General features: G+C 46.2%; 2 protein-coding genes across 3 annotated transcripts; both read right to left on the bottom strand.

Annotated features, from left to right (window-relative positions):
- Positions 1-6634: 6634 nt before the first annotated feature.
- Positions 6635-62319, bottom strand: NTSR1 (neurotensin receptor 1). The gene is made up of 4 exons (XM_058036287.1): positions 61639-62319; positions 24342-24543; positions 13994-14084; positions 6635-11349 (listed from the first exon to the last, which is right to left on the bottom strand). The coding sequence occupies exons 1-4, from the start codon at positions 62302-62304 to the stop codon at positions 11100-11102; spliced, it is 1209 nt and encodes a 402-aa protein (XP_057892270.1). The 5' UTR covers positions 62305-62319; the 3' UTR covers positions 6635-11099.
- A 30196-nt stretch (positions 62320-92515) lies between these two features.
- On the bottom strand, positions 92516-117895 carry SLCO4A1 (solute carrier organic anion transporter family member 4A1). 2 transcript variants are annotated; one of them, XM_058036485.1, is made up of 12 exons: positions 117854-117895; positions 105832-106829; positions 103787-103877; positions 102804-102925; positions 102336-102447; positions 97995-98149; positions 97139-97334; positions 96419-96584; positions 95659-95831; positions 95195-95259; positions 94564-94712; positions 92516-93777 (listed from the first exon to the last, which is right to left on the bottom strand). In XM_058036485.1, the coding sequence occupies exons 2-12, from the start codon at positions 106673-106675 to the stop codon at positions 93628-93630; spliced, it is 2223 nt and encodes a 740-aa protein (XP_057892468.1). In that variant the 5' UTR covers positions 106676-106829; positions 117854-117895; the 3' UTR covers positions 92516-93627. The 2 variants fall into 2 exon arrangements, with proteins under 2 accessions (XP_057892468.1, XP_057892469.1); XM_058036486.1 differs by lacking the exon at positions 117854-117895 and adding an exon at positions 106945-107002.
- Between the last annotated feature and the right edge of the window lie 4001 nt (positions 117896-121896).

Below are 121896 nucleotides of genomic sequence, written 5' to 3'. Positions count from 1 at the left end.
CTCAGCATTTGACTTTTGAAACATTAGAATTTCCAGCAGCACAGAACAGTTTAAAGGAAAATAAGGACTTTCAGCTATGAATATTTATGGCTAGAGTTGAATTGCATTTCAGACTGCAGGTCATTATTGCTGGAAGAACAGTAGATAGAAGGCAATATTCAATTCATTAAAATATTTTCTCTTTTGTGCCTTGATCAGTGAGCACATTTATTTGAAATTTGTGCCGTTTAAATCTCAGTATAAAAATCTTATTAAAGCTACAGTCTTACTAAATAAAACAGAGCAAGGAACAAGGCTATCCACAACGCCAATAAAGCCAGAAATATTTCTGCTCATAAACAGAAAAATGTAGAGCTGACCTAAGCTATTTTATAGAGCAGATACTTTGATATGAACAGAAACACAAATTATGCTCAATTTCAACATTCATGAGGTAAAACCACAGGTGCTCAAGTGAAACCTGTACTTGTTAATCCTAAATAAAAGTAGCTGGTAGGAAAGATGTGAATATTTGCACCAGAGATGAAATCAATCAAACAAAACACGCCCTCATTTTGAGGGTCCGTGACTGAACATTTCTTCCAGATTTAATATTTGGAGCGTAGGGATCACTTTGAAAACATCTATGATTGAAAATACAAATGTGGGAAGGTGGGTACTGGTAAAGATACAGATAAATGCTCTGGAGCTGTGTTTGGCAGCAGGAAATCCTGAAACCCTTCCCATAATTGGGAGTTTATTTCTCTCCCAGGTATCCCACTGGTTTCTTTCTCCTGCAAGCCAGGTGAGTGTCCCATTCCTCAGGTTCTGCAGCTCTGATGCTCCCCTCTGCTAAACCACCAAGGGTTTTTGCAGCTTTCCCTTTGCTGGGCAGCTACAGGGAAGACTCTAAGGACAGGAGATTTCCTTAGGTGCTCTGAGGAGCTACCACCAAACTGAACTGAAGTAAATTTCATCTGAGCAGAAGGGAAAATGTCCTCAGTTGCACTTAGAGAATAATTGCTCTACAAGAGAGTTGAGAACAGCTAAAAAATACAGAACTGTGGCCATAAAGAGCCAGGGATTGTGGGAACAGGCATTTGCTGGGAGATGTGAGCAAAGTTAACTCTTTGCTTTCTGCTTAACCCTGATGCCTGGTGAGGGGATGATTTACTGAGCAGGTTGACAGGGTTGTACCTGTGCCTTTGCTTCATCCCTCTGCATGGGTGATCCTCTGCCCAGCCCCTGTTTCCTCTCATTTCTATCACAATCTTATTCTCTATATCTCTGTGCACAGTTAAAAACCTTCCTGAGAAACGTGATTTGTGCATCACGAGAAAAAGGCTCAATTTCAAATAAACAAACCTTACCCTCAGTTTTAAAAATTTTCATTCCAACAAAACACCTTTCCCATGATATCCTCTGATTCATTATTTCATTTTGGTCCTACAGCTCCTAATTCTGCAGCAGTCTGGTGCCAACCTCCAAGGAAGTCTGCTGGTTTCATCAAAGTTGTGCTGTGACTCATGGTCCCCTCTCACAGAAAACAGGCTTTTCCTCCTGATGAAGACAACCAATCTTCAAACCCTGTGGTGCCTTCTGGAGAGATGGATATGAAGCACAGGCAGATCCTGAGCCCTGGAGCTGATCTCCCAGGAAAATGAACAGCACCAGGGGATGAATTGTTGTAAACAAGTGGAAGTGAGATTTTGGCTGAAGAGAAAAGCTTTTAACTGATATTTTAAAATGCAAAAATCAGAAAGGAGCAGATTGTATTTTATTTTTTTCCCTTTTCCATTTTCCAGTTGGTTTTTCTGTTGCACATTGATGTTACTGACACAACTGTATTCTGCCTGGGAAGATCTGTGAATCCTTTGGATGATGTGATGTACAGAGAGCAAACAGAATTGTCATTGTGCACTGTTGGTGCCCACACTTTCTGAAGACATTTGAAATCCTTTGTACCTTTTATCCTACACCCTAAGCTGATATGGCACAATCTCCCTCAAAGCTGAGCTTTGAAAAGTCAGAGTTTTTGAGCTGGGGGGAAACCAAAGTGAAATCCCCTCTCTGCAGAAACCTTTTCTGCCTCCATCTCCCTGTAGAGAAGTTCATTAATTTTGCATTTTCTGAGGAGTGGAGCAGAAATAGCCCTCCCCAATTTTTATTTTAATGTTCATCTCTGCATAGCTTTGGCTTTCCTGTTCACAAGTATAAAGCTGCCACTCACACATTGACTCTTCTTAGCTTAGTGATGAAATTTTCTCCCAGAAGAATCTTCCCCAGGGATAGATGATAACAACGTGGCTGATCTCCCAGAGATCATATCACCCTAGGGCAAGGGGAGAGGAATTTTTACCAGTCAACCATTCTAAGACAAAGCATTGCTCTCCAAGGCTCTTAGTGATGATATTCTCCATAGCCAGAAGAATAGGGCTTGGAGCAACCTGATTTAGTGGAATGAGGTAAGGGATTGGAATGAGATGATTTTTAAGGTCCCTTCCAGCCCAAACCATTCTATCGTTTAGTCATGAGGAGCTGATTGTAATGGTGTATCCTTGGAGTGAGACTGGCAGCAGGGCAGAATGCATTTTTCCCTCTCTCCAAAAGTCCATGAAAACTTTTTAAGATACAAAATGAAATCTGCAAGTGAATGCCAGTGAGCTCCAAATGATGAGCAACATATTAAAAAGCACTGAGCCATGCTGTGATAAAAGCTCTCCCCCCTCACCCCTGTAATATTTACAAAAAGCAAGAGATACTGTCCTTTATTCAATGAAAATCAGTACCAAAGTCTTTATTTCTTCCAGACACAATCTGTGAACTCTGATTTCTCTTTTAATTTGGTCAGCACCTCTGGCATTTAAGGCTGGAGCTGTGAACAGATTGAAGAGCATCATTTTCTCCTGCTAAATGATACGTTAAAAAAAAAAAAACAAAACCTCAGAAAAGAGAAACAGAGTTAGATTGGGTCACTTACAAACACAAACTGAGTTTCTTTGCAGATGCAAACAGGTTTATACCAGTTGTGCAGGTGTACATTCATCAAGGCTCAGAAATGCTCCACAAATTTGTATTTTGTTTCATCTCAAAAGCCTATGGGCTTGTGCTTACATCAGCCTCCTGAAGGGTGCTAGAGGATTAACCAGTCTGGCTGCCTTGCTGTGGTGTCACTGGTGGCCAGCTTTAAAATCCCTGTGCCATTTGCCTGCTCTGGTCTGTCCCAAGCCAGGAGGAAGGAGAGGGATTAAGTGTAAAGTTCTGAGTCAGAAAGCACCAACCATGACATCAGGTGTTTTTCCTGGTCTGGTCACGAAAAATGGCATTTCATGCTTGTGTTGATGGCAAAGAGAAATTAATCTTATTCCAATTGCTGGTCTGAAGGAAAACAAAAAATGATTGATTGCAGTAATGTGAAACTTTGTAAGAATTCATGCTCTGTGTGGGAGCTGTGCTAATAATGCTGTTGGCAGTCGTCGCTGCTTTCCAGCTGGACAGAAGAACTAAAACATTGAAAATGTCAGGTGCCACAGATTTCCTTACAGCTCCTCGTGGCACTGCTGAGGTCAGCCCCAGTTAATGGAGTTTGTTGCTGTTTGGGTGTTTTTTAAATTCAGCACACAGTGCTTCACCTCCTGCAGTGTGCAGGGAGCAGGATAACAGGAGCACTCAGAGCTGCCAGGGGCTCTGACAAGGCTGCTGACAGCCAGGGAGAAGCTGCCTTTTAATGGCTCAATGCTGGCATGTTTTGCTAATATATGTCTTGGGATGGAGGCTTAATATAGCTCATGAGGCACCTGCTGATGCTGAGTGAGGGGAAAGGTGGAGCTGAGTTGGGAACGCTGGGGTTTGAGGCTCTGCTCTGCAGGATTTCATTGCGGCCCTTGGGTGAATCTCAGAAGTTCCTGTGCCTAAAATCCATCCCTAAAATGAGCTCCATTGCAGTGACAAAGGGATGGAGTGGGCTGGATTGTTGTAAGTGTCCTAATGCTGTTAAACTTTGGTAACAATGGCTACTACATCTCCGTTATGTTTGTGAAATTTTTGGGTGCTAGTGAGATCTAAATCTACACTCCTTCAGCTTAAAGCCATTCCCCTTATCCTCTCACTCCAGGGTCTTGTAAAAATTGGAGTTTTCACTCTTTCCAGCTCTCTTGAAGCCTCCTTAAGTACTAAAAGGGGTTTTAAGTTATTTTTCCTGGAGCTTTCTTTTCTCCAGTCTCAACAACCCTGGGCAAAACATCATGCCAGGTGTGGCTGCACCCACACATGCCCTTATACACTCACTACAAACTTTTGGCCTTTCTCCTCCTTGTAACTCCTGGCTGGCTTGGCTGGTTTGCATCACCAGTGATACGGTGATTAACTAACTTTGTTGTTTATCTATTTAGATTAGATGTTAGGAAGAAATTCTCTGAGGGTGCTGAGGCCTACCTACGCAGGGTGCCCACGGAAGCTGTGGCTGCCCCTGGATCACTGGAAGTGGCCAAGGCCAGGCTGGATGGGGCTTGGAGCAGACTGGGATAGTGGAAGGTGTCCCTGACCATGGCAGGGGGTTGGAATAAGATGAGATTTTAGGTTCTTTCCAACACAAACCACCCTGTGATTCCATGATTCTGTGATCCTTTCCCACTGGCATTTGGCCGAGTGAGCCCAAGACGGGGCTGGCAGCCCATGGATGCTGGGCTGGCTGCTCTGGGCTCCCCTGGCAAGGTTTTTGTTCCCAGAAAACAACCCCAGCAGCTTGGTTTGGCCACCCTGCAGCACTCAGGCCATGCCTGTGCCTCTGCTTCTGGAGGGGTTTTGCACTTGAGTGCCCAAAATCACGTCAGGTTCTGCTCTGTGCTTCCCAGCCCACAGGAGGCCTGGAATAATAACTGTGATGTGCTGCCTTATTGCTTAAATGCCCTCATGAATATACTCCTGCCTGATCTACTGTTCCAACAAATTCAATAAGGCAGAGCAGGATTTAAAGATATTTTAAATAAATTAACTTCTGCATGGATGTTTATTAAGTTTTATGAAGCCATTTACTAAAACGTAACATTTTTTTCCGAAAGGTGCCTGAAATTTTCCCCTCATGAACTATGGAAATTGCTTTTATAATTGAAATGAGAAATAAGGGCCGAGCTCAAAGCATTCCTCATGGCTCGAGGCACAGTCCTTGTGCCTTTCTAAAGGAAAAAAAGAATTATTTGACTCTCCACATTTTCTGTTTTCCTGCACATTTCTGGGGCGGGACGTGGTGCAGGATTTCGTGACACAGGGTGGCTTGGGAGGGATGGGAAGCTCAGCTTCCCAGGATTTGGCTTTTTCAGGGAGTCAGCCCTGTTCTAGACAAGCCATGAGCAGACAGCAAGGTTTTTAACTCCAGCTTGAACACTGAATTTCTGCACAAACCATGGAGGCTCCACTGGGAGCCCAGCACAGAAATCTCCTGCAGGCAGGAAACAAGGATGCTGCCACGTGCTGTGGATTTCCACTGCTGCAGACATGATCTGTGAGCTGAAAATACACCTCTGAGCAGAGCAGGGCTGAATACCAAATCAAAGGATCCATAAAATAAATGATTTTCATTCCTTAGTGCTTGATGGTGTAGGGACAATAGAGGATCCTGCTCTTCTCATCGGGAAGCAGCACCAAAAAGCCTTTGGGGACCATTTGAGTTAGGTTTTAGAAGATGGAATTTCCAGGCATGAATGATTCCAAATATTTAAATTTTATTCTCTTGCTGCTTTCCACGCTACCTTCCTTTCCATCAGAAATCAAAACAAAAGGGTTGAATGGTTAAAAAGTATGAAGATTTTATGGCTCAGCTCAGCTATTGCACAACAGAACATTAACCAGGAGCTGCAGAGAGGATGAAGGTGACTGATTTTTGCTCATTTAGTGTGAGGACACCTTAATATTGTGGGTAATACCCAAGCATTCTGTCCCCACAAAATTACATTTGTGTTAGAAAAATAAATGCCAGGGAGGAAGAGGTTCACACTAAAGATGGGAGGATAGGAGAGGAAGTCTCACTGTTAAAACATAATAAATCTGCTTATTTTTCATCATTCTTGGGGGTGAGGGTTCTTTTGCTGTGCCCCTACAGCTCCCAGTGCAATAAAGCCCCAACCTGCTCAGTTTTCTGGGCAAAGCTGCTGCAGAGTAATGGCCAAGGTACAACATCTGTAACATCTGCCCTGCAGCAGGGAGCAGCAAGCAGGGGAGACAGGCAAGGCAGGAGCTCAGACCCTGCGGTGCCACTGGGATCTCAGCACTTGGAACTGCTCAGATCTCATTATTCCCACACTCCAGGCTCCTGGATGCTCCCAATTGCTCTGCCCAACAGCACAGCACAGATCTGATGCTTTAACAGATCCCAGGAAGGATTTTCAGGGCAAACATCACTGATGGGAGCGTCCTTCACACCTAACCCAGTCCCCCTGCTTTTCTGCTGAGCTAAGTCAGAAGCAGCAGCTGATGCTTGGATGGGTTTGAGCTGCAGAGTGCAGGGACAGGAGCACCCAGGGCCCTTCTGCAGAGCAGCTGCAAATCCCAGTTCAAGGCCAGTGGTTCCACCAGTTTAGAGCCCAGGCAGGGTGTCTGTGCTGATAACCACTGTGTGATAAAGGCACACCTGCCACTTCAAACAAAAAACAACCCAGACTTAAATTTGGATATTTATTTCTTAGGATCAATAAATGACAAAATAAAATACCATACAGTACAAAGGCTATATCAGGAATTAACCATTTCAGTACACTTTGATCAGTAAATACAGTATCAATAATAGCATGTTACACTGAAAGAGTGTTTCCCATTGCCATACAGGAGGATTCCACACCCTCTTCTTTCCCTTTGTCACAGAAAATATCACAAAGTAGACACTGACACACTTTTAACATTCATTTTTTTCCCCATTGAGCAACAGGCCACAAAAAAAAAAAAAAAAATAAAGCACATCAACATTTTGTATCTCAGAATAAAATAAAAATTAAAAGGTGCACTTCAAAAATATTTGCCATAAATACAATATGTGCAGGACTATCAGGTGGCACAGCTGGGGAAGGACTCTGGGTCACAAAGCCAGGACACAGCATCATGAAATCTTGGATCAGCAATTTCTACTTTTTAAGCAAATCCAGACTGAGAACAGGAAGAGTGGGTGAGCTGTGATATGTGAAGAACCAGACAGAGCTTCAGCAGACACAGCTTTGGTTAAAGAGTCACCAAAAACACAGCCAGGAGGACACTGGGCTGACACAGCACACCAAGGGCTGCTGCACTGGGTGCTGGAAATGCAAAGGTCCTGCTGCTGTTGTGTTTAAAGCCAACCCTCCTGGCTGATTTCCCATTGAGTTCTCTCCTGAAAATCTCACTGAAGTGAGGCCTCATGCACCTTGCAAAAGAGGACAAGCTCAGCAGAGCATCCCTGCCCTGATGGACTGGCCTGTGGTGAGACAGTCCTGTCTGGGGGACATTTCTGAATAGCAAAATGACTTCATAAACCTGATTTCACACTCTGCTAAGCTGATGGCTCTGCCAAGGGCACTCTGAAGAGAAACAAAGCCTCAAAATAACGTTTGAAGGGGTCACTTGATAGACTCTGTTCAGAATGGAATTTCTCAGAATCCATCTGGCAGCACTTCACATCTGCGGGGTTCCACCGATTTTATTCTTTTTTTAGTCAAAACAAACAGTTCCAAAACCAGGGAATTTGCATAGATGAGCAGAGGCCCCAACACTCACCTCTGCTTTGATGAAGAGTGCAGCCAAGGCAGGGACACAAGGGATGGGGGTTTTTCTGTTTAATGGCAAAAGCCATTCACACCAGATTAAATTTAAAAAATTTGTTGGGTTAGCAGTTCAATCATTGTTGAAAGGCATCTAAAGAACTATCTCTCTGGTGAATATGGGGCAGTTTGTACTTTTTTCTTCTCTACTGTATCAGCTTTCCTCTACAAGGCCAGGTTGGATGGGGCTTGGAGCAACATAGTCTAGGGAAAAGTGTCCCTGCCCATGGCAGGGGTTTGGAACAGGATGGTCTTTAAGGACCCTTCCAACCCAGTGATTCTCTGGAAATCATGAAACTATCTGGTTTGCAATCAGCTTTCCTCACTTCTTTGAGCTCAAGGGAACCACACCTCTAAGCTGAATATACCAAAATCAGGTGACGAGGGAAGAGTGGATAAACCAGCTGTAACTTACACTGCTCAGCTCAAGGTTGTCAGATTTGGCCAGTGGAAGAGGTAGCTTTGAGCTGCAATCTCAGATTAAGGCCGTGGACCCAGGTCTGCTTTCCTGTCAAACTGCAAGAACAGAGCTGTAGAAGTCAGCAAACCACCTGGATAAATCCCCCAAATTCCCTCAACTCTTCAGCACTCGAGTGGCCCAAGAAACACAGTGGAAAGAGTTTATGAGAAGTTCATTTTTACTCCAGCTTTTTCCCACTGTCATGTCAAACCCGAAATAAACCTGGCAGTTTCTCTGAGCTGTGATCAAATATTCTGTAAGCTGCCTGGGTATCTCAGTAGTGAAAATCTAAACCAAGCATCTTATGTGAAAGAACAATTTTTGTACGGTGTCTTCTAAGATAATCAAGCACATTTCAGCAGGTTTGTGTTGAACAAGTGTAGTAATAATGTTTAATATTTCAAAGCAAATGAGACATGCAGGGTGTTAAATGGTAATGAAAGTCAAAGCAATGCAGTTACAGCTTCCCTGGGAGGTTTCAGAAAGCTCCTCCCTGCTGTTGGCTGTATTTAGAGGTGAAGTGAAAAAATTTGAGTAATCCAGAAACATTTGAAGTGTCTTGCCTGGAAGGCCAATGTTAAATGTGTGACATCAAGACTCCTCTTTCTCTCAAGGCAGATTTTTCCCCTCTCCTGTTCATGGCACCTGGATTTTGCCACTAGGCAGGATGAGCAGGTCTTCTTCCAACCTGCCCAAGCATTTCAGACACACCATACACACAAAATTCTTGCTGTTTTCTCACAGATTTCCTTCTGAAGAGATCAGTCTCTCTTAATCCTCTTTATTTCAATTTATTTATTTGTGTGCCACTAACTGTTTTCTTTATCAAATAGGAGTCAACAGTCCACGAGCAACAAAAGTGCTTGGTCAAATATAATCTCTGCCCTCTGCTTGGTACAACCAGGGCAGGAAATCACAAGAAGGCATGACAGAACAGAGCTTGTAGTTTGGCTGAGTCAGAAGGAACTGAAGCCCCACTGATTTTTATTTTGAGCCCTTTCTTTTGCAGGGTTTCTGGCATTAAAATCATCCCATCCCTGGCAGGTGCGGCTGATGGGCTGCCATGGTGGCCAGCTGGGCACAGGTTCTAAATGACAAAATAAAATACCACACAGGTTCTAAATGCCCCAAAAGCTGTCACTCATCATGGAGAACTCACAGCAAATGCCCCCAGATGGGTGTTTCCTCTTTGTGCTGAGCCCAACAGGACCTAAACCACAAATCCAGCGAGTTGGACTCAGTGATTCTTGTGATTCCCTTCCAACTTGACCTGCTCTGTGATTCTGTGATGCAACATCTGCAGCAGGAGATGTCACCAGTGGTGCTGGTGCCTCCATCACTGTGCGACCCTCACCTCCAGCACTGTGGCTCCAGCTGGGGACCACAGGTGCTCCTTAGCTGAAGGGTGTCATGGGCAAATCCCAGAAAGCCAAACTGAGCTGGCTCTGCTGCTTTGTCACCTTTCAGAGGCAAGTCCTGCTCTCCTGATGGTGTGTGGTGTGAAAGGGGACACCAGGTCACCATCAGCACAGGGTGATTGGTCAGCTCCAGGTTTGTGCAGGTCACTGAAGCCCTTCAGCTTGTCCCAGAGCCCAGGTGTTTCAGTACTAAAGACTCTGGAGCAATTTGTTGTATCATATAAGGGGCTGTTAGAGGTGGAACAGAGAGAAAAGCTCAAGCTTTCCTTGCCTTCTCTCTTGAATTTCAAAGGGAATTTTCAGGTCCTGTTTCTGTTCCTCTGGCTTATTAAAAGAAAGTGGGTTTAGAGCACAGACTCCCCAGTTTAGGGTTTCTTATGCTCTGTGTTTGAACTATCTGAATATTAGGGGTGCAGATAGATGTGCCAACAGTTCTGGTAGCAAAAAGTAATAGAAGAAAAGGTAGAACAAGAGGACCTGCTGCCTACAACTGCTGTATGTGAGATGTCTGCCTTGTGGAAATGGCAAGGAAACAAGTAAAACTGGAATAAGAATGGGAAAAATCAGAAGGTCCCACAGAACTGGGGCAGATTGCTGTTATCTCAGCAGCCTGGAGCCCTCATGAGCTCAGAGTTTTCTCAACTCTTAATGCAAGCCAGCAAACTGTTCTCCCTGGTAAAAAATAGGATTTGGCTGTATGGCAAAAGGAAGATTTTTCCATTTCTGTTCATTTTCAGCGCTCCATCTGGGCACAGCCTCTGCATTCTTGGCTTTGCCAGAGACTCTGCTGCAGTGGTGCCAAAGCCAGGCACTGTGGATGCCCTAAAGCCAAAGGTGACCCCACTCCCCAGGCCACAGCCACCCCAGCCTAGGTAAGGCATCATCTGTTCTTATTTAATTCCAAGGAGCCAGAGAGGCTCTCTTGAGCACCTCAGTCGTATTCCTCACAATGGAGATAAATTTCTAAAATAACCACCTGGCTCCCTGAGTTTTCACTCCTCGTTCATTGAACATCCCACAGATGAGCACATCCATTCTCCAAGAACATCCCTTTCTGCTCAAACTTCTTTCTCCTCATCCAACTCTCTGCTTGGTGCCACCAGGAGATGTGGTCTCAAACCCTTGGATGTGGACACGGCATCTCTGCACTGAGAAAAGGATGAAATGCAGAACAGTTTTGCCTAAGTTGAAAACATTTTGGCTTCCCAGTTAACACCACATCTGGATTTATGCCAGACTGAAGTTACAATACATGTAGACATTACTCACAAGAGGCAAGGCCAATGCTTGAAAATAACCTCAAAGTTACTGGCAGAACAAAGCCTATTTTTTCCAACAAAAATGACTTTGCTAAACACATTTGTGTCAGGTGAATTTGGAGACCATGCATGAAAGTCACAGAGGCCTCTCTCAAGTTTTGACTCCACGATGAATTGCGTTCCTCCTCCTCCTCCTTTGGCTTCAGTACGTAGTTTCCCTTGTGACCTGGCTGGAAAATGTGTGGTTGCTGGAGATGCTGTTGGATTTCCTGGTGAAGGCCAGTCGTTTCTTCTTCTTCCTCCATGGCAGGCACAGGATGGTGAGCGTGGAGAGGAAGATCTGGCGGAAGTTTGCCGACACCAGGTTGTAGAGGATGGGGTTGATTGCTGAGCTGACGTAGAAGAGGACATTTGTCAGCATGTAGAAGTAGTGGTAGAAGTTGTAAAGGAAGCTGGAAGAACAGATGAAAGAGAAAAATCTGAGTGTGAAGAGCTCAAAGTCACAAGGGTGAGAAAAACACGAGCTGCTTTCCAGCTAACCTTCCTAGGCTGCAAACATGAGCTTACCAAAGGTGCCTGGGCCACCACAACCCATCTACATCTCCAGCTGGAACTGGTCAAACGTGGATCAGATGCCACTCACCAGCAGTTAGAGACTTATTTAAGCCCTGGATCCAGACAAGACATTTACCTCATGCACTCATTTTTCTTTGGAAGTAGTCATTCTGGAACCCGAGGAGCCAGATGGAAATTCGCTTCTGTGTCATACATACACATTAGCTTGACTTTTTTGGCTGCAGTTCTGATCTACAGAGGTTGCAGAAGAGCCAAACTCCAGGAACAGATGCAGCCCTCTCCTCCCTCTGGCAGTGAGAACAGCATCAGCTCATTCAATGGGTCCCTGGGTTGGGATTTGTCCATAACATAGGACAGCATTTCCTGTTCTGGGGGCAAACTGATGATAGCATGCTTCTGAAACACATCCTAACCACCACAATTTAATGTTTTCAACTAGAACTGGTTGAAAATGTTTTATTATCTGTTATGCTTTTGGCTATATCTTTCCTTGGGCCAACTGAGAACAACAGCCCTGAGCTGGTAAAGCATTTATAAACACCACGGGTCTCATTTTCAAGAAGATGTTCCTCAGAATCATTTATCTTGGTGAAAATTGCAGATCTTTTTTCTAGTCTGAGCAGTGTCTAACAAAAGATAAATAGAGGAGTGCTGGACTATGTTGCCCATCCCTCAACATCCCCTCAGCACTGCCAAGGACTGCATGGCCCATTCAGTTCTTATAGAGTTTCTTTGTGTAGTTATGAAGAATTAATATTGGAAAAATTTCTCTTCTTCAGGGGGAAGGTACATGTGTTTATTAATGAACATGCCAAGCTGCTGCAAACTCTTGGTTAGCCACCAGACTGATAGTTCACTATCATTTTGTAAACTCAGTGTTTTCCTAAAATCAATCATGGTTTTAAAAAGAAGAAAAAATATTATGTGAACACAGCCACAATGAATAAATTCCCACTAAATGCAGACAGACTTCTCTAAACCTCTTGCTCAAAGCAAATGCAGTCATTACATAATTGAACAGTGCCTTAAGTGGTTTTCATATAGGAAAGCAAAGGAGAAACAAGAATTTGTCCCAGTGTGTGCCTAGAGCTCCATTTTAATGACTGAAGATAGATTTTAGATTTTACTGTGGCTGGATCCACAGTCCCAGTCAGTAGACTGCTATATCCTAGTTTATTATATTTTGAGTCTGGAATTGAAAGAATTTTCGTTTTTCATTGTTATTCTGCTTTTTGGTACTGTAGATTTTTTTTTCCTTTCCCTTGAAAGAAACTGTCCTGGTCTCAGGGAGAGCAGGGATGTTACACCATGGGAGGAGACACAAGAGAGCATCCCTTGGCATCTCAGCCTTCCTCAGTGTGTGTCCCCAGACAGCATTAGCTCTTAATGACATATTTAAAAATAATAATTAGTTTGGTGGCTGCTTTGCTGGAGAGCCTGGCCTGGTGCCTCAGAAAGGAGCAGGGGGTGCCTTTGCACATCTGTGAGCAGTGTCTGTGCAATTATCCTGGAATTCTCTGACAATCTGGACATTTCCTAATCAGCAGCAACTGCCGGCATTTCATTTTGATCCACTGCCTGCAAAACCCAGTAAATAACCTGGCCCAGCCTCAGTAAGTGCCACAGCCATTCCCCCACCTGTGTCATCTCCCCTGTCAGAGAGGAAATGTGGCCTCATGGAGTTATTTGTGTGCTGACAGGAGCTGCTGCATCTTAGGGCTGGGATCAATATCTCTGCACAGAGACTGAAATCCACTCTGGGTGTACCAACCCCCCTGTCCAAATGTCATTCCATCAAGGGCTGCCAGACTGAAGGCTGTGCTTGCAGCCCTCAGGAGGAGGAGGAGGAGGGGCTGATGATGCCTTTTGGTTCAAAATAATGCTTCCTGAGGGATTTAGGTATAACAAAACTCTTAATTTGCCTGGCAAACACTAAGACATCCAAAAGAAAAAACATATCAAAGCAGCAAGTTGGTTTTTGTGACTGTGTTCACAGGGGTCTTAGGATGAGGGAAGAGATGAGAATGTTGACGCCATGTTTCAGAAGGCTTGATTTATTATTTTATGATATGTATTATATTAAAACTATACTAAAATAATAGAAGAAAGGATTTCATCAGAAGGCTAGCTAAGAATAGACAAAGAAAGAATGATAATAAAGGCTTGTGACTGACCGAGACAGTCCGGACAGCTGGGCTGTGATTGGCCATTAATTAGAAACAACCACATGAGACCAATCACAGATGCACCTGTTGCATTCCACAGCAGCAGATAACCATTGTTTACATTTTGTTCCTGAGGCCTCTCAGCTTCTCAGGAGGAAAAAAATCCTAAGGAAAGGATTTTTCATAAAACATGTCTGTGACAGGTTTTGAGACTTGAACCCCTTGGTTGGAGAACACCTTTGTTCCCAGATCCCCCCTCCACCTGCACACCTGGGCTGGCCTGGCACCCCCAGCCCACCCTGAGCCCCCAGCCTGTCCTGGCATGGGGGGACCCTGTCCCCAAATGGTGACTCACTCTGTCCAGTGGCTGGAGGGGACATAGCAGAACATGAGGCGCCGTATGTGGTAAGGGAGCCAGCAGACCACGAAGGCAATCACCACAGCACCTGCAAGGCAGCAAAAAAGCCTTAACTTTGTGAGCAACTCTCCATCAGGCTGAAAAAGGGACCTGTCTGCTTGGCTTTAATTGCTGTAACTGTTTTCCTGCAGCCCCAGTTGTTCTTGTGTTGCTGTAGTGCAAAGAATTGATAACCCTGAGGGACGAGCAGCCTGCAAATGTCTGTAAAAACAAGCAAAACAGAAATAACAGAGAACAGCACTAAGCACTGGGGCAGGGACATGAGGAACAGCAGAAAGTACAGATGAAGGACTGGCCATGCCCAGTTCCTGGCTCAAGGGAAACTCTGTTTGTATCTCAATTTCACGCCCTTGTGGCACAGGGTTTTTGTCCATGGTATTCACAGACAGCTGGTGTATGTTTTCCATCCAGGTAGACAGGGAGCCAGGACCACTCTAATCCCATTAGTTTGTTACTACTGGAGCCACTGGCCACAGTGCTGAGCATCATTAAACTGCTCTTTCTAGTAGCAGGGCTCATCCTTTTGTTCTACATTTGTGCCATACCTGAGGTTACAACGTGTTTGGGTCTGGACTTTGTCATAATAAAAATGATCGATTAAAGGGTAAGCAGAGAAAGACACTGTTGCTTTTTTCCTTTCCAGATTCTGAGGGATTTCAGACAATGGAAAATAAAATGCAACAACTCTGAGGCATAAAAGTGCTGTTGATAGAGTGCCATTGTCAGTCTGGATTAAAAAGCAGATCTATCAGGCAATCAAGAGAAAGATTTGTTTCCTTTGTAATACGTGTTTCAACTTCTGTATGGAGCAGCAGGATTCTGGCAGAATCCTAGCAGGAAATAAAGAAATCTCAGTTAAAACGTAACACAATAAAAGGCAAGAAGAAAATAAAAACTAAATAAAATAATTAAGTTATTTTTGGTCGCAAATTTGCTCTACAGACAACAAGGGACACATCACTCTCGTCCTTTATGTGACCTGTAAGGGGCTGGGAAGCAGCAAAGCTCTGCTCCAGAGTGAGGTACCACAAATGTGGATTTGGCACATGGAGACAAATTTTTGGGGTTTTCTGCCTTGGGGTTGAAAATATTCATGTGGATATGTCCCAAACCCCGATGCTGTCATCCCACAGGGACCAGGTTGTAGCTCAAGGAGATGTTTCCCTTGGATAATGCAGTCCAGGAGGAATAAGTCTAGCTGTGGCTGCATCTCCTCATCACTGATGCTTAGCTAAGAGGCACAGGAGAGCAGAAATTAGAAAATCCCTGATGTCCAGCTCCCTACTCACACCCTACTCCAACTCCATGAGCTCCCTCTCTCATTAAACACACAGCTAACAGTGGAGAAGGTTCCATTCCATGATGCATGACAGCATCTCCCAGGAATGCTGCAAAAGCCATTTATCCAATAAAGATTTAAGCAACTGAAGGGACATGTTTTGGAAAGAAGGCTAGAGGGTCTGTTTTTATTCTCTTGTCCAAGTGAATTCATTTTTTCAAACTGTTTTTTGGCCGCTCTGTGGCCTCAGTGATCACAGATGTAACTCTTCACCAGACAGCCTGCAGCCCTTCAGATGCCATCAAGTGAATGAATTTGACCTGTGTCTGATCCTTCCCTGAAGAGCTTTGATGGGACTTTGGCAGGAGAGCCCTGCATGATGTGTGGCACAGGAGAGGTGGGACATCCCATGGGAGCTCAGTGGGACTGTGGCTGCCTTGCTCCTTCACATTTCTGCTTTTGGCCACCTCCAGAAATCCATTTCTCTGCTGGATGGGTTTTGGTTTGTCCTGGATGGAGCAGCCCCGCTGTGATTCTCCAAGAGATCCCTCCCAGGGGCTGCAGGAGAAGCAAAACTCTCCAGCCTCTCCTCCTGCATCCATCAGCCTCAGGCTGAGGGGAGAGAGCCAACACCACAGCTCCAGCCCATCTGCTCTCCCAGTCCTGCACAGGATTAGCTGCACTCTCAGGCTGCAAAAGCAGCTTCCCAAATGCCTCCAAACACAGCTTCATTCAGGCACATCTTAATTTTTGCAGAAACCTCCACACTCTGGCACTTCTCAGCTGCTCACCCCTGCGTGCAGCTCTTTAGGAACTGTAGGATCCGGATTCTTTCCACAGCCAATTATAAGAATCTCACACATCTGCTTGTTAAATTTACCAACACGTTAAATGAAAGTGGTTCTCTCCTGGTAAATGATCTCTGCTTCTTCTGCTGCCCAGGCAATGCTGTGCCAAATAATATGGATCTATAGCAACAAAAACACATATTGAGAGGAGTATCTGCTTAACATCAGCAATTAAGTAATCTGTGATAATTCTGTAATATCACACGCAATCACTCCGCAATTAAATCTCTATTAAACATGTGAAGTGCACTGGAGACACTTATGGTCTGATTTGGAAGTCCCAGCTGGGTGACACACTGTGCAGCTCTGTGCTGCACAGATTAGGAGATCCCGACCTGAATTTGTCACCCTTAATCCTTATGTTTTCATTTTACCATACAAGGGATCAAGCAGATTTAGGATGGCAATCCTGCCCTCCTGGCTCCACTCTCCTGGGAGGAATATGAAACACGAGACTGTGTTAACTTTCATCTAATACAGAATGAAAATTCCCTTTTCTCCCAGATACCTGGTTCCTTTTCCTGCTGTTTTGCTCTGCCTGTCAAAATGGTTGAGCTGTAAAACAAATCCTGGGCAAACTGTCTGCCAAAATGATTTTTTATTGTTGTTATGATCTCCTAGGATGTGTTCTCCATCATCAAAAGCTTGACACATGGGTTTCTTTGGTGGAGTAAGAAGGAGCAGATGAGCTGCTGGAGCTGAGCACTGCAGGGTTTGACTCAATATGTGATGGGGTCACTGTCCAGGGTGGTGTTGGTGAGGTTGGAGATTTCCTGCCTTTATTTTTTGAACTAAAAATAAACCAGACACATCCCTCACTTCTAATTAATTCAATAAGGTTCTAATAGGAGCAGAGCTGCTCCATGAGCTTCTGATATTTCCCATAATTGAGCAAATGAGGTGCCAAACCTCAAGGCTTGGGAGTGGATGTGGGACCCCAGCAAGACGATCTCAGTGTGCCAGGGGTGGCAGGGAACGATCCTTCCACCAATGCATGCCCTCATTTCCCTTCTAAATCAAACTCCCAATTTAAATGTGTATTAAACCATGAATTATTACATCCTGTGTTTTTCTATTTTGTCCAATAATGGCTCTTTTCTCTGCCTGTTTGAACTGCATGCCAAGGAAGAAGGGGAGAGGAAGGAGGAGCGGCAGAGGGCGAGCCCTGGTTTGTTTTTCCTTCAGGAAGTCCTGCAGAGAGAAACATCAATTCTGACTGGCACCTTTTTCATTGTGAGGAGATTTAAACTGTGCCAGTCTCTACTCTCAGACTCAACTGGACACAGCAGCAATCCTGGGAGTTAAATTCTATTAAATCACACTAGGTGTTTTATTTTGCCTTGTGCGTTCCCTGGGCTGAGGCTGCGGCCTGCCCTGCTCCTCTGGGTTAGCATGTGCACAGGGAGGGCACCATGAGTAGATTTGGCTGGTTTGGCTGAGCTCAGGAGTGGGCTCAGGAGGGGTTTGCAGCCCCCATGCCCTGGTGGGGCCATATGAGGCTCACAGTGACTCAGAGCCCTGGGACAGTGACGGGTGAGGAGCCACAGCTCTGACTCACCCAGAGCTGCTGCTGCGGCACAGAGCTGGGCTGGTGTTCTCCTCCTCCTCCTCCTCCTCACTTCATCTCCTCCAGCCCCTCTGGGATGCTGAGTCACAGCCCTGCAGCCCCGGGGTGGCCCTGGGCGAGGGGATCCCTCTGTCCTGCCCTCCTTTTTCTCCAGCAGAGGTAGAACAGGGATGCTGCTCCTCCATGCTGCTGCTCAGGCCTCCAGAGAGGCTCGGATCCATCCTCCCTTGATAGTTTTGTCCAGGCTATTTCAGCCAATTTATTTCTTTTTCTCTGCACTTGAAGGGGATCTGAGCCACATACAGATGTGGAGCAGCCCGGTGGAATTCCTGAGCAAAGGCAGGAGCTGTTTGGGGAGGTGTTGGTCCCCCTTAGCATCAGCTCTCAGCTTTTTGTGTGCTTCAGACTCGTCGCCAACGCTGCCCAGGGGGTGCACACCCACCAGCTGGTACTAATGAGGTGTACAAAAGGTTATCAGGGTGGTTTTTGGAGAAACAATCCTTGTATATCCCAACCTTCTAGGTTTTATGTACTTATTTAGTTGATGCCATTACAAGAGAACATCTCCTAAAAAGCTGTTTGAGAGGTGGTGAAAGCTGGGCCAGTGCAGGCACAGCTGGCACTGCCTCCTCAAACCACGAGGTGTTGTTTATATTAACATGATGTTCTACCTGACATGCTCTTGGCAATATTTATATCAGCAGGCCCCAAAGTAGGGGTAGCAGGAGCCCAGTAAAATTAAAGCTACTTATGCTGGTATTTGGGTCATAAGGCTGTGGAAGAAAGGATTTCCATAAAAGTCAGTAACAATCAGCAGGGTTTGGGGACCACCAGCATGAACCAGGAGTACTCAGGAGAGCAAAGAAGAAACTGGGAGTAACAGTGAGCTTGAGAAGTCCTCAGCTCCTTTAAACACCACTGAAAACACACAACATTTGCTGGATACAATCCCCTAATTCTCCTGAATGTATGATAAAAAAAAACCCCCAAGTTCCTCTTTATTAGTGAAAGTGAGACAGCACAGAGAATGGAAAAACCTTTTGGCATTCAAAATCAACATATTTCACCCAGATTGTGTTCTCCAGTCCTGATTTTTAATGGCTTCAGATGACAGATTTGAAAATAGATGTGAATTCCTGCCCCAGCTCACGCCAGTAGTTAAATCATCCCCTGGCACCAGTTCCATCCATAAGGGGCAAGGCAGAAAATACAGATTAAAGCTGGCCCAAGAACAGGCACTAGCAATCATCACAGCACTGCTGTCTCAGTGCATACTGGGGTCTCTTCCCAAGTTTCCTTTAAGGTAATTATTCTTTTGGAAATTAGAGAAGAGGTTGCTTGATTCAATTTAAACTTCATTCATGCCATTTCAGCTGGGGATGTGTGGATGTTTGGAGGAGAAAGAAGAAAAAAGGAAGAGAATTTCCTCTTTGAAAGGTAAAGAAGGGATCCCATTTTATCCTCACCAGGTTCAGGTCTCTTTCTATTTGGTGAGATCAGGTGCAACCTGAACTGGCTTCCTCTGCAGCCCTTTCTTCTTTCCCCTCCAGTTTTGAGTTTCACACATCCTTTGTTCCTCCCAGAACAGTTTCTGCTCATCAAAGGCACCCTGGAGCTGTATTCTCTGCATGCTTCCACACTGACTAAAGCCCTGGCCAGACTTCATGTTTAGAATCATATTAGTTAACTTTTTAAACACTCACATTGTCACGGCTTAACACCTGAAAAATCTGCTGTGAGGGCATGGCCTATGCTGGAGTTTTCTGCAGAGATGCAGCCACAAGAACCTGCAATTCCTGCAGGAATGCTGTCCCAGGCTGAGCAAAGGGACACAGAGGGGAAAATAGAGGCTCCCTGCCCCAAGAGGTGCAGCCACCCCTGGTTTTTGCTCCTTGAGTGTGTTTATGGAGCACTCTGATGCTGCTCGTTTTATCTCACTTGGCAGGCTGCAAAGTGAACCTACAACTACAAACATCTCTGGGAAATATATACAACTGTTAAATAGGTAATTTATCCTCCTGAATTTCAGTGTGACACTTCAGCTGTTAAAATCAGCTTCCACTCAAGCTTGATGCCACAGGGGTTTTGCTGAACTCCACTTGGAGTTGCTCAGACTTTTTGTTAGAGATACAAACTGCCATGAATTCTGTTCCTTTCTTGAAAAGAAATGATTCATGAACAAATAAATGTGCTTTCCTTAGAATATGGGAATTATGAAATACAACTGTTTAAGGAGTTTTAGACTGGTGCTCTTCTGTGTATTGTGGCTGCAAAGTATGAGCTATTCCTGCCTGTAGGCTGGTTAAACTAAATCTCATGGCAATATTCTCCTCCTGAAATGAATAACTCAGACTTGGAGCATTGGTGAGGAGAAATGAATGGACTCTTCAAAATATTTGTTCAGAAGGGGAATTATTAATGCACAAATTAATGAAATACATGGATACATCATTAATTCTTGGCCTTTGTCTTCTATTACTTGACAAAATACAGAGACCTCAATAATTTAAAAATTCACAGATGCTCAGTAAAAAATGCATCTTGACTTCATCTGCTAAGAGGCATTTTACTGAAGCATCACCCAGCCAGCTGTGGGAGACTGAAGGATATTCTTTTAATTGGCTAAACCTTTAAGTGCTTTATAATTGCTTTCACTAAGCAGCTTCAGTGACAGAGCAAATGCTACCTGGGACTGATTACATTTTAATAGGCTTAGCCCACGTCCCCCGTGCAGAGCCTCCCCTTGATGTCCATCAATTTGTCTCAGTGTCGTTATCAGAGCTCAGCTGTGCCATTCAGTAACTCCTGCCCTCCTTCCATCCCCGTGGGAATGGTCTGACAGGCAGCCAGGAGCTGCTGAGGGCTGCAGGCAGGGGGATTGGCGGGGGTATCAGTCCATGCCACAAAACTGCCCCATTTCCAGAAGACATTTTGGCTGAACAGAGCTTTCATCCTGAGCCAAGCCCAAATACACCCTGATTTTTGAGCGGCAGAGAGAATTGGGGTTGTTCGGCCTGGAGAAGAGAAGGCTGCAGGAAGAACTTGTTACAGCCCTCCAGTGCCTAAAGGGGCTCCAAGCAGGCTGGAGAGGGACTTGGGACAAGGGCCTGGAGTTACAGTACAGGGGAGTGGATTTAAAGTGAGGGAAGGAAGGGTTGGACTGGATATCAAGAAGAAATTCTTCCCTGTGAGTGTGGACAGGCCCTGGCACAGAGAAGCTGTGGCTGCTCCATCCCTGGAAGTGTCCAAAGCCAGGTTGGACAGGGCTTGGAGCAACCTGGGATGGTGGAAGGTGTCCCTGCTGTGGCAGGAGATGGAATGAGATGAGCTTTAAGGTCCCTCCCAACCCAAACCATTCCATGATTCTGTGATTGCTTTGGTGTGTGTTTCTGTGTATACATGTGAGTATTTAAGGATTATTTAGAATTTTATCAAGTGATTGGCATATCAGAAGATGTTCATAATCCTGTGAAGCATCACACAGCCTTGGGAGACTCAGCATTCCAGGGCTCCAGCAGAGCCATGGAATAGCAACACAGCCTGGAGGTGTTTAATGGAAGGAGTTGGATGGATGAAGGAGGGTGTGCAATCTGTTAGTGGAAGGTATTTTTAACAACAGAATTGGTTGCCCTGATATCCTCAGTAAAAAAAGCTGGGAAGCTGTGAGTGCCTGGAGCCCTCTGAATTTGAATCCTCACACCTGGTGAGCTCTGACAGCAGAGAGGGAATTCAGGAATCAGGAATCTCTTGCTTACTGACTTAATGAGTTGGCTCCCAGGCAACAGGCCTGACACATCCCTTGATCCTGATCACCCTCATTATTCTGTACATGACCACAGTCAGACAGAGCCAAGAAAATTCACAAATACTACCAAAAGGGAGGAAAACACTGTTGTGGGTGTTTTGAATGAGGCTGTTAGCCTGGCCACTTTTAGCTCTTATTTCAATGTAAACAAATACTTAATCTCAGTACATTTGGAGCAGGGAAGTTTTTGCTGCTCTGCTCTTACCCAACAGCCCTGCACACCATGAACCTCAAAAAATTGTTTTCTAAGCACTGCTTTTACAAGTTCTGAAACATTTTACCCTTAGACCTAAATCAGCCTCCTCTGTACCTCAGGGCAAAGTTCACTTTTGGAAATGGAAAATTCTTTCACCTCCATGAAGCTCTGACACCCTGCCAGCAGTTTTATAAGGGGGGACGAGTGTCATTTTTCTTTTCTTCCATAAATGAGCCCAGACTCTGTTCATGATTTTGGCTGTCATAGATGCCAGGATGGATAAATCATGTGAATCCTTGTGTATTCTTTGCTGCTTTTCAGACAGCTCAGAAAGCTGGGTTATTAAAATGTAACTCATGAGGAACAGGTGACAAAAGTGTGAATCAAGCAGCTCCAGTAATAAAAGAAAAAAATCAGTTTTTTTATATCTGGAAAACTGAAATGCATAGGATTTCACTCCCATTTGCTGGATAAAGAGAGCATTTCTGCATGGTGGAGTGAATCACAGGCAAAAGTGAGGGAGGATTTTTTTTATTTGCTGGATCTTCCTGAGCACAGAAATGCAGCAAACAGCTGCCCTCTCATTGCCTTCCCAGCAGGGAGGGGAGCTCAGTCCTGCTGCTGGGGTGGCCCTGAGGAGATGCCTGGAATATCTGGGCATCCCTGCACAGGGAGCCCCTGTGGTGCCACATCTGACCCACTTTTGAACCCCCTCAGGCTCCAGACTGAAACCCTCACTTTTGCCAAATGTTCTCAGCTTTTGCTGTACACAGCAAACCCAAAAATTTGCCTGGAGAAGAGAAATGAGGAAGCAGAAGAAGATGAAAAAGAAAATTATGCTTATTGTTCAGAAAGCGAAGGGTTGTTTTTCAGAGCCTCAGAGGAGATGTGGACCTGGGGGTGAGGTGCATTTCCTCCAGTGCTGAGGAATGCCAGATGTAAATTTAGGTTTCTCTGCTATTATTCATGAAGAGCTCTCTCTTCTTGATGATCAAAGAGGATACGATACTAAAAGGAGAGACAGAGAGAGAGAGAGAGGTGTGTGAGGTGGTGTAGCAGAGTGAGAAAAGGCAGCTTCTCACTTCGTGGCAGCAGGCAGAAGTGTTAAAAAACAGAAAGGGATAGCAAGGAGCAGAGTCCTGGCAGGCTCCGTGGGGAAGCAGGGCTCCCTCCTCACCCACCCCTGGGTAACAGTTCATTGGGGTGCAGAGACTGTAAACAAACACCGTCCAACAAGATAATTGTGGGGAATTTAATGTCCCCTGTGCTTTTCTTTCCTTTTTCTCAGTAGGTGTTTCCCAGTTGGGCATGCACAGGTGGCTCTCACCTATGGCACAGGCAAGGAGTGCTGCATGGGATGCATTCCTTGTAAAAAACAGCTGGGAAAATGTCGTGGAGGCTCCTGGTGCCATCTCTAGGGATTTCTCTCATTGGAAGTGTGGTCTGAGCCAAAGCATTTCAAATATCAAGATATCCCATCCCGGGAAATGTCCAATTCCAGGCTGGATAGGACTTGGAGCAGCCTGGGATAGTGGAAGGTGTCCCTGCCCATGGCAAAGGTTTGGGACTAGGTGAACTTTGGGGTCCCTGTCAACCCAAAACCTTCTAAAAACACCAGAACACCAGAAAGCTTTCTGCTAACAAATTCTCCCCATCTCATGTTTAAAACCACTACGGGCACCCTTTGTTAGATATTTTAGGTAATATTTTTGGGCAGCTTTTGCCTCATCCTCTCTAAGGTTAAGCTACCGGATTCTTTGGTCTTTTCCTCAGTTTATTTAATCAAGACATCCACTACTCTGCAGTACAGCTCAATTCCTGAGCGCAGGATCTTTTATTCAAGCTCTGTCTGAACCAGAGCTATGCAGAAAAAGGGAAGTAATGAAACAACACAAGCAAGGCTTAAATTGCTGTCGGCTAAATCATTAAAATGCTGGGTTGGTTTTGCTTTTCCAGAGTGAGCAGGTCTGCTCCTTAGCTTTGCAAAAACCAATGAGAGGAATAGAGGATTTGTCTTTACAAACAAGCTGGGTAGATAAAACTAGCACTGGGAGATAAAAGAAACAATGGGAAGGATTGCACTGATTGATGAATGGAAAAAGGTATTTGATGTTACAAATAAACTTTAGGTTTGCTGATAAATGAAATTAGACATTGAAAGCTGAAAACAATGGAGAAGAAAAACCCCTAAATTCAGTAAGAATTAAAAATTAAAAGGGAGGGTTGTACATTAGAGGGGAATCTCTGGCATCAGGTGTTTTGGGAAGTCTGAACCTCTCAAGTACCTCAGAAATGGGGAAAGAGAGAAGGGAAATTTGGCCTGGAAATTGGGATGAAAAGGAGGCTGCGTCCTCCAAAAATCTGAGAGATCCCAGGGGAATGCCCCATGGCCTCTCCCTTTATTCGAATAAAGTCAAAGGACTCCTCTATCTCCTTTTTGGACATAAACCTCTGTTGCTTGTGGATTAATTTTCCTAAAACCAAGCAAAGACAAAAGGAGAGGGCGTTTTGGGCTAAAGTGTTTTCCACTTCCCACCTGTTCCTCTTTCCAGTCCCATTTCTCCATTCCCCAAGGGAAGGCCATACTCACGCAGGACCCTCACGCCATGCTTCAGGGCTTGCACTCTGCTGGGCTCCATGGACATGCTGAGCATGGTCTGCTGGCCACCAATGGTGCACACCTGGTTCTCCTGGGCCGCCTGCCGGAACATCACCAGCAGCTGGTTGGCGATGATGGTGTTGAGCACCGAGATGACGACCATGGGGAACACGAAGGAGATGAAGGTGTTCACCTGCAGGGGAGGGATGGGGCACAGTCAGGGAGAGGAGCAGCAGAGCAGGAGGTTGGGTTTTATTTCTCAAAGAACCAGAGGAACAGCCTGCAGTGGAAAGCTTTCCCTCCTCTCACTCGGCTGGTTTTGGAGGTTTGTTGTACAGAGGAGAACTCAAACACTGCTGGCGCAGATTCTTTCATGTCGGTCAACACCCAAAAAAGGCAAAATCGTTCATATCTAATCTATTCAGATCATTCATGTATTTTCCTCTTTTCAGTGCAGTTCATTGCCAGAAATGTCTTGTCTGAAACATGCCATTGATCTTTTCATCTCACAACCAGCAGGATGCTGCTTAGCTCTCATCATGCATAGCGTGACTTCTAAATAACAGTGTGTTATTGTCTTTTTCCTGCATTATGAGCCCTCCTTGGGATCTTTTTAACTATCTTTTTTTTGTCTTGTGTCCTTTCCTTGTGGATTTAATGACAGTGTTTTGTTACCTCATAACTACGTTAAATAAACCTTGCGCCTGAAAGGATTAAAATTGATCCGAATAAACAAGTGGAAATTGTAATGTTTTTAGTACAAATTATTTGATTACTACAGTTTTGATAAAATTAAATGGAGGATCAAATTAAGCAGTGATTGAATCAAGTGGAAGTCACAGTTCATGTCAAAAGCAGGAAGGCTTTTGGGCTGTTTAGAAATCCCAGTGGAACTGAGCTTGGCAAAGGGCAGCCCAGGGAAACAGAGGCACGTGCAGGGTTTGCCTGCACATCTGCCATGTGGGATGGGGAGCTGCTCTGCTGAGCCCAAGAGCTCATCCTCTCATCCGGCACAGGAGGAGGCTCAGCACATCACTCAGCTGAGGGTGGAACAAATAAAAAGACCTTCAAGTTTTTAGAATTTCAAAATATTGACAAGAATTGAACCGGGCTGCAAATCGCTGCGAAAGCAATTGCATTAGAAGTGATAAAATGACAAAAAGATGAAACTTTGAAACTCAAGAGGGAATTTGCTCAGTGGGAGAGCCCCAAGGCAGGCTGACTTCTTCCCCAGACGGGGACTTATCTTTCACCTCAGTGATGTAGGACACAGAACAACCAAGATAATGCCAGGTCCCTCTGCAGATTGCAAAACCTCATCTAGAGACAGGTGCTCCATCTGCTGGGATGGAGATATCCCCTCTCCATCCACCCACCCCTGCTGGACCATCACCAAGGTGGGCAGGGTTCTCTGTACACCCTGTGTCTGGTGCAGATCTGTGGGCTCTGTGCTCTGGGGGGATTCAGAAATGCTGGATGTGAATGGGAATCACCCAACAGGGTTCTCTGTACACCCTGTGTCTGGTGTAGATTTCTGGCCTGTGTGCTCTGGGGGGATTCAGAAATGCTGGATGTGAATGGGAATCACCCAACCACACCCCCAAGGTGCTGCAGGGCATCTGTAAAAGAAATGAGCAGCACATAAGCACAGGGGAGCAGAGGCACATCAGAAACACTTCACTTTCTCTGTCCATAGATCTGAAGCAGAAACTCCTCTCTTGGTGAAGACAGGCTCTGTGGTTGTTGCCCAGGTTTTCTTTGGATGGATCAAGCCTCTGTACAACTTTGTGCTCCACAGTCCAACGTGTTAAGCAAAAGCACCAGCTGGGTTTTGTCTCTTCCACACGATGAGAACATCCTCTCCCGTTTATGCTGATAACAACAACAGAGCTCCTCTGCGGGCTGAGTGAATTCCTAGATACACCCCACCACCACAAGCTGCCAATGGCCTCTTTTATTAAGTATAAAACAGTTTTCTACTCTTCTAAAAGATCTCACAGCCTCCTGTATATAAAAAAGAGTTATCTTTTGGAGTTGCCTCCACAGTTTAAGACAGATCATTAAGCAGTAAAGACCAACTATTTAACCCTTGCAATGCATCCAGGCTGAGCTGGAGCACACAGGGGGGAAATGATTGCTCAGATTTACCTGGTCAGACTGGGAGCACACAGGGGGGACATGATTGCTCAGATTTACCTGGTCACTAAGACATGAACCCTGTAGCTCCTCACTCCAGTTTCTGTGGCTTTAGCTGCAGAATGCCCTTTCTCTTCCCCACTGCTGAACAATGTCTACGCATCAGCAAAATGCACCATTTAACTCGGGAAATGTTTCAGTCTGTCACCTGAGAGTCAGGATTTATTGGTTTTCATTCTAAAATTTTGCCCTAGCTGTAAATTACACTTGCATGATGTAATTTTGCAGAACTCTAAAAGTCTTTTCCAAGCTGTCTTAAAAGCCTTGATTCATTCCATAGCTGCATTGTGAATTCTCTTAAAGAGCTTATGAAATTGGCTAGAATAGCATTGACTTTCCCTTTTAGGAATTGTTATGATAAAAGTGGGAATATTGCATAGTTTCCATCAAAGGTTATATTTAAAGATTTTTCCCCATCTTGATTTGTAGCAAAACTTTCATATATTAAAAAAAAAAAATCAATATTTTCCCCAGTAGCAGAATGTTTTAATTTGTTGAAAGAATTATTATTTGCAAACACAAAGTCCCAAAGTACACAAGGGCTAGAAAAGCCAATTTTCCTAAGCAAACCCTTTATATTCCCTGTTTTTCTGTTGAGCTGCTTGCTGGGAGCCCAGCACACTGAGCACATCAGTGCAGCAACACTTCATTTTCAGGTGGCTTTGCACACTGCTGGAGTTGGTGCCTCTAATCACGTCTCAAAGTCAGTGGAAAATTTCCCCCTTGCTCAAGAGGAGCTGGTCTGGGATCACAGGACTACACACTCAAAAGTTCAGGAGCAGGAAGACTTTTGGAGGTGATTAATGAGATATTTTATAATGTCTCCAACATCAGTGGCCACTTTGGAAAAAGATGGGGTTTGGATCCCTACTAGAAGACAAAACTATTTTTTGTTAGATACATCTGAAGGCAAGGAGGGTAAAATTGATGAGTATTACACCTGTTTATGGGTGGCCTTTGCTCCCAGCAAAACTCCATCACCTGAGCCACCTGCAGCTGGCTGTTCATGGTCCATCAGCACAAGATTTTGGACAGGCACAGAAAAAATGAGTGAGATCTTGGAGAACTGGTTAAAAGTGAACACATGAGGCTAAAGGCTCTTCTGGACATTCAGTGGCAAATTCATCACTGTAAGTATGATAAAAACAGCCAAGAATCAGAACCACTCACAACATTTTAATTGGAAGAGCTTAGATGAGAAAAAAGAAAATGTTCCAATACTGAGATAATAAAAGATTTTTGAACACAGATTTTTTCCAGATAAGTAAATAAAATCCCCCAAAGCCAGTGGAGCATGAAATGCTGGTCACAGTGTGGTGCATCCCATGGAGCAGTAGCAGGAGAAAGGCCCCTGGAGTGGACAAGGGACCAACTGAGATTAAGGGATAATTTTAACCTGGGTTATGGCAGGGATTTTGTGTCAGAGATGAGAGATGTTCCCTTGCAGCCTGATAAGTGAGGTGAGAGCAGAGCCAACCCTTGGTCTCTGTCAGCTCAGCCTCTCCAGGGACACAGCCCCTCCAGAGTGAGCTGGATGCCCAAAGAGATTTTCTCCCTTTCTTTTCAGGACAATTGAAATGGAGAGAAGTGTGGATGATGAGGAGCTGGGGAAACCTCATTTGTACCCACTAAGTTTCTGTCATGGCTCATTTCCCTGAGCACACCTGGGGAATGCTCTGAGATGGCTGCAGCCTCCCTGCTTTCTGCTGGGGAGGATTCTCAGTGCAGATACACCTGGGGAAATGGTGAGAAACCCCAAAGGAGCTGAAAACTGACTCAGGAGGAGATGCGTCTTTGGCTGGTTTCCTGGAAGTGACATGGGAGAGGACTGAGGATACAGCACATCATTTGATTTGTGGTTCTGAGCAGATCTGTTAAACCACAGAGCCACATTTCAACAATCTACCACATTCTGGTTCACCTCATTTCCAATGGAAATGGAAAGTAAATTATCCTCCCCCTGACTGTGGAGGCAGTATTGTTAGCATATGTCAATCAGGGAAGCACATTCTGCTACAACAACATTTGGCTGCCAAAAAATCTTATTTGACTAAATGTACTTTACAAAATTACTGGTTATCTCACTCAGTAGCCAGAATTAGCATTTTTTTAACCAGCCAGTGGATAATTTCAGCCATTAATAAGCACAGTACTGCATTCCAGGATACAGCAATCTGTGCAAGACAAAGCAGAGAAGGGGAAGGTACATCGTGTTGGGATGCCAAAGGGAGCATTTGGCAATGGCACTCGTGTTTGATGTTCACAGGATGTGTCTGATGAAAAAAAGCTTCCACAGGTTTTTCTTCCCCCACAGTAAATAAATAACCATCTAATTAACCCTACCTTTACATTAGCTCTCCAGCTTTCCATGCCAAGTGTCTCAGGATTGTCAGGTAAATGCCATTTAGCTACAGCAGGGCAGGAGAGGCTAGTGTTTGTGAGTGATAGAAGAAAATAACTCTGCTTTTGGAGCCAGTAACTGGCACAGGGGAAAGCATGGAAGCTGGACAATTACAGCCTAGCAAAGGAATTTATCTCCTCTGGAATTTTTTGAGGGGAGCAGTACTGCAATGTGTCGGCTCTGGTCCTTCCCTTGGATCGGGGCATCCTGGTGTGGGAGCACAAATTCTGGGTAAATAGGAATATCTGGCCAAGTGCCAAAGGCTGTGTGTGTATCTGGAGCTCTACCAGTGCATTTGGGCAGGAGCTCGACGTTTGCAGGCATTGCCAGGTTCATCTGGGGCAGGTTTGCCTGTCACCCTTCATTTGGGCATCTCTCTCTCCAGAGCCCTGACAGCGTGGCAGGGGTGACAGAGCTGTCACCCTCGGGCAGAGGCTGCTGCTGACCTGGCTGGGGGACACTCTGTGCCCTGTGCAGACACTTCTGGTGGGGATGGTGGAATTCTGAATCCCTCACAGCACCACAGTGACACAAACCCCACTGAGCTCAGCCCTGTGGAATAACCCTCCCTTTCCTCACAAAGAGAGACAGTGTGACCCTGTTCACAGGGGTTCTCAGATGAGGGAAGAGACGAGGATCTGACTCCATGTTTCAGAAGGCTTGATTTATTATTTTATGATATATATTACATTAAAACTACACTAAAAGAATAGAAGAAAAAGTTCTCATCAGAAGGCTAGCTAAGAATAGAAAAGAATGAATAACAAAGGTTTGTGACTCGGACAGAGAGAGAGCCAGCTGTGCTGTAATTGGCCATTAATTCCAAACATCTACATGAGACCAATCACAGATGCACCTGTTGCATTCCACAGCAGCAGATAACCATTGTTTACATTTTGTTTCTGAGGCCTCTCAGCTTCTCAGAAGGAAAAAATCCTAAGGAAAGGATTTTTCATAAAAAGATGTCTGCGACAGGACAGGATGCAAATATCTGTGTAGATCCAGGATCTAATATCCTATCATTAGCTTAATGACTAATCAAAGACAAGATACCAAAACCCAGCTATTATTTTTCTCTTTGAAGTATTGAGAATTGGCCACAAAAGCCTCTGTTTGTTACATCCTGATATATCCTGTGCCTCTTCTCCCCAGCTAGAGGTGAGTACACATTGCACACACATTATCCAAGGTAACAGAGTGTGGCTGTGTGAATTGCTCTGATCTCACCCCAAAGAGCTGCCCTGTTCACCCTCTGGAGCTGCAGGAGCTCAGAGAGACCTTCCCTGTGCCTCGGGGAGACCTTTTCAAACTCGCTGAATATCAAGCCCAGACATTTCAAAGAAAGGTTACAGTGATGTAAAATGTGGCTGCCAGTCACAGGTATTGATGTCAAAATGTATGATCAGCTCTGGGTTAAGAGGCAGAGCCTGAAGCCAGGACACAGCTTGTGGGGACAGGGTGGATGGCAGTGACAAGCACTGAAGCTCAGGGGCTGGGGCAGTGATGAGAGTGTGAGCATGAGCACAGACACGAGCAGGACACCCAGAGTTTTTCATCCAGGGGGAAAAAATCCCCAAGAAAAGCCTGGAACACAGACTCATCCTGTCCAATCCATTGCTAATTAAATAACTCAGCAGGTTTTGTTGATCTCAGCTGGCATCAGCCACAAGAGCTGGAATTGGCCAACACTCTGTATTTCAGACCTCTGCAGGAGCCCCAGCCTTATCTCTGCTCTGGATGTGGTCTGGGAACAGGACACTGCAGGTACGGGTGCTGAGGTGAGGAAAGAGAACAGGTAAATCTGAAGATTAATGATCAGATGGAACTTCTGGATGCTCTTGGGTCCCTGGACTGGTTCCTGCCCCTGCGCTGCTGTGCTGCCCTGCAGCCATTGGTGTCCCTGAGGCTGGAGCTCTTTAATTGCACAGCAAGGACATGTGAGCATCTGCTCCTCACACAGCCACTCCCTGCTCTGCTCACTGAGGGAAACCCCTCCAAAGACACCCAGAGGATAAAGCACAAGGCTCGTTCTCGAGCTCTGCCTGCTCGAGGCTGTGGAGGAGGTTCAGGTTTTGTATTGGTAGATATTTATACCAGAGGAAAATCCGTGTTACTACGAGGCTTGGGGTAGCAGACTGCAGTCTGTGCTGTGCTTGGAGATCTACAAGGTGCAGGTACCTAGGAGAGGAACAGAGGATTTGTCTTTACAAACAAGCTGTCGGTCTGCTGGTAGATAAAACTAGCTCTGCGAGATAGAAGAAACAATGGGAAAGGTTTCACTGATTGATGAATGGAAAAACATATTTGCTGTTACAAATAAACTTTAGGTTTGCTGATAAATGAAATTAGACATTGAGAGATGAATAAAACAATGGGGAAGAAAAACCCCTAAGATCAGTGAGAACTAAAAATTAAAAGGGAGGGTTATACATCAGAGGGGAATCTTTGGGATCAGGGAAGTCTGTACCTCTCAGGTACCTCAGCCAATGGGGAAAGAGAAAAGGGAAATGTGGCCGGGAAATTGGGATAAAAAGGGAGGCTGTGTCCTCCAAAAATCTGAGAGATCGCAGGGGAATGCTCCATGGCCTCTCCCTTTATTGGAATAAAGCCAGAAAGGGCTCCTCTGTCTCCTTTTTGTACATAAACCTCTGGTGTTTGTGGATTAATTTTCCTCACACCACCAACCTGCTGCAGAGCAGGAGGACATGGCCATGCACAGGGCATGGTCCTCTCCTCTCCTCTCTCTGTGCTGGCTGGGTGCCTCCAGAGCTGTCTCCAGCTGGATAACACCAGCCTTGAACTCTTCCAAAAGGCTTAATTTAGCTCCAGCATTGAGATCAGAACGAGGATCTGCTTAAACTCTGTTTTCATTAGCATTTTGTGTCTGCTCCACAGTAGTGATGTTTTCCTGGCTCCTCTCCCTGGATCTGTGGCCATCACAGAGAATAACCAGGCAGTGTGGATTAAGGTTTTAAGAATAACCAACGTGTACCATTTTGGAGCCTGTGTGTGGTCCCACACTGATGAACCATAATGGGAATGCAGAGCAGCTAATGATGTTGAGAAGTTGAGTTAATCACATACTCTGCAGGAGCTAATCAGATACAGAACAGATGGAAATAAATTGTGTACTGACAAAAAACATCCATCATATCCATGGCAAAAACATTCCCATTCATAAACTTCCCTCCTTGGAGAAAACATTTGTACATAAAAAATAACATCTGATGCAGAACAACTTAAATGGGCCTCTTGCTCATGGTGGGTTGGGAAAGATGTCAGAGCACTGAATGATGGTGGCATTCCTGAGCATGGCTGCATACCTGAAGGATCATTTAACCTCATTTCTATGCATGGTTACAGGGCTGTGACCTGAAATATTTTCAGATTTATTTATTTATTGTAAATAACAGCAAAAGATGTGATTAATCCATAACTGTTTCATATAAATCTTATTATTCCTAATTGTACACAAGGGTAATGCCTAAATATTGAACTCCCTGGGGATCTCAGAGCTTTTCATTACCTCCTTAAATGCCAGAAAACCTACTCCATAATAACTGTTTTTAAGAGAAAAATTCCTCTTTTCCTGGTGTTTGCCCATCAAAGTCAAACTTGAATGGCTCTGCTGATTCCACCTTCCAAAGAGAAAGAAAAACTGTGAAATTCAGGAAATCCTGGAAAAAATAGACTGGGGAATAGACAAATTGGAAGGTTCTAGGGTTTACCACTGTGCACTGGAAATGCCTTTTATATAATGGACACTCAGCTTTTTCTCTTAATAAAACTGAAGGAAAAATGTTTATTTAGAAAAATGGAAGAGTAATCAAAAAAGCCCAATGCCAAAGGAAAAAAAAAAAAAAAAAAACAAAAAAAAACAAAAAAAAACCCAGAAACCAAATAACCCAAGATCTCTGTAGGATTGAGCTTGATGAAGATGATGAATCTCAGTTTAGTTAATTTAAGACCTCCTGCCACTGATTTAAGAGGGATATGTGGAATTTAAAAAGGAAGGGTTTGGTATGGGACAGCTGCTGGGTCAGGGACCGAAGAAGTCACAGAGCAGCAGTGATGATCCTCCATCACATCATCATTAACCCAAAGCTTCAAACCCTCCCCACCTCCTCCCTCAGGAAATCACAGAAAATTCTGAGCTGGAAGGGACCCACAAGGATCACCGAGTCCAGCTCCCTCCTTCCCCCTTTCCTGTGACTGGTACAGTGAGCTACAAGGTAAATTAATTCAATTTAGCCAATTTTGCTTGCAAACAGGAATAAAGTCAATTCATATGCTGTCAGTTTGCTGGCCTCAGCCTGGCTGCTCAGATCCATTGCACTATTTAGGGCAATATTTTTGGTTGAACAAAAACTCAGTGAATAATGTTCATGCTTTTCCCTTTGAGCACACAGGTCTTTGGTAGCATTTCCCCTTCACCCTACCCAGCAGCTATGTTCTACTGAAGGGGAAATAATCCTTCAACTTCAAATGACAGACTGGAAATGCACTTTAAATAATTTACCAGTGCAGTTGGATTTCAGTTCTCACTATCTGCTGGTATTTTGGTTTTTGCCAAAGGGATATTGCCCATTGCCTTTCACAAGATATTTGGGTTTCTCCAGCTCTGCTGCTTGTCAGCCCTCTAAAGAATTTAATAAATGTTCATACAGTGCCTAATGCTCCTGACGGCTGAGTAATCCTAATCCAGATTTTGCCGTTATTTTCTGCTTATCCTCCTTTGCTTCTTCTTCCCTACTGGGCTGCACAAGTTGTGGGGGCTCACGGGGTTCACATTGACCCAAAGTGTCTGCATGGTGCTCCCTGTGGAGCAGGCTGGTGCTGGTGTTGGGTATGGCTGAAGATTTTCTTCTGAAACCGCAGGAAATCACATCTTTCCTGAGTTCCTCAGCACAACTGCCAGTGCTCAGCACATCTGGCGTTCCTGTGTGGCCTCTGCAGCCTGGGATGCTGCAGCCACCACAGCCTTAAGGGCAGCACAGCCTGCAGGTGTGTCTGAGGGCACTATCACCCCGTAAATAACTCACAGCAGCTGGTTTTGTGAGCCAGCATCCAGATCCTTGCTGTCTAACCTGTGCCTGCTATTCCATTCTGCTTTGGCTCATGCCTGGCATGGCTGTTGTCATGAATGAGACTGTGATGCTTGGATATTTACTCAAAGAGAACATCAAGAAAGGTATTCAAACCCTGGTGACAGCCAATTATCCCCCAGCTTCTCTTGTTCTGGCAATACTGAGTCATTTCATCCCTCATCATCAAAATGAATGCTTTTTTTCCCACATGGCTATGAAGTCACTTGCAGTGGCTGCTTCAGGATTCTAGCTGAACAGTCTGCTCTAGCAGGGGAACAAAGCCAGAGACACGAGCACAGGAGCAAAACAAGCAAAGATTTCTCCCTGTGAAGAGCAGCAAACAGTTGAATCAAGTGGTGCTTGCTTGCTTTCTTTCTTTCTTTCTTCCTTCCCACACTCTCCTGGTAGGTGGATCATGACAGAGAAACGTGTGGGTCTGTTTGGCTCACGTGGGGCTGTCACACTCCAGGTTTACACTTGCAATGAGTGTGTAATTTACTTGGAATGAGTGTGTAAATAAAAAAATACAAAATACAAATACAAAAAATGTGGAATAAGTGTGTAAATAAATGAGTGGGTAGCACTCAGGGTGTTGGGCTCCCCTCTGCCACTCGTGTCCCTCTGTCCTACCCTTTGTGGGGGAAAAATGAGGGTGCAACCAGCAGCTGGCTGACAGGAGAGCAGGAACTCATTAGAGCACAGGGTAATTAATAAATCAGCTCCATTCCCCAAGATGGTGCTGAAGATTTAAGATAAAGACTTTGTTATAAACCAGCCTTCAGTCTGATGCATGAGGTACACACTGCAGAAGGATCCAAAGGAAAGTTAATTTAAACAAAAACCCACAGAAATGGAAAGAACAAATCATTCTCCTGTTGAAAAACACGTTAGACCCAATTCAGAACAATTCAAAGGAAAGTTAGGTTAAACAAAAACCCAAACAAATGGAAAGAAAAAATCCTTCTCCTATTGAAAAAATACATCAGACTCAATTTTGGTTTTGCATTTGTGCCAGGTGAGGTGGAGGTAGAGGAGGGTAAGAGATGCTGTAGTGTCTGAGACAAGTAATGTCATGACAAAAAAAATTTATCTGTTGAATTACATTTCAGGATCAATTTTTCTGAAGCTTTTTGTAATATTTCACATATGCTGAAAAGTCTCATTAATACAGCTGGTAAAATAACAGCTTGTCTGCTTAAAGTAATTAGTAGTTGACAATTGGGTTGAATTTTAAATCCATGAGGAGCTTTGGTTAGCACTAATAAATGTTGATTAAGGTAGCAATTAAAATCTAACAATCTCTCTGGGGGTCTGAACTTAAAAGCTGAAGTTTGGAGCATACCTCACTTTACAGAGAAAATGCTACAGTTCCTCCCCAAGCTGCTTTATTAAGCTGTGGCAATGTGGCAATTTATTTCCTTTGGTTGCTTTTCTTTCCCTTTATTTATTTTTTTTAATTTTCTTTCCCTTTTTAAAGAATTTTTCCCAGTTTACACCAATTAATTGCAGCCTAAAGTGGTGCTTGGGCAGCCCCAGCACCTCTCCTGGCTGACACCAAGGCTTGGGGACAGTGGTGACGTTGAGCAAAGCGCGGTTTGAGCTTTCTCTCAGGTAATGCTGTGATATTCCCCTTTCCATGGCAGTCCTTCCCAGCAGGCTGTGTCTGTCTGTCCCTGTCCCCAGCAGGCTCTGGAGTGGGCTGGGAAAATCTCCAGCTCTCCTTCAAGGAGTTCTGCCTGGCAAACACAGCCAAGAGGGGAGGTCAGGCCGAGCTCATCCCTCCTGATTCTGCTCCTCAGCATCCCATAATCAGGGTGACTGGAAAAGTATTGATGGGCAGAGTCTTGAGGAACACTCAAATTCTCCCTCTTTGTTGCACTTGAGCCATGTGAACAAGGCAAATCACAAAGCACATTTTGTTTATAGACTTCTTTTACTGATTTATCATCAAGCCGCTACTCATGGAGGGCTCAGGTTCTTTGTGATCCTACTCAACCTGATACAATTTCAGTCACTTCCCTGCATTTTTTTTCTATTTGGGAAGTCAGAAAGCAAATTTGTATTTCATGGAGCACCTCCTTTATAATGGCCAAATCCTTTTCGTTTTTTTTTCACTCTTGCTGTGGGCAAGACATAAACTGCACACAAAAACAGATTTGTCTTCATCACACATTAGCTCTGTGTCACCCATTAATTCCACTGCATCCCCCAGTTTTTAAGATGAATGCCAGTGGGGGAAAAAATAGGATTGCAATGTGAAATGGGAGCACCTTGGTCCCCTGGTGCTGCTGGGAGTGTGTTGGTGCTTCTGCCCTGCTCATGCCACTTAAATCAACAGCCTTGTCATTATTTTGTTTCCCAGGGCTGCTCCTGCTGCCTTTGGGAGCTGCTGAAATGAGCTCCTTTCCCTGCAGGGTACTTGCCATGGCTGCAATGCTGAAAACAGAGCAGCAGAAAATTTGTGAACATTATGGATAAATCCAGGGAGTGTTCCTGGAGCAAGGCAGTGAGGCCAGAAGGAAACTGGGTGCCTCTGGCTTCCCAGGGCTCCTGCTGAATTCGGTGGCTGCTGCTTGGTCCTGCTCCTGTCCCCAGCATCCCCAGCATCCTCAGGACATGAAACAGCCTCTGGGAAGGAGCTTTAATAATCATCACAATTTTTAGGTGCTTTCTTAGCCCAGCCTGTGTGATCTGAGTGTGGCTGTTGGTTTCTTCATGGAACTGTGTGTCCCTGAGAACATTTCCTGAGTCCATTCATTGTTAAGGATATTTACAGAAAAAGAGAGCTGGAGAGCTGAAGATGTCAGGAGCTGGAGGAGGAAAAGGAATAAATCCAGAGGGTGGAAAAAAAGCCCATTCACCATCAGTCAATGTGTCTATCACTCTTTTTTCCTTTTTTTTCTTCTGCGTTGTAAGGATGAAATACAAATGGCTCGGAGAAATGTGGAAAGGAATGCAAATAAAAGCTTAAGAGCTGGAGACATTCAGAGCCCTTTTTTTCAGAGGAGGCTTAAGAACTGGATGAAATTGTCCATTTCCATCTGAGTGAGCAATTTCCATGCCTGTAGCTTTGGGACAGATCATTTTCTCTGCAAGATGGACACAAGGGTTGAACCAGCTGGGAACTGCAGCCACAGAGGGGCACAAGGGTGAGCAATGGTTTGGGTATCTTGGCACTGCAGTTTTGGGGTGTTTTCAGGGAAAACAGCTGCTCTGAGAGGGTCCCCATTGGACACAAGCCATTCTGGACATCTCCACAGCCAGTACCACCCTCCACATGGGTCCCCCTGTGCTGCAATGGGCACCCAGGGCTGCTGTGGAGACACCACCTGGGCTCTGGGAACATTATTGCATGGAAAGCCATGAGCTCCTGAGGAGACACCAGGGTGGTTATTCATGCACAGGCTTTCAAACTACTTGAAAGGGCCTATTTAATATTTTTACAGTAATACTATGCACTCTGCTGCTCTTACTGTAGAATTACAGGTGTCATCCTGAGGAGGTGTGTGTGGGGGGCAGGTTTTTGGAGAAAAGCCATTTTGCCAGGGAGATGAGACAAACAAGGGGCTGCAGAGAGACTTGGCATCTCCAAGGAGCTCGGAGGATCTCCTGGTTTCAGGCTGATGCCCTGCCATGAAGATAAATCAGCATGGAAAGGCTCAAATCCCCATATTGGCAGCAGCATGGAAGGATCAAGTGACACACAAGGGAGAAATTCTAAATCTAGCACAGGTGGGGAGGAAAGCAGGTACGAGCCATCTTCCCTGGTGGCAGTGTCTCTGCTGGCCAATTAAAAGCCACTGCATTGAACAGGTCAGATCCTAATGAGCTGTGGCTCCCAAGCCTGGCTGGGCAGCTGGAAGACCCCATAACCCCAAATCCTCATGGTCTTCCAGAAAATGAACCCAAGGCAAAACAGATCGAGGAGGTCACGGCTCTCTCCTGCAAACCGCAGCACAGGCAAGCCCCGAATGCTTTCCCATTCCTCAAAATTGATTTTCTTTTTTCCAAATTAAAGTACAAAATGAACATGTGAGACCAAATGCTATGGGAGCAGACTGCAAATGAGGCTAATAGGCCAAATGTCAGATTTGTTTCTGCTGAGGAGTCATTACTGAGCACAGACTTTATGTAACCTGCTTTGCTCTAAAGCATAATCCAGCCAGCTAATGACTGGCATGAGGAAGATGTTTTGCCTGTGGAGTGGCTTCTTTGCTGTTATAAATTTCTCTGGACCTTACCCCAAAAAGTAGAAGTACCCACCTGGCTGTAGCCAGCATTTGAGGTTGGCTAAAAATCTAATCCATAAGGGAACCCTTAGGTGCTAGGTTAAATAATTCTTTGGACTCTGTATGGAGCAAAGGTATAAATTTCTATTTCTCAAATCAAGATTCTGATTGCAAGTTTAGAAGAATCTCCAACCAGCTCCAGCTCCTGCAGCACAATTCACAGGCCTTTAACAGCTGGGTTGTTTTTCAGCTTTACCTTTCTCAAAACCCCAGAGCTCCATGGAGGAATGGCTGAGAATGTTGACCTGGAGCAGGTATCAGCTTCCAATGTCCTGATTTGTGCAGTGCAGGAATCAGGAGCAGAATCTCTGCATGGTGCTGTCCAAGGCTGTTGGTCACATCCCCCTCTGCTCACAGAGATGCTGCAGCTGCTGTTGCTGGCACTTACTTACACTGGCCTGTGCTATGCATTAACCAAAATAATTTCCTTTTTGAAGCACAAAAAAAAATCAGTGCAAAAATTGCTGCTTTTATCCCCAAGGCAGGCTGCCCAGACTCAAGGCTGTCTCAGGTAGGAACCATTCCTGTCCAAACAGTTGTGGAGGCAAATTCCTTGCAAAAGAGGAAGTGATTTAGCAAGATGAAGTAATCACAGTGTCATGAATGCAACCAGGATTTCCCCATTAATCACCTCACTGTTAATTAAGGGACCATTTTTTTATTAAAATTAATTCTCATCTTTAAAAAATGTATCACTTAAAAAGGGGATGTACAGAAGTGTTTATCACTGATACCCTAAGATGCTAATTTCCAAATGTTATGGCTTGTAATCAAGTTTAATTTTCTGACTTACCCTCCAAAGGAGAGACTTTACACCAGTTTTGACATTTAAATTACCTTGAATTTGCAAGTCCAATACAGCCATAAATATTCATAGCCAAGAATCGACTATTTAGCCTTGAATTTTTTTTTTTTTTAATATTTTTAATTCACTACTAAAACCCAGCTCCAGAGTGAGCTGAAGGAATGAAATGAAGCAGATTTTCTCTGGAGCATCTGGCTCTGCTACCCAGCACTGAGCCGGCACAGCCGCGCTTCTGTTTGATGCTGCCGAACAAAAATCGACAGCAAAACCATCCTTTGATCCTTCCCCTTCCACCTCCTCGCAAAAAGCTGCTCTCAGGAGGGGCTGCTGCTGCTGTTTTGGCCTGTGCCATGTCCAGCCCTGCATTTTGGGCTTTCACAGCCACTCACACACAGCAGCTCTGCTCCTGTGGCAATCAGGAAATTCAGGAAAACAGAAACTTTCCCCAGACACTGGAGGGTTTGATTTGCAGCCTTGGGAGAAGCTGAGAGTGGTGTAAAAATATTAAGCAAAAAAAAAATCACAAACTTTTATTATAGTTGTAGGTGAGAATATGCCTTAGGTAAGTGAGAGACTGTACTGATAGATGGTGAAAGGCTATTATGTAAGGGTGTGGTTGTGTGGAATAAACAGAGAGTTTAGAAGTTTTAATAGAAGCATCTGTGTGCATGTGAGTTAGAAGCCCATGAGATAAAAGGATCTGCAGTGCAGTAGAAGTAAGTAAAGGTGATAGTTTAGAAAAGTAAAATAAACCCTGTGGCAACTGTCTATTGGGTTAGAAAGTTCTGTATTGTCTTATAACAAAGAACTTGCAACTATTCTTGAGCTCTGGCTAAATGCCTGCTCCTCTAAAATCTCACAGCCTCTGAGACTGATGTTTATCTGAGCAATAAATCCTTCTTAGCTTGCAAATAGTCCCATCCCTTCACTTCCAGCAGTGACAATGATACACTGACCCAGGGAGGACAAAGCCCAGCTTTGCCTGCTGAAAGAATGCCAGGCGTGGGGCAAAGAGCCTTGCTGGGGCTGCCTGGCTGTGACAGGGAGCTCACTGTCCCTTCCCTGCCCCAGTGACAGCATCCAGCCCTCAGCACGCTGGCCTCAGCTATCCCAGGTGAGGGCAGCAGGCTCCAGGCCATGGCAGGGTGCCTGTCCCCTCTGGCAGGGACAGCAAGGTGTCTCTTGCTGCTGTCCTGCAGCCCCCACATCCATCCAGGCTGTGACACAGTTTCAGGGACAGAGGAGAAGGCTGTGCTGGGGGCTGGCAGCTCTCAGGGGTGATGTGCCACACTCCCTTCTGTTCACAGGAGCCTTAAAATGAAGGAAGAGATGAGGATCTGACTCCATGTTTCAGAAGGCTTGATTTATTATTTTATAATATATATTACATTAAAACTATATTAGAAGAATAGAAGAAAATATTTCATCAGAAAGCTAGCTAAGAATAGAATAAGAAAGAATGAATAACAAAAGCTTCTGTCTCGGACAGAGAGTCTAAGCCAGCTGACTGTGATTGGCTGTTAATTAGCAACAACTCTATGAGACCAATCACAGATGCACCTGTTGCATTCCACAGCAGCAGATAATCAATGTTTACATTTTGTTCCTGAGGCCTCTCAGCTTCTCAGGAGGAAAAACCCTAAAGAAAGGATTTTCCATAAAAGATGTCTGTGACACCCTTCCCCTTCCCTGAGCAGAAGCCCAGGTGAGAAGCAGAGCTGAGATGCGCCAGCCCCTGCCCTTGTCAGTGTGGGTCTCTCTGATTTCAGTCTCAATTTCAGTCTCAAAATGTTCTAAAGTTGCTCCATTTTTTTCTCCAGCATATTGTGAAAACAGGGGTCAGTGTGGGATGGGAAGAGGGGCAGGATCAGCTCAGATGTTGAGCAGAGGACTCTGAGAATCCCCTCAGAGCCCAACTCCGAGGCACAGAACAGGCAAACACCTGCACACATCAGTCACAATAAAGGGCAAATTGGCTTCATAATGAAGCATTCTCCTCTTTTCAGTGACTGATGACTTCTTCAATTTCTTTTTTTTTATATCAGGTACACTTCAAATGTAATTAGTTTCTCCAGTCTTTTTTCTTCTTTCAACAATAAGGCAGGGACAGAGAAGCAGCACTATTACTACCCATTTCTTAAAATAATTTCTATTTGCAAAAGGCTAATAAAAAATTTGAGATACACTGTGACCCTTTCTGCCCTCAAACCAAGGAATTTATTTTAATCATAAACATCTACTTCTGAGCTGAGCCACTGCTTTAACTAACACAGGATGGACTTTGACACTGCTTTTATGGCATGTTGGGTACCCCCAGCTCACCTCCACCCCAGGGACAATAAACATGTACCTCAAATGAACCTCTGCTGCTGCCAGGAGTTTCCTTGGCCTCTTCTGTGGGCATCTTTGCACCACAGTTACACTGAGAGATTGATTTTCTGATACAAAACTGAGGTGTCTGCTCCTACCTGAGATCAAAGAAGGACCTGCTTTCCCAGGAACTCACCCACATCTTTACTTTGTCTTGGTTTGCTTTTCATTTCAGTTCAGTATTATAATAAAAGCTATTTTCTCTACCTACAAAATAATAGTTCACAATGGATGGCTCTCTTCTGATATTATTTACTTCTTCCATTTGAAAAGGAATTTTTGCAGTAAAGCCCCATTCAGTTGGGATCTGAGTGTAGCCTCAGAAACTCCAAGCTTTAAAAAGGTGAGATGGACCATAGGAGATCAGAGATGCCAATTTCGGGTCTGTTTCTGCCAAAAAACCTAAAAAATGTTATTATTTGGTGGGGTGATGTTCCCTCTGGTCAGTGCCTAGGACTAAATTTAGTCCAGGACAGCAAAGCCCTTCCAGATTCACTTTCCATAAAGGATCAGACATGAGAAGGATGAACATCAAAACTGGTGAAATGAAGCAATTCAGCTCTGAATTGTTCACAGAGACTCCACAATGGTTAGAGAAGACTCATAAGAAAACCTGGACTTTGTTCCCCAAATAACCCATGGCAATGTAGAGGAGATGATCCTGTGTCACTCTGGAGGAAGAAAAGACATGACAATGGCCTGAAACTTCTTGATTTTTGATTCAGTAAAATCTGAGAGTCTTTTAAGTGACAAGTTCTCATAAATAATTCCATCTAATGGAAGATACTTTGGTAATTGCAGTATTTTAATTTCAACCCTTTAAGTGCAGAGAATTCTCATTAGCACTCAGCATTCAGGTACTGCAATGAATTTTCATGGAGAGAGAGTAGCATGCACAGAGCTGAAATAGTGGAGCTATGATGAATTTATGCATCATTTTATGGACAAAGATATTAAGTGATTCATTAAGCAAAACCATCCATTCCCTTCTGGATACAAGACAGTTTTTATTATTCCTGTTCTTCAGGTAAATAGACAGAGGCAGAAAATTACTTGGTCTGGCCTAAACCTCATCTGCCCAAGCATTTCCACAGTGACTTTCTCTGGTTTCTAGCAAGGTTTATTTATAAATGAAGCCTCCAAGTGACCTCAGAGAGTCTGACTTTCCATGCCTCAATCTAACTCCTGTGCAATATTGCCTTGACTAAAGGCAATAAAAACATCCACAGGGGAGCTGAAATGCCAGGCTGGCAGACTGAGTGCATGAATATTATAAATGAATGAAGCAAAATTTGGATTTCAGGACAAAAACTCACCTTTACACCAATTCAGAGAGAACTGGGCCTTGTTATGGTTATTTAGAGGAATTTGCAGGATTTTGAAGTGACTCCTCTGTCACCTTGTGCTGCCAAATTGGAAACCAAGCCATGGAAATGAAAACATCCATGTTCTCAATTGTTCCACTGGCACTGGAAGTGCTGAAGGAGGAGCAGGGATATCAAACAAGGGTGTGCAAGAACAAAAGTGCCGGTTTCACTCTGAATTCTGAGCTCTCTTGTGTAGCAATGACTCACAAAGGCTCGGGCAAGCAGCGCTCAGCAAAAGTGACACTGTGGGCAAAGGAGGAAGAGCCATGGCACATTTTCCTTCTAATTGTCTCCTGTCTTTTAATTGGTTTCAAAACTAGATGTTAGCAAGGAGACAAATGCTGCTGCCTTCATGTATACTGCAATTAAATGCTGGGATAGGTGAAGCACTGCAGGTAAACCTGGTGGGAATCACAAACTCACTCTGGTTTGGGCTGGAAGGGACCTTAAAACTCATCTCATTCTACCCCCTGTCACAGGCAGGGACACCTTCCACTAGACCAGGTTGCTCTGAGGTCTGTCCTGGTTGTGGACATTTCCAGAAATGGGGCACCCACAGCTTTTCTGGGCACCTGTGCCAGGCCCTCACCATGTGAGTAATTCCCTCCTTTAGGCTGTGCTGAGGTACCAGCTCAGAGAGGCACCACTGGATTTTGTTTAAGATAGAAATTAAACATTCCCAAACTCATCTCCCTGCTGTTTACAGTCAGCAGGTGGGTGATGGAGGCAAGGACAGCGGCCAAAGCAGGGCTCAGCCAGCCCAGGGGGATTGCAGAGCATCACTCCCTCCCCTGTGGGGATGGGCAGCACACACTGCTCCCTCCTCCATTACTTACAGCTCTCCATCACTTCACCTTCTATTTCCTGGCACTGCTTCATTTGGAAAAAATGCCACAGTGATGGGTCTATGGCAACTTTGACCACTTTTTCACGTTCACATCATACACAAGGGAGCTGAGAAGGGCAGGGCCCTCCTCACTCAGCCCAAGCTTGTGGGCATCCAGCTCCACACAGGTCCCTGCAGCTGCACTTGTTACAAGCAGACAAAGCTGTTGCCTCTGCAAAAATCCCATTTCAGTGCAATTATAAAGCCATTTTTGCATGAAAAAAGGTTGTTTGTATGAATACGCGTATGGACCAGCTTTAATTCTAAAGGTAGAGATCAAATCTAATTTGAGTGTGTCAAAACTTCACAGGTGAGGACCTCTCTGTGAAATTCTGCTTTTCTGCACAGCCTTTGGTAAAGCAGAGATGCTACAGATGGAAAAAAAAGGGATTGGTCTGATCTTTAATGATGCAGCCAGTCTCACAACCTGAGAGCCAAAATAAAAAGCACAAACCAAACATAAAGAAGGAGAGACACCAGCCACATGAGTGTTATTTGGATTAATGTATTTAGAACAAATTAGAGACCTTATTAAAGACTCTTCCCCCAGGACCTCTATGGTCTATACCTGAAACAAGCAAGGAAAAACATTTGATCTTTAGCAGTGAAGGAGCAAAAGCAAAATAAATTTTAAAAAAAGACCCACTGAGGACAGATACTTCAAACAAAATGGATCAAGAGAGAATGCCAAGAAGAATGTGCCTAACTTCTAGGGGACAACTGAAGTATCAGTTTACTCATTTATTATGCATTAATTAAAATGCTTAAAAGAAGTGGAACCTGGCTCAGGGAGTGATGAAGCCAAATCAGTTGTGCTTTGACTCATCACAGTGACACAGTGAAAGCTGTACAAAAATATTACCAGGAAGATCTGTTTGGAGAATTTAAGATCTTTGTGAATTTAAGGAGTTATGACATGTTCTTGTAAGGCAATGGAAAGTACAGGGACTGGGGAGATGTGAGAACACAGGTTACAAAAGCAGCTGAAAAATGTTTTTGTCCTGAAGGAGGCTTCTAATAGCTGAGCAGTTCTAATTGCCTTGACTAAAGGCAATTAGGAAAAAAACCTAATAAAATGAAAAAGTGAAAGCAAACTTTGTGGCCCTAGAACCCTTCTGCTCCTGTGTTATGAACTGTGAATATCTGCTATAACTCAGAGCTGCTCTGAGAGCTTTTGCAGGGTGTTTTTGGACCCCTCTGCAGGATGAAGCCCCTAAACTGAGGGCAAAGCCCTGTGCTTGTATTTCTGGAGGTGCCTGGTCCCAAACTCCAGCAGCTCAACCAGTCACCCACGAAGGCTGAGGCAGAAGGTGAGGAGTTACAAACCTGGACGCAGCCCTTGCTTAGGAATGCAGCAGTTATGGACAAATAATCTCCTAAGAGAGTGGTGAATTTGATGCAAAATGAATTTTTGGAAGGAAACCAAAAGCTACAGGTCATAATTCAATATACAGTACAGCCCAAAAAGGGGAAATGTTGAACTATTTCAGTGTTTTCAAATAAACACTTGTTTTGTCCCTAAAAACAGTAACACATTTTGTTTCAAAATATTAAATAAGAAAATATGCTGATCTCCTGCTTTATTTCAGAATTGTTATAAGCTAAATAAGAAAGAAGAAAAAGATGGGTTATAAGCCCAAAATGAAGCAAAGTGAGCCACCTCAGCTCGAACAGAAGCTCAATTTGCACACAAAGTGCTGTGGGTTTAATTTGATAACCCCAGATTAATTGCTTTGTTTGACTCATCCCTGATAAATTTCTTAGTTCATTCTTCTTGGTTTAACCCCAGCTCCTTTTTCTCCTTTGAAAACAAATTATTTCACCACGAAACACAAACCCCATCATTCTCCCACGTGCAGGAGGAACATCTCCAGTGGAGAGGGGGGAGGAAGGAGGAATGAAGGATCCTTGGGGATCCCCCACCTGCTCTGATCTCATCTGGAGCCTCCTTACCCAACATTTCTCTGGGTTCCTGCCACAGCAGGGAAGGTCAGGATTCCTCCCCAAGCATCAGAGCTTTTGTGAGCACAGCACTTGGGTGCAGGGGTTGTGACAGCATGAAAACTTTGATTTCAAGCATGAAGCTCCAGAGTATTTTGCCTCTCCCACCCCCATCCAGAAAGAAACAAACTGTAGAAATGAAGAAACTTCATTAGGACTGAAATAAAAGAGGAGGAAACAGCCTGTCCTTTCATTTTGATGGATCTTTCTCTGCAGGGAGCACTGAATATCTTCATTTTCCAGGTATCATTTGGTCTCAGATTAGTCATTCTTGACACAGGCATTTTCCAGCCAACAGATTAGGCTTCTCCTACTGGGTGCAAAGTATTTGAATGTTGTCTTGTAAAATAAGTAATTTCCTCCCCCTCCTTTTGGCCAGAGCAGTGATTATCTGCTCGCTGGTTTAGGCAGTGAAAGAGTGGGTTATTCTAGAAAGAATGAAAAAATAAAATAAAACAAAATCCGGGAACATTTCTATTTCCCTCAAAGCTTGCCTAACTTGTTTTAAGGCTTTATTTAAGGTCCAGAATGGTTGACAATAAAATTATTTCTCTGAGCTGGGAGAGGTAAAGCAGATTGTTAGACACAGGGAGAGGGGAGCTGACTGCTCTCATAAATAAGTCAATGTGTTACTCCTGCAAGACTGGAAGTGGAATGACAGCTCCTCCAGATGCTGATGCTCCAGTTCTCTGTGACCCTCAGGAAACTGAAGTTTGCTAAAAATACCTTCCAAAAGCACACGTGCTCCAGGGCTGCAGAAACCCTTCGGAGCAGGGGAGGGTTTAAATGGGCAGATCCCAGCTCTGCCTTTGGGGAGGTTTTAAATGGGCAGATCCCAGCTCAACCTTGGGAGCAAGAGAGATTTTAAATGGGCAGATCCCAGCTCAATTTTTGGAACAGGAGAGGTTTTAAATGGGCAGATCCCAGCTCAACCTTGGGAGCAGGAGAGGTTTTAAATGGGCAGATTCCAGCTCAATTTTTGGAGCAGGGGAGGGTTTAAATGGGCAGATCCCAGCTCAACCTTTGGGAGCAGAGGGGGTTTAAATGGCCAGATCCCAGCTCAATTTTTGGAGCAGGGGAGGGTTTAAATGGCCAGATCCCAGCTCAATTTTTGGAGCAGGGGAGGGTTTAAATGGGCAGATCCCAGCACAACCTTGGGAGCAGGGGAGGGTTTAAATGGCCAGATCCCAGCTCAATTTTTGGTGCAGAGAAGGTTTTAAATGGGCAGATCCCAGCTCAACCTTTGGGGAGGTTTTAAATGGGCAGATCCCAGCTCAGCCTTGGGAGCAAAGGAAATTTCAAATGCCCAGATCCCAGCTCAATTTTTGGAACAGGGGAGGTTTCAAATGGCCAGATCCCAGCTCAAACCCCTCCATTCCCAGCTGGGCTGGGTCTCACACCTCTGCCCCCAGCTCATGTGCCCAAACCTCCAGAGCATCCTCCCATAGCTGGGGGGCTTTGTGGCCAGGAAATGGGGAGCCTGAGCTGCTGAGCCTGCCCAGGGTGGTGGGGATGGTCCCTGCTGCATCCTGGCTCTTTGGGAACAAATCTTTGCTCTGAGGTGCTGCTGAACCCTGCCACGTTTACTGGAGATTATTTCAAGTTATGTTTCCAGCAGGGACGTTTCCATTCATGCCCAGCCTTGCTCTTCTCCCTGCCCTCTCCTGGCACAATGAGGAGGCAGGGGATAAAACACAGCAAAAGTCAGAGGCAAGAGGAGATGGAAGCCCATTAAATTCCAGACTAGAGATGTGTTTTGGGATGAACATTCCTTCACTCCTCAAAATGCAGCTCAGGCAGTGGGCAAGGACATGTCACCTTCCCCTCCTGACACCCAGCAGAGGAAATAAATCAATGTCATCTGTTGTCATCAAACCCCAGCCTCTTTCTCCCCTTCCTTTGCAATCTGATGTCTGAGATGCATGAGGAAGAGGAAAGCACAAGTGTGACAGGGTGATTAGTGCTGATCTTTACTCACACAGAGAATAAGTTACCAATCAGCCAAATCTGTCCCCATCTCCTTATTTAAAATGCAAACTAACATGAAGGAAACAATAACATTTTAATTAGATGGAAATAGAAAAGCTACAGGAGAATGCCATTGTTGCAGTGTGAGGTTCCTGAGCCGCATGTGGTTACTTTGATGGATCACACACTAAAGGGAGAGTTACACAGCACAGTTTCCACAGCACTTTTTGCACCATTCCACCTCTTCTCACTTTCAGTGATGGAAGTCAGGGACGGCTAGGGTGGGAAATGATTTTCCTTCCAGTGCAGCAAGGAAAGCCTTCTGGGAAGCAGACCCAGCCCACACTCCAACCCTGCCTGTTTTGCTTTAAAAAAAAAAGAAGAAAAAATAAAAGCCTCAGAGCAGCAAAGCAAAAGATGCCCAGAAAGCATCAAAAATGGAGGAGAACATGTAAACCATGATGGAAAGTAGAAAAAAAGAAAGGGAAAACTGGAAGTAAAATAACTCATGAAACTTTTCACAAGTATAAGGATGTGCTCTGACAAGGAAGGCTGTCACAGACCAGCTTGCACTCTGCTGTGGTCCAGGGCTCAGCCTGGTTCCCCCAGACCCAGAGCAGCTTCAAGCCCAAATTTTGGAGAGGCACAGCCCAGAGCATCGAGGCTTTCGAGGCGGGGCCTGCTGCCAACACAAAATGTGTCACTGTGAATCATCCACACACCAGCTCCAGACTAAAAACTGTTCCCTGAATCATGGGGAAAAGCACAAATGTTCTGCTCTGAAACAGAAAATTCACTGACTCCTTCTGGAGCCAAAAATAGGGGAAAGAGTTATGTAATTCATTTACTTTGAAAAATAAGCATCTCAAAGTTATCTAAACAGCACTAATAACAGGGAGATCTCTGTTTATTTAATCAGTCCATTTCTTTGCTGGGCTTGGTGCTGGTGCTCCAGGCAAGTTTGTCTCGTTCACCTTAAAACAACTTCAACACAAAACTTCACCCAACAGCTGTGAGAGGCTGGCAGGGCAGCAGCTCCACTCCACATCTGCATCACTGCCTCAGCCATGTGCTCCTGAAACCACCCCAGGTTTTGTTGCACACCATGCTGTGAGCAGAAAGAGAAGCTGCAAGCATTTTGTGAGTAAGTCTTGGAACAAGCTGTTTTCTTAGGGGTGACCAGTCCACATTTTTTTTTCCACTGGTTTGCTCCATTTCCAGCCCAATCAGCTTGGATGGAGGCAGATTTCTGACAAAGTTGCAGCTAGAATTATAAATGAAAAAGCCATGATTATTTTCAGCTGAAATTCTTGTCTCCCTGGATAAGTACTCTACTTCCCTCAGCAGTCTTTGCAAATCATTCTTTGTGACCAGACACAAAAGCCCTGTTTTCTATGAGATCACTTATCTCCAGCAAAGCTTCAATGGAATATTGAATGAAGGCATCAAAACTCTGTCAAAACAACCACTGCCACAGCCTGGAAAGTAATTTTTCAAGGCTTCTTTCTTGATGTTTGCTGGTAATAATTTTCATCAAGTCCATTCCCAGAAAGGGTTGGGGGATTTTGTCCCCATCAGTCTCTTGGGATGTTGGGCACAGCAGTGCCCAAAGCCATGGTGGACAGGGTTTGGGGCAATGTGTTCAGGTGGAAGTTGTCCCTGTCCATAGCAGGGGGTTGGAATGAGATGATCTTTAGGTCATTTTCAATTAAAACCATCCTGTCAGTCTATGATTTACCACTGATGAGGAGGTTTTTGATTGCCAAACCCATTCCTGGGCGATTCCCCAGCTCTGAGGAAGGAAAGCAGCTTCACCCATCTCAACACCAACCCCCTGTTTGGGACTGCTGCCTGTCTGTAAGGAAGGCAGCCAGGCAGAAGGAATCTTTCTCCACCTGAGTGGTTTCCCTGCCCTGAGAGGCCCCAGCCACAGGCTGGGTGTGTGCAGGAGAGCAGCACTGCTGCTGAGGGCGCTGGGGTGGGTCCATGGGATGGAAATTTGGGAAATTTGTAGGACACAAATAGAGGGAAACCTGCTAACTATTAAGGTTTTCACAGAATTATCATTGCTTAACCACTCAGTATGGGAATTTTTCCTAATATCCAAGCTGACCCTCCCTTGGTGCAATTTGAGGCTGTTTCACCTCATCCCATCACTCATTGCCTGGGAGCAGTGGCTGACCCTCCAAAGTGTGAGGAACTGAGGTGTGGACCAGCCTCCCAAAGAGCAAAGAAGCCCAGTGCTGGAATGGAATTATGCCCAGACGATTTTCAGCTGTGCTTCAGCCTTGTCTCAATGGTACCCAGAGGTCACAAGTCAAGATCACCTCCACGGCCCGATCAATGCATGTGGCCTTTTAAACAAGCTCCTCTGTGCTGCCTCGGGGCTCAGGAAAGGTGTGAGAGCAAATCCAGGTGGAAAATGAGGCAGTGCACCCTGACAGACACAGCCCCAGCCAAGGGCACCTGTGAAACTTGGGGGGGGGGAAAGGAAGGCTTGCAAATCACCTGAACTAACTCCTTCTGAAAAATCACCTGGAATGTTTTAGGGTTTTTTTTTTTTCTTAAATTTGAGAGCAGAGCTCTGATTTGGAGCCCCAAGGGAAAGCATTGGCTGTCTGCTCTGAATGCAGTGGGGAGGAAGTCAGTCAGCCTGTGTGCAGGCGTGTGGCTGCTGAGTGCAGCTCCAGCTGCAGTGTAGAGCCCCAGTCAAAAGCTGCTTTACAGAAAAAACAGTTTTGTTTTGCAGGCACAAAGACCTCTTCTATCCCTACCCAGCAGGAGGTTTATAAAACTGTCATTTCTTGCCCTGTTTCTGCCCTTGCCTCTTTGCTTCTACTTCTTGCAGGCTGCCAATGGGTTTTTTTATTGCTTTGGGTGTTTTCTTTTAATTGAAACTGAGTAAATTGCATTTTTCCCCTAAATAGTTGATGAGTTTAACAAATTTTTCCATTATTTCATGGGGGCAAAACCAACAACTTTTGAAGCAGACAACAGAAACATTATTTGAACATGGTTTATGCAGGAGCACAGAGATATAACCTTACCATGAGGGGCAACTCCTGAGGGCCCTTAAAGCAACTTTTGCCTGAGCAATATTTAAGGGATGAAGTTTAGCAGACCACTGCATGATAGGAGAAAACCTCTGGGGTATGACCAGCGATTTTCCCTTTCCCAAACACACTATTTTTAAAGTAAAACAGAGTTTATTTATTTCTGGCTGTTCACTATATTTGTAACTGTATTTCTTGCAGCAGCTCCATTGATAACAAGGGGCAAGAGGGAAGATAAAAGCAATCATGGAAGGTGAAGACCTTCTGCCCCATGTGCCTCTGATAAAGCCATTCCCTGCAGATCAGATCTCAGCCCCTGTGAGAGGAGATCAGCTAGGCAGGGACAGGGGTGGGAGAGACAGAATTGCCAAACAGCAAAGCAGCTGGCATCTCATTCTCAACAATAAATGGCTCCTGCCCTGCTTCATCTTCATCCTCTCTTCCTGCAGGACCCCTAACACTAATATCACTGAGCAAGAGGCCTGTTCTTCCTTATAAAAAAGCAGAGCGGCTCCCTCAGGCACAGCTCTATCCTGAAGCCCCACCCCTGTTTTTAACCTGAAGCATTTCTCTTCCTTTCAAGCATCTCCTTGAGGTTCCAGCCTGCTCCTCATGCAGTGGGAACCACCCTGCAGAGAGGGAATTGGGAGAGCAGGGATTGCACCAAGGTGAAACCTTGTTGAGACAGGACATTATGGGAAGCACCAGTGTGTCACAGGCATCTTTTCATGAAAAATCCTTTCCTTAGGGTTTTTCCTCTTGAGAAGCTGTGAGGCCTCAGGAACAAAATGTAAACAATGATTATCTGCTGCTGTGGAATGCAACAGGTGCATCTGTGATTGGTCTCATGTGGTTGTTTGTAATTAATGGCCAATCACACTCAGCTGGCTCAGACAGAGAGACAAGACACAAACCTTTGTTATCATTCTTTCTATTCTTAACTAACCTTCTGATGAAAACTTTTCTTCTATTATTTTAGTATAGCTTTAATGTAATATATATCATCAAATAATAAATCAAGCCTTCTGAAACATGGAGTCAGATCCTCCTCTCTTCCCTCATGCGAACACCCCTGTGAACACCATCACAGGAGCTGGGAGCCACAGCCTATCTGTTTTGCTGTTATTGTCCCCTCTCTGCCCTGGCCCCTTGGAAAAGCCTTTTCTTTGGGTGATTGAGGTTTTGTTCCCACTGGAAGCACTGCCCTGGGACACTCTGCTGGTGACACCCCCATACTCTGGCTTGTGATGAGCTGAGGGAAAATGCACCCATAATGGAGCTCATCTGGAAACTCCCTGAGCTTTTTGCTGCTCCCAAGCAGGGCATTCAGCAGTGACACAAGGTCTAAAAGGCTTCTGCTGCTTCCTTTGACTCAGAAAATGGCTATTGCAGCTGCTGGTGCTCTGTCTTCAAACAAACTCTGTGTGGTGGCACAGGGAACAAGCGGCATCACTCTGGAGGGGCAGCAAACAGATTTGGCCACAATTACACAGTGATGTTAGTCACATTTCTCTTCCATGAAAGGTGAGAAGAGGGAGGAATAGACCCAAAACAGACACAAACCCTACTAGAAAATTCCATATTGAGGTGCCGGGCCCATGGCATTGCACCTGACAAATTCACCAGAAAAGATCCAAAGGAATAAACCAGCTCCAGATAATTCCAGGGCATGAGAATATGTCCAGTATCACCTTAAACTTGGGGAGGTTAATTTTCCTGACAGCCTGTCTAAAAGAAAAGTGGGTTATATGATTAAAAGAAATAAACCCCTCTCCAGTGCCCCATTGTGTGATCAGCAAAAATAACCTTTCTAGGTTCTCACCCACCTGGTTGTCAGCATTTCCCAGAGGTTTTCATGCCTCCAGCCCTTTGCTTTGGCTGTGGAATCACAAGCGGGCTCTTGGGCACTGATTTTTGCAAAAGAGCAGGCTTAGGTATGGATTTCTGGATTCAAATATTGCCAGCACTTGCCTACAAAGCACAAGGCACAAATCCACAGTGTATAAAGCAGAGTAATGGAAAAGCCAGGCTGTTAATCTTCATAATGTGCCTCTCAGTGGGGATTTCACTTGAATGTTGTTTGCATTAAACATGATACTGAGTGGTGGATAGGCAGCATAAATAAATGAAAGACCATATTTGAGTCAAACACTGTCCCCCTGTTGTCTGCAGCCCCAAGTGTGGCCAGTGCAGCTCTGCTCATCTCCTGACCTGCTGAAGGGAAAAGTGGTGGCAATTCCATCACTGGTGCCCTGAGAAATTCTTTATTGGGGGAAAATTAACCTGTTTTGTGAGGTTAAGGGTGTCAGCCCAAGCTCTGTGAGTGCTGGAAGCATTGTGGACAGTTTTGCTTCCCTCTCCCCATGCCCACACTCTGCTTATGGATTTTCTCCATAAAGGCTGAGCAGGCAGTGCTGGAGCCTCCCCTTGGGCTGCTGGGGATGGCAGCAAAGAAAATTCAATTAGACTTTCAAGGGAGAAAAAAAAGGTCTTATCCCAAAGGAGAAGTGAACTTCTTGGTTACTTTATTACTGCTTTTCCTCTGTGTTTTTCTCTGCTGCAGCTCCTCTCAGCCTCGTGGAGCCTCAGGTATTACAGGGTTTTTTTGCTGGCATGGTTTGATCTCCAGGCTGTGTTCTGAGTGCCAGGCTGGCCATGCGCCCAGAGGAGCACTCCGCTGCACTCTGAGACACTTACTGATCAAATTTCTGCCCTTTCTTGTTTCCCTTTCAAGGGATTTTCTGTCCTGCATTAGCCAGGAAACACCTGCCAGCTGTCAGGGAGACAAGCCTGAGGCAGGGTTTGCTCCTTGGCTAAGTAAGTGCAGTCTATTAAGTGTTTGGGGCATACACAGCTCCCCATCATTGTACCTTGAGGTCAAATAATCTCTTTATTAGTCTAAACCTATCCTTCTTCTGCCTGCAGTGCTTTATCAAACCTGACACGCTTGGATTTAAGGAACAAGTCTGACAGTGTCACAAGCCCATGACTGACAGCAATAAAAAATGAAACATGGGGAACTCAAAGGATTGAGTTTCTTTTTTGGAATTAAATGAGAATATTAAACTGTATAAATTACCCCCATGGGGATACAATGTAAGGTCTTTGCAGGAGGAATCAATAGTGGTGCCAGTAATGAGTTAAACTTTCCCAGCAGCTGTGTGAGCCGCATTTTTATAAGATGGTTTTGAAAAAAATCATTGAATAGGAGAGGAAAGTGGGTTAATTTCTTATTGAACATACTCAAATAGTTACGGACTTATTAAACAAATTCTCCAAGGGAACAAGGTGGTACGAAAGTCCTGCCACATATTAAGACCACATTTGCTCAGTTCAGCAGTGCAGACACCCTTTGTTCTTGATTCAGTTAAAATTAATAGGATGTGGCATTGCAATGACTGTATTAATTAGCTCCTTGGAGTCCTGATCAGAGGTAGGGCTCTGCTGAGCCAGATGTCATCCTGCATCCCAGTGCTCGTGGCACATCTGCAGCACGTCTGGGTGGAGCTGCTAAGGGGATGAACCCCTTCTTTCAAGGTTAAAGGAGGAAGAAAATGGGATGGTTAAGGGGTGAGACTGCTCCTCCCCTGGGTGCCTGACACCCCCCAAAGCCCTGAGAGCAGAGCAGAGCAGGAGCACCTCAGGCTGAGCCAGGCAGGAGGGGAGAGCAGCAGCAGGACCTGCCCAGGAGGAGAAGGCAGCAGGGACAGCCATGCATGAGCCTGGGCAGCAAGGGCTGCTCCCCTGCAGGTGACACCCAGCCAAGGGCAGTGACACACAGCCCAGGCACAGCCATGGGCACAGCCATGGCACAGCTGCCCCTCCTGTGCCTCCCTGATTTACTGATTCTGAGCATGCTTCCTGCTCTGTCCAGGACTCTGCAGTCCAGAGCTACTCCCAGCTTTTCATGAGCATTTTGCATAAAATAGATTTTTTTTTCTTCCCTTCAAATATTAGGCTTTATGAAAGTTTACATTTTTTTCTTTGTTTTTCTTTTTTTTTTTTTTTTTTTATCATTTCTACAAGGAGAATCTCATCTCTTTGATTCCTCTCTTCAGCTGACAATTTCCCCCAGCCCATGAGAACACAAAAGCTTCAGAGAAGCCTCACTGAACTTTTCCTCAAAGGAAAAGTTTCATCTACAAAGACCTTGTCCATTGTGTCTTTCTCTCCCTGGGAGCGGAAAAGCCCCCATGGAGCCCAGCAGGGCACTGTGCACTGAGAATTACTGAAGTGGAAAACCACAGGAGGTGAGGAGCAAGTCTCACATGCTGAAACCACCTGCAGGTGAGCAGCTCCTGCAGCCCAGCAGATGCATCCTCTCCAAAGGCTGAGGATGGGAGTCACACAGCCCAGCCCTGTGCCACAGCATCCCTGTCCTGGCAGGAGCAGGGGGATGATGAGTTTCTGGTACTCCAAGCAGAGAGGAGGAGGAGGATGGACCTTCACAGACAAGGCACTTGGATAATGGGATACAAACTTGTCTCACTAATATATTTTCCTCCCTTATATAGAAAACAAATGAATGCAGAAAAACACTGGGAATGAACTGTCAGCTCAGAAACGTGCTCCCCAGTCAGGGTCAGTACTCCACCTTCACCACCTTTTCCAAACCCGAGCACTTTTTCCCCAAATAACTCATCTGATTTATCATAACCATTATATGTTTGGGGTATTTTGAACCCCACATCTAAGAGACTTTGGATAGGAGCAATGGTGTCCATGGGCAGCAAGCCATTGGGAAGATGTCAGTGGAGCACTGAGTGACATCTCCATTTGGGCATTGCAGGCGTTTCCAGCTTCTCACAGCGAGAGTGGCCTGGCCTGGAGGGCAACCAGACAGACCGGGAATGTAAAAACCCAGATTGATCTGCTTAATGGGAGGGAAAGGAGAGGTGTCAGCTCTGGGACTGATGGGTTTGGCTCATTTCATGCTCTCTGCTTTAAGGCTCTGGCTCCCCACCTCGTCCCCCAGCTCCTCCAGTCCCCTTTGCTCACTCCCTGCCCCATGTCCTTCACAGCAGGGAAAGAGCCATGGGGACACCGTGGAAGCCCAAATTGCCCACCCAGGCACCCCTGGGTCCCACAGAGGGGGTGCTGCACATCCTGCCTGCCTCGGGCAGGACACAGAAGCGTTTCTGAACGTCAGGAAGCAAAAAAAGCCATCTGTGAGTCTGGAGCAGATGCTGCACAGAGACAAGAGTGAAAGTCTTTGAGGGAAAGGAGGGGGGAAGCAGGGAGATGACAATTAAATAGCTGTTTTAAATGATCTGAAAGATTAAAGGCAGATGAAGGGTTTTGGATTTTTTTTTTCTCTCTGGGACAAGCAAGTACAAGATTACCTTTGTGTCTTCTGCCTTCCCAAGCTGCTGGTAAGAGGAAAACCTAAGAGCTGAATCAATCGGCCACATTTCCTCATTTTTTTATTATTTCTCCAGCTGACATCTTGGGAAGGGGGAGGGAAAGAGAAATCAAGTGAATTAAAATCAATTGGGGGGGGGGAAAAGAGAGAAGAAATTATGTAAGAACTGGCAAAACACAGCAGGCAAAGTGGTTATGTAAAGCAATGAACACAAGAGCTTATTTAAATTAGATCTAGCTGCGAGACAGAGCAGGGTGTAAACGGGCTGGGATTAGGCAGGCTGGGCTGTCGTGCATATGCTGAGTTAAAGCCCTGGGTTCCCTGAATAGCCCGTGAAAATAAGGCAGCATTTTAGGGATGCTTCCACCAAACAGATGGGATTGCTGCTGGAGTCCCTCTCCACCACTGTGGGGATGGATCCACACACCAAAATCCTCATTTTCTTGTCTACCTGAGGGTGTGGCAGCACCGTGACCTGATGGGACACAGTCCTGCCACAAAGGTGCCTTTGTGAGGCGTGAGTGGCACCCAGGAGTTCCCTGGCGTAGTGGGTGATTTAGAACAGCTCTGTTATTAAAAACCACAGTAGGAGTTTGGCTGTGACTTAAGGAAGAGAAATCAACTTCAATTCCTCTAGTCAATACCAGCATAAACACAGGATTCCTGAAGTATTGACTAATCCTGGGTAGGATTTGCCAGCAAACCTGGGAGAGAATTCAGCCATTTGGTTTTATGGCTTGCAATTTTCACATAATATGGAGAAATGCTTGTCATGTTCATTTACTCTGCATCACAGACCTGATGGTGGGCAGGGCCCTGCCTTCCACAGCACCAGGGCAGTGAGCACATCCCACCACCCTGCCAAGGTGCTCCTCACCAGGGGAAAGGGCAAGCGAGTGTTTGCAACATCATACATGGAATTAATAACTCTGTGAGCCTCCCAGACAAATGGAAATCAAATAGATGATCTTGAAAGAGTGCGTAGAGAGCATGGCAATGGATGTCCTTCATTTCTGTCCCCTTCACACATGATGCTCTTTGGCAGGTCCCTTCAAAGGCATTGTATGAAGAAATGTAGGCAGGAATGTTGGATTTTTTTTTTCTCTGGGACAAGATTACCAGGGGAAAGTGCAAGGGAGCGTTTGCAACATCATACATGGAATTAATAACTCTGTGAGCCTCCCAGACAAATGGAAATCAAATAGATGATCTTGAAAGAGTGTGTAGAGAGCATGGCAATGGATGTCAAGACTCCTTCCTTTCCACCTCCTTCACACCTGATGCTCTTTGGCAGGTCCCTTCAAAGGCATTGCATGAAGAAATGTAGGCAGAAATAAAGCTGAGGAGCCACTTGGGCAAACAGCTGTTTACTGTGCAGAGTTATTTACTCTACCAATCATCCAAACTGTGACCAGGCTTCATAAAACGTAATAAACAAGGGCTCTGGAGGGATGGGTGAGCTGCAGCCACGCAGGCTGAGCAGATCCACAGGGAACAGAGATCCTGCCAAAGGGTGAGGAGGGCCAGAGGAGTTCCCCGAGTGCTGCCCTCACAAATGAGCAACTTGGAGCTGCTGGAGCTGTGGCAGTTTCTGGAGGAGCAGGGCCTGCTGCCATGTGTTTTAATAAATGGGATCACACCAGCTGTCTGTGCAAATCAAACATTAGCATGTGTCAGACACTCTCCAGGCACTTGCTGTGGCTTGGGGGACATTTTGCAGCAGAGCCATCCAAGCACAGGCTGTGGGAAAACACCTTCCCATTGGGAATTTTGGGGTGCAGGAGCTGCCCACACCCAGCTCCCCTTGTGCCCAGCCCAGGCTCAGATGAAATCCTGGGTGTGAGGAAATCTTGGTTTGAGGAGCTCTGTGTGTGGGGACTGACAGTGCACCAGGATTGGAGGTGTTTCCTTCAGCTTCCCCTCTTCCCCAGGTTCTGCTGTGAACCTCTCCAGAAAACAGAGGATGAAGGTAAGAAAGCAATAAGCAGGAAAATCAATTTGCACTGCATCTGGCCAGCAAAATTCAGAGCTTTTTGAAAATCAGGGCTGAGGCTGTGCAATGCTGATGGCACACATGGTAGAGCAGGATACTCAGTGGGATCCTGTTTGGGGGAAGTTGGTTCCAGAGCCAGCCCCACAGGCACAGACTCAAAAGTGAACAGGGAAAACCTCTCATCCTGCCCCAGAACTCTCATTTCTATTGCTGCCACAACAGGGAGCTTTAAAACCTCCTCCAGCTGAAGTGCCATGAAAACATGAATTTACTTGTATGGCTTTAAGAGGTGTTTAATCCATGTGGAAAAAGAACCTAAAACTGGCAGCAGTGCTTTTCAGGGGATGTCTGCCAGCTAAAGAGTTTACTAGACCTAAATAATGTGGCTATAATGGACTCACTCCTGGTACCAGATCCCACGTGGATGCCAAAATCCAAAGCAGACATCCCTGACTGGCAGAAGCAACATGAAAACTTGGCAGTGCAGAATGTGTAATAAACCACATCCACAGGCTGATTAAAGTAGCTGCAAGGACAGTGATGAGCAAAGCTGGGAAATAATTCTAAGAATTCTATTTTAGAGGCCACACAGGGCTTTATGCCTCGATGGCAAGAGGTGAGACATGCCTGGTGTATGGATGGTGGGGACACACAGTGTCACCCTGCAGAATGCCTCACCTGCTGCTCTTCCTGATTATGTGCTGCCCTGAACAATCTGTAATTGCTGGAAGAATATCAGTCATTACCTCTTAGAGTTGTTGTGGAGCTTAAGTGGTGCAGGTTAATACGTGCAAGAACCAAATTTCCTGAATGTTGTTTGAGTAATTACTTTTTTAACATTTTTCTTACAAGGAATCCTAATTGTTCACATTCACTAAAATCTGTCCACTAAAATCTGAATACTCAAAGCAAACACAGAGGAACTTTTTCAAAATCAGAGATGTTGAATTACTACAGTCAAATAGGCCCTTACAATTCAGAATATTCTGTGATTCTGTGAAATACTTTTTCCAGGAAGCTTGTTCCAGTTCAGAGAGGATCCTTCTCCTGTAATGATCCCAGCAAAACCATAGCTCACACTGGTCTCTGAGGGCACAAATGGTTACAATGCCCTGTTCTGGGACAGAACTTGAACTTCTTTCAATCAGTCAACAAATAAAACCACTTGGAGAACTAAAGGCTTCCAAAAAAGAAATGCCAGTTTGCTTTAGACAGTTTGCCAAACAGGAATAGGAGTGAAATGTGTTGAGTGATTTATTACAAGTGATTTGCCAGCTCGAGCAAGTGCATCACTGCTCTCCTTAATTTAAAGACAGAAAATGAATTCAAAGAGATGCAGAGATGCTCTGAAGCAGCTTGAACCCTCCACGAAGGACCAGGGCTCCAGACTGCCACCCAGCAAGACCTCTGCACGTCACACTGCACATCAGCACTGCCCTTTCTCTCCTGGCTCTTCCATCATTTGTCTTTTTTTAAACCTCTGCGCAGCTCGGGCCGGCTCTCACGCTGTGCCACGGTTTCCATTAACGCACTTCAAACCTGACTTGCAGCTGCTTTGCTTATTCACTCCAGAGCCCTCCCCGGCCCAGGGCCCTGCCTCTCGTTGTGTGATGCTTCCCTGTGCTCAGAGGAATGGAGTGGAACCATGGAAAAACCCTCCTGGCTTGGCAAAGCCACTTCTGCAGCCGGATCCCCCGGGAAGGAACAGATTGGCACAGTTTGGGGTTTGGTTCTTCTCCCCCAACAGCTGCCTCTTTCTTTTAACTTTTAAATTAATCCACTAGTTAATTAAAGATATATATATATGCAGAAAAGCCCACAGGTGAACTTCACATACACATAATACATTCATGTCTTCCTACTCCTGACTGGCTAATGGGATAAGGTATAACCTGAATAATTGCAAGAGTGTAAGGTGCACTGAGAATTGTTTAAAGTGTAATCTCCAAAGATATGGCAAGGAAATAATCCTCTGGTTTTAGCCCTACCATGGTAACAACGAGCATCAGTTTAATCCTAGAAGGAAGATGAGTGGAAATAATGCATTTCAGTCCCATTGTTCTCAAATCAGATGGCTCAGACTCCTCAGAGAGCAGAGAATTTGGGTTAAGTACACTGGGCTGCCGCTGACAAAACCTTCCAGGCATCTACAGGAGAAATGCAGCCCTCACCACCTCGGCTGAAAGTTAGGGATCATGATAAAATGCAGAGGAAATCCAGGGCTTCTATCAGGGCTTGATTTTGGTTTACTTGAACAGTACAGAGGGGAAACTGGGAGAGTTATGTCTAAACATTTACTGACTCTGGTCTTAAATCTAAATGCACATACCCTCACCTGCTTTTAGTGGCAAGGAATGGTTCTGATTCATTTCCATTTAAGTTCCCTCCCTTCAAGTGTGGGAACATCCCAGCGACTTCAGCGCCCATGCAGCTTTAAATTCCAGCTGCCCGCTGATTAACCCCACCTGAAATTCATGTTCCAAATAAAAAATTGAGCAGCTATCACATGCAAGCCTGGCAGCCAAGGGGCTATGGAGAGCGGTGTCTTGCTCTCTTCTGTCCCTCCTTGCGTGTCTCTTACATTTTTCAAGCTCAATGCTCCAGTAAACAAATGCCTCAACCCGCCGGAGCACTGGAGCACGGCAAGTGTTGGTGCTGAAATCCGCTCCACGCATGGGCGTGTTGGATTTAGCACCGTGTGGAGAGCAGCAAAGCCCTGCTGAAGTCAGGAGGGGCTGCTAAAACCAGCTAAGGATTTCCCCAAAACTGCAAAAATAGCAGTTTGGCTTCCACCGTGCAGGTCCTTTTCAGAAGCCTATGTCCGAAACTTTCTGAAATTAGGAGCTGTCACTACACTGAGGAAAAGGGCTCTGGATCAACACAAAGAACGGGGAGAGATGGCTTTATTTCCCCTGAATTTGCTGGCCGCTTTACAACAGAAGGGGGGGAGATGCAAAAAATGCAGGGAAAGGGTGGAAATTCGGGGGTTTCTGGCCGTGATCGGCCAGCAGGAGCTGCGGACCGGGACACGGGAAGCTCCGGGCATGGGAAACTCCGGGATTTAGCACGGAGCAGGATTTTCCCCGGTGCAAGGTCTCTCTGCTCAGAGTAGCGGGGCAGGAGAGGGGAGCAGCGAGCGGAGCCGAGACCCCCACAAATCCCTCCGGGGCCGGTGCGTCCCGCCAGGGCTGCCCGGGACATCCCACCCCAGACATCCCACGGCCGGGACATCCCATCCCAGACATCCCACGGCCGGGACATCCCATCCCATCCCATCCCAGACATCCCACGGCCGGCACATCCCATCCCAGACATCCCACGGCCGGCACATCGCATCCCAGACATCCCACGGCCGGCACATCCCATCCCAGACACCCCACGGCCGGGACATCCCATCCCAGACATCCCACGGCCGGCACATCCCATCCCGAGCCGGACCCCGCTCCAGCCTTCCCCGCTGCCCCGCTCGGCTCCGCAAAGTTCGGGCAGCCGCTGGAGGAGGCTCCTCACCTGGATGACCGTCTTGAGCGTGGAGGTGTCCACGATGGCCGTGCAGATGAGGGAGTCGGGATCGCGGTCCTTGCCGTAGATCTGCCCCATGGTGAAGATCATGGGGATGGCGAGCAGGAAGGAGGCGATCCAGATGCAGCTGATGAACTTCTTGGTGCGGCTGCGGGACATGATGCTCTTGGCTTTGAAGGGGTGGCAGATGGCCATGTAGCGCTCCACGCTGAGGCTGGCGATGTTGAGCGCCGTGGCATAGGTGCAGGCGTCCCGGAGGAAGTAGTAGCCCTTGCAAACGGCGCCCCCGAAAGCCCAGGGGTGATGGACCCAGATGAAGTTGTAGAGCTCGATGGGCATGCAGAGGAGGAAGATGAGGAGGTCGGAGAAGGCGAGGCTGGCCAGGTGGTAGTGCACGGTGCTCTGCAGGTTCTGCAGCGACTTCTTCCTCACCAGCGTGTACGCCGTGATGGAGTTGCCCACGGTGCCCACCAAGAACAGAGCCAGGTAGATGACGGTCACCATCACTTTGGAGTAGATGTCGGTGTTGACGTCCAGGTCCTCCTCGTCGGGCACTTTGGGGAGCAGGTCGGAGCGGTTGCTGGCGTTGGCATAGCTGGGCTGCGGCTGCAGCGGCCCCGCGGGCACGGCCGGCGCCGTGGCGTTCGGGTGCATCCCCGGCAGCGCCGCCCGGAGCCGCCGCTGCCCCCGGCGCCGAACTCGGCCGGTTTTAACGCGGCGGGAGGAGCCGGCGGTCCCGGGGCTGCCGCGCGTGTGCGAGGGCGAGACGCGCCCCCCGCCCGGTGCCGGTGCGAGCGGCCCCGATCCCGATCCCTCCTCCTTCCCTCCTTCCCTCCTTCCCTCCCTGCGGCTCCCCCGCACACGGTGTGTCTGTGTGTGAGTGTCTGTGTGTGTGTGTGTGTGTGAGTGTCTCTGTGTGTGTCTGTCTGTCTGTCTGTGTGTGTGCGTGTGTGTGTGCTGCGCGGAGCCTCCGCGCCGCGCCGGGACAGACACACCGATACAGACACCGGGACAGACACACCGACACACACATCGGGACACCGACACACGCACACCGGGACACACACTGAGACACGGACACACCGACACACGCACCGAGAGAGGCACGCACACCGACACACGCACCGGGACACCGACACACGCACACCGGGACACACACTGAGATACGGACACACACCGGGACACGGACACACCGACACACGCACCGGGAGAGGCACGCACACCGACACACCGACACACGCACCGGGACACCGACACACCGACACACACACTGGGACACGGGCACACACCGGGACACGGACACACACTCACTGGGACTCGGGCACATCCCGGGAAACCGACACACGCACCAGGACACGCACACACTCACCCCGGTACACACATCGGGACACACACCCACACACACACACACACACACACCGGGACACACACACACACCCCCCCCCACACACACACACACCGGGACACACACACACACACACGCACACACACACACACACACACAAACACACACGCACACCCGCCCGCCCCGCCGCTCCCCGCCGCTCCCCGGCCCCGCTGCCGAGAGGGTTTTGCAGCCCCAGCCCGGTGCCAAAGCCCGGCCCGTGCAGGGGGAGAGGCAGGGAGAAGGTCCCGGTGGCTGCACAGCCGCTCCCCACCGAGACTGCCCCACACCCCTCCCTAAGGCAGGCACGGCTGAAGCTGAGGGCTGTAAGGGGCTGCTTGGGGGGCTGAGCCCCCTCCTGCATCCCCACAGGGTGAGCAGAGGGATCAGGGCTGCTCTGGCACTCTTGTACATCTGTAGGTGCTGCTGATTCCCGAATACCCACTCAGCTCCTGCTGCTGCTGGGATAAATGCATGTAAATGAAGGGGAAAACACATTTATAAATACCTACCTGCGCCCTGACCTGCTAGGGCACCCTCAGCTGCTTTGCTTTGGTCCCTATCAGTGGCTTTTCCCTTAATATCTTCATATTTGGGGATATGGGTTCCTCTATGAGCTTCCCTGTTGCTGGGACAGGGATTGTGGGGTCTCATGGTGATGCTGAAGGTGACAAATGGATCCTCCACAGGGAACAGTTCCCCAAAGATGGTCTGTGATGGGGTTAACCTTTCAGCCACCCTGTAAATCTCTGGTGAGCTGTTTGTCCACTCAGTCACCTTTGAGAGAAAAATCTTTAAAAGTGAAGTGAGGAGATGGAGGAAAATCCCACTCAGGGCATCACTGGTTTATCCAAAGGCATCCATAATTGTTCCTATTCATTAGCTGATGCTGAGTACCTTGTTTCCAACAGCCAGTGGGCTCTGTGTTCACCCAGGCTCTTACCTAGCTGAAAGATATCTAATTCTTCAGTAAATCAAATAATTTCATGAATACAACTGCAAACTTTCCGCAACCATCCACCAAGAGTCAATATTCCCCCCAGTTCTGCTCCTCTTACGTCCATCCAGTAAGAACCCCTTGGAAGACTAACCAAAATCAGATTTATTTAGTCATGTTATTCATATCAATTTGGAGAGAAATATTTTCTGGCACTCATCCCACTCTAGTTTAGAGAATGACTAATAATCTCTTAACACCAATGTTCCTTCCATTTAAGCTCTTCTATTAGGAAATTTCTATTAGTTGAGAGGAGTTTGTCAGAGCTGCTGTTCCCAGCTGGTCTCCCCAGTTGCTCCTGAGCCTTGGACAAGGTCTTGGGGTGGATCAGGAGTATTTATCCTGGAAAAGGAGAGTGGAACATGAGGTGAGGAACACGGGGTGTACTGAAGGAGAGCTGCAGCTGGGATGCAAACCTGGCTGTCCACTGTCCCCAGCCCTCAGCCCCCAGGCTGGGGGAGCTCAGAGCCCCAAGATTTAAGCACAAATCCACAGTTATGGACTAAACAGCTCTCCCACAGGTGCAGCAAGAGAGTTCCTTTGGGATCTTAATCTGTAAGGAAGAGTTATTGTCCCTTCTGGCGCTGTAACTTCATTTTGGCCTTGTGAAAAGCTGTTGCTATTCCCACAAACAAGATACCCATCTGCTGGTCTAATTTTGCAGCGTGGATGTGCACGTTTATATCAATAGCTGTCTGCAGAAATGCTCTGGTTTGGGTTTTGCTGCCTCATCTTTGTGCACACAGGAGATGCTCAGGCACGGCTACAAGGAGGGAATTGCCCCTGAGTGCTCCATGTGCTGCCTCCTCCACTTTCCCTCCATGCCAAGCACTGAATATCAAGAGATATAATTTAAAAATAATTCTAATTGCGAACTGAAAGAGCAGGTACCTGGAAATAATGTGGCTGTTGATCTACAATCAACACTTCAACGGGCTGGTGCAGTTTGTACTGGTGAAATCTCTCCTTTCCTAAAAGTGCACGGGGAAGTTGGTGGGGACCACCCCAAAAATGGGCTGAGTGCTCCCATCAGGAAAGGCCTCAGCAGCGCATTTCTATGAGCTAATTAATTTAGTAAGTTCTAATAATTCCTTGTCAAACCTGCCTCAGCCACACGAGAAGGATGCTCAGACAGCTCTGTTCCTCACAGGCAGGGTGCTGAGCACAGAGCTTCTCTCCCGGGATGCAGCCTTGCATTCCCCAGGCAGGGATCGACCTTTCCCCCTTTCCAAAAAGTTTTTTACCCAGGCAGGTTCTCCCTTCTGTCCTCACCTGGCTTTTACAGAGCTGGGCTGGTCCAGCCTGAGGCCAGCCCTGGAAGGCACCCAAAACATCTCCCCCTCTCCCACCCCTTTCCTGTGCAGCACCTCTTCTCTCTCCCTGCTGCCAGCTCATGCCCTGGGGGAATTGTGAATTCCCTTTCTGCAAAATGAATGACAAAAACATCTCTTCTCACCTTCACTCCTGCTCCCAGCAAGGTTTTAATCCACATTCCTCTCCCAGCCAAGGCAGAGGCGGGGATGAACCGCATCCTTCTGGTGCTCCAAAGCCTCCACCATAAATCCCCGGTGTTTGTTTCGGAACCAGCCGACCTTTTAGCTAATCTGGGCTCGTTTTAATATATTTTGTGTGTGTGTGTCTGAGGCTTAAAAAAGGAAAAGAATCATGGAAACTAAAAAAACGCCTGATCTCAAATGTTACTGCAAGGCATTTACTTAAAATCTTGCAGGAAAATGTCACCCAAAGACCTCATCTATTTAAACTGCCTGGACTTCAAGCCGAGGGTCCCACTGTGGCTTAGATGTGAAGCCTCACTCCCCTTTTATGGAGACTCAGGTATTTTTCATCTTTTCTTTTTCCAGGTGATTCCAGTCACTAGGAATTTTTCATGTTAATCTCATTCCTGCCTGATGAAATTGGCCAGGATTTTTCTGCATGGGAAGCAGCAAAGGGAAAGCTCTGCAAGGGGTTGGTGCTAAGAGACAGCATCAACCTTTTCCCCACGGAGCACCCAGCCCCAAACCCCTGTTGGAGCAGGTTTGTGAGGCAGGGGATGCTGGACTGATGGAAGCCTTTAAAATCACTTCCCAGTGGGCTCCCAATAGACAGGCTCTCCCCTAAAAGTCAGGAGTGTCTAAGATGAGTTGGGAAGGTAAAATCCTGGAGTGTACAGGGGATTTTTGGGGGCATGCTGTGCCTGGAAAGCGAGGAAGTGAGGGAGAAAGGGGTGGTAGAAAAAGACATTGATCAGCGTTGTTGGTGGCAATATTGACTGGATCATTACTTACAGGCACTCCTACACTCAACTTATTGCAAAATAAAGTGTTGGTTTGGCTGAGCAATAAACAGTATTTACTGCCTTTGGCTAAGCTGTTTTCAGAAGAGTGTTTTAAATCAAACCAGTTGATACACAGGAAATTTATTGACTCTGGTTTTCATGGCAGATTCACCCGCTGAGGCTCTGCAGGGTGAGCACGTCGGTGTGGGGGTTGGCAGGGTGGACAGACATGCCCAGAGCAGAGCAATGATCACACACCCCAGCATGTGTGTTCTTGGGCAGCTTCAAAACAGAAAAAGGCAGCCCAAAACCCAGGACAGGCTGTGATGTGTATGGTGCTACTGGAAAGAAAATCAGTCTGAAGAAAAATCAGTGTCTGGGAAGGAAGAACTGGGAAATAAGGTGTCAAGGCAACTTTTACAGGTCCTGTACTCTGTGTGTTACATGGTTAAATTCAGTCTTTTATTGAGGCAAAACCCCTTCTAAGATAATGAATGTACTGGCTGACAGACCTGGTAGTATTTGTCTCAAACATCAGAGAGTGATGTGATGCATTAACTGGACACACACAGGAGATACCAACTGCTTTAGCTTGGAGATAAAGGAGTTTGGGGTCCCTTGGGCTGGCACTGCAACAAGCCCAAATCTGATTTCTCACAGCAATAAATGCATTTTGTCCTTATATATGCAGTACAAGTGCTCACCGCACAGAAGTCGTGCTGCACTCAGGGTTTCTCTTTGCAAATCCTGGGGTTTATTCCAAGAACAAATACCAAAAAAAGGGACAGTGGATCTAAATGGAAACTTTGCACTCACTGTAGCTGTGACCCTGCATTGTAGCCCCAGGCAGGCACATGCAGATGGGCTGTTCTGGGTTCCCCAGGGTTTAATCTGATTTTGCAGCGGCTCTGCCAGCTGTGCTCCCGACAGCTCCACGCAGCGGTGCCGGCTCGGAGCGCAGCCCTGCCTGCCAGGAGGCTCCAGCCCAGCCCAGCCCAGCCCTCCGCACACCGCACCAGCATCCTCCAGGAGCTCTCAGCACTCAGTTCTCAGATTAACCTCATTTTCTCAGCCCTCCTCTATAAGAGCCAAAATGAGAGATGTGGGACTCCAGGCAGCTCTCCAAAATGCAGCTTATTCCATCCAAGATGTCACAGCAGTCCAGGGTTGTGGGTGACAGAGCTGTGCCTACAGCTGTCAGCTCCAGCTGCAGGCAGGCCTGGAGACCCTTTGGTTTTGGTTACATTGCATTATATATTTTTCTTTGCTGAGGATCTTAATACAGAAGAACCAATCTATACCTTAACTATTACCTATAGCCTATCATAATTACTATAATTACCATATTCATGTTACTGTTCTCCAATCACTAAAAGTTACTACATTACAGTTTAAGCTAGAAGTTGTTTTTCAGTTTTCTTGCAGTGAAAAATTCTGAGACCTTTTTTTTTCTTGCTACATCTGCAGGCTTGTTTGCCTGTGCTATCTTTCTGCTTGGTAAAAACATCTTGTTTGAGGTGGGTTTATCCTTATGCTAAGTCATAAAAACACCTTCTAACTAACACACCCTTTGCCTCCTTGGTTAGCCAGCAAGACTGGCTCAGCAATTCTTTTCTTCTATATCAAAACTTGCTTCCATCTCTATTCCTTCATCAGACTCTACATTTAAAAATCTTTCTGCTAACCATACATATCTGTGAGACTTTCTTGTCCAACTTTCATCCTTCCCAACGCTCCTCCAAAGAGCTGATGCTGTTTTCCAAAATTTTGGTGGGCCTGGCAGTTGTAAAATGCAAAGGAAAAAGCAGCACAGCAAAAATCCCTGGCAGCCAAATGCTCTTTGCTGTCTCTTCCCAGTGACCTTCCCATGTGTTTGAAGTGCTCACAGATCCTGATTAAATGCCTTGGATTTCAGGAAACACAAAAAGCACTGGCCATGCTTTGTGCTCTTTCCTGGTGTGAGCTTTTCTATTAAATGCTGGAAATGCCATGGGCTGGAAGGGCTTTTTCCTTGGCTCTATGTCACCAAAGAGCAGGATGTGTTCACACACCCTTCACCCTGGTCCCTGGCACACAGAAAGTCTTTTCCTTCTCCAGGGAGGCCAGCACTGATGGATGCAGCAGGCTCAGCACCAGAAAGATTCCCAGTGGAAACTTTCCTGGGACTCCCTACACTGGCTTTGACATTTCCAACTCAAAAATTTGGCACATTGTGTCTTCCAAAGCACTCTGTGACCTGTGCAAATGCTAATTATTGGTTCTCTATAAACTGGCTGTGACCTGTGCAAATGCTAATTATTGGTTCTCTGTAATCTGGCTCGTTCCTGCTATTCTTCCCTTTAAGAGCCCACATCCTCCTGTTTTTCCAAGCACTGGCACCCTGAGTCTGGGCTGCTCCTGAGCCCAGCCTGGCATCCCCATCCCTGTGTGAGCAGAGGGTGCTGACACTGTCTGCAGCCTCTGAGGGCATCACAAGTCCCTCCTGACCATCACCAGGAGGAAGGGGGACCATCACCAGAGGCTCTGCTGAGGCTGCTGAGCTCCATCCCTGCCCTGCAGCTGCCTGAGCTCAGCCTGGAGGAGAATCCCAGTTTCTGCCCTGCTTCTTCAGTGATGTCACTGCAGGACCTGCTGCTCTGATGACTCAGAGGAAGGGTTTATTCACACTCCTGTGGCCAGGAAACTGTCAGGATCACATCATGGGCTTGCCTGGGGTGCTTTGTTTGTGAGGCAGCTGCAGTCCTGCTGAGCCCAGCAGATCTGCAGAGGCACCAGCTCCCTGCCCTGTGCCCACCCTGGTGCCTCCCAGCCACATCTCACACCTCACTGTGCTGATTTCCTTCCTCCCCTTGGCCAGATTTACCCAGACAATTTCTCAGTTCAAGCATCTTGAACCAGACAGCACAAAACCAGCATTAACCCTGTTAAGAGTGAGCAGAGAGTCTCTGGAGAGAGATTTTCATTTCCTTTTTCTAATATGGCTCAGAGGTTTTTGCACCCAACCCAAGGGAAAAGGCTCCCATCGTCAGGTAAAAAATATATATATTATATATATAAAATTATATATATATAATATATAAAATTATATACATTAAATAAAACTATATATAAAATTATATATATAATATAGATACTATATATAATATATATAGTATATATAACATATAACATATATAACATATAACATATAACATATAACACATATAATATATAATATATAATAGATTTATTATATATTATATATAATATTATATATAACATTATATATTATATATTATATATTATATATTATATATTATATATTATATATTATATATTATATATTATAAAGTGTATATAATATATAATATATATTATATAATATATACTATATAATATATCATATATATTATATTTTTATTTATTTATTATATTTTATATATATAGCCCTGGGACTGCTCTAAATTAAACAGTAAGAAAACAACCAAAGGATGCAAGAGATAAAGAAAAAAATATAACTACAAAAACAAAAAAAGGCCAGGGAAGTTCATTCTTTTCATGCTATGTTAGAGAGGGAGTTCATTCAGTGCCTTTCAATGATAACTGGGGCTGCATTCAGTGTCTGACATCTTTTTTCCCCATAAGTCTCATCAGAGGTGTTTGGGGAACTGCAGGTACTGAAGAAATAAGGGAAAAAAAAAAGAAAAAAGAGCCCAGCTTGTGGGAAATAAATCTTTGGTTGATTTAGTGGAAAGATGTTTACTGAGAAGGGGAACTCTCTGGACAATAGCTATCATTATAAAGATTCTCATAAATCACAGACAAACTGTTCTGACTCCAAGGGAAAATATTTCCAACTGTTTCACTGTTAAAAAAAATAAGTTGGATTTTTTTTTCATCTTACAGAAAACAATGTCTGCTCTTGCAGCATCTTTTCATTTTTGCTTCTAGAGACTTCCCTGCTCTGCTGCTTGTCTTGCCTAACCTGTGAACATCATTCCAAAGCTTTATGCCAAAGCAAAGGGGTGATCCTGGGGTGTCTTTGCTAGAATTGGTAAACTTTTGTTTACAAAGCCCATGTGTGGAGATGTGGAAACCAAAACAAGTTCATTTTTAGTGCAGAACATGATTTTACAGCAGAACAGAAGATGTTGCCCACCCAGCCTTGAATCCAGGTCTGAGTGCCCGAGGAAAAAATCTGGAGAATGATTTGGGTAGAAGGGTGCATTCATACAGGAAATTGCTAAACATCAGCAAAGCCACACTGGTGACAAGGATGGAAATAGGTTAGAAAAATTAGATGGAGTCCTTTTTTCTCAGTAATGTCACCAAAGGAAGTCGTATTTCAGGTGGCAAAGAGGAGGAACAACGACAGAAACTTCCACAAAGCAGCTGTGAGCTGAACTGGGAGGCGGCTGGACGGAGTTCAATTAACAAAATTATTTCTTAAATGACTTGATTCTCCAGAATCTGCTCTGCTCCTTCAGCAAACTTTGCAGCCACAGGTCAGCTTGGCTCTGATACTGTGTGAGGTTCACTTAAAGCCCTTGTGTTACCTGGAGCTATGCTGGCAAGATGAGCAGGCTGACCTCAGTGCAAGGAGAAATATTCCTCTGCAAGGGAGGCACAAGGAGGCACAGAGCTGTGAAATTCAAGAATTAAAAGCCAAAAGTCAAGCTGAAGTCAGGGTGGCAGGATCTGCCTGGATTTTGTTTGCATAAGTAATACTTCTAGAGGGCAGAAGTCCACAGGCAACATTTTCTGACACCTCTACAGCTTAATTTGTGCAGCAAGGCCAATGCTTGGAAATTATTTTCCAATGTTTGGGGCCTATAACAATATGGGGCATATAAAAAAAATGGGATTTGGGCCATAAATACCAGGAGTTATTTTAAGAGATTTTTAGAGTTATTTTAAAAGCCTTTTGGAGTTCTTCACTTGTCCCCAAACGATCTTGTCTCCAGGGGTGTCTCATTTGAATGTCTCCCTGGAGAAAGAAAGGCACTTGAGACACCTCAGTGGATCATAACTGGAGAATAACAAATTAACAGCACTGATGAGCCTCTGAAACCTTTAACAAATGAGCTGAGCAAGCAGCAAGTCCTAAATTCATCTTTGTGAGGACTCAGCTTTGGATGCATTTGGAAGATGTGTAGCTCCCACCTGCTTGTGTCTGTACCTTAATGGAGATTTCACTGCCCAGAAGCCCCTCCAAGGAGCTCAGAAATACACCCCTGTCCTCTGTGAGCCTCTCTGCTTCCCTTGATAAGTATGCAAACACATTTTATTATGGGCCTAATACGCCAGCTAGAAGGAGAAATTGATAGTCTGTCATATAAAGAGATCTGAGATGTGCTTGAAAAAGGGCAAACCTGCAAGAAATGAAATCCATCTTGTGTTGCAATATGAGGAGATCACTTTATCTGTTCGTCTTTTATTGGAATAAAAGGGCATGTGTAGGTATTGAATTAGCAGCGTGACATGTCACAGCCTGAGCTCAAAGCATAAAAAGAAAGATTTTGATCAAATGCACACTTGCTTCAAGATGTAAAAGGGAGGATGTGAAGAAACAATTTTGCCAATTTAAGCGAAATTGGTTTAGAGCAGATTTTGACAGCAAATAGAGACAGGAAATGTGGCAATCTCACCCTCAGCCACCAACCTCCCCACAGCAAACCCAGCTGCAGGGTCCTGTCACAACTGGTCCCCTTCTCCTGCAGCCCATGGTGGGAGCACAGCACTGCTGGAGCCAGGGCAGTCCCAGCCCTTTGGCTCAGCCCCAAAGGAGGGGAGAGGAGAGGTGGAGACAGGGCTGACTCCTGCAGGGGTCACTCCTCATCCTCTTTGGCTTTTGAACCTAATCACAGGCTCTGGGAGAAGGTGATGCTCCCAACCAAGGAGAGGTGCAATAGTCTCATGTTCAGTTCCTGACAGGCTGAGTTTCTTCTTCAAGTGCTCAAAGTCAAGGAGATAAGTCAAATCCTTTTGTCTTTAGATTCTCAGCTTGGCTAATTGCAGACTTCCTCACAGGTGCCATGCTCATGGAAGACTCAGAAGACATGAAGCTATTTTTACTCTTCATTTAACTCTTCTCAGCCATTAGCAAGTGAGAAGTTGTGATTAGTGCTGCGAGTTCTCCTGTAAAACAGTTATCCAGTGAATCACTCTTCACTGACAGGGCTCTGCCCATCTTCCCACCAGCCTCACCAGGTGATAGCCTACTATTATAACTCCTCCAGGAGACAGCTATTTCATGGAGAAAGCACTTTTCTTCCTCTCCTGCCTGGTAGGGAGCTGCTCTGCTCAGCTCCATGGCAAACAGCAGCTGGAGGGGATACTTCCAGCCAGGATATCCTCACAGATGGGGCTTCAACTGCTCACACACCAGAGAGACACGGAATGGTCCTGCTGGCTCCAGGGAGCTGGTAAAGATGGAAACAAATAAATGTCACCCCAAGTTCCTGGAGATCCACTGTCCAGGACGTGCAGGGGGATCTGAAATCATGGTTCTGGTTTACGAAGAGCAGAAGTGCCCTTGCTTTAGCCACCTCCAGATGCATCAGGAGGGGGTTCTCCCAAAAACAAAGGCTTCCCTCCAGTGTCTGGTGCACAGAGCACTCCTGTCCCCCATTCCCTGCCCAGCTCAGTGCACAGCAGTGCCAATCCAAGCCCAGCAATCTGCAGGGTCTCTCCTGGGCTGTGTTCCAGGAGCAGATCCAGACCTGCTGCACCACCGTGTCCTGCTGCCCCAGGAGAACTGCTATTGATCACGGGCAGGTTGTGCTGCAAGTGACAACAGTAATCATCATCATCCTCATTGCTTTATTTGATCGCACAGACAGAGCCCACAACGTGCCGATAATAACAGGAACACCCCGTGAGCATCTTTGATTTTCTCTTCATGAAATTGCACGTTTCGCTGTTGTTTCTGAAAAAACATTAGATGGGAATCATTACAAGGGAAATTAGGTTTGAATGTTGCCAGTTTGTGGAGAGAGGATGGAGACACAGCCTCAGTGAGCTCAGTTTCTGCCCAGAGTCTGGAATCAGTGGCAGAGCTCCACATCTGAGTCTGATTCTGCCTTCCTGACCTGCACCAAAATTCTGGAGTTTCTGATTTTTGCCACATCCCAGCTGGATGCAGATACCACCAGCAATATGTTTTCATATTTCCATTAAGATTGGTCTTGACAATCCTGGAGGTGTTTACCAGCCTTAATGATTCTATGATTCTATGCCACCTCCTAAATCAAATGGAGTGGAGAAACAGCAGGGCCAAAATCCACTCCCTCCCTCTAACTCGGTGCACTCGTGTGTTACTGTCTCAAGCTAATTATTACAGCTTGTGTTTATGTGGATCTTTCTGCCAACCTATAAAATAGCAGCAAATCCTCATGCTTGGTTTTGGCACTGAGCAAACATCTCAAACAAACCTCCCTTGAAGCCCCCTGGTTCCTGCAGCCCGTGGATTTGTCCTCCAGGCTGTCATGACAGTGAGGTTTGGTCCCAAATGGCTTAAATGACATTAAGTGGTTTTCCCATTGCTCCAGCAGCAAACCCCATTCACGGGTGCAATTTCTAACCTGGCACAGATGAATGAAATTAAATTTGCGTGCTGATATCCAGAGGAATGTTTTTGTTTAGGAATAAATCAGGGAGATGGCTGGTGGTGCAGGTTGCAATGAACCTGCAGGAAACCTGCAATTACAGCTCAGAGCTGCCACTCCTGGAGCCAGGCTGAGCACCTGCAGTGCAATAAGGCAGATTAGGGATGCAGAATGTGTGTAAACATTATCCATAATGGGGTTTGGCCAGCACATGTGGATCTGAGCCCATGAAAAGAGCAGCCTTTTCCACTTTCCTTCCCCATTCTGCCCACTGAGGATCTTCTTTGACAGAAAGAGACATAAATCCCAAGGTTTATAATCAATTCTGAGCGTGGGGTGCGAGGATGTTCAATGTTAAATATTTAAATTAAACACAGAAACTTCTGCAATTCAGGCAGGAACCCACTCCCTTGGGAGGCTTTCTTGTAGGTGTGTTTAATGGGACCAGCTTTGCAGCAGCCAAAATCAATGTTGGGTCTGCTACAGCACAACCACAGGGCTGAAGCTGGAGAATGAAACTCATGGGTTTTGTTGTGGGCTCCCAGTTCAGCCTGTGCATCCCAGAAACTACAAGGCAGCTTCTTAGTTAAGGATTAAAATTTTCCAAAGTACTTTGCTATAATTGCATGCTTTTCCTTAAATTAAATGCTTGAATAATTCTAGAAATTAGCTTGAACTAGAAAATGCTTCACCTCTAACTATAATTTGCTAGGAAACAGGCAAAAAAAGGAAGAGCTCAAGCAAGAATAAGTAGCAGAAGTATAAAGAGGTTTGGGAGAGAGGAATTAAGTGTGAATATGAATCAGCAATAACTTACATTTATGTTGCTGTCACAGAACCCTGAAAATAAAATCCAAGTACAAACAGGGATAAATATTAAACCAGCATTTATGTTCGCTTTCATTTCAACAGTGCAAATACTTCAACACATTAAAAAAGATTTAGATTTTCTCCAAAAGCTCAGAGGTTTTGTAGGCACTGTCAAATTTTATTTAAGTCGATGAAGAAGTCTGAATACTCTGCATAAACGTGCAGCTTAGTAAGCCTTGTGCCCAGCCCAAAATGTAAGATATTTTTAAGCAGCAGACTAGAAATGGGATCCATACAACCTCCTCATGATTGCCCTGGAAATCTGGCCACCAAAGGGAAGGTGCATGGGAGTGTGTAGGGGGTTATAGGCTATGCTGAAGCAGAGGTGGGAGAAAACAGCTCTCCCCATAAGAAAAAACACATTTTCCTTGCAGGATGCTGCAGAAGAGGAGCCAGGGAGCAGCCAGGACCAACCACAGCCCTCCCTGCAATCTGACACATTCTGTGTGGGATCATTTGACAGCTCAGGTGTGACCTGGGGCTGGAGGCTCGGCAGCTGCTAAAAGATTTGTGGTGTTGGGGCTGCTCAGCTGGACAGGGCTGGGGTGTCCTGAGCTGTGCACTCCAGCCCTCAGGAGCTGCTCAGCTCTGTCCTGCCCTTCTGAAAGAGGCTGGAAGAGAAGAAACCTCATGGGGGAGAAACCCAGGGCAGAGCAGGCATCACCTCCTCCCTGAGGCAGCAAGGGCTGCTAGGAGCCATGGGCTGCTCACAGTTTAAAGACGAGATAATTTTAACGAATACAAGATTTCGCAGAATAAAAGGAGTCCTAAGGAGGCTGCAAGGTGCTTGGGCAGCCTCAGCACAGGGAAAAATCCACATCCACTGAGGCTTTGGCCCCTGATTCTGGAGCTGGGAAGAAGTGACAGCATCAGGGTTGACCAGAGTGATGATTGACCATGGATGTTGATGCTCTTTAATTCTCAGACTTGTTAACATGGTTGCAAACTTGGAACTTTGTTTGACTCACGACTAACAGGAACATATGATTATTACAGCATTTGGGCCCAAGAATCAGTAAAAAACAAAAGCAGCATATGAGGCAACATATGGTAAATATGTATTTAGAAGCACAGAAAGTAGACAAACTCATCTGGGTCAAGATTTAATCAGATAATGTTTGGTTTAGACTCAGCACTAATGCTGCTTTGGAAGCATATTACATTTGGAGTCAGTATTTAAAACTGTTACAGGCAGATGAAAATAAAAACTAAGGGGAAAAAAAGAGTGGTAAATTCATGGCATGTTTAAATTTTTTTGGCAACCAGAAGATCAAGTCTAATTAGTCCATACCCACCCACTTTCCTTACACTTCTGGTACAAAGGACTAGCCTGGGTGTTTAATGCAGTTAATAACTCATTTCCTTTTGGTTTCTGCTTTATTTATTAATTCCCAAATTCCAGCTAGACCTACAAATACCATCTTAGACTCTGAAGAAGCTCCTGAAAGAAGAAAAAGGAAAGATCTGATAATGCTTGAACTACTTTATGTTTTAATGAAAGTCCTTTTGATTCAAGAAGTCCTGCAGGTTTTTAGGCAAAATATTTTCCCACAAAGTCAATGAGTCACAAAACACAGTCAGGGCTGCCATGGCTTGGGGTAATCTTTGAAGAGCTCTGTGGCCCTGTAGATGTGATATCATCTAATGTTTTTCCAGTACCTTTATAATTTCCCAATTCAATCATTATGTGACCTTTGGCAAGCTCCATAATTTTATGTTGTTCCAGCATGCAAAATGCACTGTGCACATTCAGATCTCTCTTACTCAGGTGGAGACAGTGGAGTAACACCATTATCTGCAGGCTGGGAAGAAGATCAGGACCCATCCAGAGTCTTTTTCTCACCCAAATAGTTACAGCTTCAGACCATGAATAGCACAAGATATGTGGGAAACCAACATGAGCATGCATGAGACTCGTAGCACATGGAATTGCCTCTGAATCCTGATGGATGGTGTGGTCCAGCTCTGTTCTCCAGCAATTATTTCCCACAGACCATTGCACTGCACAGAGCCCCTCGAGGATCCCCTGTGCCAAGCCAAATCCAGCCACCAGCAGAGCCTCTAGCACCTGCTTTCCATCACCTGCTGCTTGAGCACTGCACGCCTTGGCACTTTCCATTGTTCTTCCATTTGATTAAATATTCACAAAACCTCTCCCCCGTTTGGTACAGGCCTCCCAATTTGCACTGACAGGTATGAATTTATTCATTTAGTGAGAACTCAGGTGGGGACACAATAAAGATCAGGGGAGAAGAGCAGGCACTGCACAATAGTCAAAGTCCAGGATTTCTGAGCAGGCTCGCCTTTCTTTGAGAGTCAGGTTGAAGTCAGGATCAGGCATTGGATGTGGTCGCTGAATTTCCTGCATATTTATGACTCTACACATGAGAAAAGTTGTCAGCTTAGCAATGAGATGAGAACAGTTTGCTGCTCCCTCCCCGTTTAACAAAGGCACCAGGTGGCTGGCAGAGACGCTGGATTACTTCATTAGCAGCAAGCAGAGCAGAAGGCTGGCTGTGAACAAGCAGTGCTGAAGGAAGCCAGGCAGATGAAGCTGCAGGATGGAACCCCTCCAAGTGCTGATAGGAGAAGGGAAGATGGGCCAAGCCAGTGAGAAAACCCTGTCACCTCTTCCAGGAGCCCACAGGGCCCTCCAACAGCCCTTTCCTGCATCTGTGAAACCATCTCCTGTCGAGGCATGCTCTGCCCCAGCCTCTGTGCTGTCCTTCCCAACAAGGGCTGCTGTCCACAGGGCAGTGATTGCAGCAGCCCCCCTGGGAGCCATTAACCACTCAAACATATGTCTCTGCTCCTCCACATCTGCTGGGATAGCTGCTGCCTCCCCTCCCACCCGAGGCACCCGGCAAAAACGGAGATGTGCACTTGCGGTCCATGTGTACCTATGGCTGTGGAGGGAACTGTTCCACTCTCCTGCTTTTTGGGCCATCTCTCCTAATTCCATCAGATTATGGCATTAGTGAGGGTAGGAGAGGCAATAAGCTAATGCATCAGCCTTTCATGCTCGGGGGGATTTGCTACCCTCCTTTTCCTTGTCTCACAGAGATGCAGTGTGGTTTGACATGCATACTGGGAACCAGCCCTGAGACTGGGAAGCAAGGAGCTTCTCCTGGAACCTGGAATTAATTAATTAATGTATTCCTCCATTTTTAAAAGGCACACAAAAATATCAGCCTTCTGGGGCACTTGAAAATAGTGTTACCAACAGGTATTAAAAAGCACATGGCTTGCTGCTTGCCAAGGACATCAGGGAAATGAGAAGGGAGTATCTCCAATTTTAGCTGAGAGAGGACTCGGATAAAGGATCACAAAGCTCTCTGACAGGGCATGCTGCCCCTCAAGGTGCTGTAAATAGCCACAAGCCAATGATAGCAATTATTGGAATGTTTTCCCTTTCCTTCTTGGTAGGGATTCAACCTGGCATTATGAGTAACATCGTGCATTGTCATTAACAGCATGGGAAACTCAAACACAGTTCTCAGGACCTCACCTGTGCTGAACACAAGGCAATCTTTCCCAAAGAAATTGCAACCTCCGTGAGATCCAGGGAAAACCCAGAAGCTGAGTTTATTATCTGATTTTTCCTATTTTCTTTCAAGTAAGGATTGCAGCAAGCAAGGTGAGGCTGCCAAGCCTTTCTCTGGGGGCAGCTAGGGTGTCTCCCTCGCCCTGTGCCACAGCTTAGCAGTGATCTTGTGCTGATCCCCCTGCCCATTCATCTGTGTGCCTTCAGAGCTAGCACTGCAGACAGGGTAATCCTCTTTGGTGCCTCTAACTTTAATTAAAACATCACTTTTCAAACTCCAGTGAGAAGAGCCCAGTGGTCCTTTCTGCTCGTCTCACAAACCAAATTAGCCATCAAGTCACAACTGGGAAATTTAGCATCCCTTCACAATGATGGTAATTAATCACTATTGCAGTTTAAAGGATTCTCTGGTTCACCCAGGACAGCAGCACTGAGGGAAAGGAAATACCTGAGGGGCTTTGAATGGGGAACTTAATACAAAGTCATTGTCAAGTGAATGAAGCCTGGAGAACACACTTACAGACTTGAAATGCAAATAGAAAAAGATGGAAAAAAGAGGAAAGCCACATCTTTTTCATGGCAGTCAAGTTCTGCAGCTGGCTTGAACTGGCATTATCAAAAGGATGGAAGACTGGTAATATTATTGCATTATAATCCATGTAATTGTGTTTCTGGAGCGGGTCACTTTGAAAGTAATTCTCCATTTAAATGTTCAAGGACAGGGTGAGCTTTTAGTGTGAACACAGTGTAGATAGTACATCCTCCACCAAAAACTCTCTGTAACTCTTCTCCTGCCCATGTGCCACCAAGCACAAGGTCTCACCCACCAGACATGTCCCAGCAGGTGAGCAAGGACCTTCCCAGCTGCCATGGACAGGGGTGAAACCAACAGCCTCTGCTTGGTGAGAATAACACAGGAAGAGCAGGGCTGCTGAAAACATGGCAAAATGAGCAGCTGAAGCCACAGGGCCCATTTCATAATTCCTCTGGAAATGTGGAGCTGCTCGCCAGTTTTCCCTCACTGCTATTTCACAATGCTGGCTGATTAAATTTTGCTGTCTGGTATTGAGTCTAAATAACAATGAATAACTTATGAGGAGCTCTTGTAATGAGGCACACTCTGTTCCTGCAGTTCACTCGGCGTTGGGATTGTTGCTCACCAGACCCAGGGGAGCCAGCCAGGTCTCCTGCCCATTTTCCATTTATCTGGATAACAGTTGCTGGGTACCTGTGGCTGCTGCTCCAGTGCCACCCACAGCTGGCTCCCAGCTATGTCAGGCCATGGATTGGGACGCCAACCTTTGCTCCCACATCTCTGGGCATCATGGCCAGCTCAGGAGGTGAGTTGACTGGTGAAGTGTCCAGGGAGAATATAATCCAAAATCCCACCAGCCTCTCTGGAAGCATTCAGCCTGTCTGACCAGCTCTTTCTTCTTACCCAGCTCTTGTTAGGATTTTATTTTCTGCTGAAGGCAAATCTCCACAAGAATGAAGCGCTGGACTAGATACTTTAAAATATTTTGAGTCCTGGAATGGGTTTTAGCTCTCCCAGCGCCCATTCCTAGTGGAGGGAATTTGCACCCAGAAGTGGTGCAAAATGTCCATTTGCTTTGCTTAGTTGAGGCAGCAGGACCTCTACCACCCCTTGCTCTGCTCTGTCCCAGGTAGGGGTGATATCACAGACATATTTTATGAAAAATCCTTTTGCCAGGATTTTTTCTCCTGAGAAGCTGAGAGACCTCAGAAACGAAATATAAACAATTATCTGCTGCTGTGGAATGCAACAGGTGCATCTTTGATTGGTCTCATGTGGTTGTTTTTACTTGATGACCAATGACAGCCACCTGTGTTGAGGCTATGAGCAGTTACAAGATTTTATTATCATTCCATTCCTTTCTTAGCTAGCCTTCTGATGAAATCCTTTCTTCTATTCTTTTAGTATAGTTTTAGTACATAATTTTCTTTTAATATAATATATATCATAAAATAATAAATCAGCCTTCTGAAACATGGAGTCAACATTCTCAACTCTTCCTTTGTCCTGGGACCCCTGTGACCACCACCACAGGGCGATGCTTAAACCAATTCACTTGGATACAAACCAGCAGAATGCTTTCCAAAGGCAGCTCTGAATTCCCCAGGCTGAAATGCACTTAAGCAGCAGCTTTAGTGCAGCTTTAGCTCTGATGATCCACGATCAGACGGGTGGTGCAGAGTGCCTGTCTCTCCTCCAGACTGGGAGGCAGCAATTTCTCAGCCCCAGTGCTGTGAGCGCATCCGAAATGCATGAGGAGCTGTTTAAGCACCAGTTGCCAGAGCCTGCCAAACAAGAAATAGATTTGCCTTCTCCATTGAAGTGAATTTTTATTTTTGTCAGTCCTGCCACTCTTACAACATGTCCCCCTGTGAAATGTGTTGAGCTGAGATAACTGGGCATAACGCATCCGCAGGGATTCGCAGTGGCAAGAAAACAATCTTGATATTCACGATGAAAAATGTCAAGCAGTTTTGTAGTATCAAATGATGATGGTTTTTACATTCTGTCTGTGGAGAGTAAGCTGAGGAAAAAGCCAGGCTGAGTGAATTTATGTACTCGTGTGTATTTACTGCAACCACTGATCAGATCAAGAAAGCAGTGAGGAATCTCAAACAAACCTCATTGTTTTGCCTACACACCCCAGGACTCCTTTTCTTTCTGTGAGATTTTTTCCCCGTTGTAATTACAGTGATGCTATTACTCAAATTAGCAGCTGAGAGCACAGCACACAGAAAACCTTTCCAGGGCCAGGTGTGATGGCAGTGACACAAATGCCACTGAGACCTGGCAAGATGCTGTCCCAGGCAGGAGGAGAAAGCACAGGGGATGTGGGGAGTGCCCTCTGCTCCCTGCAGCTACAGGATCCCCAAAGAGGTGATTCTTTGTTTATTTAGCCTTTGTGCACCACAACCTAACTGCAGCTTAGAGTTCAGAGCCCCTCTGAAGAGCCCATGTGTGGGGAAGGCGGTGGGAGGAAGGTTTACCCTCCACAGGGGATTAATTAGGAGAAAAGCAGCTGGTGGACATGGGATAAATAAGAACTTAAGGGTATAAATGAATAAGCATGAGATAAGAACATTTCTCTCTCAGCTCCTGGTTCCACCATGTGTTTTTGCTATCTGCCATCTTCTCCAGCAGGGATAGTGCTAAAAATCCTGAGTTAGTGAAATGAAGCCTATTCTCCCAACATGTGCTGCTGGCTGGGAGGTATGATGTGTGTTAACTCTGTTTTCCTTGAGTGATTTTCTAAAATGTCAAGTGAAACTTCTTAGTTCTGGGAAGATTTGTGCAGAAATTTCAGTTTAGGAGTGGGCCAGAGGTGGGGCTGAGCACCAAGACCCTGCAGGGGTTGAAGTCATCTGGATTGCTCAGGTGCTGAGCAAGAAGATGTAAGATCTTCTTGGGTTTTAATTTTAGGAGCTTTAGGTCTGAGTTAAGTGTTTGCACCAAAGTTTGCATGATCTTACCTGAATTCAAAACTGAATCTGTCGAGTTTTAGCAGCTCTTGGGTCTGGTACAGAGTTTTAAGCTAATCTACCATTGTCATCATGTTTTATTGAGTCAAAAATTAACTTTTTTTGTCTTTTCCAAGACACTTTCCAGTCTGGGTCCATTTAATGTCATTACCCAGGTATGTAATACCTTACTGGGCAGCGGGACTGCAGCAGGATGCAGCTCTGGACTCTGTGCATGGTCAGGAGGCTGCACAGGGTGAATTTCCCCACAGCTGCACAGTGTCACTCCTTGCCTGTGTGTGAGAGAAGGGAGAAAACCCCAGGCAGTGAGGTGGGGAGTGCTGTGGAGCAGAGAGAGGGAAGGGAAGCCCCAAACATCACATTTGTCAGCCCAAAGGTTACCAGGAATGATCTGTCCCTGGTGCCTCCTTACCCACCTGCTTCCAGTGACAGCCTTCAGTGGCTGCAGGTAGGAAAGGATGGATTTCCACCATTTCCACAGCTGCTGAGGAGTTTTAATTACACCTGGCACACCAAGACAAGCCTAAATCAAAGCACTTGGCACGGGGGAGGTTAAATGTTGCTCTTTTCAAGCTACATATTGTTTTTGGTTTTATCTCTATAAACAGAATATTATGGAAGCAAACGTGGCAACGCTCAGTTGGCGCTTCCTCCTTAATCCACCTCAGCATTTGCCTGCTCTCAGTTGGTTTCTGCAGTAATCACATTTCCTTTATCTTTAATTCATAACCTGATCTTTCATTTAAAGCATTTCTTTCTTCCTCCAGCCCTGTGTATGCGTATTCCTGCCATACTCAACGTAACCTAATGCCAGAGGGAAAGTGAGGTGAATTTGTGCAGCGCGAAACTTCTGGCGGAGGCTGACATTTGAGGAGGGATCCAGGTGCCTGAGCACACGTCATGTGCTGCTTTGGAGCCCCCCAGGGCAGCTGAGGCATCCCCAGAAGGGCTGGGAGACGTGACAGGGACCCTTTGGGAGGCCCTGGTCCCCAAGGTTGGCTTAATAGAGCAGGCAGAAAATCACAATGTCACGGTAATTATTCCTGATGCTGAGACAATCCAGGGCCTGATGAACACCTCCTCTCTGGCTTATTTTATTCAGGGATTTTGAGGAAAATGTGGGTGAGAGATTTTACCCTTTGCAGCGTGCCTGGGGAGGGTTGTCCCCCATTTTGGGCCACAAGGGGACCCAGGGGCCCTGCAGCCCTGGAGGGTATAAAATGCTCAGATCTGCCTTTAATCTAGTGACAGGATTTGTATAAGAATTCTACAAAATCTGGTAACTAAAGCTCTCCAGAGGTAGAGGATTTGCTGTGATCCTGGGTGGAATAAGCTAAGATGTTATTTCTTTCAAAACCTAATCTGGCAGAGATGTGGGTAAAACCCCCCTAAATCCACAGAAGCCCTATTTCAGGCTGAAAACATGCAAAAATATGTGTTTTAAAAGAACTGGACTCCAGGTATAGGATGGATGCTTTTTCCTGAGCTGCAGAGACATAAAAGGAGTTTATTTTAATAAACATGGGATCATTCTGTGCACTGTGGCTATGGAGGGGATGTGGATGGGAGAGACAGGGCAGCTGTTTGGAGGAGGGGGGGGTCAATAAATCACCTCCCAAAGCTGCTGCCCCTCTGTCCCATCTCTGCTGCACTAACAGGACTCCTCATTCACATTTCCCTGGCTCTGGCTTCCCTGAGCTGTGTCCCTTTGGAAATGGGAAGCCAGAAAAATACAAGAATAAACCTTAATAACCTGCAGCTGCCCCCTGGCACAGGGCAGCGTTTGCCATGGGATCTTCCTTGAACATCTTGAGCCTTGGGGTGCTTTGTCCTGCTGAAAGGAGAAGTGTGGGCGATGCCAGGCGGGCGAGACAGAGGAAACGAGCAGCATGAAAGGAAAACAATCAACAAATGCCAGCCCAAATTAGCAGCAGCAGTCTGGGAAGTGGGTCCATTGAGCAGTTTATCTGTGAGTCAGATCACAACGGGCCCGGCTCATTCCCACTGCTTTCCCCCAGGAGCCCATGAACACAAAAATAATTCTGTAAATACAATTATTTGCTTCTTGGAAGTGCCTTTTTCTCCCCTGAAACAAACAGAAATAAAATTCCACAATGACTCCATAGGAAGAAAGCATGAAACTCAATTAGTTGCATTAATCTGCTTAGCCTTTTTTTTTTTTTTTAATGTGCATTCCTGAAGAATAAACCCATTTTTCCCAGCTGGAGAGGGGCTGTCCTTGAGCAGAAGCCACAGCACACACAGCCTGTGCTGCTCCTTTGTCACTGTCCTGGTGTGACCCAGATTCACAGGGGATTTGTCACCACTCTGGGGAATGAGACCAGACCCGGCAATGCAGAGGCCAGTCCACATTTAGGGAGGGTTTGTAGCACTGGCCTCACCCTGGGCTTTTATCTGCCCTGGATGGGCTCAGATGGACCATGTGTAAATTACAGACTGATTTCTGTGCTGGGGAAAACTGGGGCAGGTAAATACAACTGAGAAAAAAACAGAAAAACAGTTTTCCCTCTAGGAAACAGGGCAAAGCTGTCTGATAAAACAGCCTCTTAGTAAGTTCCCTAAGAAAGTCTGGAGCTCTTATTATTTTTATAACTTTTATCCCTCTGATAGGACAAGAAAAAGGGAAAATACGACCAGAATTTGCATGTAGTTGCTTGCAAAAGGAATAATTTGACGGCCTAAATTTGATTCTGTTCCTACACCCAGATCAGCTGCTGGAGCCTGGGAAATCCCTCTGGTCAGTGTGTCTGGCAAGAGACATAAATCATCTCACATTTATCCTTCCAGGAACTGAAAATTCCTGGCATAAGCAAAAATTAATATGCAGATATTTATGAAATGGAAGGGAAAAAAATAAAAGGAGGAAAAAAAGAAAGAAAGGAGACCTGTAAAATGAAAATTTTGAGGTCTGATTCATTCTGATGGATAAAGTTGTACAGTTCCAGGTTTTCAGCTTGCTGAAGCGCCTGTTAATTTTTTTTTTCCTATGCAGAATGTAAAATCTTGTTGTCACGTTTTGGGACAGGAAAAAAATTGTTATTGTTATGAGATTAAAAAAAAATTAATACTATTTCTGCCTTTCACTGTTAATGAGGCACAAAAAGATAACAAACCTCCATTGTGAAAACCCTCTGCTGTTCAGTACTCGGGGGTTTTCCCCCATCTCCTCCCTTTCCCCCCATCACTAACAGCCCTGTAAAAATGCAAAACACTTCAGCAAGGCAGGGAGGAGATGTTGCCTTCGAGATAACACAACACATTCGCGACTCGGGGCAGGGAGGAATTCGCGGCTCCCAAGCTCCGCTAATGAGAGAAACCTTAATGTTAATCAATTAGGCACACCGAGTATTAATGATGTTCTTCAGCCTAATTAGATTAGCAGAACACGAGCGGGGCCGCTCGGGTTTTCCCCTGCAGCTCGCAGGGAGCAGCATCACCCATCTGGCTGCTGCGGGATGCTCCGGAGGGAGGCGATTCCCCTGTGCCCGCCCTGGGCACGGGCAGCAGAGCAGACAGGGATGGTTTCTAGTTGTCCCCACAGTTTTTAAACGTTTGAGGTTGGAGACAGAGGTTTATCAGCTCTCAGTGTGCCCTGGGCTGCCCCCAGTGCGCACAGAGCTGTCCCAGGGGAGCTCAGGGAGGAGCAGATGCTCTCCAGCTTCACAGCATCCTCCAGTGTAGGAGCATTGGGGGGTAGGACGGTGGGGATGGATGGAGATGAGAGATCTCTGAAGTTAGGTCACGGAATTTGAGTTTATTGCACAGGGCCTGGGTGCAGGGCCCTGCTGGGATTTGGGGTTTATTGCAAAGGGCCTGGGTGCAGGGCCCTGCTGGGATTTGGGGTTTATTGCACAGGGCCTGGGTGCAGGGCACTGCTGGGATTTGGGGTTCATTGCAAAGGGCCTGGGTGCAGGGCCCTGCTGGGATTTGGGGTTTATTGCACAGGGCCTGGGTGCAGGGCACTGCTGGGATTTGGGGTTCATTGCAAAGGGCCTGGGTGCAGGGCCCTGCTGGGATTTGGGGTTTATTGCACAGGGCCTGGGTGCAGGGCACTGCTGGGATTTGGGGTTCATTGCAAAGGGCCTGGGTGCAGGGCCCTGCTGGGATTTGGGGTTCATTGCACAGGGCCTGGGTGCAGGGCACTGCTGGGATTTGGGGTTCATTGCAAAGGGCCTGGGTGCAGGGCCCTGCTGGGATTTGGGGTTCATTGCACAGGGCCTGGGTGCAGGGCCCTGCTGGGATTGGGGTTTATTGCAAAGGGCCTGGGTGCAGGGCCTGCTGGGATTTGGGGTTTATTGCAAAGGGCCTGGGTGCAGGGCCCTGCTGGGATTTGGGGTTTATTGCCAAGGGCCTGGGTGCAGGGCACTGCTGGGATTTGGGGTTTATTGCAAAGGGCCTGGGTGCAGGGCACTGCTGGGATTGGGGTTTATTGCCAAGGGCCTGGGTGCAGGGCCCTGCTGGGAGCTGCAGCCACAGCTCGGAGCAGGCCTGAGAGAAGAGAGGGGGAGACAGGATGAGAGGGTAAGAGAGCAAAAGCATAAGAGAGTAGAAGGGGTCAGAGCTAAGAGACAAGAGCTAAGAGAGCGAAGTTCTCGTTACAATACAATAAATCATCTTCTGTGTTGAATATTCTAATTCTCACGAACCAATCTGGTTCAATATACAAATGCTATAGCATTTCCATACAGCCTATAAGAATCATTACATTACCACACTGTGCTACATTTTAAACCCTAAAAACTCCTCTTTGGGCCCCTTCTGCCAAGCTGGTAGGGTCTGCTCAGACCCTTGGGCCTGCTTACAAGCAGAGGGAATTTTCCATCAATTGTTCCACCTTCAGTCAGCCACACCATTGTTTTCCTATTGTTCAGTAACTGAGGGATCTCAAAGCTTACTTTCATTTCAATCTCGCTTATAGTTTCTATATTCTCAAAATCTTTTGCCAGACAATCATATTTATAAGGCTGTCCTGTTTCATCCACCCCAACACTCCAGGAATCTAAAACCCATTCCCAGGAGACACCTGGGAGCTGCTGGGATCTCCAGGACAGCAAAATAACAGAGCTATGGAAAAATGAGAGGGGCTTTATCTCCCAGAGAAGAGCATCGTGAGATGTAGAGCAAGACAAGAAGCAGATAAGGCACCCAGAACACTCACAAATCCACTGACCTACAAAGTGTGAGATGCCTGAAAAGCACTGATAAATTGGGCCTTCATGAGTTTTCCTCCTGGTTATCTGATTTATGCAGATGCAGGTAACACACTGCTAAGGGCCCAGCTCCCAGCACAGAGAAAATGAAAGACACTGCAGTGCCTTAATGAGGGAATATTCTTAGAGCAGATCCAAGTGAAGTGCTAAAAGGATTGCAGAAATGATCTTCCCAGATTGCTGGTGGGGAAATTGGGAATTATCACATTTAAAAAGAGAAAATTGAAAAAGAAGAGATAAAAATAAGGTTTTAAGATATTGTTAAAGAAAGATGAACCACACCTCAGAAGAACCCTGAGTGGGTTTCTTTAGCAGCTTGGGCTGTCTCTCAAGAGAAGCACATGGAACAGCAAATTTTTGAGAAGTTAAATGGACAGCCCTAAGTGTTTAAAAATCAAAAATCCATCCTTTTTTTTTTGGTGCATCAAGCTCAACCCTATGGATTTTATTTTCCTCACAAAGTAAAACAAAAGTAAGTGTCTACATCTCCCAAGACAAATCCTCTGCCAATCCCTCCATAGGAATGAAAGCATGCAGGCACAACAAGCACTTCATTTTTCTATTAAAAATGCTTTCATTGCTACTCTTTAGGTGGTAAGTGTACAGTTGGAATTGGCACAGAGTGGCTGTCCCATCCCTGGAAGTGTCCAAGCCCAGGTTGGATGGGGCTGGGAGCAATCTGGGACAGTGGAAGGTGTCCCTGCCCTTGGCAGAGGGGTGGAATCAATGATCTTTGAGGTCCCTTCCAACCCAAACCATTCCATGATTCTATGAACCACAGGTCAGATTTTACCTGCAATGCCACAGAGGCTTGGGTAGCTCAGGATTTTCTGTTCTTCCCCCTGCTGAGGTGCAAGGCTTCATCTGTGACTTCATCAACTTCCAGAGCATTGCTCCAGTTGGAACAGATTTTGTATTTTTAAAGCAGAAAGCCAGAATAGTAAGAGATCACATTTTTCACATTAGTTTGGAGCAGAGCACATTAGTATGTTGAACACTCATGTCTGGAGCTACAGTTTCTATAGTTACTCGTGCATCAGGGTTTCACTGAACTACTGCAATATTCATTCTACAGCAGCTCTGCTCCCCCCTTACTAGAAGGAGAGGTTTGTAAGAGAATTTGTGGTGAGTCCTCCCTTTGTGTGCACTTTTAGGTTTCTCAGAGGACTCTCTTAACTGACAGAGTGTTACTTGGTAATGAAGCAGGCGAGATGTAACACCTCAGAAAATTCGAATTTAATGTGAGATTCATTCTTCTGTGCCTCTCTAGGAAACTGGATGGTGGCTCCCTGGCTGGAGAAGACATGCAGCACTTCATTAGAAGGAGCAGAATGGTCTCATTTTCCTCTTCTAAAATTGCTGCTTGCAGGTCAATATGAAAACTTGAGGGAAGACAAGAAAATCCTGGTATTTATTCTGTTCCAGAGAAAATTATTTGGCAAGAGAAAATGCCAGCCCATTCTGCTTCCTCAAATTCCCTGGAGCTGTGTGAAGGAAACCCAGCTCTGCTCCCATGGCAAAGCCACAGCCACTCCTCACACCTCCTGGCCACCCTCACATTTGCTGGGTTGAGGTTACGCTGGCTGGTAAAACACGCACATTTCCCTTAAACTACCACTCCTCTTTTTTTCTGTTTGATTTCAAAGCAAATTAGATAAATTATTAATTATGAGCCTGACCCAGAGACCACTGTGCTCAGTATAAGGTTTACCATGGAGTTCCTCCTGGTCCAGAGCACCTGGGATTATTCCTGTGCTCCAAATCAAACATCCTTTTAACTTCAGGAGAATCCAGGTAGGGTTGACTCAGAGTGAGGTGAAAAGATCAGGCTAATAGCAACCCCAATTATAACATCTGAAGAAAGAAAATCAAACTCTAAAAACTTCCCTTTTTATATGAATGACAGCTCAGCGAAGGGAATGGGAAGGGAATGCTTGAAATATGAATTTACCAGCTTTTTGTAGAAATAATACAGCTGCTCTGTTTGAACCCTCACCTGTTGCACAGCTTCCTGCTTACAAATTGTGTATTTCCCATGGAGTAATGTATGACTAGATACATTATTCATATATATAAATATATGTATATATAGATACATAGAGATTTTACTTTTGGACCTTATTTGGATGTCACGAAAGGTATTGTGGTTTTGCTGCTGCAAAGCTGGAACACAGCACACGGACTGGATTTCTGTCCGATACAAAAAGCACCCGCCGCCAGCAACACAGGGATGTGCTGGCCATGGCACCGAGCTCCATTGCCATCTAGTGGCACCTTCCCAGCCCACCTGGCCCTGCACAAACCCTGAGGGGCTGACCCTCGGAAAAAGAGGGAGTTCATCCTTTTGCTGAAATCACATCATGCCAATCACCTTCTATTTGCTTAGTGTTTATTTTCCTTTCGTGTGCTGTATGTATGCAAAGTGAATTGTCGGTGTTTGCTCCTATTCCTGCCTCTGGCACGCAGGCAGAGAGCTGCAGGGATGGGGCAGGGCAGCCAAAGGATGCAGGAGCTGGGACAGGGAGGAATGAGCCACTCCTGCACATCCAGGCGTAGGAGAGACTGAGGGTAGGAGGCTCTGCACAACCATCTGTGTGTCACTCACAGCTTTTATTTACTGGCATTTTCAAACCTCCAGGAAGCTTCCCAAACAAACTCCTCAGCAGAGAGAAACGGCTCATTGACTGCCTGGGATGCTGCCACGATAAATGCCATGCAGTTCCTGCTGCCTGCCCTGCCCCGGGCTCTCATTTGTGTCACTTCCCCGCGGCTCTGCTCAGCACCGACCCCGTTTGTTTGCAGTCCCCAAGGGCATGAATGGCCCTGAGCCAACCACAGGTGACACTGAGCCGCTGATCTTCACTCACCAGAGCAGGGCAGACACCCCATGGCCTCAACTGGGCTGGTCTGTGGACAAAGGGTAATGATTCTTCTTCCCTCTCGGGTTTTGTGTTGCTGAAATGGCTCCTGAGGCATTAAAAAGTCTTTTTTTCCCAGCCTCAGGGTCGAAGAAGAAGCCGTGATTCCTCAGCTCTGCTTTTCAGGGTTGCTTATTTTTTATCTATTACATTCTTTCTCTGACCTGCTGAGATCTGTCCAGCAGGTCAGTTCGTGGCACACTGACCGCTCTTGGGGTGGTGTTGGCTTTTTCTACTAAGAACTACATGTATTTTATTTACAATAATTTTCCAATACCTATCACCTATGTTAGACAGTCTGTCTCTACTCTAAACCAATCCAGAAGTGTCACCATCACAGCAGAAGATGGAGGACAGGGCACACCCAGATCCCTCCATCTTGCCTCTTGAAGTCCCAGTCTAAATCCCCAGAATTCTACTGTTTCACCCTGTGACAAATTCACTATCATTCTACTCACACTCTTGTGGCTTGTAACTCCTCACACAAAGTGGGTAATTGTTTCCATGGGGTAAAATCCAAGGCACAGGTGGTTTTGACTCTGTGCAAAGGTCTCTGAGCCCCTCACCAGGGTCTCAAGTCATACAGGGCAGCCAGAGGAATGTCCTGGGTTCCAACACTTCCCCAGCAGCCACAAACCTCTCTTTGCCTCCAAAAGCAGCAATCCTCTGTGTCAGGAGGAGAGGGTAATCCAGCAGGAGACACCAACTCACAGGGCCTCGAGGCCACCGGTAGCCCCAAATCTTCCCAAGAATATTTCTGGGTTTCACATTCTCTGAACCTCAGAGAAAGGAAAAACGATTCTTATCATTTGCTGTGCCCATGTTTGTGCCAAAGTAGAATGCAGTATGGAGACTGTTTACCCAAAGAGATGGTGTTTTGTTTCCTTGGCCTGTTGGAGCCAGGTGTATATGTAAGTTGGGACTGTCAGGGGACAGTCATGAGATTCTGTGCAGTTGTGTGCAGAGTTGAGTGCTTGGCAGATTCAGTTTACATGTAATGTAATATAGTATAGAAGAATATAGTATAATAAGGTAATTAATCAGCCTTCTGATAAGATGGAGTCAGATACATCATTCTCTCTCCCATTGTCAGGGGTTCCCTGTGAATTCCACAGTCACCTGGTGCCTGAAGCTCCTGTAGCCATGAGGGGCCTTATTAATGCTACAAATTAAGCACAAACCTGAGTTCCAACCTTCCTCCTCGGAGATGCCACATTGGCCTTGCAGCAAATGGCACCATGGATACACCCCTGCCAAGAACTGCAGCTGGGAAAGGAGAACAAGTGATGAAAAACACACACACAAGTACCTGTGAAAGAGTGATTATATTTCTATGCCTTTATAGCAATATAATACTTCATATCAGATTCGAAAACATACTTCCAAATATTTTAAATTACCTGTACACCTAAACAGCCTGGTTATGGAACAGGAATGCCATGTTGCTGCTCACTAAAATCCTTGAATTGCCAGTCCCACAGCAACATAATAAATGCCCAGAATCCCAGGAGCTTTTGTTTAGCTCTGGAAACAACACACTCAGATAAAGCTCATTTTATAAACACTAAAATTGCATTGCAATATCCATGTATATGTATATATATATATGTATATGTATATACACCCATACATACATACATATATATATATATGAGAAGAAAAAACTTCTAACTTTCATAAATACATCATACATAAAATAAGCTCCCAAAATACATTCATGCATTTGCCCATCTAAGATCCCTGCTTGTACCCAAGGTGTCTAAGCTGGGAAGGGCAAGGCCTGGAGACAGGCTCGTGCTTGCAGGTGGCTCCAAACCCAGGTGAAGGTGTTGGGGCAGGGCTGGGGTTAAATCCTGCATCAGTGGGTCTAATCCTGCCTCCCTAGAAAAACAGGGCTCTCCTGCATGCCCCATCAAAGCTGCACCAGCTGTCCTTCCACAAGCACCAAAAGCCACCATCCATCTCGCCCTTATCACTTTCAGTTTTTCCAGCAGCTACTAGAGATAGAAACAGAATCATTGAACGGTTTGGGTTAAGAGTAATTTTGTTTCAATCCCCTGCTGTGGGCAGAGGCATCTTCAGCTTGATGGTGAAGTTTTGCTCAAAACCCCAGCCAAGCTGGCACTGAGCAATTCCAGGGATGGAGCAGGGGGTGCACAGTGTGCCCCAGCACTCCTCAGGGGCTGGGAAACAAGGGTTTGGAAGCAGAGAGCTCACCCTGTGGCTTTGCTGGAAGGGGATCTGTGAATGGAAGAAGCTGCTTTCCTCCACTGACCTGACTATCAACTCCACTCCCAGCAGCACCATCCCTGCCTGCAACAGGAACACTCTGAGGGTCAGTCCTCTGCTAATGAAGGAAGCAAATGCCCATCCTGTGTGCATCTGTGGAAGCATAAATACACAGAATATAAAAAAAGATCTACAGAGCAATTCTGAGCGGGAGCTGGCAGGAAGGAAGTGCAGTTGTGCAGCACAGGGCTGCAGGTGCTGCCCTGTGACCACGGTGACACCAGGCAGGATTCCAGGGGCTCCAGGATTCCCTGTGGCTGGCTGCACACCAAGCACCAGCCTGGCCTGATCTCCACTCAGAGGGCAGCCAGACTCACATGCGCCCCAATTCCTCTTCTGCCCCTCAGAAAGGTCCTGATCCATATTGCAAGAGCACATTCAAAGGTCGTTTTGGGAACGCTGCCCTCCCTCCCTGCAAGAGTTACAAGCCAGCATCCCCCTTCCACAAGGCAGACCCACCCCTCAGGCTACTGGTCTAGAGACAAACTAAATTCAATCTTTCTGTTTACCCAAACCCACTGTCTTTACAGAACAACCCAAGATAAACATTGCATAGATCTGTATCTCACGCCTTCCCACGCCCAGCAAACAGCAAGAAGTTCAAGTTTTGCACAGTACATTACAAAAGGCATCACTTTTAAACAACACAAATAAAAAAACTGAAGTGTCACCACGGTGTAAACCCTGCAATGAGTGAGGCAGTGAATGTACAGTGCTTGGCAGCTCTGGGAATGGCTGCCTGTAGTGTATTGATGGATTTGCTAATCAAATCTCCTCTCCCAGTAATAGGAACTTGCATAATGAGAGGAGCTGCTCCTGAACAGAGTGATTCTGTGTGCCGTGGGAAGGAGGAGGACACTGCCAGGGCTGTCTGCTTTGCATGCAACAGTTCAAGGGCCAGTGACCCCTTTGCAGTGCAGACTGCAGAACAGCAGTGCTCCTCCCCAGCTTGGAAGTCCCAACAGGAGCTTTGCTACAGTTGGCTTTACAATTGAGATATTCAATACAGTTGGCCCAGATCCTCTGGTGCTTTAAACCCCACATGCTCCATTGGAGTTACCAGTGATTACTTCCACAAGTGGAGAACGTGGTCCTGGCTTGTCACAGACACAGAATAAAGCTACAGTAGCCCTTTCTTTAAATAAAATTAAATAACTGCACGTGGCACCAGCGCACAACTTTAAATGTGCTTCTGCTGTTAAGAAAATAGCAAAGCACACCAGTGGTCACTTAAATTATTTATCTTCAACTAAAAAAAGAATAAAAATTTAAAATATTACTGTTGATTTAAAAACCCCTTGGGAAACTGCATAAAGTCTTCTCGTGGTATTTCTCAGTTTTAAAAAGTCTCTTGCATGTGGACAGCACTATATATTCTCTTCAGCTGGCAGTGAAGGCTTGTGCTCCTGGAGGTCTCTGCTGCCATTTTCAGATGCATCCAAGCTGCCTGGAGGTGACTCTGAAGGTGGAGGTTTGTAGAGTAAACAGGCCACTATAAAGAAGGTTGTCCCGAGCACCTGCAGCCATGGAGACACCTCATTACTCTCTGCTCTCCCCCAAAACCACCCCACATCTGCAATGAGCTTTGCTGAGCAAGCTTTAGGGAGGAGGAGATGTTGGCCAGCCTGGGAAGCAGAGCAGCAGTGAGAGCCAGAGGGGGTAAAAATCTGAATTTAGCCAGCCCCATAGCAATGGGAATTTGGAAAAGTTCAGCCCCACACAGACACCTGGAGCACAGTGCTGCATGAGCCAACACTGCCTCAGCCTTTTGCTGGAAGGCTTTTGAAAACCCCTTTATCACAGCAGCTGCTAAACACTACTATCTAGGGCAAGTGCTTGTTTGGGAGCAGTTAAAATGATGGTTTTCTGCTAATAAATAAAGCCCACAGCTCTAAGCTCTCTTATTTTCTAGCAGTGACTGGGGAATGGTTATTTACAGCCTGCCCACAATGCCATCCCTCACTCTCACTAATACACTGCACTTGGATATTTTACTCAATTTCTAGCAAAAATCACTTTGTTTGCTGTTGGAAGGAGGTATTTCATATGGTGCAATAGAAGCTGTAATCCTAGAAAATAATGGGAATTTAACAGAATGATGGTGTCTGGAGCACCATTACCCGATGAGAAGCTACCAGGGCTTTTGCCTTCCCTGAGAAACTTCTTGTGTGAAAATTTAATTTTGTCTGGGGCTGGGCCAGATCAGGGCAACTCAATTTTGTAAAAATCTTTCCCAGAGCAAAACATTATGTCCTAGAAAGCTGTCTGCTTTACCAGGGAGTGGAGATAAGCAGCAGCATCACCTTGTAGACCAGTCCAGCGATGAGGGTGTAGCGGCTCATGGCTGAGTTCTGGTACACGTAGCAGGAGCCCTGCTCCCCACACTGGTCCTGCCACAGCAGGCAGGATTTATCAATCATGGAGCCAAAGGCAATGGGGCCAGGGATGCCTCCTGTGGGCAGAGAGAGAGGGCACCTTCAGTTTGGGCAGCACTTTGCAGAAAAGCACCAAGATCTGATGACACCATGATTAAGAGAACTCATCCTGCAGCATCCAGAGCTACCAGGTATCAAAAATATGCTGGATTTCAAGATCTGAGAGTCCAGCAGGTCTTTTGGCCATCCTGACCTACATTGCACAAGAGCCAAAAGACACTCACAGGAGCTTCAACACCTCTGCTCCTTTTCCTTAAAATTAGAGCACATTGGCAGGACACTGAACCTGTCACCTGTGATGTGTTACAGAACCCTCCACTGAGTTTGTAAATCACATGCAAAGGGAATTAGGTTGTCCTGAAAGGCAGCAAAAGAAAGAAAGCATCCTCATTTTCAGCAGTGTGTGTCCTACTCCCTTCTTTTCCAACCCAGTGTGTTTTATTCCTGGGTGACAGAACCACCAGACCTTTTTGGTGTTCAAATTCCCTCTGCTCCATACCTAAGGTTCGTACCACAATCCACTGGATCCCGAGTGCAAAGGACCTTTGTCTGTCAGAGACACACCTGGGGAGAAAAAGGGGTTTGTTTAAAAATGCTGCCAGGCTGCATCACCTCCCTGCTTCACAACTCCAGGTCCTTGGAGTTGTGCTCACCTGGGACCTGCAGCTCACCTGGGACCTCCATCCCTCTGGAGATTTAGGGTCACCCCAGTGCAGAGTCCCTCCACCCCTGCTGTCAATGTATCCCATGTGTGTATCCCATGTCAGAGGACAAAGCTCCCAATGCTGAAATTTCCTTTCCCAGCTAGACTGGGACAGGAATTAGTCCTGATGTCTCCAGGCTGCCATCACCTCAGTGGTTCCCATCACACCTTTCCCATGCTTGATCCAGCAGGAAAAAGCAGAGAGGAGGATATTGAGGCTTCCTGCAGTGCTGGCAGAGGACAAGGCCATCCCTGCTTACCTCAGAGTGGCAGTCAGGGCAGGAATGCTGCTCAGGAAGGTGAAGAGGATGACCACAAATATGAAGCACAGGAGCAAGGGCTTTTTGGCACAGGAGGAGGTGCATTTCCCTGCCTCTGCTTTGCCAGAGCCAGGCAGGAGGGCATTGTCAACACAGCTGCATTCCTGGTAGACCTGGGAAAGAAAGGCTGGTGGGGGCTCTGCTGAGGAGAGTGGGGTGACAGTCAAAGCTTTAAAAATAAGAAATTCAGGGAGGGCAGAAAGCAGCTGGTTAGACTCCCAGAAGGAAGTAGAAATCAAGCCGCATTTTTGACACACCTCTGTTTCCAAACAGGAATATCAAGCAAGGGAAATTAACTCTGCCAGGCAGCTGAGTATCACCTCTACCCTCCCTAAGCCTTCCCCTGACTCCATGGGCAACATGCTGGAAGGATGAGGAGCTGCATCATGTTCATCCAAGACTCTAAAGGAGCACTAGGACAGAAATCAGGGGCTTACCAAGCTCCCCGCCTGCCTGGGTGATTTTCCACGGATTTCAGCAGAGTTTGACCCAGAATGAGGCAAAGATGATTGGACACAATGAGAGAAGCAGGGTGACCTCAGAGTACCTCCTGCCTTCATCTCACATGGTACCTGAGAGCATCCACCCTGCCCTGCCTGATTTTGCACTGATTTGCAGCAAATCTCAAACCCATATGAACCAGCCAAATCACTCAGAGATGTGCCACCACCCTGTTCATGCACAGTGCTCCCAGACCTACCTTCTTGCCATTCCTGAGGTTTACAGACACACTTTTGCAGCCAGCGTGGCAGGGGGAGTAGTACATGATGCCATCAGTGCCACAGACAGGGCTGTAGGTGCCCTGCAGGCAGCCACACTGGGCATTGCAGGCTGCTGTCAGGTTGAGGTGCCCACCTGGCAAAGCACTGAGGGAAACACAGGAGCAGTCAGTGAGCAGCTCTTCACAGGAGGAAATGCAGAGAGGAAGGGACAGTGGGAGTTGTGATGGATCCCCAGGTTTGGAAAGGCTTGCATCCCACCAAATTTTAACCATGCCCTGGAACTGTCTCTCCCACAGCCACCCAGGGAGTTTAAGTGACCAGCTCTTAGGGTGACACTTCCATTCAGAGAGGAGATTCCCACTTTTGGTCCAGTTTACCCCACTGGAGAGAGATGGAGGCTGCTGCAAAGGCAGCTGAAGGGTGGAATATCTCCCACTCTGGTGCTGCTGATCTTCTCTCCCTTACTAACTAGGGAGCCTCTTCCATAAACTCCATCTCACTGCAAAACTCAGGACATCTATTTTCTGTGTCTCACACAAAAAATCTATTTTTTTGTCTCACACTCTGGTGTGAGACACCAACTTTCAACACCAACACACCCACACATAACTGCCACCAGCACTGTGTGTTTGAGTTACCCTGTTCTGAGCAGAGCCCCTCAGGACAGACAGACACACAGACAGGGTGGTTGTTGTTACCTTCCATCGTACATCTGGGTTACTCCTGCCATGGGCATGTTAGGGCAGTGGATAAAAAAAATGAAGATGGCCAGCAGACTTGACACTGTGCAAAGCAAACACAGCTTGATGATTCCTGAGCAGCGCAGTTTGAGTTTATTCACGAGGAATCCTCCCAGGAATGTGCCTCCCCCTCCGGCTGGCACCACCAGATAACCTGGAAAGGAAGAGGAAAAACACCCCACAAGTGAGTTTGGAAATGTCAGCAAGGAGTTTTCAGGTTTGAAGACATTAATTGCAGTGTATTTTGCATATAAATGACTCCTTGCTTTCTGTGTGGCTTCTTGGTGGGAGTTCAGTGGATGCTGCTGTAGTGGGTGGTCCTGTGTAACAGCTCAGGTAATTTGGCATGAACCTGTTAAGGCAGCTTTTCCTACCCAGAGATCTTACAACTGGCTCTTTGAGGAGTGCTGATGCTTGTTGGACACCATTCCTGGGTCTATGTTACGGCAATTGGGTGAGGATCTCCCAGTTTTTGGATGCTATTTCCTCCAGCTCTGACATCTCTCCTCAGAGGAAATGTTTAGCCAGTGTTTCCTGGTGATGCACTAGGAGGAATTACAATTATTTTGCCTTCCTCTAGAGGGTAACAGATGGCTACAGAAGTGACACATTTCCTCCTGATGTCAGTAGACGCAGCTCTGGAAATGCACTGGGTGTAGGTGTGCTGATAGGAAATGATCCCATCCAACAGCTGAAGGGGATAACCAGTCCATAATCAAACTGCAAAGCATCTGTCTCCATTCTAAATGAGCTAAAAGTGCTCTTCTATTTGTTGGCAAAATGGGAAAACATTGCAAAAACATGTTTTCCTTACCAAAAAAGGTGGCAGCTTCAGAGGCACTCAAACTGAACTGAGACTCCAGGAATTTGGGTCCAAAGGTGGACATCCCAGCAATCAGGGTTGCTTCAGTTGCTCCTGCTAAGCAGAGGAAGATGAAGGTGGGGTTCTTCAGAAGTAGCAGCACTGACCTGGGAAGGACAAATATATTGGAATTGAATCACAGATTTCAGACACATTTTGATTTCAGATCTTCCAAGTCAGAAGGATCACACACAGCATCCCATCATCCTGCAACTCTGAAAGGAAAAACACCAAAAGGAAGATAATTGGGGTTGAAGGAGGTTTTCCAGTCAATGACACAGAGTACATGTGTGTAACTCACACTAAGGGCATCCACAACTTCTACATGGATGATTTCAGCAGGAATTTTCCAACATTTGGGGTCAGGCTGAGTACTTTGTCTGTTTCAATGGGGCAATACTGAGTGGACATTACTCCTCACCAAATCTCCATAATTTCAAGGTTTTATTAGTGCCTGTTGGCAGATATCTTGGGACTCCTGACTCAACCAAGAGCAACATCCTCACATACACACGTTACTTGTTCACCCACACTCTCAGAACAATAACAACCTCTGATAAGCAGAGATGTTTTGTAACTCAGGGGAAATACCAAGCAAGCCTTTCTATATGGAGGAAACACCTCCAAGACACCTGAAAAACAGAAAGCAATCCTTCTGCCACAATCTAAGCCCAGTTTTACTTGAAGCTTAATGTATAAATTGAGTAACTCCATTTTACTTTGACCCACTGGGATTTAGGAGAGAGCCACAGATATGCCTGAGAAATTGCCATGTGTCATTTATATGCAGATCCAGCAACAATTCCATCCCTGAGATGCAGAAAGGCCCTCAGGCACAGGGAATGGTCTCAATTATCTCTCACTATCTCGGATATTGGACTAAGAGGACTGACATTGATTCTCAGGGGATGTTTTGTAACCAGTTTCAAATTCTGCCCCATGACTTCCCCCTAGCCAAGCCCAGGCCAGTGCCATGGGTTATCCCATTTATGGGATGGGCACAAATCCTGTAAGAGCCATGCCATGGGATGCTCACAGAGCAGAAAGGCACAGTCACCACCTCCTGCTCTGGAGACGTGCTGAGGCTCACAGTCAGATTTATGCAACTTCACTCACATGGAGAATTTCATTACATCAAAAGAACAAAGAAGCTGAAAGACAGAAATGCCACACATTCCTACACTTTGATTACAGGGGGCTTTACACTGCCTAACTCTTGGATTAGTTTAATGCACTATTTTATTTTCCAGATTTTTTTGACTGTGCTTTATTTAGAAGCATAAATTTTAATATTTTAGTGAGAAAATGCTTGTAGATCTTGTGGCTGAGGCAGAAAACAGACAGTGCTTTCACCTTTTTACAGAGAAAAGAGAGTGCTCCCTGCACTAGTGTGACTTTGTACCCTCTGCCCAAAAGTTACAGGCTGGACTTGCAAGTAGGAAAATGCAAAGGCATTCTTTTCAGCACTAAGAATAAGGATTTACTTAATCTGTCTGAAGGCAGAAGATGTAGTTGCGAGGAGCTATGGAACATAAAACCTTACCAAAGACAGCACAAACCTTTTTATTACATCAGCAGGACTTTAAACACACCCGGAAATCACCTAATTCTTGAATAGCCTTGGCAGTGCTCAGCTCTTGCAAAGTGTTTTCAGGAGGCCCAGCACTGCAGAGAAGAATCCCACCAGCTAAAAAAGCTGAGCTTCCAAGGTTTTACTGATACAGACACACACAGGAACTCTTTCTGACATAATGGTTCTCTGAGCAGGGTGGGACCACCTGCATGGTCAGAACCTGCTCCTCAGAGCATGGCATGCTCATAACACCCCAGATAAATGGATATTATCCAATTTTACAGCATGTGAATGGGGGCTTTTCCAGCAAAAATTGACACCCACTGTCACCAGCACCAAGGGAACAGAGGGCACCACATGCACCCCACAGGAACATGAACCAACCTCCCTTTGTTCCATTTCATGGCTTTTCTAAGTCCCACCCTGCACCTAATCCAGGAGTGATCAGTGAAATATTGACCACAGCTCCTTGTGCTGAAGATCAGGGCTTGCCATGCCAGGCAGTGATCCTCACAAACTCCACCCTGCTGCTTGCAGGGACAAAATCTCCCGTTGGTACAGCTCTGCATGCCCTCCCCTTGAGTCCCTCTGCTCTGACAGCAATCATATGGAAGCAGAGAAAGAAAAATGCTGTTTTATCAGGCCTTTTCAACACAAGAGTTAATACAGAAGTGTCTCCAGGGCAGAGGATCAGGCTGTATGGGCTGCATTCCTGTAAGCTCTCAGGCAGCACTGTGCATGCAGCAACTCATGAACCTCACTTAGAAAGGACCTGATGGCATGGAACAGTATTTTATTTCATCAGTATTTCTGCTTATCTTTGTGAGACTGTTACTGCCTGTACTGTGAGAAAATGTGTGGCACACAGTCCCTGACCAAGACAAAAGGAACAGGGAGTGTTCTTTGGCCTCACCCTCCAGCCTGGTCCACGTGTCCCCAGGAGCTGCCTGCACAGATGGGATCTCCTCCTTAATGCAAGCTTCCAGAGCAGAAAGCCTTGAAGGCACTTCCCTTTCATTAATCAAAACCAGGGACCACAAAAGTCTGTTGGGTTCCTGCTTTGCAAGTACACTGAGGTCTGGACTGGTCTGAATTCCCTGATACAAATTCCCACCTTTGGGATTTATTATTCAGAAACAAGGAGTGAAAGATGCTCCTGGAGGAGGATTGTCTCTGTTCCTGCTGTCAGACAGCAGAAACAGTGGGAGCTTTGTTCCAGACAAGCAAGAAAAGCATCAAGCACTGAATATCATCCCTCTCTGCTGCCCTGTTTGTGTTGGTTTTAGCCAGAGACTTATCGTTATTTAAATGCAGGTTTTGAATTCAATTTCCGTGAGCAGAACAAGCCGTGACCTCGGAAAATGGCACCCAGTCAAGAATGCCATTTAATAACAGCACTGGAGTCTGCTCAGTGTAATATTCTTCATACAACTGCCTTAACCCCTGGTAAACTTCCTACAAAGTCTCCAAGCAGTTCAGATGGGTGTGAGTCGTTGTGTTGACACAACACAGCTCAACTGGTGCTGAAAATTCCTGTTCTGAGCACCTGTTCTGCTTCCATCCTCCTCTGCCAGCACAACAAAGAGCACAGCTAATGCTCAGAAGTGATTGCTGGCAGCAGCCTGGGGTTTAGCAACATCTTTGCAGGGAGCAGCCATCACACATGGATAAAATCTCCTCCCTAAAAACGGTCCTGGGAGAAATAAAAAAAAAAAAAGGAATATCTCAATGGTGACAGATCCCCTTATTGACTGCAAACTCCAAGTGGAATCAATATTCAGGTATCTCTGCAACATCCAGAGTCTCCATGCCAGCTAACCCCCCGCAATAAATAAAGCAGCACCTCTCCCCCTGCCCTCCATTTCAATACAACTCAGCACAACAACAACAAAAAAAAAATCATAAAATATTTTAAAAATCCATAACAAAAATATGTTGTTAAAAGATCACATTTTATTTTGGCTCCTGCTTTGTTCCCATCACAGAGCTGAGCAGCAGCTCAAGATTAAGCAAGTTGCTGTGTCACTGCCTTGCTGGAGAGATAAGAAGTAGTAATATATAAAAGGTGGCTGGAAGATGTGAAGGGAAAAGAAAAAAAAGGAAACCAAGAATAAAAGAGAAAAGGAACTGAAAGTTACAGTGTGGTATATTTTGTTCCCTGGCTTTGGAAGGGAGCTGTGAGAATCACAGGGCCTGTTTCATCTCGTTTCTTATTAAAAATGACAAAACAGGGATCTAACCCAAGTAAAAATAGAGGAAAGGAATAAAGCCTTGAGGGGTTGGGGAGGAGGAGCTGTTGGAAACACGCAACTGGGCCAGGTGAGGCAGAAATAATGCTGCTGGGGAGAAGGAGGGAGCTGGCAATGCCTGGGCATCTCCCTTCACCTAAAGCTGGGCATCAAGCCACTCTCAGTGAAACTCGGTGTGTGGCACAGCACTGCAGGTGGACATGAGCTTCTGAAAACCCAGATGGGACCAGCCACTTGTCCCCTGCTCCCCCATGGGACCCCCAGCACCAGCTCTAGCTCAGCCTCTTTGCCAAGAGCTCCCAGATCTTGATAGGACCAGGCACTTGGACACCTGCTCTGCAAGAAAGTGTCATTGCCTGAAGAAGGGCAACCCCTTGGAGCTGGCAGGGCTGAAGGAAGCTCAGCTCGGGCTCATCACTCTCCCTGCCCTTTGCAGGGCTCCCTAAGCTCTGTGTGGGGTGCTTTTCTCACCGAGGCAGGTCTTTCACTGTTTTCCCAAAGTCTGGATCCAATGCTTTCTTGTGGCTGCCATCCTTCAGCTGATGAGCCTCAGACACCCTCATGACGATGTAGCGCTGGGACCCTACATGAAAAATGAGAGGCAAAGGGACGAGGAGTGTGTCAGACACAGGGCATGGATGCCACTGAAATCATGGATTTACAGGGGGAAAACCCAACATGACATCCTCCCTCCACCAACAGCTGCAAGGGACAAGCAGTAACAGAGACAGATGGGGTGAAATCCATTTAGGAATTCCAACTTAAATGCAGGAAGCTGTTCCTTTTCTCCCAGGTCCCCAGCTAGACACATGCAGGAGGATGGATGGAAGCCCCAGGGCGAGAGGAGCACTGTGCAGTGCCAGCCCCAAACCCAGAGCCCAGTAAGGAGCACTGTGCAGTCCCAGCCCCAAATCCCAAGCCCAGGAGGATTCCCCGTACCTGGGAGGCGCTGGGGGTAGCCCAGGATGGGGATGGAGATGAGCAGAGAGGCAGCTCCAGCCCCCAGGAAGCCGATCCACCAGGCCCCCACCCACAGCGTGTTCTCTGGGGCCATGTCAGTCCTGCAGGAAGAGAAGCCAAAGGGACAAAGGGACAGAGGAGATGGTTGGGGACAGAGCAGGGCAGCCCTGTGGGTCTTGCCCTGAGGCTGGCAGGGGCTAAAGGGTCATGGGGGTGACAGCAAAGGACACTGAGTGATCTGATGGGGATGCCATGTCCTCCATCCCTCCTGCCTCAGCACAACACGAGCCCAGGAAATCACACCATTCTCATCATTCACCTCACTGCTTTTCAGCTGAGGGTTGCAAAGATCCGTACTCCACCCCAAAAACATCCTTTGCAAAAAAAAAAACTGGTGGAAATAACTCATTTCTTCCCCTGGAAACCCATTCCCCTTTTTAATCCATTCATCTGGCCTAGTAAATGGTGTCCCTGCCTAAGGCAGAGGGGTTGGAACTAGATGATCATTAATGTCCCTTCCAACCCAAAGCATTCTGTGATTCTGTGATCTACCAAAGAGCCTGGAAGGAAAGAAGAATAAATCACAAATATCACAAAGCAAGGAGGGACTAAGCATCCTGGTGGGATGGCTGGGAGGGCGAGCAGCACTGCTGGGAGCACCACCTCATCAGGGAACTCATTCAAAAAAATCCACCTGCTGCTCACAGCCTCATTAGCACAGGCAGTGCAGCATGAGGAAGGATTTAAGCTGACAGGTTTGTTAGCAATTTCCCCTCAGCAGCAGCACTAATGCAAACCACCCTTCCAGCCTCCCTGCCTGCAGACACACCACCCAACACCCCAGGCACGCTTCCACCCAGCCACCAGCTCATTGCTCCAGATCATTGGTATTATTTTTTTCTACCCCAAAGGAAACACAGAGCAGAAAGGGAAAGGAACAAGATTTTTTTTTAACGACTTACTCTCTGCCAATTTCAGTATAAATATTTAGAAACATTCCTCCTACCAGATAACCCGCTGCAGGCCCAAGGATTGCAGCAGTGTAGAAAACAGCTGAAAGGGAAAACAAGTCGTGTTAGACAATGTCAGCCAGGGATCCCCAGTGTGATTCCCTCCTGGATGCAGGATGCTCGGCCTTTGGCTGCCTCACACCCTTCCCACTAAACCACCAAGACACAAACCCAGATCCTTCCAACAAGTTTTCCTGTCATGTTTCTGTTCCAGGAAAGCTTTTGCATCCAACCTGGGAAGTTTTATAGTATGGGGCAGGTAAAACTGGTTCAGAATTAAACAATATTTAGCAGGGACGCTGCTGAACCCATTGCACATCCTGACTGGCACAGCAATGAGCAGCAGGATTCTCTCCCCACTGACAACACAAAACGTCTACACTAAACACAGCGCCACTGGCACTTATTTCAGTTTGCTGTTTAAACCATGACACATGGAAAGATCAACTTGCTGATGATCTCCTTGTGATCTCCTTCCCACACGGCCTTCTGATACAGCATGGGCAGACAGACACATTTTGAAATTGCTAAAAGATCACCCTTTTGGCACTTCCACCAACAGGCCTGTGAGTGTTTGGCAGCTGCTGAGTGACCAGTGATGCAGAGGAGTGAGCTGAGCCTCTTCTCCTGGCTGTGCTTTGCTCCAGCAGTAGCTGAGCAGCCCAGTGACCATCCCTGCTGTGCTGAGGCCTGAAGGGATGATGATCTAAAGATTTACATCAGATATAAATGATGGTGATAAAACACTGGCACAGGCTGTCCAAACAGGTGGTGGATATTCCATCCCTTCACAAGGTCAGACTGGATGTGTCTCTGAGCTGAGTTGAAGGTGTCCCTTCTCATTGGACCAAATGACCTTCAAAGGTCCTTTTGCCCAAACCATGCTGTGATTCTGTGCCCCTTTGCACGGATATGGGGTATGGCCTCACGGCTGTCTGCCAGTGATGCTAATGCCACATGGCTGGCCCCATGCCAGGAGCAGGAGGCACTGCCCACCTACAGGGCACAAGCTGTGGGAGGAAAAATACCCAACCGAGCTCACAGTTTTCCTCCTGGTAAATAATCAAAACAGAGCCACATCCCTCTGAGTTCCACCTTGCCCCTCAACTGGAAGAAAAGGTTAAGCAGTGTTGGGAGAGGTGCTCCCAGAGTGGACTGGGAGATGATTCTTGGGGTCTCCAGCTGGTCAGAGTGACTCCAAGTTGGAAAGTCTCTTTTCCCAGCCCAGCAGCTGAAGAAGGAGTCAGAACTCTTCATTTCTGGGTCTCAAGGTTGTTTATTGTATCTTATCTATAAAATTATTTCTCCTGACCTGCTGAGGTCCACTCAGCAAGACAGTCAGAGGCACTCTGCCTGCCCTCGGGGCAGTGTTATCTTTTTATACTAAAAACTACGTGTACAATATTTGCAATTACTTTCCAATACCTATCACCTATGTTAGACAGTGAGCTTGGTAATTGTTTTTTCCAAGGGCTAAATCAAAGGCACAGGGGTCTTGGGCTCTGTGCCAAGGTCTCCGAGCCCCCTGCCACAATGGGTTCCCACAATGATGAAGGACCATGACCTCTCCCTCCCTCCCACCACCCTGCTGCTAAAGGGCTGGAGCTGCCCTTCTGTCACAGACATCTTTTAATGGAAAATCCTTTCCTTAGGATTTTTCCTCCTGAGAAGCTGAGAGGCCCCAGGAACAAAATGTAAACAATGGTTATCTGCTGCTGTGGAATGCAACAGGTGCATCTGTGATTGTAATGGCCAACCACAGCCCAGCTGGCTCAGATAGAGAGTCGGAACCACAAGCCTTTGTTATTATTCATTCTTTTAATATTCTTACCTAGCCTTCTGATGAAATCTTTTTTTCTATTCTTTGAGTATAGTTTTAATGTAATATATATCATAAAATAACAGATCAAGCCTTCTGAAACATGGAGTCAGATCCTCGTCCCTTCCCTCATCCTAAGCCCCTTGTGAACGTGGTCACACCCTTCAGCCCCACTCACCAATGTACACAGGGGAGTAGTTGGTCTTGACGTTCTCATCCAAGTAGGTGACGCCGAGCGTGTAGAGCGGTGTGGCTCCCATGCCGTGCAGGAACTGCCCCAGCATGAAGACAAACCTGTAGCCAGAGAGGCTGGAGGCGGCCTGGGAGCAGGGCAGGCTCTGGTTCGCCCCGCAGACGCCCACATGGGCCGCCGAGCGCGCCTCGTAGGGGCCCGTGGTGAAGTGCGGCAGCGCGAAGAGCAGGGAGCCCAGCCCCATGAGCAGCACGCCCCAGCCCAGCCAGCGCGGCTTGTGGCCGTTGCCCCCGAAGTAGCTGACGAAGGTGAGGCAGACGCAGGCCGCGATGTCGTAGGAGCTGGCGATCAGCCCGCTCTGGTAGCTGCGCAGGTCGAAGCGGCGCTCGATGGAGGTGATGACGGTGTTGATGAAGCCGTTCACAGTCATGCCCTGCAGGAAGGAGGCCGCGCAGAGGAAGAACAAGACTCCTTTGGATGTGTTGCAGGGCTGCAGGCAGCCGGGGGTGAAGGCCCCCCAGCCGCAGGCCAGTTCCTCCCCTTGGGCAGACACGTATTTGATCCCTTCCTCGAGCGGCGTCTGGCCCTGCGCCGGGCTGGGTGTGCAGAGGGGCTCAGCAGAGGAGTCTGAGGGGCTGGGAGCCCCTGAGGGGCTGGGGGCCCCCGAGGAGCCCACACCATTGCTCAGGGGGGTGCTGCAGCCATCGCCCTCCCTCGCTGTGCCCAATGGCCGGCCGGCCTCGCCGCCATGAGGGGATGGGCGGGAGAAGTCGAGGGGCTGAGCGAAACAAAAGCCATTTTCTCTGGTGGAGTTCTGGGGCATTGCCATGAACGGGAATGCAGAGTCTGGTGGCACACTGAGGTGGGCTGGTGGCCAGGGTGGCTCTGAGGGGCAGCAAGGAGATGCAATGTCCAGGAGATGCAATTTTCAGCACTTACTTCAGTAGGGAGACGGTGAAGGTATGAGCCAAGACCATTCTGATCTGTGCAAAGAGAATTTTTACATGCCTTTATACAAAACAATGTTCAAACCCCTCAAATATTCTTAATTTTTTTTCTTTTTTCTAAGACGTATAAGCATTTCACTATGCAGTTTACCTGGTCACATGCCTTCCACCATGGGATGTGCTGGTACCTCAGGTGTCAGGGCATCACTAACATTACAGAAAAGAACAAAACATTCAAGAGCCTTTAAAGAAAAGCACCTCTAAGGCAGTGTCCCCACCAACTGAAGCCCCCTATCCCTCCCCTCTGATAAAGACCTGCATCCCCCTTCTTCCCCCTGCAGAGAACAGCCCACACAGCTACAACTTTCCCACTGCTAGAAGTCCTTTGGTCTCTCTTTCGCACTCTGCCAATAACAGTTTATAATTATCCTGAAAAGTTTCCACAGTCAGATTGATTTTATTCCAAGCCCTCAGATCTGTTTACAACTATTCAGTAAAATCCTTTCTATAACTAATTAGACTACATGCCATTTCAGAGCAGGCTGGAGGGCAGAGGCAGCTGACTCTAACCTGATTACCAATGCAGACTGCCTTCTTTCACCCTGTTCCTGTGCGTTGCACCACCTGACCCTGCCAGCAACCAAGAGTATTTTTCCTTAAATGCCTTGGCTGAACTATAAATGATGAAAATAATAAGGTTCTCCCTTGAATACTGGTCTTAAACATGCAACAAATGCTAAGCAAGAACTGTTTAATAAGAGAGCATCCTCAAAGCATCCTGTATTTCTCAGTAATTTTGCCAATGTCTGAGAGCTTCCCATAAAAATGTTCCCCCTGAGATGACAGCCTCATCATGATGGAAGTGGAAAAAAGGGCTTTTTTTTCCCTGATAAAATGAACTATGTTCAGATGACTGTAACCTGGTAATATTGCAACCTTTGGTGAAGACTTTAACACTTATCTGTGTGTTGCTGTAAAAAAATGATCGACATTTGCTAAATAGATGTGTTTCTCTGCACCACTAGGTCTTGCAGGCACTGGGGCAGGAGGACTTGGCAGAAAGTGATGCTCAGATCACCACCAAGGTGCTGCTCCTACCCCAGAAGGGCAGGGGGGGACAGCCCACACGTGCTACCAAATCTTAAACATTCATGTCAGGAGTTTACAACACGTGTTTACAATACATCTGGTCAAAGTATTGGGCTTCATAAACAAATGAGGTCCAACTTTCACTTGCAAATAACTTTATCTCAATTACCCTGTCTGGGGAGCAGTGTTCATGGACTATTTCCTATTTCAAGCTCCAGATTCCAGCAGAGATTTGATGACAGTGCAGGGCAGGTGAGCCTGGCATCACTTTGCAGCTCCACACTGGACTCCTCCAGGTAACTCCTACCTTAGTTGGCTGAGTACAGCCAGGTAACTTTGATCTGTAAAGTGTAAATGCAAAAAGTGACTGCAGGGGTGGAAATTTTGCTGCAGAGACAGACTGTTGTAATGTGCTGGCACAAAAAAAATGATGCCTTGCTGCAAGGCTCTATTTTTTCCACTTTTTTTGCCTCTCCAGTGTTCTTATGACTCTCACAGCTCTAAATCTGTTTCTCATCTTTGGATGCAATATTGGAAGCAATAAATAAGCCTGCTTTAGCACTCTGTTAAAGTCAGGAGTGATTATTAGGTGCTGAATCAGGCTCTAAGGGGCGGAATGGTTCATACTCATGTAAATCAAACGCCTCCTTGCACAGCAGCCAGGGCTGCAGCTGCACCCTCCTCCTATCAAACTTGTATCAGACTCATGTCTGATGTTACACTTGACTGCACTTGTAAAGAAGGTTTCTTGGCTGGGGATTGATTTTGCTCTCACTGATTTCAGCAGATAGAAGCAGCACATCTCTGTTATTACCTGATATGCAAGCAGGAGCCCTGAGCTCCCCAACCGGCCCAGCTTCACCCTGGAGGAAAAACTCCTTTAAACACTGGGATCTCTCCTTTGATACCTCATGAATTTATATTGCTATTTTGGTATTTCATGAGTCAGGAGAGAGGTTACAGCTCTTCATCAAAGGTTTTATTTCCTTGGTGGCAGCGGTCTGGGCCACCAGACCCAGGTGACCACATCATCCCCTCTTCAACTCCTGCCACTGTTAACAGCAAACAGGGTGAAACATTTCCAAGAAAGCAGCCAGCCTTTCCTCCAGGCAGCAGATGTTTCCCCCCACTCAGAAGCTTTCTCAGCCCCAACACTCCCTCCTGTTCCCATCCCAGTGGACCTGGGCTAATGACTGGTGCCCAGGTGCCGTGGGCAGGGAGCCCACTCCCGCTCTGTGCCGCCCCCCAGAGCTGCTTGGCACCTCCTGAAGAATTTATAAACTGGCTGTGACACCTTCACTGTGGGTATCAGCTTTCACAGGAGCCATATGCCACTTCAGAGGACAAAATATAATCTTCAGGGGAAAAAAATCCAAGCAACTTCATGCACTTCCTAATCATTCATATTCTTCCGAGCCATCCATTTATTGCCTCCCATTCATCTCTGTTTTTAATGACTCAGCGGGTGATTTCTTGCTTACACTGAATCAGTCCCAATGCTATTATCTCTCTGCCATAGATTTCCTCATTTTGCCTCAAGATTTCTACTTTTTTTTCCACTGTACAGCTGGTTCCAGAGTGCCAACATTATCGAGTCAACACAGCAGAAGTAGCAAGGCAATGAAAGCATATGATTTGTATTTCCTGATGAAATCTGTAAAGACTTCCCCCCCCATAATATTTAGCATTAAATCAATAGTAAAACTTACAAGCTTTTCATCAGGTGATCATTTAAAAAGTCACAGGACCAATTAAAAACATTTTGTATTTCTGCCAAGGACTGCAATGAGATTAATGTTGCAAATTAACTCATAACTGACATGCAAAATAATCCCATTTGCTGAAACATGCCCAATAATAGTTAATCTTCCCTTCCACATTACGGTTTTTTGACTTTTATATGGTATTATTGTGGCAAATAACATCAATACATAACTTCTGCTTTCCACAGCTGAGCACAGTTTATGAGTAGACTTAGCCTTTTTTTCAATTCTATTGCATACATGGAGATATTTCCTAATGAACAGGGGTAAGGGATTAAAAATGATCAGGAAGTGTACTGCAAACAGGATAAGAGCAGCCCCAGGCAATGCTTGGTGGCTGTGATGGGTCTCCTCTATTTTTATTTTCCTCAATGTGTGAGCAAGCCTGGAATTACTGATCAAGTACTTAGAATCTGATCCATATCCAAGTCCATATCCAAGTAGCAAGCTCATATTACTGCAGCAAAGGATAAATTAATCTGGGTTTGTCCATTTAACTTCTCTTGGTAGCACACAGGGAATTTTCCTCGGAGAGTTTGGCTCCAGAGGATTAGCAGCACTCCTTCTGTCATGGCTGATAAACACCATACGGATCAAGTGTAATCCACTGGCTGCTTTAGGAGTGGGGAAGCCTCCAGAAGTGAGATAAATCCACGTCCCAGTCCCGTGAACAGGGCTTGTCCTTAGGGCACTGGCTCAGTGCAAGGGAGATAAAAGCAAGAATGGGATGAGTGAGTTGTTCTGAGTAACACTGAGCTGGTTTCCTGGCAGCTGAGGAACTTCACCCAGCTCACACCAAGTGTAAACCTTACATTTTTAGCCCAATTTTTCAAAGCATCCCTTTGGATCAGCAATACAGAGGATGCTGCTGTTGTGGGATTGGCACGAGGACTGGACTGGAACGTTTGATAAGCAATTCCTGTGGGAACAGCGTGGTCCTGCACACATGGAAAAGTTTCAGGAATGAGAAACACACCCAGAGAGCAGCCAGCTGACCATGTACTGAATGCTGTGCTCACCATCAGTGCTGCAGGGCCAGAGGGAGGATGAGGGAGGAACTTCCTAGGAATGGAGGGCAATAGGAATATCCTGACTCATCCCTCATGTCAGAGACCAGCTTTTACATCATTAGACCTACTGGAGTCTGAAACATGGAAGACAGCAGCAAAAACTGGCTTCAAGTCATCACATGAGCAAGGACATATTTATAATTACATAAATTCCAAACAGTAGAGCTTAGCACTCACAAACCCTTTGTATGTTTTCCAAGTGCTTTCCATTCACTGGGAAATTATTGCAATATACGCAAGGAATCAGGAAGGTGGCTTGGATAATTTTCAATTAGCTGCTCGAAAATGCTTTGAAGATACATCTAGCCAGATTTTCTGAGTCTATTTACTTGTTCCAGCTTATCTGTGCAAATACAATTGGCTGCAGCTGCCTCAGAACATCTTTAGAAACTTGCAGTGCCAATGTACAGAGCAGATTTAACCCGGACATTGCTTTTTGCCATAGCACAGATTAACCAGACAAAAGGGTCTTTTATGCTATAATTCCTAACTTCCCCCTCCCTAATGCCACTCTTGCTTTAATGTCTTTTTGCTACCCATACATTTGGCCAGTGCTGGCATTGCACTGTGCCTTCCATCACTGCCACTGCCCATGGAGCTGGGTGTTTCCAGATACACCACCAGCATTTTCCCAACCCCTAGCTCTGCATGGTGTAATTTTCCATCATTTGGATTCTTACAACTCATTAAAGAATGTTACATATTCAGTACTTTTTCTGCATGGGCTGCTGGTCAGCTCTTCCCAAGGATTACCAGTTAGTTCCTACAGCTGTCCCTTCTCTGTTTCCAAGCAGAAGATGCAGACTCAGGCAAATCCTTTATGATGTAAGAAATTAAACGAAATTAGCAAAACCCAAATAAAGAACACGAAACACGTGATTCTCTGGTGCTTCTAAAGATAGAAGCACTAAAATGCAAAAAATGCAACATCCTGTGTTACACAACTCAAGGATGCTGAGAATGAATGGATTTCAGAATAGATGTGTTTCAATAATAGATGTATTTCAAATAATAGATGTATTTCAATATTATTGAGATTCAATAATCTCATGTTGACATTTACCATGGTTTACAGGCACTTACACTTTTTTATACTTACGGTTTGATCAATATGAAGGTAGAAACAAAAAAGAAAACCAGATGGAATATTAGCAGGAAACTACCTAGAATTCACTTTTTCTTGAGACACAATTGCTTTCCAGCTCTCTTCTCTGCACTACAGGGACTTTCTGGGGAAAATTACATACTACGAGGTCATTTTGCTCTACCAGCCAAGGACAGAGCTTGAGCTTTCTATGACAAATACTCCAGCTTAGCGCTGTGTTGGTGGGCTGGATGCCCACTCATTCAAGTCCAACCAGACAACACAGAGCTCAGTGAAGTACATTAGGAGAGCTAAAATCATCACAGAAAAAGAAACTTGCTGTTCATCAGCACCTCCTGCAACACTCACCACGGGACAACATGAGATGGGCAGGTGGAAACACAGAGCCTGGTGAGAGCAGCAGAGACACACACCAAGGATTCAGCTGAGGGAAGGGCATTTCCCCACAAATCCTCCTGTTTTTTAAAGATCAGCAAGTAACAGCTTCCCCAAACAGCCCAGGGAGCCTGAGCTCACCGGTGCACACCGCTTAGCCTGGATCTTGTTTAACATCCAGCGATGCTCCCTAATCCTCTTAGGTATTAGTCTTGAGATTCCTGCCAAGCAGGGGAACAGCAGAGCCTCCCAGACAGCACTTAAATGAACTCACTGCTTGAAATGTGCAATGCTTCAAAATGCAGCAGAACTCCAGCTGTTCTGCTTTGGTTAACCTCAGATTAGCACCTTGGAGGTCACTGCGGCGTGCAAAATGCAAAGTTAAATCACCTCCATTTCTGTGCCTCAGGTGACTCCCTAGGAAGCAATTCTGCTCTAGGACTGCAATTTTTTCTCTCATAATGACTTGTTTAAAGCTAAGTACCTAATCTGAGTTAGACATTCCTATTGTGTCTCTGTTGCCAACTGCAAGGAGATCATCACACTCAGCTTACCCACAGCCCTCAAATCTCAGAATTGCAGAATGGTTTGGCTTGGATGGGAGCTCAGAGACCATCCAGTCCCTAACCATGGGCAGGGACACCTTCCACTACCCCAGGCTGCTCCAAGCCCCATCCAACTTGGCCTTGGACACTTCCAGGGGTGCAGGGGCAGCCACAGCTTCTGTGGGCACCCTGTGCCAGGGCCTCAGCACCCTCACATGGAATAATTTCTTCCTAATATCCAACCCAAAACTACTTTCTTTCAGTTTGAAGCTACTCCCACTTGTCTATCACTCTGTGCCCCTGTAAAAATTCTTTCTCCAGCTTCCTTTAGGCACTGGAAGGGGCTCTAAAGTCTCCCCAGAGCCACATTTTCTCCAGACTGAACAACCCCAGCTGTGAGAGCCTGTATTCCCAACAGAAATGTTCCACCCTCAGTCCTCTCCCTGTCTCCACAAGGATTATTTTGCGTTGCTAAATCACCTATTATTGCAGATATGATCTGGAGAAGGAACAGGTACACAATCATATTTCTGTTGGATTAGCTGAGGCTATTACTCCCAGCTTATCCTGGCCTCGTGTTGGCTACCACAACAGAAACAATATTTGATCTAGCACAAAGCCAGATGGTGCAAAATTAACCCATTCAGCACAAATCTGATGTGGCACAGGGAATTTGGTCCAGCATTGGCACAGGCTCACATGGCTGTAAGACTTCTGACATGGCATCTGCAGCCTCTGAGTTTCCTGATACCAAGTACTCCCCACCCATCCCCTAAAGATGACCTAAACAGGCGTCACACTTCATTTTATTTCATGCTTTTAGATAAACAGAATGTCATCTTGCAGATAATTTGCATTTGCTCATGCAATGCCCTAAATCTTGCCAGGCTGTGGTACATTGGGGGATTTCTCTGAAGAGGGCAGATCCATATTTGTGTCACTGAGAGGAAATGATGAATACTTTCAAATGGATGACTTATCCTCATTCTCTGACTCAAAACCCCACAACCAAGAATCAGAGCAGCTATGAAATGAAGGGCAGGAACTAAAACCAAAGGGGAATTGGGGCAGAGCACAAGATCAGCACAGTGGCCACTGCCACCAAGGATGGGTGGAAGAAGCCAACCTGGCATGCTCCCTCCTTAGAAACCTCAGACTCATTCCAAAGGCAGCTCCTTGTACTGCAAGCTCCAACAGAGGGTGCAGCAACACCTCATGCAGAAAGGCCTGAACATCTCAAGCATGATGCCCACAAAGCACAAGGGGTTTTAAATGGGCAGGTGCATCCTGGCTGTGCTGTCCGTGCCTGCTGGCTTCTCCCATGGCTGGATGCCTCTAAATAAATAAATAAAAATCCACTCTGATCAGAAGAGGTGAGACTCCACCAACTCCTTTGAGAGGTGGAAAAATGCTGAGCCATATCCTTCAGCATTGAGAAGCCCAGCTCAGTATGAAACAGCAATTCTACACACACACATCCACATCCACACCCAGGGACAGAGACAGAGATGTTCAGAGGTGAGTGCACACACCCTGCAAGCACCACAGGCCCTGCAGGCTGCCACATCCTTCATCTGACTGGCTGAGATTCTGTTTCCTACTGGGCTTTTAAAGCAAAAGAATATTGAATTAAAATTTCAAACCTGATTTATTTGGAATATGGCAAGCTAAAAAGATTGATGCAGTTTTTCAAGGAGAGGCTAGGAGACAAGAAAAGTCTAGAAGAGCTCAAGAACTTCAGATATTTTGGGGACTTTTTATTTCTGTGTCATGGGTTGCTACCATTTATCAAAACTCTAAAATCTAAATGTTTTTTTTCCTCTCTTAATCCCATCCCAAAAAATAAATTCCTATCACAGAGGATATCCAAAGCACTTGAACTGACAAATATGAAGCTATAAAAATGACAAAAAGTAGTTTTTCTTGGATTTTTTGGTTCAGCCAGAATATTATAGAATCAAAGTATTTTTAGGGAAAAAAGTGTTTGATCCTGCTTTCTCAACATAGAAATGACTCCCTAACTCCTTCAAACCACCAGCCACAGTTAACAAAGCTTGTCAGCATTTCATTTTTCTTCTTGAAGCAACCAAGCCAAGCTGTGGGAGCTCCAGTGACTGAAGATTATTGATGCCATACAGCAATATGCCATTAACAATAGCAATTAAATTCAGTTTTATTGTAACTCTACAGATGTCAGTGAAGTAGCACAAATGAATAAAGGCGACTTGACTGCTTCAGGAATTTCAAGAGCTGCTGGAAAGGATCAGCAGTTTGCTGAAGGAGGTGAACCAGGATAAACAGAGTATTTCCCACTGCTCAAGCTCATTTACAATCTAGAGGTGGAATTGACAGTATTTCTGGCAGCAGCAACATTGCAGAAGCCCAGGTTCAGGGGTACTTCTGCCTGAAGAGAGATTTAAGGTTAGAACAACAGTGCTCTGCTAATAATAAACACTTCACTGCCTCATCACACGTTCTCCTCTGCACTCGAGAGAGCTCTGACATAAAATCCACTGAAGTTAGCGGCCCTCTCTGAGCACTTGTCTACGATCACTTATCCCATCTCTGAAGTGGGGTGGATGGTTTTGTGTGGGATTCACAGAGCAGATGAAGGCTCTGGCTCTGTGGGAGCGTTTTCCCCGGACCATGTGCGCAGGAACTCTTTGTTCTCCAGCCCCGCGTCCAGCGGCTCGCACGCCACCGGGTCACTCGGGGCCAAGATGGAACAAAACTAATCCTGTGGTGGGGAGCTCTAGGAATACATCAGGGCTGAAAAGGGAGAGGAGAGAGGCTGCAGGAGAGGAGATCCCACAGGCACACAGGGCTGGGATAGCTGGGCGCAGGTGCAGGGAGAGCCACGCTGCCACTGACTGTGGACAAAGCCCCTGATCCTGCCTGGGGCGCGCTCTGGGCTGCTCCAGCTCCCAAATTCTGCTCCTCTGCACAAGGATAAGCCCCTCACCAGACCAAGACAATGCGATTTTTAACTGTGCTGGGGAAGCACAGCACCCTTCAGGGTGGCCAGAGAAACCCAGGCCAATGCAGTTCATTACATCAATAACAGCCTGTGCATGGTTGATAACTCTTACTGTTGCCTTGACAGAGACCTCAGTTCATTAAGCACAAAATCCAAAGGGGGAATATCTCCCCTGAAATCATACCCAGCATCTCACTAACCCACCAGGAAAAAGCTGCCAACTCTGTTCCGTGGGTGCAGAGTCTTGCAAAACTTTTCCACCATTCACTGTGATTATGCAAGATACAAATGTCCCAGGCTCTGAATACCCAACTTACAGGCAACACCTCAAGGAACACATGAGGAAGACAAGAAACCCAAATGGTAAAGCAGAATGCATGGTGACCTGCATATTAGCACTTTCATCCATGGAAAGTCAGGATTCTGGGCTTGGCACACCAAATTAAAACAAAGAAAGGTAAAATAAGTCCTCAGTGATGCGTTTTGGGGTGGACTGAGCAAAATGAGCAGCATAAAACAGAGCAATGATTCCCTGCTACTGCAGGGTGTAAAGCCCCAAATGGGAGGGCAGGATCCTCCCCAGCATGTTCCGTGCTGCAAAGTCACACACACACAAAAAGATTAAAACTGCCTGGAGGAGTTTGCAGTCATGAGGCTCCGAGCAGCTGGATGCTGATCTCCCTAAGCCGGTGGGTATTTCTTTTGTTAGTGGCTGATCCCATCTTCCCCCGTGCCTGCAAATCTCTAATCTCTGTAAAGACTTCCAGCGAGTGCTTGCTCAGGTAGTTCCTGGTGTCGCTGGCCAAGAATATCCAACCCAAGGAGGAATCGCTGCTTCCCAGGCTCATCTCTCATCCCAGGGTCACACTTCGTGTTCCTGCCACTGTCACCGAGCAGGTTTGCCCCGTGGGCAGGAGAACTGCAGGGACTGCCAGAGGAGTGGCCGCTTCCCAGGGCTCCAGGTGGCTCCTGTGACACCTGAGCGCCTCATCACTCACCGCAGGGCTCTGATGGAGCCCTGGCAGGGCAGGTGGCTCTGATCTGTCCCCCCAGCCCGCCCAGGGCACAGAGCTGCTGCTTCAGTTTCCGACCACTTTTGGCAGTTTGCAAGCCAGACCTCTTTGCATATAAATAGCTACTTTTTTTTTTTTTTCCTTTTCATTATTTGACTAACTCGTTCCACCCCCAGCTTCAACCTTGCTCACGTTTACAAGAACTCTGACACACTTTTCTGAAGATCTCCTTTGTGATTATTTCTGCCTCAAATGCTATTTTAGTGTCTGTTTTTACAACCAAGTGGCACTACAGAAAGCAAGAGCCCAGAAATATATATACATAAAAAGAGGTGCCAGGCAGGGATAACTTCAGGTTTGTAGTGTGTTGCTTGGTAAAATCAAACAGACTATAAAATGGTAATAAAATGTTAATGCAACAAACTCATGTGATTAAGGTCCACTTGCGCTTTTTAGGCTCTCAGAGCTGAAAAACATGGTTTTATTACAGCAGCTTTTGATTTGTATATTCTGAACAAATGGGTTATAAAAGTAATATAGGGCAAGTAACTAAAGTGCTCTGATTCCACCAGCATCCTGCCTGCTACTAACTTCAGTTCGGCGCCTGTGAAACTGATTAGTTTATCATTAACGTAGCATTTTTTTCTTGTAGTAAGGATCCCGCCATGCCACTTTACTACCTTCCCCTACTTTTAAAGGAAATGAGCATCTTTTAAATTTTCTATAGCAAGACATCACGCTACAAGGAAAACCCCAAACCGCAGTGATTCAGTCCGAGCGCTGCTCCAGGCAGCAACGCAGCCTTGCAGCATCCTCTCAGACCATCGCAAAGCGGAAAACATCAATGATTTGGGGCCATTTCGGTCACTCTCCCCTCGTGATATCCACCGGGCTGTTCCCAGCCACCAAAAGCTCCCAGAGCGGGGCTGAGCCCGCCGTGAGCTCCGCATCCCCATCCCCATCCCCATCCCCGCGCCCTCGGGGCTCCCCCGCAGCCGCGTGGGCACCGCCCGGCAGGTCCTGCCCAGGCTGGGGAGGCTCTGCCGGCCATGCCCCGGTCTCGCATCTCTCCCCGCACCCCGTGCCCGCTGCAGTGCCCAGTGCGATGCCCGGTGCCCGGTACCTGCTGCCGCCGCCGCCGCTGCCCGCGCTCCGCCGCCTCCGCTCGGCGCTGAGCGCGGGGCCGGGCCGGGGCGGGCGGAGCCCTGACGGACGGACAGACAGACTGACAGACAGCCGCTCCAATCGCCGGCACTGCCGCCGCCCGCCGGGCCAATGGCGGGAGGGACGGGAGGGATGCGGGGAGAGCGACGGGGATGGGAGCTGGGCAGCGGGCTCTGTGTCTGGGGCAAGGAAAGGAGGAGAGGGGTGGGGGAGCGAGAAGAGAGGGGTGAGCAAAGAGCAGGGATAGGGTTTGGGTATCACATCAAACCCTGCTCGTTTCCCAGCCCCATGCGCACCTGCAGCCTCGCAGCCGCCAGGGTCTATCCCACCCTCCGTGCACCCCCGGCGGGCTCCTGGGGAAATTCTGGGATGAATCTCTGCCCCAGACCGAGGGAAAATCAGTGCTGCACCCGCGTGTTTGGCGGCAGAGAGCAGCGGCAGGACTTTGCTCTTCCCTCCAGCTATTGCTGGTGCAGAAGGGAAAGTGGAGGAGCCGGTGCAGGGCATTACTGAGCCCGGATAAACACGGCTGTCGTGGCACTGTCTGCATGGCAGGCTGGGCATGGCTGAGTTAATGATTGCAGAGTTAACCGCTCCAGATTTGAGGGAGCTGAGCAGGAAAGCTGTGGGACACCCCAAGGCCCCTGCATTTGCATTAATGCGTTTGTTTGGGCGTTTTTCTTTGCTTTTTGGGGACTCGCCGTCACGGTGGTTGGTTTGAGGCACAGAGGTGGCTCTTGAGCAGTTTCACAGAAGTGTCTCTGGATCAGAATCCACACCTGAGCACTCCACACCCTGCAGTGCATAAACCACCTGGGCAGGAAGAGTCCCAGAGATGTGATGTGCACGTGTGGGGCTCTGACCATGCAGTTCCCCGTGCCCACCCTGCAGCCTTTGCATCCCCTTTTGCATTTCTTCCAAGAGCTGTTCCACATCACTTGGGGATTTGGCTCGTTTCTGCGCGCTCACAGATAAATAATTCAGGCCCTGCATGTTTAGCTCCTGAAGTGCAGTCGGCGCTCCATTTCCCAGAGTGCACAGACTGGTAATGGAAAAGCCCAGCTAATGCTGCATGAGGCAGAGAGGAGGGCAAAGACGTGGGTACACATCTGACATCAGCTGCCATCCCCTCTGTGTGCAGTGCAGGGACAGCAGCGTCCAAGGACAGCAAGGAACCAAGAGCTGGGGCAGGAGCAGACCCAGCAGCCCATCAGATCTCATCGTGGGCTGTGGTGATGTGCTGTTCACATCCCTGCCTCCTCCTCATCCTCTGTGGCTCCAAGATGGAGCTGGAAGGTGCTGCCTCTTTGTACCATCCTTGCTCCCCTTGGAGCAGGAGCTAGATGGGATCCTTGTGGGGTTTGGTTGAATTGGGAGCTGTTGAATCTGCTTTTAAAGTAAAATGAAGAGTAAGAGAGCCTGTTGTTTACAGCAGGCTGTGGCCCGGAAAACTAGGAAACATTTGCTCTATGTATGCAAACTGATATTGCTTTATTATATACAAATCATTTCTTGCACAACAAAGCTGGGGTATTGTTTTGGCTGGTGCTGTGCAGTCGCTGATGAATAAGGCCCTGTTTCAAACCCTTTTTATTCTAAATAATCAGGGTGGAAAGGACAATAAAATGTGCAAAGGTGAAGCAGTGCATCAAAGGCAGCTGAGCTGGGCAATGCCCCCACATTTCCTGTTCCATGGTGCAGAGCTGAGTGAATAATTTGCTCTGGCTGCAGAGGGATGCATCCTGCTCCTCAGCTCAGCTCAGCTCACTTCTCCACGTGTATTTTGGTCCATTCTGCCTTGGCTGAAATTGTCCTCAGAGGGGCAGAGTAAATTTTTTACTTAGTTTTTAGTGATTTTTTTTTGTTCAGCATATTGAAGTAGGTTAGCTGTTGTGTGAGGAAGATGTAAAGATATGGAGCTTGTGCTGTGGATTTGCATGAGCTAATAGAACTGTGATAAGATAACCAAGGGGGAAGGTGTGGCAAGGCAGGACAGAGGTCTGGTAGAAGTCTGCCTCCTACTAAAATCTTTAAGAGATGCTGGGCAGGCACTGCAAATCAGCTTTGCCATCTCTGCTGATTCACTTGTAAATAAAAAGGAGTCTGTCCCTGGGGCATGTTTGTTTAAACTCCAGTTTCCCCAACCCTGGGGCTCAGCATGAGCCAGTGCACACCTTGCTGTGTGAGTGGCAGAAAGCTCCTTCCCAAAGGTTTGAGTATCTCAAAGATCTTGGGATAGGGGAAGCTGGAATTCCTATGGATTTTGGTTTCCCAAAGCACAGAGGTTGTTTCTCAGAGCATGGGGCCCTGCCTGTCTCTGTCCATCCTTGGAGCTGAGAATTCTCAGGGAGTGACAATAATAAACAATGACAAGGAGACTGGTAACTCTATTAGGAGTGTTATTACAAACATTATAATTATTATATTATTGTTACTAGATTTGTTTTCTCCTCGGGTTTGGGGCTCACTGATAATTTTAGTTAGCCTAAATCCCTGATTTTAATGGGTCATGTTAACACTTGCAGATATGCCTGCACCAGTTTTCATTCAATATTTCACACCAGGATGGATTTATGATGTGTTATACTCCTGTCAGAAGCTTTGGGAGTGTCAGCAGCTCTGGGCTGCCATTTTTTATAAATCTCCATAAATCATTAAAACTCTGGGTTTAATGAATGCAAATTCAGGGCCACGGAAGGGAAGTGTCTGGCTGCAGGCACTCCTGGAGCTGGAATTGCTCTGTCATGAGCAGATGTTGAAGGAGATTTCTTCAAGTTCAGTCCTGTGAGCCACGTGGGCCCTGAGATGATCGTGACAATCTTTTGGCTAAATAAATCTGTGCAGACATCAACTTTTTCAATGACCATCAAATCTTGTTTTTCTGAGACAACAGAGCTGACAAGGCAAAACAGGGGAGTTGTTTATTCATCATGTGAAGTTCAGGTCTGGGAGCATTTACATTTTTAATATAGTTAAGTGTGCATGTATTTACAAGATTAGATTTTCATAGCAATGAACAATTTATTTAAAGCCATAATATCTCATACGGATTTCTGGTGCCTGGATGATCATTTCCTAATACTGCTGTTATTAATACTTCCATAATTCACATCTCCTGATGCAGAAAAAGCAGACAATCTCCAGGAAGGAAGAACAGATCTGGATTTTTTTTTTTCCAAAACCAGAATTTTTAGTGCTTTATTATAAGTTTAATTTGAGCCGGAAATTAATTACCAGGAAACATATAATAAATAGCAAATTTATTATATGTATAAAGCATAGATATATTATGCTTTATTCTTATAATATATTATTTGCTTATAATATATTATTATGCTTATAATATATTATTTATATTATTTATATAATAGAAATGTATTCTATTATAAAAACAGTGAGATTAGCACTTCTGAAAATCTGCCTGGGATTTTACCAGACTTTGTGTTATCCTGGTGTGAGACCCTGTTGTCTTTGCAAACTGGACCATCAGAATCTGTCCTGCTCAGGTCTGTGAGCTGCATTATTACAGCAGCTGCATTATTGCAATGCTCCTTCATTATTACAAGAGCAAAGGTTCCTGTAAATGTAAGGGTGAGGGAGGACGTTTGAAGTAGCCACTGATTAAACAACAGCATCTGGTGGCAGAGGCATCACAGAGCTGAAAGTGTGACTGTGTTTAAGGAAGAATTATACAAATTCATGGGTGACACGTGCTTTGGTGGCTGTTAAACCCCATAATCTCTGTGCAAACCTCCAGTTCAGGGTGTCCCTGAGGTGATGGTTGTCCCTGGCCAGGGCAGTGAGTGTCCTGCTCTCACCCTCTGTGTAAAATAACAGCACTGCCCCACTGGGCCTGGGGGTTATGGGAAGCTGTATTAGGGACTTTCTTGCTCAACATGTGCAAAGTATCATGTGTTAATTTTAAAAGAGATAAAGGAGAGCTGGAGCTTCTCTTTGAAGGATTTCTGAAGGGTCTGAGCTCTTTTTCCTCAGGTCCTTCCC

This window comes from Melospiza georgiana, chromosome 17 (assembly GCF_028018845.1).
Source record: "Melospiza georgiana isolate bMelGeo1 chromosome 17, bMelGeo1.pri, whole genome shotgun sequence".
Taxonomy (NCBI): Eukaryota; Metazoa; Chordata; class Aves; order Passeriformes; family Passerellidae; genus Melospiza; species Melospiza georgiana.
Note: the sequence above shows the minus strand (reverse complement) of the source record. Positions and strands in the feature narration are given on the sequence as shown.

What these genes read in the sequence shown, in the direction of transcription:
- NTSR1 (XM_058036287.1), bottom strand. Translation starts at nt 62,304, where the DNA reads ATGCACCCGAACGCCACGGCGCCGGCCGTGCCCGCGGGGCCGCTGCAG. An exon ending in CGCTCAAGACGGTCATCCAG is followed by an intron (nt 24,544 to 61,638) that starts GTGAGGAGCCTC and finishes CCTCCCCTGCAG; the next exon opens with GTGAACACCTTCATCTCCTT. An exon ending in GCATGGCGTGAGGGTCCTGC is followed by an intron (nt 14,085 to 24,341) that starts GTGAGTATGGCC and finishes GCTGCCTTGCAG; the next exon opens with GTGCTGTGGTGATTGCCTTC.
- SLCO4A1 (XM_058036485.1), bottom strand. Translation starts at nt 106,675, where the DNA reads ATGGCAATGCCCCAGAACTCCACCAGAGAAAATGGCTTTTGTTTCGCT. An exon ending in TGAAGCTGCCACCTTTTTTG is followed by an intron (nt 97,335 to 97,994) that starts GTAAGGAAAACA and finishes CTTCCTTTCCAG; the next exon opens with GTTATCTGGTGGTGCCAGCC. An exon ending in GCCCTGACTGCCACTCTGAG is followed by an intron (nt 95,260 to 95,658) that starts GTAAGCAGGGAT and finishes TTTTCTCCCCAG; the next exon opens with GTGTGTCTCTGACAGACAAA.